Genomic DNA, 144,179 nt, shown 5'->3' with positions numbered 1-144,179 from the left:
TATGCTTTTGGTTTTGTTTTTTTCAAAGAATTTTTGCAGAGCTTGTCTTATTTGTTGTAAACACAATTCCCAAGGAAATGTCAGACCAAAGAGAGGACAATGTTTGGGGATGATGAAGCTAAGGCCGACCAAGAAAATACATTAGCAGATTGGATGATACAAATGTTTAAGAATAAATCTGTTGTTAAAAGCAATGATCTGCCAGTATGTTCTCCTCCTCTGCAGGAACCATCGGTCTTGACCCCCGGGGATTTAGTCCTGGTACGCGTTCTCAAGCGGAAATGTTGGACTTCTCCGAGATGGGCAGGTCCATTCCGTGTCTTACCTGCAACCCCGACCGCTGTAAAACTTGAAGGAAAATCTTCCTGGACTCATGCATCACATGTGAAGCGTGTGTTTCAGTTCCCAGCCCAAACGGAGGACGCTGACTAGTGTCTTACCTAACATGGCAGGAACGACTGTGTGGCACGCCTGAGAAAACTCTCCTCTGTGGCGGATTGAGGACTGGAAGTGCGATCTAACTGTGTTTTACAGGGCGTTGGACTCGGGGGGACCTGTCCCATGGAGAAGAGCCGTGAAGAACCATATCTGGACATTTCCTCTTGGTGGTTCGGAGTCGTTGGTATCTGTAGGACAGTTGAGCTGAGGATTTTCCCTTAGTAGATCCAAATTGAGGTGCTAATGTAATTTGGACGTCCTGTGTTCATTTATTCATGGCCTATTCACCCCATCTAATGGATAACTTTGTGTACTGCATAGCCACATGTGTGTCTTTACAAGATGGCCAAAGTAATGAGAAAAAAAACAAAAAAAAAACAAAAAAACACTTGGCCTACTACCATGTATACAAGTAAATGATGTCACTTTCGAAAATGCTTTGGCAAATGAAAGGCGACTGATGTTGACATAACTTGTGTATTTTTCTGTCAAGAGAGGGGAATGTTTGGAATTTCAGTTGTAATATTTTCAGTTCATATTATGATCATCTTTTATTAGTCTTACATTGATGTTCTTCATTAATCCTCATGTACAAGTTAAATGTTTTCCTCTGTGTGCTGTTTGGATAAGCAGGACATTCCAGTGACGTGCAAGGTCAGAGTGGTCTGACCAAATATGATAAACATTCGGTTCCTATCAGAATGGTATCTTTAAGAAGAGCACACATACGCATTGTCCTAACAGGACATACGCATTGGACTTTTGAACCAAGCAAACACCCACACACACACACACACACACTGAATTGTATCAACTTGTATGAATGTCACGTGGTACCTTTCAATAAATGGCTTGGAGGTTTTTTGAAGCCAGGCTTCTGAGATGAGCCTCCTTGCAAGTTGAACAAGATCGTCTCGTCTGGCTTCCTCTTTATTTAATGATAATTATATTAAGATGTTAAGGGTTTAAACGTAACAGGATGTCACCCAGCTTGAAACTTCTTGTGACTTTAGCCTCCCTTTCCTTGGTGGTATCATGGCCAGTGTGGTTTGTTGTGATGTTTGACATAGCAATACATTTTTTATAAACGCGAATATTAATAAACGGTAGAAAACGCGAAAAAATGTGACGCGAGCTCTCTATAAACATAGTCAAATTTCTGTAACATGTCCATGCCCACAAAAGTGCTCCTTTTTTCATTTGCTTTCAACAGAATGTTTCTGATATTTATGTGTTGTCAGGTGTGTTCTTACTTATGATTTTTATTCTATATTAGGTCCTGTAGTTCCATAGTACTTTAGCAGCTTGTGTATGTGTGTGTGTATATATACTGTGATTTTGGCAGCTTAGACTAATTTTCTTTTTACACTTTAATTCTGCACCTTTCTTTCCTCTTTTCTTTTTTTTTTTTTTCTCTCTTCCTACCTTCCCCTCTCCTGCCAGGTTCAGCATTACTATATCAGGACTGATGATTACAATAAAATAATAATAAAGATATTGAGCTTATCAAGGGCAGCTTTATATAAGACATGTCTCCCTTGGTGGATAAATCTGTCTGGCTAAATATGGCACACAGACTGCCATTCTGTATGCTACGATGCTGGACAGGACAGGGTAAAAAATTCTGTACAATGCAACAGAAAAATATTGGTTCAGTGTTCCCATAAATTTGCTACAAAAAACTTAATATGCTGGAATAACTGGACTTTTCATCTCGAGTTTTGGTCAAAGTCCACAAACACTAAATATAAATTTCCTAACTAGAAATTCAGACTTTTTTTTAATATTGTTGGAATCCCTGAGGATGAGTTACTTAGCCTTGAAAAAACAAGCCAAATTTAAACAAATTCAAACATTCAATGATGAAGTATTCACACAACTCAAACATTTTTAATAATAGCAAGTTTAGATACGGATTTACACTCTGTTATATCTGGTTTTTGTTTTTCTGTAGTTTTATACATATTCCCAGCGTGCAAGGCTAAAAGAAACAAGACAGTAGAAAATTATCTGTCCTCCAAGATGAGACAGAGGTTCACGTCACTGATAGCAAAACACTCTCATACCAGTTTCTGCAACCACCTGGGAGAGCTTCAAAGACTGACTTTTCATCTTTTATCTTACACTGGAGTTGGTCATACATGAAGTGGGGGGGGGGGGTTGGTGCTTCTATGGTATAATTAATTACATCAATTTAAGGTAACAAACCTGGATCAGTTTGACTGTCACTAAAGTGATCCTACAGATGCAGAAACATGCAGAGCCTTGGTGGTAAAAATAAAAAAAAATCTTGTGGGCCTACATTGAAAACAAATCATTATTCTGCTTGCTTTTATGTGGGACAGGACAAGTAAAAAAACAAAACAAAAAAAAAACACATCTAAAGTCTAAACAGGAAAAAAACTGACCCCATGGGTGGTAGATTGGATTTTCTATCATTAGCAAAGTACAAAAAATCCTAGGAAATGATATTGGATAAATATCTGGATTGAAAATGTTGGGAAAAACCAAGTTGGGCTGAATTCGCTGCCAGCATTTGACTTCTGGAGAAGTCAAGGAACAAGAATAAAAGTAAATGTTATTTCTGACTGCCTGTCTCCCCTTTCATTGCCTCCAACTGATCCATAACCTGGTATAGAAATGTGGATGTGATAAATTATTTTCATCATATCTGAACGACCTATTGTGCCTTTCTATAAATATAGTTTAATATAAATAGTCTGTCATTTTATTGAAGTGGGTGTGAAACACCTGCCGTAGAACACCTGAGTGTTTATTTATACCTTTCAAATCCAAAGTTTTTCATTAATTAAAAATAAATAGTTAAAAGACTGTTTAATTAGATAAACAATAGATAACATTGGCAGCACAGCCACATCAGTGACTGCTTTGAGGAAAAAGACAAAGTTTAAATAACCAGAAAATCTTTAACAAAAATGTGAGTAAGTGACACATCAAGAAGGTGAAGAAATAAATATTTTGTAGCCAACAAGTTCACCACACCCCCAAACTCCCTTTTTAAATCCTCATTACAATGTGATTATCTGGGTCAACTATGATTGCAAATGTATAGATGTCTCATTATCAGATCTGTGCTGCAAAGCTGATGCTTTTGCCAGTTTGATTATAAAAATGACGAATCCCTCTGCAGTCTTCATTACATGTTCAATAGAAAACACATAGATGTGACTGAAATAAGAAAGTTTAAAGCAAAATAATAGGATGGAGTTGACCACTATTTGTGTCAACAGACAGAACATGACCTGAGAAAATATGCCAACACATTGTGCAGATGTGTTTAGCTAGCTGCAGCTAAAAGGCTCTTTACTGAAACAATTCAGATTTATTTTCCTGTTTCATTTTAATTTATTATTTTCTTTATTATATAAGCATTTCTTCCAAGTATTTCTCTTTTAATTACTATTTTATATTGTTTTTGCAATAAAGATACTAATTTATATTGTACAATTTTAATATTCATTTTGCTTTTATTTTGCCAGATGTTTTTATCCAAAGCGACTTACATCGCTACACAGAAATTCCACTGTTTAAACCTCCCCCCAGCTAAGTCTCTCCAACCAGCGACCTACTTGCTGTAAGGCTGCATAACCACCACTGTGCATCACCTATCTGAATCCGCACTGATGAAAAAGTACCATAAACTAACCACATTGTATTGGCAGGAAAAATGTTGGTATTGCCCATCCTTATCTGAAACCTGTAACTTGAAGTGCCACCTGGTGAATTCATTTCATAATGGCCATGCTAACGTAAGGAACATATGGGAGAAAGTGTGCAGTGTTTCACGTTTGAGAACTGATATTCGTACCTAAAGGCAGCATAAATGAGCCTTAACAGTTTGACTTTTGGGGGTAAATGAACAGACTTTCTAATCACATTTTCATTTCTTTATTTGCCCCAAGCAGTAAATGGATTCCAGTTAACAAAGACTGTTTGTTAGCTAGTATCCTTTTGTTAGCTTTCTGTTAGCAGCCAGAAAACCAAGTTTTTGTGTTTTTCATCCTTTGCTAGCAGCTAACACAGGATGAAAACAGACCAGCTGTGTGCTCTGTGGATGTTAGTCAGAGTTTGAAGGCGCTTAGCTGTGATCTCGCAGCAGCTTCCCATCTCCTGTTGTCAGTAAGGTGACGGTGCCTTCCTCCTGTCTCCAAGTGCTCAGTCTGTTTCTGTGCATCATTCAGACGGAGGGGGCTCAGTTCTGTGTTTAGGTGCTTCTGCCATCACTGTATGCTGTTCAGAGACCAGCTCTCCTGAGCTCCTTCCCTGATCTTCTGCAGTGGTCCCGGAACTGCACTTCTGGTGGGATATCAGAGTCACTGGGGGAGTTTCTGACAACTGAGTCATACCTAGGGATGAACTGGGGACATTCGGTCGGGGTGTTGGGGAAACCAGACGTTTGTCTTGGGGAACTGACACTGGGCTCTTCTTCTGGGATGGGAGGATAATAGGTGGCTTTTCTGGGGTATGGGTTAGTTCTAGAGGTTTTTCTGAGGCAAATGCTGCCGCTGAACTGAAGACTCGAGCTGCGGTCACTTCTTGTTGAAGTGGTGATGTAGAGGAGGAACACCCTGACTGTGGGACTTCTTCCTTTCCTGGAAGTGGAGGCTTGCCTTCAGCTGATCCTCCACAGTCCACTTCTCCTTTTGCCTGTAACTCTTCCTTCTGGACAGTATCCTCCTTTTCTTCTACTCTCCGCTTTCCTGTGTCACCGTCTGTGTGGATAAAGAACAGACACTCATGAAGTTTAAACCCACAAGGGCTGCAGTCCTGCAGGTTTGAAAAAGTTTCTGCCCCAACACACCTGACTCAACTTAAATGGATCTGATGAAATTCTTATCAATTTTAGTCAGATGAGTTGGAGCAGGAAACTTCTAAAAGCTGCAGTACTGCAGTCCTCATGGATTAGCCGTGGCTGTTGCTGATTGTCGTCCTCAGACAATTTGATTGAACTAGCGTGGACCTCATCATCCATCCACTTTTCACAGTTCAATTTTTTAAAATAATCAAAACACTTAGTTTGTAGAAGTAAAATGTTGGGACAGCAGTTTGGGCTTAATAAGAAGTAAAGATTTTGAAGTTGTAAATAAATGTTTGCAAAGTACGTATTGTAAATCAAGCTTTGTTACTCTGTGCATGAATAATATCTGGGATCAAATTACATTCAATCAATCAATCAAAGATACTTTATTCATTCCCGAGGGGAAATATTAAATTCTTTTTAAAACATCTGTTTACTGATGCAAAGCAAAAAACTGTATTAAAATGAGGGTTGTTATCCCTGTCTTTACACCTCTATCTGATTGGACGACATATCAAACTGTTTAAAAGGCAGACAGCTTTCTGTCCCCTTGCACTGCTGCAGGCTACTGAGGGGAGTGATAAATTTTAAAGTTATTGGACACAGCGCTTCACCCTTCAGTTTCAATACCACTGGTGTATGATATTGTGTTGGTCAGAGAGGCCGTTTGCTGCTACACTTCCTTCAGGGTGCCCCAAGACAGCTGTGGCTACACAAGTAATTCACCACCACCAAGAGTGAACAATGGATTCATTGTAGGTGCTGAGCAAAAAAAACTGCCATTAATCTAATCCATTTTAATGATAAAAACATTTATCTCATAAAATCAACATGTTTGAAATGTAATACATATTAAAGACAGAAGTGCAAAATACTGTCAATAAATTTTGGTCAATTTAAACATAGTAAAGGCTATTTAGCTTGCCAATAATCCAACCATCCATTTTCTTAATCACTTAGGGAATGCATTTCTTAGAAAAAGAAATGTTACAGTGTTTGTCCAGTTTGCTCATCAAGATAAAGAATAATGAATCATGGCATGACTACCATGCACCATTCTCTCTCTTTAATTATGAACCAATCCTTGAATTATTTGCTGTACAAAGTCTTTATTTCTCATTAGTTTGTAAACTTATATTATAATTGATTCATCATTTGAAACTGCAGCTAACTGGACTGGTACTATAATGGGACTTCAATAAACCAACTGAGTGTTTTTGGGGTATTTTGAGCTTGGATTTTCTTCAATCTGTGAATTGAATTCTGTCCAGAAATTTCTGAGGTGGAAGCTGTTTAATAACTGGATTAAGTATAAGGAGTTACAGTGTGTGCTATAATTCTCCATTGTCACACACAATGAGGGAAGAGGAGCACCTGCTTTATCCGGAGTTTGTTGTGCTTCATCTTCTTTGCAAGAGGGCAGGTCCCATCTGTTGCCCCGGAAACGAATGGGTGACCTCTGTAAAACTGCCTTTAGCTCTGAGAAGGGAAAAAAAGAGAAGATAAAAATTTACAGAAGAGACTCTGTGACAAGGTGAACTTCATTCATCTGATGAATCATACATGTCTGAAAATGGCCATGTGTTCCAAACAAAGCATGCTCTCCTGATCTGAGAGTCACACAGCAGCAGGTTGCAGGGAAAGGTGATGTCATCACGTGACCACAACTTTCGCAGTTGCCATTGTGACATTAATCTTTTTACAGATTTGTCTTGAAGACGGAGCAGCCATGAGTGGCGATGAAAACCTGGGATCCTCCAGCTCCAGTCTAGCTCTGATGATATCTCTGATTTAAAGACTGAAACTTTTCACTGGCTTCCGGACTAATGACAACACTTCAGCATGCTTGTCATCCGACATCCACACCTGAATCTCACCTTGTGTCATCGCTAGAGTGTCCTCATGAACCGACACAGCTCTGCGCTGTGGAAAGGCCTTCACGTGTTGCCGTGGCTTAGGAAGACTCTCTGAAAGTATGCACATAGACAATGCTTTAGTGTTTTTTCATCACTAAAGAGACCTTGAGGAGTCTCACTCTCGCATGACTGACGTATAAGTGTGTGTGCGTGGCTATTAACAAGAGAGCAACATGAGTTTTCAGCTGCCTCACGCACTGTCCTTTGTCAGACTACCTTCCTTTGTCTTCATTTTATCTGAGCCGAAGCAAACGTACCCTCAGTCAGCTTCAAAGTGAAATAGTGTTCATGGACGTCAGTTTGCTTAACTTTAACTGCAAGCCATTTTACTACTGGTGGTCAATCTGTTTATTTATTGTAAAACTGCATGTAGAAGCTCAGGCCTTTAAATTCCAGTCAACATCCAGAAAGAATTTTTTCAGGACAGCCTCAGTTGTCAGATTATGAAGATAAATTATGTGAAATTATGCATCAATGCCATAAAGGCCAACCAAAACAACAGAATTTATTAACAGAACCTTGAAGAAATAACACACAGACTAACAGTGTTATTACACTGCTAGATTATTATACAGGCACGCGGAGGCCACACACACGACTGAGCCTCATTTTGAATTGTGTAAAGGACATTACATCAAAGTTGTATCAGCCTGTAGTGTGTTTTTCCACTTTAATTTGGAGTATAACTCAAAATCCAGACCTCCATGGGTTGATTCATTTGATTTTCATTGATAATTTTTGTGTGATTTTGTTGTCAGCACATTTAACTATGGAAAGAACAAAGTATTTAATAAAAACATTTCATTCATTCAGATCCACAACGTGTTATTTAGTGTTCCCTTATTTTTTTGAGCTATTTATATATATATATATATATATATATATATATATATATATATATATATATATATATATATATATATATAATAAACAAAGCTGTCACTTGAACAAAATCGTTTTTTGATTTTAAAAATGTGATACTTTTTCATAGGCTACAGAGGGGCATTGTTTGTTTGGTTTTTTTTATACTTTTTTTTTTTTTTTTTTTAAATATATACAGAGAGAACTGCAAATCTGTATCTAATTGTTCATCTCTGGATCTCACCTATGAAAATAAGTAAACAGAAACTTACCCTCAGTTACTGATTGTGCTTTTTCAGTGCGATCTGGAGCACCAGCACCCCGCCATGGAGCCGGAAGAAGCTGTTCTTTCCTTGGTGACTGAGTGAAGGCAGGACTCTCCTGGTTTCCATCCTGATGAGTAGAATAAGTTCAACAACATGATACCAAAATGAAGACTTATCTTATTTGCTGAAGCTGTGGATGTTAACAGAGGGTTTTATAATAAAGTATTTACTCCCCTTATCATATCCTCTAGTTTAACTTCTTTCTGGATCTTTATGATGTTTTAAAAGTGAATTTCAGGGCTAGGCCTCAATTCTCCTGATCCTGACCATTGATAGAGGTGTCCATCATCAACATCGACATGTATTCCTGAGATATCAACCTATGTATCTATGTAACATCTCAATTAAAACATCTGGCAAACTACTCAGGTTTACTTTTGTCTATTCTACAGGAGCACAGTTCCTCATCAGATAGCATTTTTAGATAAACTGGGCAGCTATCCTCTGGTTTTCACTAAAAGTGATGTGATTTTCTTTTTAGAGGAGAAAACAATTTTCAATGTGTTTCTGGTAAATTTACTCTGACACAGTAACTAATATCTTGATTCTGACAGTACAATAGTTAGCTCATGTCTCAGCTTTCCATTGAGACCAAGAACATACATACAGCTCTCGTTAGTATGAAGATATACAGGATGTTCATAGTGTCTCTTTCCTATTTAACAAAATGATCTGAAAAGATAATAAATCGGTAATTCTCAGGAAATTACAAAAGGAAGAGAAGATATTAAGTCAATTTTTTTTATATATCTCCATACATTTTCCTGTTATGTTCCTAGTGGTCCACTCCTTTTATTCAACACTGTCCCCGGCTCCATAATTTTCTTGTGCCGTACACAAATTGATGGATGTGAAGGTGAATATTTATAAATTTTCCTGTAGTCTTGTTGACTGTGTGCATCCAGTTTTTTCAGTGAACCACAGTGCACATTGTGCATTTTCTTGAAGAGCAGCCGTTTTTTTAAAGGTTCTGTTAAACAGAAGCTTTTTTTTTTTTTTTTTTTTTTTTAAAAAGATTTTATGCACTATAGTTCTTCACAAAGCTTTATGAGGGAGCCCACACACTGGTTTGTTGTGACTGTGGACTTGTTTCCCAACTGCTGAGTGTGTTTGATATTCATGTTGTGTGACTACAACCGAACTGTGCAGCTGCATGTGTACAGGAGTTCAACAAGCTCTGACCGGGCTCTCAGGGAAAGCATTCCTGTAAGATTCTGGTGCTCTGCCACATCTGTGGAAGTAATGGTTTCTTCATTTCTCTGTCATTAATTAATGTTAAAGATATCTGAATATAGTCACTTTCCAAAAGGAATCATGTCTGAAACGTTTCATCAGACCACAATGAAGACAAAGTTAAATAACATCCATGTGCAAATGCTTTGTTTTTGTTCCATGTTAGAGGGAAAGGACGTCAGGGGAAGAGTCATTTCCTCTAAACTAACTCATTAAATCATACTTTGATTTCTTTGGTTCTGAAAGCATGATATTAAAAATAAATACATCCAATATGTGTCACCATACAATTAAGTAAAAGTAAGTATTCAAACCTGGTTAAATAATTATGTAACGCAATGTTTTTCAACCACTGTGCCGTGGCACACTGGTATGCTGTGAGAGATCATCAGGTGTCTTTTTTTAGTTTGTGTTGTAAAGAGTGAATTAAAATCCAGATATCTGGTATTGTTTCCTTTATTTCAACTGTTTCAGTATTATTTATGTGTCCAACAGCAGCTATCCTAGATTCTAGTTAACAAAGACAGTTTGTTAGCTAGTATCCTTTTGTTAGCTTTCTGTTAGCAGCCAGAAAACCAAGTTTTTGTGTTTTTCATCCTTTGCTAGCAGCTTACACAGGATGTAAATTCTTTACTCAGGCTGGAAAAAATAAGTTTGTTTTCATCATGCAGTTTCCAGAAAGAAGCCTCCCAGGTCCAAGAGAAGTTCTGCAACTTTTAGCATAATTTTTTTCTAAGAGAAATCCAGAGTTAATGTTTGTTGCTTACAGTGCAGAGGGGATTTATTTGCAATGAAACTTGTCGGTTATTGTACTTTGTTGTAATATTATTGTTATGTTTGCATCAAATCATAGTCATAAATAGAATCCAAAGTCCTAAAAGGAGTGTTCATGAGGTTTTACACATTTATAGTGTTGGAAAACGCAGAATAGTTAATATAATTTCTCTGACAGTAATTATATTTTAAAAAATTGTGACATCCCTGCTAACATCTCTCATTTAGCTGAGTGTGTAGAAATTTCCAGATTCTACACACAGGCATAATAAATCAATAATATTGAGTACAGTGTGTGTATGTACACAGAAATCAGATGAATAGAAGTAATGTGTCCTTTCCTTTAATCACTCTTTCATTCATGTGAGAGGATTTAAAGTTGTCGGTAACAGCAGTGTGTGTTTCAGGGAGTAGCTGCACGTTGTTGAAAGGAAATTGCAATACCGTGTTACCTGCTGTGCTGCAGCCTCTGCTGGATGGCCATCATGTGTGTGTGCTGAGATCTGGACATGCTCTGCTGAGCTGCTGGAAGTAGGAGCCGAGGCGGGACGAGCCGCCCCTCCGGCAGGTGCAGCTGGGGTTGGGAGTGGAGGTTTGGCTGTGATGCTGGGTTTGGGTGGCAGGGGGCCTGCAGGACGCTCAGGGAGGGCGGGCTTTGGGTAAAGTAGAGGATCTGGTCGGATGGACTCTGGTGGTTTCGTAGGAAGTCTGGGGTCAGCTTGAGACAGAAGGTCAGAGCAAGGGAACATCACAAACAGAGCAAAGGACGCAGGTACACAAACCCCCTTGCTAGTTTACTGTGAAATCTGCTGGTTTGATCAATGCTGACGGAATTTAACTTTTATTTTCACATCCTTTGGTTCTTGACTGTTTTCAGCATGGACGCTACGATTCAAAAATGAATCTGCTGTTCAAAGGTTTTGCTGTGACAAGGAACTGTTAAAAGCCCTGGTATTCTGGTGGCCTGGCTTTGCTGGGTTTAAGCTGGAAGCCAAAATACATTTTAGGTTGTAAGATTACATTTCTGTCTTGCTGATATTACAGGAATATTACAACTCATTTGGTTACCATCTTATCTTGTATTACCTCTGGAGGTTATGTATTTGTCGGAGTGTGTTTGTTTGTCTGTTAGCAACATTACTCAAAAGGTTATGGATGGATTTTGATTAAATCTTCGGGATATGTTGGGGGTGTCATGAGGAACAAATGATGAAATTTCGGTGGAGATCCAGAAGAGATCCAAGATTCTGGTTTTTAAATAAAAAGTACAAAGGAGATGCCGTGCCACTGACTACCACATCATCGTATGCAGTGGGCATGTGCGTAATGCTCGTAACTTTTGCCATGATTAGCCGATCGGTATGACCAATACCTCTTTCTAATTGTGTGATATGGTAAAATCACGCTAATGTCATCATGTTTACATAAATGTGACCAATCTGCACCAACAAAGCAGGAAATGTTTGCCGCTGAATGACTGACACCTGTAGTACTCCAATCAAACTGATGTTACCGGGCACAAAATTGTGATTTTATTTGCCTAACTACTCCTGAAGCACCGTTGGAAACATAGTTGCTTTACTGCATGCAGTTTTATGTCGATGAATTAAAGTTTTGGAGGTAAAACAGCAAAGGTAAGACAGAATATGTAATGATGTTTTTCAAACGTGATGCATAAATTCAGCCTTCTTTTGACTCTGGTTGAGTGAATCTTGGTCATATCGACATTAAACTGGCATGTTTGGAATCTGTGGGAAGTGTGCTTTCAGTAGAGTGTTTGTTTCCATGCTGCTCAGTGCACACGAGGTTCCAATATTTTTGTTTACATATTTCTGCGGACTTTGTTTACTTGGTCTTTTAATGACCTCCGCCAAGGAAGTCATGTTTTTGCTAGAGTTTATTTGTTTGTTTGGTTGTCTGTTAGCAACTTTACACAAAAAGTTATGGATAGATTTTTATTAAATTTTTACAATATGTTGGGGTCTCACAAGGAACAAATGATTACATTTTGGTGGAGATCCGAAAGAGATCCAGGATTCTGGACACTTTGAAGATATGTTGGGTGCTAATCACCATATGCTTGGCTATGTCTGTGCTCTCCGAGTGCTTTTCTAGTTTTTATTTTTTTTATGTAACCTCTGGTATGTTTCCAAGAATCCCAAGAGTTACATGTACCCCATTTTAGAAACAGTGGTCTATAATGCAGTGTTGGTGTTCTAGGTTTGAAAAGTCTCCATCATTTCTATGAAAACATAAACAATAATTTGGTTCTGCTCGTGGGAATAATGTTTTATTATCTAGAACTCGTTGTTTGTACCTGATGAAGATGACATGGTTCTAGGTTTGGTGTATGTCGGAGGTGGTTCTGGTTTGTCCAGGATGGTGCCTGAAGGACAGAGACAAAAGCGGCACAATGCTGAAAGTTCATCTGCAGATGATTTAAGCCACAACTCTGCACAGAGGATTCTGAACACACAGTGATGATGATTCAAACTGGACTGTAGGGAAGAAGAAAAAATGCACCCACTGTCTACTTTATCAGGTCCACCTGCTCAGCTGCATCTCTACAAATAACTAAGCAGGCAATCACATGAAAACAAGTGAATGTATTCAGTCATGTAGACACGGTCATACGTGGTCTTACATCTTTAAATGGAATGGATTCACCCTGTCTTGGATCACACTAAGGCTGGTGTAATGGTGTGGGTCATTTTTATTTTTACCAATGTGATTTAACCACCACTGCCAACCTGAGTATTGTTGCTGACCGTGTCTATCCCTTTATGACCGCAGTATAGCATTTCTAATGGAAACTTCCAGCAGGATGATGCACCAAATCACAAAGCTGAAATGCTCTCCAACTGCTTTTTTCAACCTGACCATGAGTTCACTGTACTGGTCTCCACAGTCACCAGATCTCAATCCAACATAGCAGCTTTGAGATGTGGTGGAGATTCTCATCATGGAAGTGCAGTTGACAAATCTGAAGCAACTGTGTGATGCTATCATGTAAGTATAGAACAAAATCTCTGAGGAACATTTACAACACCTTGTTGAATTTGACACCAAAAATTAAGGTTCTGAAGGGAAAACAGGGATCCAATTTGGTACAAGTAAGGTGGGCCTGATAAAGTGTACAGTGGGTTTACCTGCAGGACCAAAATGTCTTTATAAACATTAAGATTTGGCGAATTTTGATGAATATTGACTGACCTTCAAGAACAAAAACAGATTCTCAGACCAATGATTTATGCTGTCAGTCACAAACTGAGGCCAGTAATGAGATGTGCACATCTTTCATCTGATTTCACTGTAATATAGAGGTAGCTGAATCATACGTACCTTCAGAGTTGGCCTTTCTCAACTCTTCATCTTTTTTCTACAACAGAGACATTAAACAATATCAAACCGCAACAAGTAAGCAGAAGTTCAGAAGAGATGTGGAGTTAAGACCCTGGAGAACTTCCACTGAATCAGAACATGAAGTTTATGTTTGGAGATGGTCGTCCATGGACCTGTTCCAGAAAGCAGGTCCCTGGACGACTGCTTTCTCCGAGTCTACGCTGAAACACTGAGTTTTCAGTTTCAGATCAACTTATTGATTTAGATGTGTGATCCACAGAATCCACTAGTCCACTGACTTAAAACAAAAATAATCTAATAAAATCTGAGTTTCTTTTTTTAGCTTCAATCCCACTCAAAAAAACAATCCCCAATGAGCTTCTCATTTCATCGTTAAAAACAGATTTTAGTTAGTCATTAAAAAAACGAAATTCATGTAATTGTCTTTTGATATCTAGCTATGTGTTTACACACACACACACACACACACACACACACACACACACACACACACACACACAGATCCTACCTGGCACATCTTGGTGTCGGCAGGTGGCGTTTTGGCCACGCCCACTCTCTGCAGCATCACTTGAAGCCTCTGCTCAAAACTAGCTGTGCTTTCAGACGTATGTTTCTGGAAGACAGTGAGGATGAAGAAGGTGAGGATGAAGATGGTAAGTGTAAGAGCTCACACACAATTTGTACCGAAGTGTGTGTGTGTGTGGGGGGGGTAAAATGTAGAACTTGCAGATTAAAAGACGCATTTATAGAAGCAGGACATTTAGCATTGTGTTTTTTTTTACAGTCGAACTTCGAAGCACACCTCAGTGCCTGCACACCATCACATCCTGCATTTAGAGCTGCTGTGGTGCCAGTTTATCTGTCACTAAAACATTATTAGATTACTAATTAAGTTCTTCATAAAGATGTTCTGCAATGCAGCAGAGAAATATAACTGAGTACGTTCACTAAGGAACCAGGAGGCCCTACTGCTTTTAAAGGGCTTTATCAATAAACTTGACTGGGAGTGTTACAATCCATCAAACTACACTGATCCAGTGATCAGTAAATCAATAGCATTGATCCAAACTGTAAATCTATATCAATCATCTGTCAGATGTTCAGCAGAAATGTAGAATTGTTCATTTGTTTGGAGTAATAAAATACAAATACTTTGAGAAAAATGTGGATATCCAAAAATATGTGAAAAGAAATTCTGACTGTATTATTTTCACCTACCTATGTAATAAATAAATTACCCCAAATGTCATGTCAGTTTTTTTCCTACAGGATAACCGACAGGTCAGGCTGGTCAAATGGAGTGAACCAGGGAATCCAGCCACAGCAGAGACGTTCTGGTGTGAAATGCTCCTCATGTGACAGGGCGCCAGCCGGAAAGCGCAACCCTGCCGCTCCATGGAACTTCCACTTTGAGTGGTCAGTGTGGGACTCCATAGAGAACAACGGTGAGTAAGCTTTTGTTTTCTTTACCTTCTGCGTGAGCAAAACCACCTATAAAACCACCCAAGTTGTTTGTGTAATTATATAAATTCTATCTGGATTTTCATCTGGCCATGTAAGTGGCAACATATTCTTATCACACATTGCAATGCACAAAGTGATCCATCATTTGTACCCATCGTTGCTCCTTTTCAGCCTTTTCTTTTTGCCTTTGTAGGTTATGGTCCAACCGGATCTTTCTAGTCTAGGACATAAAAAACTGTTTAAACACTACAATGCAGCCTCCATCCTTTGCCAAAACAGAGAAAAATGCATCCAGACAGATGGCCTACAACCAAACCACGTATCAGATCCTGCTCATTTCTGACCAAATCACATTGGATTTGTATCACAACAGAACCTCAGAGTTCAGTAAAACTTTAAAAAGTCATTTGCAGGGAATTATTACCAACATGGCCGACTCACATAATTCGCATCTAATTAACACCAGAGACAATCTCAGCAATTATTTCAAATTACATGCAGTTCCCTAGGTAAAACTAATCCTGTCAGAAAAGGGTTTAAAACTACTTATCTGGTTATTATAACTTTTCAATAAAATGATTTGATTTGAGACTCAAAATAAGAGGAAAATTTTCACTGTATTCAGATTTTAATGCAGACAAATGGAAATGTATTCTTTGTTTCATTTTCATGATGTGAACATCTTGAAGCTCAACATGCATAATGTTGCATTTTACATTTTTTACATTAGCATTTTACATTTGTATTTGAGCCCGAAACAGATTGTTTTTCATTTTCATTTCTAGGTCTGATCAGGAAGAGAATTAGAATTTGATGTTGTTTTGTGACTTGATATGAAGTGATATGATTGTTTTAAATCAGCTGTTATATCGTTTCGTAACCATAGATGGATCTTGAATCCAATCATAGAAAATGAAATATCTCCACGTGTCAAATTATTCATTGCTGAATCGATATATTGTATCATGATCAAATTTTCGATTTACAACCCAATGCTTGCATGTAAAACAAAATTTTCTTTAAATGAATGTGACAGGGATCTGTGTTATGCAAGAACTATGGCATAGTCGTGGCTCCATTTGAGGTGATTTATTTTGCTCTTTGATCCCGATCACAACAGTGCAGCGATATATACAGTGAAATATTTACAAAAATGTACAATATTTGCACTGGGTTCTCTCACCAAATGATTAAACAATGCCAGTAAATGCTCTCGAGTCCCAACTCTTCCCCCTCTGGGCTATAATTGAGCACCTAAACAGTCAGTCCTCTAAAACAGTAAATGGTCCATTTAAACAAATTAACATAGTTTTCCTACTTATTCCCAGATCTCGACACAAAAGATACAACAACAGAAAAATCAAATAAATAATAAACATTCCCAAACCCAAACCATCACGATAATCCCATGAATATAAAGAAAAATAATAAAGCTAACTAGCTCAGTGTGGTGTGTCAGTGAGTGACGTCACCGCTGCTTTTCCTAACCCTAACCCTGGCACTGACTTCTTAAGCACCGCTCGAGCGTTGCCTCTATTTGCATCAAACCATGATTGGAAGTGGACGACACACGGTAAGTAACAGCACAATACATTTCACGTTAGTGTTAGCATACACATTAGGTGTGCACCCCGAATCCTACGCTATATGCAGGTGGAAAGTGGATGTTGTCTGCTACCAGGTGTTTAAGTGTCGCATCGGTCAGGTAAGTGGGTGTGTTGTGTGGCAATGGGTTGTGACGTCTGTTGGCGGAATGCATGACAAGGCCAAGCTGTCACAATGAACCATTAAACTTTTACTCTACTACATGTCTTACTGTTGCCTTGGTTACTCTGAGATTATTCTATGGAACTGACAGCCCCCAGTACAACGACAGCTCTCATCAATCTTATATGTGATTGATCTGGCGTGAACAAACAGACCAAGAAGAACTGGTCTCAACCTGCACGCTTGCATGTCTGTGTCAAGAGAAATGTCTGTATGAAAGAATTAGAAGTCTCAGTGTGGATGTGACAATGTCAATGGTCAAAACTGGATTTTGACAGTTGACATTGAAAGCAGACATAATTATCTGCTGGAAATAAATGCACAGGCCTATTAACATTTACAAAAATGGCTGTTTATCAACATAGTTCACCCAGAAATCTACAAATACATGTTTAAGCTAGATCATGCAATAAAGAAGCCATATGTAAACATATGCTGTCTTCTCTGGACCAAAGTGGAAAACTGTGCTGTGGACAAATGGATCAAAACGTGAAAGTCATTCAGGAAACCATGGACGTCGTGTCCTGCAGACTAAAGAAGAGAGGGAGCATCCAACTTGTTATCAGTGTACCACTTAAAAGTTTGCATCTGATGGTAAGGAGTTGCATAATGCCTATGGCTTCAGTTTCCACATCTGCAAAGGGTCCATAGAATAATGAAAAGTACATGGAGGTTTTAGATCAACATCTACCCCCTCCCAGAGAGTGTCTCTGTCAGGGAAGGCTTTGCAGATTTAACCACCACAACAAGGTTTCACAGTAGCAGAGTCCAGGTGCTGAACAGGCCTGCCTGCACTCCCGACCTTTCACCAATACAAAACATTTGAAACACTGAAACGAAAACCCAGCAATGAAGGTTGGAGAGTGTTGATCAGTTAGAATCCAGCAGCAGACCAGTATGGGAAAATATTCCTCTACCAGAACTCCAGCAATGGGTCTCCTCACTTCCCAGATGTTTACAGAAAGTTGTTATAAGAAAAAAGCATGCTACACGACACTAAACAAAGAAGCCTGTAGCACTACATGTCAAGACAGGCGTCCAATTGAAGCATCTGCTAAATTACTATAGAATAGAATAGACTCTTTCAAGAAATGGTAAAATGTCTTAATTAATTAAAAAAAAAACTGTTCTGGCTTGTAAATAGTTGCATTTTTTTTTTTTTACACTTTCCACACTGTCCCAACTTTTCTGGAATTGAGGTTTGTTACGGCCCCAGGCCTCAGCTTCTTATGTAATTCAAGAAGACTCTTACAAGCAGATATCACACCTCTGCGATTGGCTGGCTCCAAAGGACCCAAATATAGAATATTAATATATAATATAGAATAATATATAATATTATATTAATATAGAATATTAAATCTTTTGTTTACCCCAATTACTCTTATGTATTTAATGTTGCTGCCCCTCCTCCCCTAGCAGAGCCGGGGGTTTGTAACAGGTTCTATCTGTGTTGGCGTGTTTCCAGTAATATGAATTTTTCATGCAGATATGTACTTTAAATCTTCATCTTCATGAAATTGGAATTTAAAAGTAATGATCAGTTTATTGATCCTATGAAAGAGGAATAAAAAAAAAAGAGTTCTAGTGGTGAGATTATTTAAGTAGAATTACAGGTTACTGATGAGTTTCCACCACAGGATAACAGGAGGGAGTTTAGTCAGAAATTCTGTTTAAATATGGTGGAAATAAAATCATGGAAGATCAAATCAGATAAAATACTGTCTCTCATGTAACGGTAGAACTGATCTACAAACAATAGTTGTGTCTGACTGACCTTATTGGGTGTGTTGTCCTTGTCCTCTGGTTCTGATCCTGTCAGGAGGATCAGACTCTGGCTCTTGCCCTCTCTCAGTCTCTTGGCCACCCTCAGCCTCCGTGGACCACACGGAGTCGCTTCCTGTCCAGTCAGAGGAGCGCTGACCTCAGGACCGGGCCCACGACCCAGCAGGACGGGAACCGCATCTTCCTTCTGGTGGTGCACAGCAGCGGTGAGGTCGGGGCTCGGGGTGATGGTGGGATAAGAGGGGGTGGTCTCACTGGGAGGTGTCATCGTGGTTAATGTCTCGGCAGGTGGCGTCAAGTCCCTCACATGGCCTGCAAGATGGCAGCTGGTGGCGGTTCCTTCTGTGGTGGCGGCATCATTACAAACGTTAGCATCCTCCACTGACCTTGTCCCCCTCTCCTTCTCTCTCTCCTTGTCCCTCTCCCTCTCTCTCTCCCTTTCTTTGGCCTCCCGGAGGGGTCGAATGAGATCTGCAATGGAGGTCCTTTTGACCTTCACCCCCTCCGCTCCTCCTCCTCCCTCTCCCCCGCCGGCCTTGGCAGCTCGGCCGACTCGAGCCCTCTTGAAGGCGAAGAAATCACCAAACTTTTTCTTGATATTTTTGGTGGGAATTGTGGTGGTAGTGGTGGTGGTGGTGGCAGTGACGGAGGTGTGGGGGATGGAGGATGTAGGGGGGGGTGGGACGTCAAGGGATGTACAGCATGTGTCTACAGATGTGACAGGAGAGGTGACGGGGGTGGTGGCAGGGGGGGTGGTAATGTCAGACAGAGAGAAAAAGGGTGTAGAGGCTGAAGGGGTGGGGCTTGACTCTGGGGGAGTGGCTTGGGCAGGGTTTGACTCCTCCCACTGGCCTTTTCTGCAGCAGGGAGACAGCAGAAAGAGCAACAGACAGAAAGACACTCAGTAAGTTGAAGACCTGAGTCACATGCTAAGCTCAGGAAAACAGAAGGAACCGTCATGCAAACAAAACACAGAGCAAAACATCTGTCAGTCTGCACGACCTCTTCTTCCACCACCAACCAGACTGGTAATCTGCCCACCACACAGAAAAACAACCAGGTCACCAGCCAGACTTCCAGGTTGATTCTAGTCATCTGTTTTTAATATACTAAATATGTTTTTAAAAAAAAAAATTCTAATCATTTTCTGCAGTTTCAGTTTATTCCTGTTATTTTGCGATATGAAGAAATACCAGCAACATTACCAGTGCATAATCCGACTGCAACTTTAAATGTTTAATTTTTAATAATAACTGAAAATGCATAAGATTTCCTATTTTTAAAAATAAAATATTAAATTTCACATTACCATAATATAATATGTCATTAGTAATATATCATTTATATAATAATATGATATATGATGACTAATTACAAATACCTTCAATAAAATTGTGGAATAAAACCAATTAAAATTGATTTCCTGTTTTTTTTTATGCTTATAAGTTGCATTCATTGCAGTTTTTTACTTTCAGTTCAATTCAAGTAATTCTAATGTCTTCAAAATATATGAATCTCTAAACTGTTTCCTTATTATGAAAATTTACTGGAATTTTACTAGTTTTCCCTTCTTTCCCCCGGTGTTTTTCCGACACTTCAGGAGTTTTACAATTATATTGTTTTTCTTTTGCACTAAGAAAAAAGAAAATTTCTCAGCTTGCACAACATCAGACCGGTTGATAATATCTACAGAGACAATCTGCTTACCAGGAGCCATCAGACCCGATACCTCTGATACGTTTTTACATTTCAAGTTTGACTTGACATTTTGATTCATAATTGTAAAACTCACATATTGATGTTAAACAGAAAATTCAATCATAAAAAAAAAAATCATAAGCTTCATCCCCAGTAGTTTGGTTTTAGGTTCTGTTCAAACACTGCTGAGCTTTCAATTTAAGGACTGACTAAGTGACTGCCTGAATGAAAATGCTACACAAGGAAAACATTCAAGCATATTTCTCCTAAACTGGGTCAGGTGCCAGATTAGGTCAACCTGCATTATTAATAACGAGAGATGGAACGTCTGTACGTGGCAGACAGGAGGTGAGTTTAAAAAACCCAAAGGGAAGCAGGGTGTGTGTCAGTGTGTTCATCATCATCGAGTCAGTGAGCTGCAAACATCACTGGTGCGTAAACATGACTGTTATATGAACACGTTGAGCTGTGAAGGAACCTTATACAGATCATCCTGTCAATAATAAAATGTTGAGTGAAACAGCTTAAAAACCAAAACAAATTAAACATTAGTTCATGTGTTTTAGTGTGAAACAAAGTCCAACAAAAATAAAGAGATATGAGACTTCCTTAGTTCTGGAGAGAAAAGGAAACAATAAACGCTCGGAAATCACAAAGATTATTTGAGAATAGATTCATTCTTTCATGACTGAAAATTCATGATTAAATAATGAATTTATGAAACTGTCTGTTGTTCCTCAAAAGGTGTTTATCACAGAAGTTTGTTAAACTGAAGCTGAGACGGTCACTACGCTGCATATCCAAAGCTTTTCTGATAAACTTGTACATTATTATCTTGTTTTTGGATTCCACTAGGACTATAAGCCAATGTTAGGCTTAGCCCAATAATCATTTTCACCAAAGCGCTTGTTAGAGAAGCTTCAGTGTCCTGAGTTTACTGAACTGACATGACGCCATCTGGTGGAGAGAAAACACACTGCAGCATCACTTTGCCCCTCAGGCTTAGATGCAGCTTTATCTGGAAACACTGACCTGACAGCAGCTCAGCTTTATTCTGATCTCCTGATATGATCAGCTGTCAGAGGATAAAACATACAAGAGCAAATTTCTTTACAACACTGTAACACCAAGTTATTATTTTTTTTTTATTTTATTTTACATCAACATTGTTTCATTACCAGAAAAACTTTGTTCATCTGAACCAAATGACTACAGACCAGTTTCCCTAACATCTCACATAATAAAAGTCCCCCTGATATTGTTACTGGCTCATCTCAACAAGCAGATCAACACCTTTTAGGAACCATTACAGTTTGCTTATCGTGATGGGCTTGGAGTTGAAGACGCCATCATCTACCTGCATCAGAGAGCCCAGTTTCATCTGGACCAATCAGGCAGCACTTAAAGGATCATGTTCTTTGATTTCTAAAGTGCTTTTAATACAATTCAGCTGCTCTGTTATGTGAGAAGCTCCATAAATTCCAGGTGGATATCTCCACAACCACCTGGATTTATGACTACCTAACTAACAGTATGTGAGACTGAAAGACTGTGGTGGAAGAGGTGGAAGTTGTGGAGAAATACAAGCACTTTGGATTTCAGCTGGACAAAAGACTACGTTGAAATACAACAAAAAGGCTATTTACAGGACGAGTAAGAGGTAGGATTGCCAAGATTGGACAATTAGTCATGATTACATCGACTAATAAAATAGTAGACCACTAATTTAATAACTGATGTACTCCTTCATATTTTAACCTATTTTTCCTCTTAAAACTGCTGTTGTACCTTCTGCAGACTCTGTCTGCCTTTCTGTCCTTGAGGCACATGCGCACTAGAGGCATCCAGGTCAGGGGGATGTCACGGGAAAAGTGACCAAACAACAGTACCATGGGAAGCTGGCAACAAGGTTAGAGAGCATTTTATGAAAAATTCAAGAGACACATGTGTAAAGCCAAATCTGTAAGGCAGAATTTTCCCTCTACAGCAGTACAAAAGCTGGGAAAAAAAAAAAAAAAACAGTTCCAAAACTGGAACAAATCCAGTTTTGCAGAAACGTAATGAAGGTGAACGAAGGCCAATTGAAAAGAGAGACCTCGGTCTCACTGTGAAACAGGGTTGCTGCATTTGGACTGTATCACCAGTCTGAACATGCAACCTGCTATCAGGACTCAGTTGGAGGTGACACCGGACTCTCTTCACCACAGGGAACATTTGTGTTTGACAGAAGTTAAAGTATCCTGAGTTACAGTCCGTTTACTGTGGATGTTAAAATCCGAGATGAAAGTACACTGTACTGTCTCCATGGTTACAATCACAGAGGAAGAGGAATCCAACAACACACCATCCTACATGTCCCATGATGCAACACAGATATCTACTGACTTCATGAAAATGAACTCAGTCCCTCAGCTTTTCTGTAGCTGTCTGCAAATGTAGCTAAAAAAGAGAGAAATAAATATATTGATCAGAAAAGAAACAAAGACGTCTGTGTACAACCACCCAGAGAGAAGATGGACACCACTGAAGGGATTTTTTTTATTTACATTGATATATTCTAGAGTTTGTCTGTGTGTGTTGGTTGGACTCACAGTGCATAATCAGGGATGATTCTTTTGGTGAAGAATTCCTCTACTCCTTCATCCACTCTGCCCATCGCTTCGCTTTCCTCATGCTCTTCCTTGGACTCTGACTCCTGGAAGAAACAGAACTGTCACGTTCCAAACACGTCTCACTGTCATGTTACAACTGGTTGATAAGCTGTTTATCAAACATCTGACAAAACTGAAAATCCTGAACTTCGAGTACCAGCTATTAAAGATGCTGAATTAATCATTTGAACATTGATCTAAGCCTGTGATGAATTCTGTTAGAATATGGTCTAATATCATTTGCAGCCAAGCTTGTGCAGAAAACATCATAGGGTTTATATATTTATTGGGTGCCTAAAATCTAACCATTGGCTACAGAGACATCTCTCATGACATCTCTGTATGGCTGCAGAGTGTAAACTTCAGTCCTTTACAGATTTAATGACGTTAGAAAAGTCAGAACATATTGATTTGTAAGCTCCATCCACGTCAGTGATGACCAAATATAACCAACTGATGAATCATCATATTAGATAAATGGGACTTGAGACTAAAGATGCATCATTAAAACCTGCTGATGAACCCGAGTGTGTTAATGTTTCCTGCCAATCACACACTGACCACTGGTATCACTTTAATTGAACAACATCAATAAACTGAATAACATCACTCAGTCAGGATGGAGACTTACAAATGACAGGAACTGAAAATATGATATAATTAATTAATGAACAGTCTCATGTATATCCTTTAATTGGCATTGATACACTGGAAAGAAACACATCAACATTATATACATTCACTAATTTGAGGGCAGCGTTAAGACAAACATGGACATCAGGAAGTGCTGAAGTTAAAACACCCGACTCCAGATTTAAGAGACATTAAATAAAACATTGATGTTGATCTCAGATCAGCCTTAGAAATGATTGATTCTCTGCTGTTAGAATGGACCAAGAGTACAGAGAATAATATGACTTCAGATGGAATGAACTGTTTTCTTTTTTGTAGTTTTTTAAGGAATTTAGGGAAGAGGTGATTTGAGCTGACAGGAAGACGGTGACTCATGTTATGATGCAGGTATGCAGAAGATCATCTCTAACCCCTTAACAGACCAAGCCTTGAAGCAGACATGCCACAGCTGGGTGATACTGTCAGCTAAAACATAACAACTGGAAGACTGAAACCATGTTTCCAGAGCTGATGCGTTTATTTCTGTCATGAAAACATGAATCTTTTCCTGCCTGGTTCAGCATCCTGCAGCTCAATGTCCGTGAGTGTGCTGCCAATTTGATCTCTGTGTGACCACCATTATCTTCTAAATGATAAAGATTACCATGTCATCTCAGACTGAAACATGAGCATGTTCATTTACCAGATCAGCGTTGAGATGTGAAGGAAACATGAAGCATCTGACTGTCGGAGCAGTGAGACATGAAATGGACTTTTCTAATATGGACTGAACAGAAAGCACTGCTAGCGCAGGACTCTTGAGGTGGTAAACAGAATTCTAACTGGGTCAAACCCAGTCAGTTCAATTAAGGATATTGGAGAAACTGGAGCCAATCCCAGCAACCATTGAGCGAGAGGCAGGGTACAAACCCAGTGTGCCAAAATTCCCTTACAAAAACAACTGCAGCTGCAGCTTTGTTAAAAAAAAAAAAATTTTTTTTAAAAAGGCTTGAATTGGTGCCATTTCTTTGTGCACTGTCTTGAAAATAAAAAGTAAACTGGTATGGAAAAATGTTAGCACCCCCCCAACCCCTTGTTGTTTTTCATTATGTGATTGGCCTGGGTAATTCCTAACCTCCACCCTGCTGCAGGAGGAAAAGTGGGCATTTTATGGGCGCATTTCAAGTAGCCATTATTACACCATGCAATTAGGAGCAGCTCTCTGAAAGTTTGGAAAAGAGGAAAAACAAAAGAAGTTTTAAGGTAGTCACGTGGTTTTGTCGAGCATTAAAATGTAGTTTTCATCTGTACCAGCTGACAACTAGCTAAGCCTAAATAAAGCAATTTTCCCATAATTCCAGCTAACAATTACAAGCACGTTTAGCCATGGGTACATTCAACTCTGCATACACAGCAAGTATATGCAATGTTTAATTATGTCTGTGTAAATACTTGTTGCTAACAACACAAGTGTTCTGTGACCAAAACATTCAATACTGGAGATCACCACTAGGGGAGCGGTAAACAGCGCTAGAGAACTCCGAACTAGTGACAAGGTCAGTCTGTCGATAAAGATGTGCTTCCAGGGTATTTCAGTAAGCAACGGTTTACCAATGCTAATTAGGCACGAGTGTTTGTCACTGCGCAGCAGGGAGAAACCATTATAAAAATACTGGTAGTTGCAAACAAGGTCCGAAAGGTGCTCTTCAAAACTATCCACCATTGTGTTTACCCACAATCTCTTGTTTATGTTCTATGTTGCATAAGTGCCTCTAGCATTCAAGTCAACATTGCATCTCAAACATGCAACACATTACCTTACATCAACGTGTGCAGCCTATGTGCCAAATGTAAGAAGTTTAGTCAGTACGTGATGAGAGAGTGTACAGACCACACACCGAGAACGCTCCTCATAACCTGTTTTCCTCTGTTTTACAGTTCTTGCAAAAATAAATATGTTGCACGGGAGATGCTCCATAATTTTCAGCAGTGTTACACTTAGTAAATTCTATGCAGAGATTAGGTTTACAAAATGCCTGCGTGTACAAAACGTCTCCCTCTCGGCTAACATTAGGGACAGTTGCTAATGTTGTTTTTCCAGGTTTTACGATTTTGTCAATGTAAACACTCTCAACTTAGTTATGATGTTATTCTCACTTCCGACTTCTGACCTCTGAGTCAAATCAATCGCAGCATTAAACTAAAATACCCCCCCCCCAAAAAAAAGAAAGAAAAAAAAAAGAAAGGCCAAACAATATTGCTGAGGCTAATGGCTCCACTAAGATGAAAACGTCTTTATGAATTTTGGTCACTGACAGCCACTGTACTTTGTCTCCAGGTACAGCTATTTTAATCTTTACCACTAGATGTCAGTAATTTTTACACACTGTACCTTTTAAGATGACTTTTTTTTTTTAAATTCAGAAAATACAAATAAAGATGAACTAAATTAATTAACTCAAAAGAATTAAACTGGTCTGGTGTAAAATATGGCAAGTATGGTGGTCACCGAGTTAGACTCCATTTTAGTGGGAAAAAAAAATTAATGAGTTACTGACTAACCTGCTCGTAACATCTTACTGACATATTAGGCCACTGATTTAGACATCAGGAAAATCAGTTATTATAAGTAAATAATGATTAATGGAATGAAAGTACCTGCAGGATGTGTAGAAGAAGGAGTTTTTGCATTGTCAGATAAACTTTAAACAGTAAAGACGCAACAGACTACCCTTGTTGGAAGCTACAGTGAATGTATGATGAGCCTGCTTCATATCTGTGAGCTGCAGTAACAGTGGAGCATTTCCTGTTGACCACTGCAGCATTCATCTGCATCTTCCAGCTCTTTATGGTCCAATGAAAATAATGTTCGTTCTGGGCCTCCTCCCTAACAGCCACCTGTCTCCATGTGCCTCATGCCAACATGTTTCTCCATCACATAACCATACTCCTCGCTTTTCTCGCTCTCCTCACAGTAACACACGTACATAGACAGTACTGTTTCCACTTCTACAGTGATGTTGTGGGTGTTCATATTACACAAACTGTCCTCTGAAGAGCTGCAGATCATCAGGGATAAGAAACTCTAGAATAAAACAAGCACAACCTTTCATTTTTCCTGCTGCTCTTTATCACTTCCATTTTTCCCACACTGTCAGATTCTGAATTGTTTCAACCCAACTCGGCTCCAATCATCTCGCTTATCAGTCTGATCTTCATTCCTTAAAACTGTTTTGGGTTCTGTCATTACCCCTCATCCCCATCTTCATCTCTTCCTGATCCCACCACCTATCTGCTCATTCACCACCAGGGTGTAGACTCTGATGAGGTCCTATCCTTCTTTTTCGTTTTACTCACATCCTCAGTCCACCAGGATCACACATAAGAATCAAATTAATAAACAAAACTGTTTCAACTCTTGGACATCAATGAATTTGATCAGCAGTCTCTCCTTTATTTCCAGAACAGTTCTATGTCATAGAGTTGATCAGGTTGATGCGACTCCCAAGCATGAAACGTAGATAAAACAGAATTAAATGCTTTACAAATGTCATCAACTTATTCTTTCTTCCTGTTGTTCTCCTGAATCTGACTGCGGCTACACATCTGTACAAAGGTAAAAATGCGACAACAAAAGGCTGGAAAAGTAACTGGCACAAATCAGAAACAACTGGAGAATCATTTGACAAATAATCAGGGTTATCTGCAACAGGTCAGTAATATTACTGGGTGTAAAAGGACCATTTTGGAGAGGCTGAGTGTCTCAGGTGTAAAATGGGCAGAAGGTCAACAATCTGAGACAAATGGGTCGAAAAACTGTGACCGGTTTCAGAAAAATATTCCTCATTGAAAACTGTGAAAACTTTGAAAACTCCATCCTCCATGGTGTATAATATGATGAAAACATTCAGATCATCAGGAGGAATCTTTTTGTGCAAGACATTGCAGATTTCAGCAAGACAATATTAAACTACATACTGCATCCAAAATGTTTCACAGGAGAAGAGTCCCAGTGCTGATCTGGCTTGCCTGCAGTCCAGATCTTTCACTAATGGAATATATTTGGCACAACATGAAACCAAAAATTCAGCAATGAAGAACCAGGTATGTATAGCAGCTAAAATCACTTACCAGAATGGGACAACATTCCTCTCCTAAAACACCAGTAACTGGATTCCTCACTTCCCAGATGTTTACAGACAGTTGTTAAAGGAAGAGGGGATGCTACACGGTGCTAAATGTCACCCTAGAACTACTTTTACAGATGTGCTGCTGCCATCAGATTCATAAAGAACTAATATTTTTCATGAAACAGTAAAATGTCTCAATTTAATCATCTGATATGTTGCTTATGTTCTGTTGGGAATACAGTATGGGTTGATGAGATTATTAAATCATTGGATCATTATTTATTTATAATCCACCCAGCACCAGATTTTTAGGAAGTGGATTTAGGGTTGTACATATGAATGTGTTTAAACGTCTTCATGACTAATGCTAATGTGTTTGCTGCATTTTCATCAGTTTTGCACTTAAATACTACACAATTTAAATCAGTCTCATTAATTTATATATATATTTTTTTGATTATATTAATAGTTCAAAGAACTACTATTTCTGAGTCCTAAATGTTCTTATAATGTTATATTTAACTGACTGCTGCTTCAGCAACACTCTGATAAAGGTGGAGGATGGATGGTTGTTTCAGGAAGGATGCAAGCATTAAGGCAGTCTTTCCACATCCTTTTCTATTATCTCAGCTATAAGAACGATCCCTCCATAAAAAAAACTTATCTGCACCTCACAAAATCAACCTTCTGTATGTGGACTTAATCTCCACCAGACGTCTACATGTCACCTCAGAGCTCTGTGGGTGCATGTCATCTCTTTTCTTCAAACTTCCCTCCCGAACAACTCAAAGAAAGTGGTGATGAGGCCAAATATCCAGTTATTTCTTGTTATTTCTTCAGAGATTTATTATGCTCATGAACATTTTTCATAGTTTTGTTTTTTTCTAACCACTTCCTTCATTTATTTCCTTTCTTTTCCAGCTGATGAAGGACATTGATTTCAATAGATGTTCTTGTACACGCTAGAGTAAAATATTTGTGTTTTGTTTGTTTCCTGTCCTCTTCATCCCCAACAAGTCCTGACACATTCCTGGCTCTAATGGAGGGTTTCGTCTTCACTATCACCTCATACAACTCAGGATTGGGAATTGCATCAAAGAGAATTCTGGCTGCCATAGTAACACTGTCTAATATTAATATAACAACAATGAACTGGATTAATTTAGACAGTGGATTTTACCTAAATGTACTGAACTTATAAACACTATCTTTGGTTGCAAAATGATTCAATAAAGCTGAAACAGAACTGATTTGTTCCATGTTGAAGAACCCCGTAGAACCTCAGCAGGAAGAAACTTCAGAGTTCTGATCTCTGAACTGGGATCTGACGCAAAGACCATGTTGTCAGTTGTATATGTGGGTCATATCCTTCACATCCTTTAGGTCTTACGTTTAGTCTGAGTAAGAGCTCAGTATGCTTCCTGTAAAGGTTTGAAGCAGCATCTCAGTGGAATGGCTTTTTGTGGCAACATAAATGTTTTATGTTGAACCATCGGAGCGTGAAGCTGCAGAGAAGCTTTGTGAAAAGCTTTCTTTTAGCTGATGAGGGCTCAAAAACTTCTGCCACCAAAACAATACTTTTCTGCCAACAGCGACACTTTATTTTGACACTTTTAAAGAAAAACTAAACACTGTTATTTATCTTATTTGAATGGCATAACATTTCTGACTGTACATGGTCCAGCGTTCACTATTCTCCTTCATGCCGGTGTGCAAATACATAAACACATGCGCAAACACACACTCCCACCAGTGGGCAGAGAGTGTGTCAGAAAATATGTGCCAAAAATAACCAATAAAAACCACCAACAGGACTGATACTGCAGTCCTCGTTTAAAGCTAATCGCCAACATCTCTGCTGTCTCCTCTGCGGGCACACATGTGCGTTCTAGCATCAGTCTGTGGTGCAGCTGGATCGCTCAGCTAAACATTTTCCAACCCCCACTCAATTTATGATTGGTTAGAAATGTGTCTGATTGAGTGCAAAGCTACAATCCTCTCACATCACTGGCAGATTATGGGCACATTTACATCAGCCTTTTTTAATTCAAATCAGAGTCTGTTTGCTCGAAAGTCCGCTTCGTTCGGGGAGCTGTGAATGCACCAAATGAATTTTGATTCAGACCAAAGAAGCAGTCCCCCTACAAATGCAGGTCTCTGCCCGTTTCAAGCCGACCAAATACAGGAAGCAGACTACAAAAAAAGGCACTTCCTGCATTTGAAGTAGTATTGCATTGTGGATAAATACATAGCAATCGCGTTAAGGGTCCTCTGCCTCGTCCGTTGTTAATACTGCGTCCATTATTGCTGTGTATTTCTGCAGTATACTTCCATGATACAAGATAAAAAAAAAACACAGCGCTAGTTTTGTCTCCATGTTTAACTTTCAAGTGGAGGAAAAAAAGTTTTCTTCTTCACGCAGGTCTTGTCCTCTCTTTTGCTACATACTAGTGCAGCGCCACCTTTGGTGGGAGTGAGAATATATTATTGTAAAGGTTTGTTTGCCCAAAGTGCAGCGTGAATGCGATCTCGGTCTGCATGGATACATCCCTCCACAACTGAGTCGAGTCCCCAATCAGACCGAGTCTAGCGGACTATCCTGATGTGAATGGACTAGTCCATGGAATGCACCCTAACTCAGTGTGACGGTAGCCCATTAGAGCACACATCACATTCTCTATTGTAAATGAGACTGCATAATTAATTCACAGGAAAAACTCTGAGAACTGGATTTCCGGCATCGTTCCAGAATACTTTAAGCCCTGATCACTGTTAGTCCAACTTTCGGATGCATGTAAAGAGGACAATCCAGTTTTGTGGGAACTGAATAATTCCTGCATGTCTCCATTCACTGGAGTTGCGTTTCTGCATTTTTTTGCAAAATAAAAGCAATATTTTTAAGTTTCAACAAACAAGAATTGCGATTTGGAGGCATTTTCATTTAACTGTGTTTAGAGCATAAGCCTCAGTTCTTGTACAATCTCATTTGGCTGATGAAATTGGGGTTTTCTACTTGTTGGTGAGAATTTGCTATGGCTTTTCTAAGCTTTTCTCCCTCATTTTCGTTTCTAATACTGAGAAATTTGCTGTTGTTTGTTCCATACTGCGCCATCTTTACTGGAAATGAACTGGCCCGACCCCCCGTGTCACATTTGGGGGACGCAAAGAAAAAGTGTTTCCATTACACTTTTCTGACATATTTCTATGTGGAAACATCTGAAAAATCACCTCATGAGAGCGTAAAAACTTTCTTTTTTTTTTCATAATGTAGGGTTTTCAAAACATGAGCGTTTTTTTCTTTTTTCTTTTTTGGTGATATTTAGTTTTTGCCCAATTTTAGGTGTAATGGAGACACAGCTTGGGACACAAAGGGCCGCATTCATCAACTATGTTCACAAAAATATTTGTATATTGGCCTATGTTGGATATCCAGCTCCATCTGCCAAATGTGGTTTTTAACAATAAATATTTAGGCACTCTGACTTCGGGAGGTTTTCAAAGAGATGCACCCCCCATCAACGGCTATTTCTACATCCGTCTTGTACTCTGAACTCTCCCCAGACTGAACAAGTCAATTCTATGTTGAGTCTTATACTATCTCTTGCTTTGTCCTTGTCTTTCCTCTTTTTCTCCCTTTCCTCCGATAATGTCCTCTTTAATTACTTTGTTGAATCAGACACTGTGTGCATTTAAAACGGTCAGTATGTTATCTGCCTTTCAGCATATTACATAGTAGTTTTAATCAAAAAAATTTATTACGTTGCCTTTTTACTGAAACTGAGAACAGCCTTAACATTGTAATCTTGTGATGACAAGATCATTTGTCTTGCGATAAGAAAATTTACTTTCTAGAGATTAGGGATTATTCTCTTGCAGGTTTGCGGAGGGCTGGGATCAATCCCAGCAGCTACTAGTCCATCAATTTCTGCAGGTTCACCCTCACTTCTGTGGAGCATCTAGAGATTCAAATCAGCCCAACATGCATGTCTTTGGACTGTGGGAGGAAGCCGTGGTACCTGGAGAGAGCCCACATATAAATGGATTGAATATGCCAACACACTCTGATAAAATAACAAATTACACTGTTTTTTTGTGAGTGTGTCTGTGGTGTACTGGGAGCAGTGCTGCTTTCCAGTCTACCTGCTGCTGGAGTCAAGGACCTGTGATAGCTGTTGTTGACATTTTGGGTGAAGCAGTCTGTCTCTGAAGGAGTTCTGCTGACCTGTCAATGTTTGGAAAGGTGGGCTGTTCTTTAACATGGGTTAGTGCTTTCAGACATCACCCTTCTCTCTCCCACCACCTAAACTGGGTCCTAGGAGCATCCCAGTATAGAACTATACTGTAGTACCGCAGTACAGTCAAACCAGCGTTGGACAAAAGTTGAATATGTCAGACGGAGGAATGTCCATCATTAATTAATACAGCCAACTTTACCTGTACGAGACTGACACAGGCTGGAATTGCAATGTCATGTTATGCAATGTTTTCCCAACAACTCTTTTACAGAATTCCACATACACATGCCACAGTTTGTTGGTCTCCCAGCTGTCAGTTTGATCACTGAAATGAGGTGGAGCACAGTAACTGTTATGACTGTCTCTAAAACACCTCAGGTACACAAGCTGTGCAGAAACTGCCCAACATCTGCTGGTTCTTTATCATACAGTTATTCTATCTGCTGCTGCTGTTCAGTACCTGTCTATCGCAGTTTATAAAGATTTATAAGAAGATATTGAGGACCAAGGTCTGAAATCTTTTATGGGTCTAGTGACCTTTACTAAGCAGTACCTGGACAGGACAGGGGGTGAGCCGTAGCCTCTGTTGTATGCAGCACATCTGCTGTAGCAGGTGAGTTGTACTGCTTTTGCTTTGCATTAAGCTACAAGTTTGCAAGTGAGGTTTAGGAAACCCAAAGTGGTCAGAAAGTCATCGCCAAAAAAAGGGAAAATGTTTGTCTGACAAAAGAAATAAAATCAATCCTGAAATTGTTCACACACAGTTTAACAGAATGAAGACAGAGAAGCCATCAACGAACGAAAACATGAATAATTGAGTTAGAGAAATCATTCCCAGGAGAGGAAGAGAGTGAGGGGTGGGAGGAGAGGTGGGGGGGTGGGAAAAACCCAGGGAACACCAGTCCAAAAACACATACACACCAACACACTAAAACACTCTGAGTGTGACTACATAGAGCAGGAGAATGCACAGATAAAGATGGCTTCCATTATTACTACAACAGCTGACACAGGAATAGATAGATAGATAGATAGATAGATAGATAGATAGATAGACAGATAGACAGACAGACAGACAGATAGACAGATAGGTTGATTCATTTATCAGTTCACCTCTCCTTTCCATCATCTCTCATCTTTCCTTCAATTTTGCTTTTTACCTTTACTGGGCAGGGTGTGTGTGGTTTATAGTTGGTGTGTGTGTGGGGTTTGTTGTTGGTGTGTGTGTTCTTACCTGAGGCCTGGAGGAGGGGGGCTGTGTGTGTGTGCGTCGTGGCCGTGGTCGGGAGGCGGTGTAGTGCCGTAGAGTCTGTCCCTGGGTGGGTAGAGGCTCCATGGAAGAAACGGGGAATCCAGAGCCGGGGAGGGGGCCTGGGCGGGGGCCACAGCCGGGGAAGGGAGCCTCTCGTCCGTTCAAACCTCCGCGGCCAGCTTCCTCCTCCGTTGGAGCTCGTATGGTTCTGGAGTAATGAGGGGGGAGGCTGGGAGGAGGGATGAGCGATGCTCTTCTAGCTCCTGATACTGCTTCTGCAGCATCCACTGATACCACCTCTCCTTCCTTCCTCCTCCTCCCCCTCCGTGCAGGGGGGGAGGGGGACAAGGAAGTGGAAGGGGAAAGGGAGGGGCTTGAGGTTGTGAGTGGCAGTGGGGTTGCTGCTGGCAACCGTGGGAGGACACACCTTCCACCCCCATCTTCCTCTCCAGCTCCTCCCCCCTCTCTGTCCCTGATCTGCAGCTCCCAGTCTGCATCCAGGAGACCTGAAAACGAGGCAACATAACTGAGGAAAGGAGGCGATACAGAGGGGGGAGGTGATGGAGGGAGGGGGCTTACACAATGAGCATGTCTTTACTGTCATGGACAGATTCATATTTACAGCAGATCGAGGTGTGTGGGAAGACAAGGAGCGAGAACAAATGAGCAGAGAGATGTGCATGGAGGGAACTGGGAGCGGAGCAGCAGATGGATGCTCTTCCAGCCCCTCTGCAACTGAACTGGAGGCCCTTCTGAGTAGAATATGTTTCAGGGTGCATTCACATACAAAAATATTGCTTCGAAGAATTTGAATTAAAAAATATGTAAAAAACGAACCACATGCTGGTTATGACTTCAGTCTGTCAGACTTGGTTAAATTTCTGTTAACACACCAAACAATATGCTTAGATGTGGAATATTCTGAGCCTAAAGGGTCAGAATTTACCCTCACGTCTCTTCCCTTCTCCATCGTCCCCTCCTCCATCCTCCTCTCCCATGGTGAAAGTCACTGGTGTGAAAGTAAACAGGCTATGCTCCAATTAGCCAAACTGAGCTGAGAGATCAGTTCAGTGTGGCATGACACACACACACACACACACACACACACACACACACACACACACACACACACACACACACACACACACACACACACACACACACAAACAAAAAGAGATCATTCAGATATTTACCTGAGCTCAGGTATGAGTCAGAGCTGCCTTACATGCACTGTTGACATAATGTCAATTAAGGAAATTATGATTATGGTGGACTGCAGTCTCTAAAAAATGTTCCTATCTAAAAGATATGATAAAAGGTTTCTATAAAAAATGTTGCCTATGTGATCAGTACCTGACTATTTTATTATCAATAAAAAATGTGTGCATGACATAAATCTGTGTTATCCTGAGGGAAAACAACCTGTCCAGGTATTATTAGTCATGCCTCTTCCATGCTGACGCCAATTTAGCCAAAGATATTGAAACTAAGACATTTTACCATGTCATGGAAGATACTGGCTAATTTTTAAGTTGTTTTTTTTTCTTTTTATTTTTGTTTTTTTGGTGGGGTTGGGGGAGGGAGGGGGGGGGTTAAGGGGAGGCTACACAATATTGAACCACATGTAACTAGCTTTTAAAGACGTGTTGCTGCCAGATTCAAATAGGCTAAAAGTTGCCATTGTTTAGTAAAATGTCTCAGATTCAACATCTGATATGTTATTTATCTTCCGTTGGGAATAAAATATGGCTAGATGAGAAGCAAGCAAATCTGTTAGTACCATGAAATCCATATTTACCAGATGGTAGATGTTTGATGGTAGTCAGCTAATGATAACATCCACACATTCTTCATCACTTGCTTGCATCGTACATTATCATTTACATTCAGACCGTTCTCAGTTACCAGGCATGGTGACAACGCCTCCCTTCAGAAGACACATAGAACTTGTTTGTTTCTCTTCAGAGTGATGAAGAGGAAGAAAGAATATATTTCTGCTGAATTTGAAGCTAAAATATCTCTGTTTAGTCCACACGCTCAAGTTCAGTACACATGTGTTTTAAAAGTAAATTTGAAGCTCACATGCAAAAGTTTAAGATCAGGAGATACATGCTATTTAACAATCCTCTGAAAAGAAAATAAGTAAAAACAAAAAGTGGCCAAATAATGAATGCTGCAGGGAGAAAAGAGCGCAGAGACCAACAGAACTTCCATCTGGGGATGTTGTCATTTCATCCCGTGAAGCTCTTCGGCTATCCTCAGCTGGTTTTATATGTTCTGTAGTATTAGAGGAGACTTGATTGGATGTGAGTTTCACACATTTCCAGCATCCCTGTAGCTTGTTCCTGTGTTACACTAAAATCTGTGACTTATCAGAATTTGTGACAGCAAGGGGTGAAGTGAGTTTTTTTTTTTTTGCTGTATGACTGCCTTAATATACGAGAGAAGAAGAGCATTTACGTAAACTACAGAAGGAGAAACGCCAGGGATCAGTATCGGTATTGGCTCAGTACCAAGCCTGTGTACTTGTACTTGGTATTAATTAAAGTGTACCGATACCACACTTTTCAAGCCAGCGCAGATGTGCTTGATGACATGCTTTGGACTTGTTTTAAAAGAAATAAATGCCTTGAATGTTAAATTGTGACCTTTTTTGTTACACTAAAAGCTAGATCTTTATTTTAAAACTACACATTTATAGTTGTATTTAAGTAAAATTTGCCAAATCAAAATAAAACTTGTTTAAATTGTTAGATCTGTAATGTTATTATATTTGTATTGGCGAGGTAACTTCAAAAAGGATGAGTAACTTATTACAACCTAATGAAATCTTACACAGTTATAACAGCAATAATAACCATAGTCACAATAATGTTCACATAAACAGATTTTATATCGGCAAATGTCGGTATCGGCAGATATTCAAATTTCAGATATTGGATCGGAACTCCCAAAAAGTGGATCGGTGCATCCCTAATAAACGCAATGAATTTCATTCTCATTAGTGTTTAACGCAGCCGATCATATCTGACTGCGTTAATATTTGAATATCATCTAATTGATTGTGTTTCTGGAGTAATAGCTTCTCACCAGAAAGACACTTGCCATGTGGAAAACAGTAACTGTACGGTATCTATAAAATGTAGAATGTGCATTTATGTAAATATATTTTAAGATGAGCAGCATTGGCACATTGAATGACGATGTGCTGGCATGTGTCATCAAAATATGTATAACTTGCCATAAGAAAAAAAAAAAAGATAAATGTTTTATCAGTTGTTCTAGATGCATGGGATCGTAACTCCGACAGTCTAACAGAGGTTTGTTATTTTACTATGCATACCTTTTATTATAAACCCACTCTTTAATAAAAGGGCTTTTCAGTAACTCCTCCATCTCCCCACTGTATTCTGGACCCAGCCAACATTTTATGTGACCCTCACAGAACCAGTATAACCCAGGTCACCATTTCTGATGGTTGTATGAATCTGTGACCTTGCGCAAATTACGGTGGCTGGGAAGTGCCAAGCAAAGTAAAATGTCAAAAAATGCATTTCAAATTTAATAAGAAGGATTTTCAGATAACTTTGCACCTCCCCACTGTATTCTGGACCCAGAAAACACTATGTGACTCTGACAGAACCAGTATAACCCAGGTCACCAATTCTGATGGCCATCAGAATCTGTGGCATCATTTTAAAATGAAATTAAGTAAATTAAAATAAAGTGGACTTTATTCTCAAATATAAATCAAGCCAAACTGTCTGCAAGAAACGTAATGAAGACATTTCCAAGGCCCCTTCAGGTAACCGTTATTCTCATGACTGACATGCAGTCACAAATTCTGATAGGTCACAGATTTTGGTGTAACACTTGTAATGCTTGATTTCAGTCTGATATTGAATTATTCAATAGAAATAAATGTATCTTGGTCCAGAATTAGTATAGCCTTTCAATGCAGACCCCAGATCAAGACAGGAATCTGACAGAACCTGTTTCAGGAAGTGGAATCTGATCAGAAGTCACTGTGATCTCACCAATCACATCGGCTGTCTGACGACAACACAGCGAAACTCAGAGTCTGAAATATTATTGGTTGGAAGGGCTGCACGGTGGCAGAGTGGTGAGTACTGTGACCTCACAGCAAGAAAATTGCTGGTTTGATCCTCGGCAAGGTTAGGGCCTTTCTGTGTGGAGTTTGCATGTTCTCCCCTTGTATGCATGGGTTCTCTCCAGGTACTCTGGCTTCCTCCCACCATCCAAAGACATGCATGTTAGGTTTATTAGTTACTCTAAATAGCCCTTAGGAATGAGTGTGAGTGGTTGTGTGGCTCTGCAATGGACTGACGAGCTGTACAGGATGTACCTTGCCTTTTACCCAAAGACTGATGGGATAGGCTCCAGCTTTCCCGTGACCCTTCATCGTATTAAGCGGTTAGGATAATGAATAAATGCATGGAGCTACAGGTCTGTTTATTTTTCTCTAAAGGTTTGCTAACATTAATTAGTGAAAGGACTCTGGAGGTTTTCTTCCTGTTAAAGGGGAGTTTTTTCCTTCCCACTGTTGCCGCGTGCATGTTCAGGATGGGGGATTGGATCGAAGTCATGACTCGATGCAATCTGTTGGTTTCTATTATAGGATATGTATGAATTGGCTCGAAATGATGTGTATGTTGATTCGTGTCTGTAAAGTGCCCTGTGACAACATTGTTGTGAAGTGGCGCTATACAAATAAAGTTGAATTGAATTGAACTGAACTCAGAGCTGTCACAGCAGCACAGTGCTTAGTATCAGTTGAAGAACTCTGAACTGATCCGGACCAGTGGGAAAGGGGTTGTTTCTTACTCTTAAGTGAAGCAGCAGGTCTCAAACTCTTGCAGTGCACACTGTTCCTCCAGAAAGCAGGACAGTACTGGTGAGGAGAGAGGAGAGATAAACTAATAAAATGAAGTGAAAGACAGAACAAAGGGACGGATCAAAGTTTGGATGTCTTACATCATCAGTTGGAAATTCACCGTCGGCCAGTCGGAGTTCAGGAATATTGATTCTCAGAGTATTACATGAGTGTTCTTTAATCAGGAAATCCTAAAAGTACACAAAGAAATGAGATTATATGAATACATAGTGACAATGTGTGATAGGTAACTATTGTGCTATTTGGTGATCTCAGATCATATCTTTATCAGGTCCTGGTGTTATTCTGATACTAAGCTCTATGGCTGAATGCTTCATGTGCTGATGGATAATTACTCTGCAATGAAAACACTAGAACAGACATGCAAACATCTCTTGTGGTATTTATGTAAGTATATAAATAACAACCCGATGTCCAAAAAAGTTATGTAAAATGTGCACTAAAAACAGACAGCAAACGTTTCCAACTCTTATCCATTCATATTTAGAAATCATAGAAATTGATATATTTTACTATTTCATGGAAAATATTTTGAATTTGACAGCAATACAGCTGTAAGAACAGTCCAGGACTGTTCAGCAGCTAAAATCCTGCTCCAGACAAGGATGAGCGACATTCTTCTCCTAAAACTCCAGCAACTGGTCTCCTCACTTCCTAGGTGTTTTGCAGACAGTTGTTTAAATAATGGAGAATTCGGCACAATAATCCTGGAATTACCTTAAAAATATCAAATCCATTGAGGAAATTAGTGGCGATGCTCATCTCTAACAATTAGTTTTCCAGCCCTTTGGTGCACCTGTTCCACATTTTTACAGCGGTTTTGTTGCCATCAGATTTAAATGTTAATAATATTTTCCATGAAGTGTTAAAATGTTGTTCATGTTCTACTAGGAGTAAAACTTTAATTGCTTTTTTTTTTTTTTTTTTTTTTTTTTAACCACTTAGTCAGATTATGGGGCTATTCCAACAATGATTGGGTGAGAGGCAGGGTGGAAATAAAACATGAGTTGCTTAATTCATTATGTTCTGCGACAGTCACAGTTGAAATAATCACGTCATGGGCTGGGACAGCGCAAAATTTCTCGGATCAGACAGCAACGAGTCCAAGCGTGGGATTAAGCATGCTATAGAAATCAGGAGGACACCATCAACCACAACAAAGGGGCAATTGTCCTGACTCTGTCCGACAAAAACCCCCGAACAGCAGGGGGCATGGCAAACCAGGCAAATCAATCAGATGTCCAGGTATGCCACGTCTCCAAGAACCCAGCAGGGTTCCACTACCAGCTGAAAAGGACACGTCGAAACGCAACGGGCGTCAGATGACATTTCTGAGGAAGACGGATGTGACAGCCGAACCATGTGGAACCATCTACTTTTTGAAAATACTGCATATCTAAAAGTCAGAGTAAACATAACAAATTTAATCAAGCAAAAGCATATTCAGTCTAGTATATTCAAACTACAGCTGCAGACATATTTACCACTTTTTCTTGAGCTGCTGACAGATCCTGCAGCACCTGTTCCATGATGCTTTCAGCCAGAGTTACGCTCAACGTTTGTCTCAGTTCGCTGGAAGGAGGAAAGAACAGAATATATTACAGAAGACATGTATTCTGGGGAGCACTATGAGTGTGTGTGTGGGCATATACAGGTGTTAGTGTGTGCGTGTGTGGGCACGGTTAGGTGTAAATGCATGTGGGTGGCGCAAAGTTTTAAAAGTTACACTTTCACTTGGGGAAATGTTTGGGAGAGGCAGCTGGGTAGCCGTAATTTTTGTTGACCGCTTTTCGCTTTATTCCTTTCTATTTGGCTTTAGCCTTTTGTGTGTTTTCTTCAATATTATTCCGGTTTATTTTCTGTCAAGTCATCACAGCACGTTCTCTGTAAATATAAAGCAATGAAAAACAAGCCATCTTAAACGCAACTGGATCCAGCATCTCTTTGGAAGGACGAAGCGCATCACCAATATTACAGGACCCAACACCTCTCAGCGGCTTTAGGAAAAGGAAGCCGCAACAGATATTATCAGAAACAATTCATCAAAACCACATAATCATCAGTGGTCTGCATCCTGACAATATTTATTGGGGTAACTTGTTCTTGTTCAGACACAATTTTGATCTAACCTATTGACTCATTAAAAAAGGTTTCTCCATACTATAATGTTAACTGGACTGTTTTTGTCTTGGTAAAAACTGCGTGCTCCCAGACCATCAGTTTTGTACAGAACATCACACTGATGAAATCCATATGCGACTAAGTGAATAAAACCTTGAGTGGATCACAGCTGTAAGTCACACACTGGGGTCTTCAGTGATTATTCTATAAATGAGGTTAATTAAAAAGAAATGACCCCGTGTAATGCAGTTTCCTACCGCAGCCTGGTGCTGATGATGTTCCCTGTAGTTTCCACCAGGGTGCTTCTCACAAAGATGTGTGCCTGTCTCACTTTTTTGGACACACTTTCTGACATAGTCCTGCACACGGTGGACCTCCGGACCACCCGTGGACATGCTGCTTCTGCATCCTTCATCAGATTTTCTGCCAGGTCCTAAAAAAGAGACCAGGATTTTTTACTGACATGAGATCGAGTTGTTTGGCAAGATTTCTGGGTTCTTAGCTTAGTTATGTTTTGATGTTTATCTTTAGTTTTTGGTTTTGGTTGTATTTCAGTTCACTTGTTGACTTGTTTCTTGTTTTTTGGTATTTTCTGTTTTTGTTCTAATTCTTTGTAGAATTTCTCCCTGTTTGAATACTATTTACTTCCCTTCCTGTTCCCAGCATCTAGTCCTTCTTGTAAATTTGTTCCTCATTATTTAAGTGCACAGTTTTCATTGTGCCATTTCCTGGTGTTGTCAGGCGTGTTGTCTTCAGATATGATCACCATCAGTACATTTAAAACGAGCTCCATCTGCTGGTTTTCTGTGTGTGATGCATTTGAGACAAAGCATGAAGATTTCATTACCACATTACTCTCATACTGCTCCAGGATTCATCTTTGACTCTGTGTTTGATAAAGACAGTGTTCCAAATCTCTTACTCATTGCTCTCATTTGTCAGTGTTTAATTCAGCATTTTTAAATGGAAAAGTTTGACAAAAGTGTGTTTATGCAACTTAGACAGTGTTACTGTTTTTATGAAGCATCTGGTTTATGAGGCCTATTAAAATTTATTTTGAGATGAAGGCTTGTGCAACTTTGCAAAGTTTTGTAGATTTCAACCACGGTTGCTTCTTTTCTTGATGATGTTTGACTTCAGTCTGCTGACCCATTTGGCACAACTCTTCAGCTTTGGAGAAGACAGTTACCCTGGTAACAGCGTCTTGCACAGGGGGTTACTTCCTAAAAGCATCTGGTCCAAATTGAAGATCAATAATTGTTGCTGTGACCAGGACACAAACATTTTATCTTGACATCTTGTGTTGCGTCATTCAACGGCTGTAGCATTTTTCGGTCTTGGTGATTTTCCTTGCAAGTTTGTGTTAAATCTGGGCGAATAATTGGAATTGCTTCAGATATCCAGACAGTTATGTTGATGCTAAATGGAAATGTTCCATAGCCTCTAGGCATGCAGTAATTGCATTGTATATACTTCTTGAGAGGGGAAGGACATCAACGGCAAAACTTAAAATCACTGCTTCAATAGGTCTTTGCTGCTTGTGTAGGTTCTGCAGGATGAGTTATAGAGTGTAGCACTGCTACAGTCTTCCAGTACTCTTCAGTTGTGTTTTTTTCACCTTAGGTTCCTGATCCTGAATGGGTCTTTAAGAGAGACTTGTATCTGTCAGGTTCCTTTGGGTCTCTGAGAGGGACGTGCGTCTGTCTGACTCCTTTTCCCAAGTGGGACTTGGATAGTGATACTCTTCCGCTTCTGAGTCTGTCCTGGGGTGGGACACTGATAAGGTTGATAGGAACAATTCTTACCAATGGCTAGAGAGGGCCAGGCTGAATGACAGCACAAAGGCATAAATCATGGCATCACGAGAGCAAGCCTTTAGTACTAGGGCCATCAAGGCCCAGATCTACTGCACATGGCAGGATCAGGTGCAAACTCTGCAAAAAAGCCCCTGAAACAATCCATCATCTCACAGCAGGGTGCAAGACACTGACAAGCACATAATACACAGAATGTCATAACCAAGTAGTGGCAGAGTGCACACATCTGTGTAGAATATGGACTGAAGACTCCTAACTCTCAATGGTAAACACCTCCCGATGTAGTAGAGAATGAAAGGGCTAAGATCCTGTGGAATTTTCCAGACATAGTAATCATGGATAAGCAGCAGAGGAAGGACGTTGTGATTGAAGTGGTTATCCTGAATGATGGCAATATCAGGAAAAAGGAACATACAAAACTGAAGAAATAACAGGGTCTCAAGGAAAAGCTGGAGAGAGGTGAAGGCAACAGTAGTACCCATGGTCACTGGTGCATTGAGAACTGTGTCCCCCACAATGGGGAAGTGGCTCCAACAGATACCTGGAGAAACATCAGACCTCTTGGTCCAGAAAAAAACAGTTCTAGACACAGCAAAGACAGTGAACAGCGTCCTCAAGCTGTATCTGTACCTGTATGTTTCTGGTTAGCTCATCGGTCAGTGCAGCAGCAGTGTCAGTGAGGATGTTATTGACCCTGTCTTCATCAGGACCAGACTTCCTGTCTTCCTCACACAGAGAGGGAAGCAGCTGCATAGCAGGAAAACAGTTTGCCATTAGACCTGTACTCCAACATACTTTATACACCAACAGAATCGATCAGACTCAAACCAAACTTTACTGTCCTCATGGAGGAAGAATTTCTAACTGAGCTGACACTGTAAGCACGCACAGGTTGTTTAAGATCACTTAGGTCAAAACTATTTCTAAGTTTTCCGAGTCAAACCTTTAAAGACTCCCTGGTGTTCTGCAGAACCTCTTGTGCTGTCAGGATACCAGCCTGTACTTCCTGAATGTTGAGTTGGCTTAAACGTTGAAGGCTGTCTTCGAGCTGCCGACACATTCCCTGGACCAGCTGGTAACAAAATGTAGGAAATAGTTCATTTCCAGAGATGAGCTTAAACAGATGAATAAAATCTCATGAAAACTTCCTGCTGTAATTTTCCTCCTCTTCCCCATACTTTCTCAGAGTGTTGGTTTCTGAAGGCTTGCTGAAGGTCTGAAGTCCCACACTGCCTCTGGTTGTTTCTCTGTAAGCACTGCTGAATCTGAACACATTTAACATATAACATTATCAGAGAGGTTCAGTTCAATTAAACCAACCATCAGATTCACATTCATTGGAGTCTAATCCGAACCAGTCCAGCAACTTCTCAATTTTTGACTTTTCTGTCAGTACTGAATGGTTTGCCATATGGATACCTGGTCAACAGTGGATTTTAATAAAAATATGTTTCCATCAGTTGAACTGGTTCTCTCTGCAGAGCTGAGCAGAACTCTGAGTGACAACATCAGCTCCTGCATACTCTTCTGATTAACATTTTAACATTTTTTGTTTAATCTCAACTGTTCTACAAACCTTGTTCAGTGCCTCTTTGGTCTGGTCAGGGTTGCCACGGTAACTCTGTGTAATGTCAGTTAGAGGCAGAAACACCTTCTGCAGTGTGAAGTTCCTGCAAACAAAGAAAACAGCTATCAAACCTGATGAGAAATATTCACTTCTGTCAGTTATTCTTAGTTCTGGTTCAGAACATGTCCTTGTCCTCTCTAAATCATGGAGACCCCTGGATTTTTCTACTAGTGGCTGATTTTTTTCCACCTAAACTGTAATATATATTTAATCTACATTTTCTTTTCTTTAAAATAAACACAAAACAATGGATATCTACTCTGTCAGAGAACATAAACTTCTGATGATATAATGAAAGTGATCAGATGCTGACAGATCTCCATTGGAGTCAAATCATTTTGATTCGTAAATACTGAACAAATACGGGAAGTAATGAATTTCGTTAATAATGCTTAACATGGCACGTTCTTCATTAACCTGAAATTTAGTGATGCAACTGGGAATTACATAAATTATTAAACCAGTTCTATTACAGCAAATGGATCTGCTGCTGATGGACAATCTAGCCAGAAGCTGGTGATAACAGAGCTGTAAGCCACTGATGTCAGAGCAGTTAACTGCTAATGTCAGAGCTGTTAGCTACTGATGTCAAAGCTTTTAGCTGCTCGTGTCCAAGGTGTTAGCTACTGATGTCAGTTCTGTTATGTGCTGATTTAAATTTTTAATGCTAGAGCTGTTAGCTTCAGAGGTTGGAGATATTAGCTGCTGATGCTAGGGCCATTAGTAGCTTATGTTTTAGCTGTTAGTAGCTAATTTTTTAGATGTTAGCTGCTGATGTTAGCGTTGTTAGCCAATAATGTCAGAGCTGTTGGTTAATGGTGTTGACACATAATTTAGGTGCACCATATTTTTTTATTCATGCTTTTATCTCTGTCCAGCACTTTGGTTAACTGTGGTTGTTATGAAGCGCTTTATAAATAAAACTTGATTAATTAGTTAAATGATTGATTCATCAACTGAACTGTTTGCTGCCAACGATACAGCTATTATTGGCTGTTAACTGCTGATGTTTGAGATGCAAGTCCTTGATATTGCAGAGACTGTATTTTGTTTTTGGCATTAGCATTGCTTTTGTTATATCCTTTTTGGGGTGTTTTGTTTGCTTGTTTGTTTTGGTTTTTCCTTTAAATATATCATGATTATGATTATTACGATTATACCAAAAATATTGGGTTCACAAAACAAAATACCTTTAATGACAGGTGAGTGTGTGTGAGCGCACATGTGTGTGTGTGCGCACGTGTGTGTGTGTGTGTAGGTGTGTGGGTCTGTGTTCGTTCTGACCTCTCCAAGGCATCGGCCACATCCTGGAAACCTCTGGCTGTGACATTGTTTCTGTCCCAAGATAAAGTCCTTGAAATCAGAAGAGAAGGAAGACAGATAAAATAAACATGTTGCCAGAAGATCTGCAACAGTCCAGGACCTGGTCTGAGTCCTGGTCTTTCAATATCTGGCTAATTTTAAATATGTTGAAGATTTCAGTTGTCAGTGTTACAAAAAAGATGTACAGCCAGCAACAGTAATCAGTAAACATCTATAATACAACCACATTTATAATCTTTTGTTGCCAGTTGGAGGTTTGTGAAGATTCGACATTAAATCAGAACTTTATGATAACAATAACAACAAACTGAATCCAACCAGCAGCTATCCAGTAAAACGTGCGTATACATGCCTTACTGAAGTCAAACAAACCAGACTGGTCAGAGCTGAACTAACCCACCAGATAAACCAGATGGGGGTCTAACTATTCCTCATTGTTTAAACCATTTCAACCAGTACTACTTCTTTAAACACTAATACAATCATTTAAGCTCAAACCAGTCCGGGTGTTCAGAGATCTTCCACAGGTCCCATTTAGCAACCCATAAGCCAATATATCAACTCCTGTTATTTAAATCAGAATATCCTGATGTTTATAACTACGGTATCATCTGGCAAAATCATTGTTTAGGTAACTCTTAAGAGTTTCTAATCATCACCAGAGGAGTCTGAAATGTCTGCTGGGTTTTATAAAGACTGATCTGGGTGTGTTTGTACCTCAGCGAGGTGTTGGACATCAGAGCTTTAGCCAACATTTTGGCTCCGGTGTCTCCAATATTGTTTCCACTGATGTCCAGTTGAGTCAGAGCAGCATGTCCGCCCAGAGCGCTCAGCAGGATGTGTATCCCTGTCTTCAGCTTCGAGTCACACACTGATAGAGACTGGAGAGGCTGAACACAAACACGCACACACAGGATGACTCCACAGGATGACTCCACACAGCTGTTTGATCAGCTGAGATGAAGGGGGGAAAACCACTTACACACTCCTCATCCTGAATGAGCTGAGCGATACGATGAAGAAGGTCGGTGAGAGCTCTGCTCGAGGTCCAAATGAGGGAGGAGATAAGAAAAGATGTCAGAAAACAGACATGAAATATTAAACATAAATTAACATATTCAACATACTGTGACTTAGCATAGTTTTTGAGTTTGTTTGGTGTAAAGGAAAACTTGATTAGATTTGCCTCTGTCTGTTTGTTTTCACCCATTAACCACAGAATCAAACTTGCGGCTGAATGAGGAGGAACATTTAGCATCATTAACAGAATCATTTAAGGCAGTGTAACATTAGGAGACCCAAGGGTGGAGAAGGAAATGGATTGGTGTATAATTTTTTCAGCACACCTGGATTTCATGCTGAAATTTCTCCCCAGAGAGAGGTGACGGAGGGACTGAGACCGACCAGCAGCCAGAACCAGAGTCACCATGTCGTTCTCCAGACCTACAACCAAACAGAAGAAGAGCAGGAAGTGAAGGAGTTAGCATGAAGACAGAGGTGACGAAAGAGTCCACATAAAGAGAGGAGGAAGGAAGAGTCCAGAGGAAGACTGCAGGGAGAGAGGAAGGAGTTAAAGCACTGCAGAACAATTAGTCTCCATGGAAAGCACTTGATCAGTCACATCCACTCACAAGTCGCAGTGGGGTTCCTCAAGAATCCATTCAATGACCTTTGCTTTTCAATTTTTTTTTTCAAATAACACCATCTAACTATCATCACCACTATCAATAATAATAACAATAAACTGTAGAAAGTCATTTGTAATTAAGCATATATACATATACTATCCCCTTTATCAGGTAAGCCTTGGTAGTACCAGCTTGGACCCCTTTTCCCTTCAGGACTTCCTTAATTCTAGGTGTCATAAATTCAACAAGTTGTGGCAAACGTACCTCAGAGATTTTAAACCAAATCAACATGGTCTTGCCACACAGTTGCACACACAGCCATGACGAGAACCTCCTGTTCCACCACATCCCAGAAGTGCTCTGTTGCAGGGCTACTCAATGGTCCCATAAGGGCTGAATTCCTACAGGTTTTCAATGTGTACCTATTCCAGCACACCTGACTCAAATTTAGTGGATCCAACAGCATATGAGGTTCTCCGCAATTGCTCATTTATACGAGTCAAATGTGTTGGAATAGGGACACATTTAAACCTCCAGGGCTACAGGGCTGCAACCCTTGTAAGACTGAATTGAGTAGCCCTGCTCTATTGGATTAAGATCTGGTGACTTGTTGTGTTCAAGTAACCACTTTAAGATGATATGAGCTTTGTGTCGTGGTGGTGCAAGTAGCCATCAGAAGATGGTATGATGTTGTCATAAAGGGATGGACTTGATCAGTATCAATATTCAGGTTGGTTGTGTTTAAACCAGGCCAAGTTGGCACTAATGGGACCAAACGGGAGCCATGAAAATATTCCCCACACCATTACGCCAGCAGAAGCTTGAAGCGTTGATCCAAAGCAGGATCGATCCATGCTTTCAACTTCTTTGCTTAATTCTGAGACTAATATCTAAATGTGTAGCTGAAAACTGAGACGCATCAGACGAGGGAACATCTTTCCATCTTCCATCGTCTAGGTTTGGTCAGTCTATGTGAATTGTAGCCATTCTATCATCCAAAGAAATCCATTCTTTTCTGACCTCTGAAATCAAACCAGAACTTTGGTCCTAACCGCTGCTGCTCTATATTTTCTATTCTCTGTACACCTTAGAGATGGTTTTGTGTGAAAAATTCCAGCAGATCAGTAGTTTCTGAAAAACTCATATCAAAGTCCATGAAATCCCCTTTCTTCTTCATACTGTTGCCCAGTTTAAACTTCAGCAAGTCGTTTTGACCAGTTTACATTAATAAATGCTTTGAGTTGGAGGCAAGCGATTGGCCAGTTCTAAAACACCTGACTCAAATTAAGCCTACAAGGTTGGATCCCCATGCGTTAACAGGACGTTGAACAGATGTATGAAGTGAATGGTGGGCGTATTTGCATGAGTAAGGTAATTGAATAAAATTGTGACACAAAGTGTATGTTACATACCGTTGTCTGAGATATCCAGACTTCTGATGGCTGTGGCCTCAGAGATGTGCTCCTGTAACACCTGAGCTCCTGCTGAGCGCAGCTACATACACACACACACACACACACACACACACACACACACACACACACACACACACACACACACACACACACACACACACACACACACACACACACACACACACACATCCACATAAAGTCCAGTTAGATGCCATTACACATGAAAACACAGATTTTTCTGCTCAGTGTCATGAGTATATGTACCTCACAGCTGCTGAGGTCTAACTCGAGACCAAAGAGATGAGTGTTGGTTGCCAGACCTTGTAGTAACAATCTGATGACACACAGAAAAACACAGTGATGAAGGAGAAGTTTCCAGATGTTTCTAAACAGACTGATGGTTGGTGTTTACGATGTCCATGGGGAATATGGAGAGAGAGTCACATTTTCTGGTTGGTTTCAAGGTTCTTCTGTGTGGAGTTTGCATGTTGTGTGGAAATTCTGACCTTTTCCTACTGTCAGAGACATGTTGGGTTCACTGCTGACTCTAAGAGTCAAAATCTATTCTGTTTTGTTTCTATATGTTGTTAAGTACGTTGTAAATAAACTTTTAGATGAATAACATGACAGGTCATTACTGAACAGAGACAATCCTTCTGTTTGAACAGAGATTAAGATGGTTTGCAGTGTGAAGCTGCAGATCCTCATCAGTGTGAGCTCCTCTTTAATATAGCCTTTAGGTGTCCTGACACAATGCCAAGGAGGAAAGAACATCAGCAATGATTGTTGAGAAGCAGCTGCCCATCAATCAGGAAGCGCTGTAAGATCATTTCCAAACTATCTGGAGCCCATCATTCTACAGAGATAGAGATTATTCACAAGACAGCTGATGATATTCCAGGACTGGATGTCCCAGAAAGTTCAGTCCAAAGTCAGACCGTGCAAACACAGAAAATCACAGGGGGGTTGTAGTGTGACCCAGTCAAAGTCAAGACCTCAACCAGTCTGTGATGCTGTGGTTGAACCCTCAGGGAGCAGAAATCAGTGCTGTAAACATCATAGGTCTGTAGCAAAGTTAGAAAGAGAAGTGGAGAAAAATTTCTCCACAACTGGACTGAAAATGTCATCCAGAAAACTTACTCCAACATAAGTAAGCTGATAAAGGAGATTCTACAAGTTGCTAGATCACGAGGAGGGTGCAGTTTCCTTCACTGATTCCAACTATAAGTTTCTGCTCAGCAAATAACAAAAACTGGGATCTGTGATGATGCACATTACATATTATAAATATCAGAGGACATATACATGTAATATACATCAGAGGATGGAGAAAGTGCCCTTTAACATCAACTAGTGAGGAACAGCATAAAAGAGAGTAAACAGCAAAAGGAGAAAGAGAAAACAAAAATCTCTCCCTTGATATATATCAGTGTAAACCTGGATATCATTTTCTGTCATGAGATTTGGTACATTTGGAGGACAGAACAGGACCTACAAAACTTCTCAGCCCAGGGGCCCAACAGTAGCTAAAGCTGACCCTGGTGCCATGCATGTACTGTATTACCAACAGTAACCTTGGAAATGGTGGTCCCAGCTCTTTTCAGGTCAGCAACCAGCTCGTCTTAGGATCATTGAGACCCCATGAGGTGAGATCTTGCATGGAGCCCACAGTCAGAGGGAGATTGACAGTCATATTTAGCTTCTTCCATTTTCTAATAATTGCTCCAACAGTGGATCTTCTCAAAAACTTATTTGCAGCATTAACACACAAGTAAATAATTGAAAAAAAAATCATTTCCAGTTTTTTGTAGATTATGTCTCTCACAGTGGACATTCACTTAAGATGAAAATTTCAGACCCCTTCATGATTTCTAAGTGGGAGAACTTGCAAAATCACAGGGTGTTTAAATACATTTTTGCCTCACGGTATGTTTTTATATATATATATATATATATATATATATATATATATATATATATATATATATATATATATATATATATATATATATATATATATATATATACATAACAATGTATGTGTGTATACATGTCAACATGTGTGTAATAATACAAGATCTTTAGGGAAGAAAGATATAGAACAAGTTTTTCACCTTGGCAATGTTTTAGGTTCAATATAAATAATTAAAACATTACATGGACTATGCAGTTTAGGTGACCTTTGGTGATATATCCCCCCCCCCCCCCCCCCCCTCAACCGAGGATTATTCACTCACCTGATGGCTTGTGGAGGGAATCTGGTTGCAGACAGTCCCACATATTTCAGCTCACAGCTCCGAGTAAAGAACTCCTGAATACTCTTGGTCACGTCCCGCACCTTTCTACACCAATACAGACACATTTCCTGTCATCTCAGATGTGCGTATTCTGCGATGGTTTCTGAGTTTCTGAACGATGTGTGTCAGACAGCTGTTACCGCCAGCATCTCATATATTTAAGCACCAAACTTGTCCATGTTTCGGACTGTGATTTACCAACATTTCTTCTCAATTATTCATGCAAGTGTCAGAAAACATCTGGAATTATGAACATTCCTCTGATCACTCCTCTGCTGCTGTGTGAGAGAGAAATTCTCCTGAATGAAACCAAATTTTATTTATAGTTTCTCAGTGTTTACATCAGGATTTATGAGACTCAGATGTTTAGTGAGATGTATTTAAAGGACTACGGTAATTATCCCAAAATATTTCAATTTAATCCTCACTGGGAGAATTACTTAGAACATCTGTTATCATATTTGATTTAAAACAGTGAGAAAATAAACTGTTTACTGTTAGTGTTACCAGAGTTTATGATATCCAACCTGCCTTTGTGTACAGCTCAAAAATGTATAACTCATTTGTTCAGCAGTTTTTCCGGCTGTGCTGCAGACTCACAGCGCCCTCTGGTGGTTTGATTGATCATTACATATTCACTTGGTAGAGGGTGTTTTTTCATTAAGGTTGAGTATATAAGTTTGTTTGACTGAATTAATGTAGAGAACATCTGTATCTAAGCTTATTCATCCTGATGATGTTTTACTTTTTGTTCAACCACAAAGAGGTGTGTGTTTGCTGCTGCAACAGTAGTTGGATGGATTTATTGTTAAGATCCACCAGTAAGAGCTGACCTGTGGCTGAAAGGATTCCTGGCCAAGTTCAGGTGGATAAGTTTGTAGCAACATCCGGTTGACAGGGACACAAACAACTGCAGGGAAAAGTCAGAATGCAGCAGGAAATTTTCAGTTCAAACAGAAGCAATGGAAAAAAATAGCAGTAACAGAAATTATACATAATGATAATAAGTTTTAGAATATGACCCCATTTCCACTTTGTAATGGTTTGTAAAACAAAAATGAAAAACAGAAAGCAAGGATTTACAAATCTTATCATTTCATATTCGATTCCCGACAAAATATAACATAGAAAATGTAAAAACTGAGACAATTTACTATTTCATGGAAAATATTAGCTCATTTTGAATTTGATGTCAGCAACACATTTAACAGCATTTGACGCTTAATAGAAGTTGCATTAGTACCTCTTTTGTGGGCAGCTTCCACATCTGTGAAGCTCCTTCAATGTTGAAAAGTACATGGAGGTTTTAGAGCAGAGATCCCCAATCCTGGTTTTTGAGCACCGCTAGTCTGCATGTTTTCCATGTAACTCTGTTCCATCACACCTGGCTTCCATTAAATAGATCCATCAGCCAATGAGGTTCAGCACAATGAGTAATTAGTTTGAGTCAGGTGTGTTGGAACAGGGATACATGGAAAACCTGCAGGATTGTGGCCCTTGAGGACTGGAGCTGTGCATGACTGTGTTAGAGCTTTGCTTTCATCCAGACAACATCTCCAACAGGGAAAGCCTTGAAGAATTCAGCAAGACAATGCTAATCTGCACACAGTTTCCATCACAACAGCATGGTTTCACAGTCCCAGTGCTGATCTGGTCAAATGGGACAACATTTCTCTCCTAAAACTCCAGCAACTGGTCTCCTTACTTCCCAGACAGTTGTAAAAAAAAAAAAAGAAAATGCTTCACAGTGGCTAACATCATCCTGTAGGTATTTTAAAGATGTGTTGCTGTCATCAGATTCACAAAGAGCTAATATATTCCATGAAATAATAAAATGTCTGAATTTCATCACCTGATTTGTTGTTAAAGTTTTTTGACAATAAAATATGGGTTGATAAGATTTGAAAACACTCTGAGTTCTCAGTTCTTCATAAATGGGCCATTAAAACTGAGTTGAGATTAAGTTTGCAGAATAAAAATGTACATAAAGCTCACAGAGAACAGAACTATTCTGAATCTGAAACTGTTCCACTCACCGTGTCCAGGGGGCAGCTGGTGTCACTGAGGTCCAAATAAGACAGGGAGTTTGAACTGGACAGGAACTTAAAGAGAAACTGCAACACACACACACACACACACACACACACATATCATGTTGTATACACATATTAATGTTCCAGGCAAAAGCTAATTATCCAAGAGCCTCCTCACACCATCAGACTGTTTTCTTTCCCTGCTTTTTAGATAAGAAAGATCCACAGCCTGATTTTAACAACTGTGATGTTGTGGAACAGCTTTCATCCTACAGTCAGACTGCTTAATCACTGGTGCACAAACAAGCGTTCACAACAGGAACAGAAAAATTAAACAAACACTAAAAAAAATAGCATAGCAATAGCTGGGGTAATGTAGTAACCCCAAGGGCAGTTTCTAAATAATTATTAATAATCACAATGGCAGCTAATTGATAACAACTGGCAACTAATTTATATTTATAAAGACAGCTAAATTCTGTTTATGAAAAGAAATAATTCATGCTAGGAATAGGATCAATTATATTACTAAAGAGCTTGTTGATATATTAGGGCAACTCACTAATATTAATAAAACAGTTTTTTAATGTCTTATTGATATTAATTAATAAAAGCATTTGTTAACATTATATACGATGGCTCAGTAACCACAACGAGATCTCATGAAAATTAAAAAGTACCTAAGTTATCAAAATAAGTTGTTTAATATTTATGAAGGTTACTTATTAATATTAATCCATCATTAATTATGACAGTTCAATAGTAATGATGATGACAGATTATTAGCCCTTTTGTACATGAATTATTAAGAAACATTTTCACATTTTTAACATATAATATTTTCCCTCTACATTACAGGCATATTTAGAGAAGCCTGTTTTTTTATATCATATTTTATTTTCTAAATTTAATTTATTGTGATACTTTACTGAAGGTGATATCAGCTCTGCCTCCATCTTATTCTGTCCAGCTGTTTGTTTTTTTCTAACGTAACACACAAACACACACACACACACACACACAAAGCTGTGTTTACCGTGGCATCCTCAGTGACCAGACTTCCAGGGTTTGCTGACAGGTCCAGGTGGGTCAGGGATGCTGAAAACAGCTGAGTGGAAGATAAAACCTGGCTGAGAAACCCCAGACCTGTGAACACATCAGATCATTCATTCATTCATTCATTCATTCATTTTCTGACACCGCTTAGTTCAATCGCACATCGCAGACACATCAGCCCATGTTCAGATGATGACAATAATTCCATCATCATCAGGTCACTGAGTCTTCATTTTGAGAGAGAGGAACAAGCAACGCAGCGCTCCACTGAGGGGGCGGGGCTAACTGAAGGTATATGACATCACTCATACACTGAAAAGTTTCACACACACACCAAACCATTTGGATTCATTTGGATGTTTGTCTGTTCTTGTTTTTGACAGTGTTATTGTGTGTTTACCTCTAGGCGTCATCGACACACCACTCAGCGAAAGGTGTTTGAGTCCCTCATCCAGATCCTGGAACTGCTGACTGAGAGCAATCACACCTGTGAATGAAAACACACACACAAGCTGTTTGCAGTCCAGTGTGTTTTCTGAGTCACATTTCTGTTTATTTATGAAAACAGAATATCTCAAAACACACCTCGGTCTTCTATGGGGTTTCCTGACAGGTTCATGGAGTGCAGGGGGGAAGAGGCGTGCTCTCTAAGGGCGGCGGCCATTTTAACTGCAAAGTTGCTGCAACAGAAAAAACAACAATAATTCCTGTTTTTAGCAGTGTGTGTGTGTGTGTGTGTGTGTGTCTAAAACAGAGCTCAGGTCACACTCACATTTATAATACGGCTCAAATGTGTTCAGAATTTTAAAATCAAACCACACAGAAACTCACGCTTTGAGTCCACAGGCCTCCAGTGACAGATCCTGCAGACTGGGAGATCTGGACAGCAGGAAGGTCAACTGCTGCTGGATGTCAAAAGACTGAAGGGACAGAAACCGAGACACCAATGTGTAGAATCTCATAAGTGGGACGATTTTTGATTCAAGGCAGTTTGTGGTCCATTTTAAATCCGAGCAGCATTAACCAATCAAGTTTGAGTAAAGTTTACAGCTTGAATGATTCATGTTGAGTCTAGAAACCATAGAAACAAGGATGTTTGCAGCTCACTGGACCAAAGGAGCTGACGTATCAGGCCAAGATCAGGGTCTTCAGAACTAAACTTTAAAACAAGAGGAGATGAATGTTTGTTCTTCTCATGACAGCGTTAAAGAAGGTCCCATGAGGTCTGACTGGTCTGCACAATGTCAGGTCTGAGGCGAGATTAGAACCCAGGGTGAGAAGAACTCAAGTCTAGAACCCAGGTCTGAGATGAGATGAGAACCAGATCTGAGGCTGAATAAGAGCCAGGATAGGGGTGAGATAAGAAACCATGTCCAAGCTGTGAGAAGAACCAGATCCAACTGGGAGGATGTGAACTATTAGGGGCGAAATAAGGACTCAGGTTTGATCCAGGATTAGTATGCAGGCCCGACCGTCAGCTCCGGTTATGCCCCATCACAGCGATTAGTATTATCACATCTTATCACATCATACTATATCGTTTGGCTGTGTCCATCGTTTCCTCACATTCTGCCAAGCCAGATGTTATCTCTTTTATATTATTCTTTATATTATTCTTTTACTATTATTATTATTGTCGGTTAAAGAGACAGAAGACTATTTTAGAAGCTTTATCATGAGATTGGGGGTGTGTCAGTATGTGTGTGTGAAGGATGATGTGTCTTATTTGTTTTAATATATGTAAAGCACTTTGAGCTGCTTCTTGTATGAAAGGTACTACACAAATAAACTTTGATTTTGGTTCCTAGAGTCTCAAAGAGCTGAGCAGGAGGCAGAGCCTTTGGTTATCAGGCCCCTCTCTTATGGAATAAGCTCCCAGTTAGTGTTAGGGAAGCAGACACCCTCCCCACCTTTAAGACTAGGCTGAAGACTTATCTTTTTGATAAGTCCTATAGCTAGGGATGGTTAGCATCCCTTAGTTATGCTGCTATAGGTTTAGACTGCTGAGGGACATTTCCTGATACACTGAGCTTCTTTCTTTTTGTCTTTATCTCTTTCTTTTACCCCCCCCCCCCCCCCCCCCCCCAATTCAAAAGTTGAATTGAATTGATTTGATTTGTGCTACATCACATTGTACCACATCACACAGTACAGTTACACACTGCGCTGTCCTGTACAGCTGTGTAAAGGATCTAATTGAGCATTTTAACAGCTCAGGAATCTCCATCTTAAGTTGTATTGTTGTCAGCTCTTATGTCATCACTCTTCAGAAGAGTCCTGGGTCACCTGTCTTTTTGGAAAAAACCTGAGTACGACTAAAAACGTGTCTGAACGACTGAGGGATCCAGATTAAGGAACACACAGGACAAGTGAGATCTGGGATTTTTTGTTTGTTTGATTTCCTTTTCTTTTTTGTTTGCATTACTCGTGTATAATTAACATAAAAAGTTGTTTGCTGTCATATTAGTTTAAAAAAAAACTCTTCTGTTTAATTCTAACAAAAGAAAGAGAAAAAGAAAGACTGTACCAGTTTGAGTTCTTTACAGTAGAACTCAGTAAACCACTGGTTGAAGGACAAAGCTGCGACTGCCAATGCCAAGTCCCTGAGGAGAGGAGAAAGGAGATATGAGAGGGATATTAGATTTAAGACTGGATAAAGGAGAAATGTAGGGTATCTCACCTGCCGTCCAAGTGGCTGAAGTCCTGCAGGTTAAACTTTCTCCATTTGTACGTGTCATAGATGTTGTCAACATCCTACAGAAACAATCACGCTGTATTATGATGCACAAATGCTAAAAATGGGTCTTGTGGTTTTCAACTAGCCAGGGTCACTGAAGCATTTTATAGCTAAATGAATTAATAAAAACCACTTTGTAGATGTGTGCCATTACAATGATGACGCACCCACTGAATCTCCTCTTTAAATGGCATTTCATTAAAATCACACAGAGCAGCGTAGGTATCAGAGAATCCTCCTGTGGAAACAAAACATGCTGTTGAAGTAGGTTCATGTACATTAAGTAACCTTTTCGAGTTTTAAGGCTTAAAAGTAGAGGGACATAATACTGACAACGCCAGTTTTGCTTATATACCACATTCATGCAGGCAAAGCTTCCAAAACACTTCATACAAACCAATAAAATATAAAAACACAGAAACAACGCACACAGAAAACTCCAACAGGGTGCTCATACTCAGCCAAAAGTCAAGGCAGACTGTTTTTAGACTGTATAGTTAAAGGCAAAGTGTTACACCGAGTAGCGGCCACAACTGCAAAGGCGCAATCTTCTTTAGTTTTTAAGCCAGATCAACAAACCAACAAGACCATCTGACTGGCTGAACAAAGCGTTCTGGAGAGGCGATACATTATAATAAGATCAGACAGGTATTCTGGACTTAATCCATTCAGACTCTTCAAAACAAAAACCAATCTTAAGATCATAAATAATGAAAATCCTCATCAGCATTAAAGTTTAGAAACGCCGCCATGTTAGTTTGCAACATCAGGCATGTGTTAACACAATGCCAAGGAGGAAACACATCAGCAATGATTGTGAAGCGACAGCTGCTGTCGTCCATCAGTTTGGGAAGTGGTTTTCAGTGTATACCTGCATCAACACATCAGAATCCAGTTAAATGTATCCAAAAGTCTATCAAGTTCTGCACAATTTCTCAGTCGAGTCAGGTGTGTTGGAGAAGGGAAAAACCTCTGGATTGTGGCTCTCGTAAGACAAGAGTAAGTAACCAAGGGTAATGAGATATTTTTTCAAACTATGTGGAGTCCATCCCTACACACACACACAAAGATTATTCACCAGTAGAAAACAGCTGCCAATCCTCAGGTGTGGACGTCCCAGCAAGTTGTCCAAGATGAGACGGTGACAAAAGAACTACATCTGAGACTTTCTAGATATCAGTTATGTTGAATGTTAAAGGTTATGACAGTCTGAATAGAAAAAGACTGAACAAGTATGGTGGGTTTGGAACGGAGTTAAGAGTCGGATGTGAGTCCATCTCTCTGACAGCTAAAGCTTAACTGGAACTGTTTCATGCAACGGGACAATGATCCCAAACACAGCAGCAGATCTGCATCTCTGAGAGAGAAAGGAATCAATGTGCTGACATGGTCCAGTCAAAGTCTGGCCAGCAGACTTGTTCTGGTTCAGTTTCTGAAGGTACCTCTTCACCTGGGGGAGAGGCCGGGGGAGGAGGCAGAGGAGGTATCGGTGTGTGTTTGGTGGTTTGGTTGTTTGAGATCCCCATTAGCGTTTGTGTAGCAGCAGCTATTTTTCCATGGGTTACATTGTGATAATACATTCACACTACACATCATAATACACATAACCCATCATAACTTACCCAACATCACACACACACACACACACACACACACACATGCACAGTATATACATATATACATGCACACATATACATATATACATACATGTACCTACACACATATACCTGTACATACCCAGGATACATACATACAGCTAAACTGTTCCTGTTCATTTTATCATTGATCAAAGGTCCCTTTAAGTGTAAAATGAAAGAAGCCTACCACATGGACCAGGCTGACTGCTGATCTGCTCTTCTACCACATTGGTCAGTGTGAGCAGTCTCTCCTGGAGGTCTGGAGGAACCGTCTTCAGAAGCTTTCTGAAGATTGAATATTTTTCCTCAGTTAGATTGCAAATATAGAAACACACCACTGTGGCTTATTCTATGCATTCATGCTACAGACAGCAGAGTAACACAAGTACATCATACTCCTATGGCAACCAGGAACTGACCAATCTTAGAATTGAGCAGTTCTTTTTGGCTTACAACCCTACATCTCACCCAGTGATTGCTGGGATAGGCTCCAGTTTCCCGCAACCCTGAATTGGACTAAATGATTACGCAAATGGATGGATGATTGGAGGTTGGCATGCAACGTGTATCTCAAACTTAAATTCCCTTTCTTCCTCATTCTGATGCTCAGTTTTAATGTCAATAATCAGATGGCAAGACATTGTTCAGATGATTTGTGATTAGACTATTATTAGATCATTATCAAATTATTATTAGTAAGTTCAGTTAACGATGAACGATTGAAAAAAATTTGGTCAAAAGGAAATATGTCCAAACTTCACTTGTGGAGGGAAACGAACCCTGGGGAGGAGTCAGGAAATATCCTCTTCAGTGATGCAGTTATGTGACTTATCATGGCCTCCAGGTCTTCCACACGCAGGACACTGAGAGGCAAACTCAGCCCTTCGATCTCCAACACAACCTGAAACACATCAACACGTATGATCTGACATGAATCGGATCACATGGAATATTTAATCCCTCGTGTTTTCTGTTGCTGTCCTCAAATTTCTGCTTGATCACAATAAAAACGTGTGAACAGCATCTGAGTATTTAAATAAGTAGAAAATGACTCATGTAGAGCCACAGGAGGAGTGCACTGAGTTGTGACAGTGACAGTGTACCTCTGTGAGACTGTGGACGTCGATGGAGGAGATCTCCAGGAAGCTGAACGTGCTCTCCACCTGCACACGCATGAAAATACATCACAGCTTTTAAGATGGTCTCTACAGAAAACATGTGAAACGTGAACATGTGAGCTGCGAGTTACCCTGGGTGGCTGCTTTTTGGTGACCAGGTAACCTCTCCACATACTCAGGGCCTAAAACACAAAGATGGCGCATTTGGAATGGAAATGACAGAAAGAAACCGTGCAGCTCCTTTAAACTCTGGTTGGTTTACGGTGTGGACAGGTCACCTGATTAGATGTGACCAGAAGAATAAATCAGGGAGTGAATTAAAACATCCATGTACCCACAGTTAGCAGTGATGAAAGTATTTATATCCTTACAGCTGGATCAAAACATCAAGTTTACAACAGTGGGTCACTTTAATTTCCTATCCTTAGAAGTGTCTGTGACTACATGTTGTGTAACGTTTTACATTCTTCTGTTGAGAGCTTTTAACTTTTCCTTCTGTCTGCTGGTTCGCTGGGTTTTCTCACAAGGAGCTGTTGTTAAAGTCTGCTGAAAGGTTAGTTACTGTCTTTCAGACATTTTGACCTGTTTTCAAAAGTTAATATGTCATAAGTTTGGTTCTGTTTGATGATTCCATACTATGCTCTTTGCTAAAAATTAATTATGGCTATTTATATATTTATATTTTTATTAAATTATGTCTGTTTTATTAAAAATTCATAGCACCTGTGATCTTGTGGGGTTAATTCGACTCAACCTGACAATATCTTTGGTATGTGCCAGTCTGTCATAGTGCATCTAAATATCTTTTTACTTTATTTTTACTCCTTTATTATTTAATACATAACAAAAAGCATGTGAAATAATCCATATTGTGTTGGGAGCAAGATGATTAAATGATGTTAAACAAAGTTTGAAATAATTTTATATTTTACTCTTTATAAAACAATCAAATAAACCCATGTCAGTTTGATCCCAGAGGACAACAGGTCTGACTATTTGTTACCATTAGAAATTTTTAATTGGTTTCAAAATGATATTCTGACTAGACTTTGACATATACCTGTGTGTGATGTTGTATCTATCATGACAAGTGAAGAGAAAAAAAGATATGTGCTTTCTTTTTCTTGAAATTTAAAATATATCAGGAAATAGGTAAATAAGGTTTATTATATCATAAATTAAAAAGTAAGAGTGAAATATATTTTAATGACTTGGAAACTATTTCACTAACATGGTAAAATAAAAATGTTTGGCAGTCATCCTGTACCTCATGTCAAGTCATCAAACAATCTGGGTCAGTTTGATCCGGGAGAATAAATGTGAGGGTTAAACTGATTCATTTTGAAGAATTTATTTACTTTTTGGTCTCAAACAAAATCCCAAAAAAGAATTTTTATGATTATTAGATTTTTCTTTTGGTTTAATTGATTATTAAATTCTAAAAGTGAAAATAATCAGTCTGGATTGCACCGTGATTAATTTGACAACAAACAACAGGATATTTAAAGTTATTAATCAGCTTTCAATGACCACAGATACGTTTTGTTAACCTAACTGTGCATAATAATAAAAATATCATAAAATAAAAACAAGAATTAAAGATGCTAATTATCATAAAAATTAAAAACTAAACTATCTTGAAAAAATATTTTTAAATTAGATAAATAAAAAAGAAAACAAACAAAAACACTAAATGAAAAAACAATTATGAAAAGGAAACTACAATTTTAAATAAAACAAAAAAGATCAAATAAAGTAACAAAATTAAAATAAAACCCTTTTTAAAAAAATACAACAGATACAGAGTGAATGTTTATTGTGACTCTAAATGGTTTGTTCTTTTTCACATCAATGCAGCAACGAGCCGCGGATTCACCTTCAGTTCTGGTAAAAGTAACATTAAAAGAAATGTGTCATCGGCTGCTGCAGGCCCTGAAACCTTCGTCTGTTCAGACTAAACAGCTCATGCTTCATTCATCATGACCCACGTACGAGGATAACATCCTGAGCCAGTTCCACCAGCTCCTCCCTGTGCGACATGTTTTTGACCCAAACCAGTTTGGAGTTGTTGGAAAGTTTTCCAGGCTTTTGTTGACAGAAATGTTTCATGTTTCAGCCTGTGATCTGCCATAAATGAGTGTTTTACTCACCATAAACCTGTTGGCTGATCTCCCACATGTCTGCTTTAGGTGAACAGGAGTCAGAAGACAAACTCTGTGAGGCTTCAACAGCTCTGAGATCTGATCTAAACACAAACAAACAAACAAACAGCTGATTTCATTTGCTGAAAGACCATCAGCTCAGTCTGCAACAAAAACACAATACAATGATTTCCAAGAATCGACAACGCATATTTGACTCCTACTGAACAGAACCAACATATCAGGTGCTGAATCTGAGACTTTTTACCATTTCTGGTTGTTTATGTTCTATTGGGCATAAAAACATGATGAGATTTGGAAATCATTGCATCTTTTTGAGTCCCGACTTCTTTTGGAACTGAGGTCGTGTCATTAAACACAGTGAGGATTTCTCTCTCTGAATTATTTTCATGTACATTTTTTTCATTCATTCATTTTCTGAACCGCTTAATCCAATTCAGGGTTGCAGGGAAGCTGGAGCCTATCCCAGCTGGCTTTTTCAATTGTGTTTATTTGCAGAACTTCCTGTTTGGAAACTCTGCGCTGTCGTATTTTATTTTACTGCTGAGGGGCAGATAAACATGCTGACAGAGAAACATTGAACGAGCAGCTGATGAGACAGACGGTGACCTCAGTTCAGGATCATCTCATCAGCCTCATCAGTAAGAAGAGAGATCATTTTTATTTTCATGTACATCTAACCCAGGAAGTATGACTCTGTCAGACTGAGAGCGTTATATTGGTTTAAATTCACTTCTCACACCTGTACAGAAGCTCCACAACTCCTCCCTGATGCACCCACATGTGGCAGCTCGCTGCTCTCTAGAACATCTACAGATGGGTCAAATGCAGAATCCCAGACGGTATTGATAAAGTAAAAATCATTATTAATCATGATTATAATATTTTCAAAGCTAAAAATAAGATAGATTTAAAAAAAAAAAATCAAAGCTAGTTAGAAGGCCATAGATTGAATTCTGTGTTTGATTAGACTTTACATTCATACAGATAATGTTTTGTGGGACAGGATGTGGCAACAGAATTACAACCACAGACAGGTAAAGTTAGTAACTGGTTCCAGTCAGAGCTTCCCAATCTAATAGACATCTGTAGGAGCAACATCTGCCCCCACAGGACCTGCTACCATCTTGGTACCTCAATCTGCAGCAGACATCTTCGTCCACACACTGATTTGTCAGATTTGTCAGTGTAGGTGGTTTTAATGTTCTGGCCAGCCTGTGTAAGGGTCTGCAGCAGTGGCAGGATGATGAAGGTTTCTGTGGTTCTGTGGTCTGACTCATGTTTCCTTATCAGACTGGAAACAAACGTTTATAAACTGGAGCCTGACTCAACTCTGAAGAGCAGGTCGAAGCTTGAAGTTCCCACCATCCTGATGAAGAGCAGTTTAACTGAGTTTGGTGTTGAGATGATCTCACTCGTGCTCAGATAAGTGTGTACCACCGTCTCCAACTATCCGATAAATCCTATCTGATGTCAGACTGTCCACACACACACACACCCTGTGAGTAACAGGGAAACACAGAGGACGACGTTGGTTTTGTTTCTTACCTTGCAGAGTCTGAGAGACGACGTCCATGATGCTTTCTTCAGACAGATGTTAGAAGCTGTGATCCTCTGCTGCTCAACATCCTTGTCGTCATGGTGAGGGGCAGAAACACAATCACCTGCTTGTACCTCTGTCCTCTGCTGCAGGGGATCACACACACATCTTCGTGCTCACCGTGCACACACACACACTCTCTCTGCACATGAACTGAGATGCACACATCCTGTTCCAGTTTGAGTCACTGTGAACAAAGAACTTGGGACCTCCCCCGCCGAGTGCAAACCGTCAGGAAATGTGCACTTCCACCCTGCCACGCATCAAAATGACTGAACTGGATCAACTGATCGGCGCAGGTCGACTCTGCCACACCCTGGAAACACGAGTCGTGGCTTTGATTCCAACATTGGTAGGGAGATAAAAGTGTCCAACGAAGATCTCTGGATGGCAAATGCTTTGTTGTACTTATGACAGATGTTTATTTGCAGAGTTGATAAGAAACCTGAACAAGCTCAGGTTTTTTATCCAAACTATTCCACTGAGTAATGACAATAAGGCTTTTGTTTTATTTTTCTCTAAACTGGATCCAGGATTATTTAACTTTGTGATTTCTGTGTTTTTTAGAAGTTGGAAACATCTATTGACATATTTGCTTCTTATCAATATTTTCCAGACAAGAAAACAGTTTTTGCACTGCAGTGCAAATATCTACTTCACAAAAATGCACAACAAATTCACAATATAGCACTGTCACAAAGTACATCTTCATCATTATCTCCGCCAAGGAGGTTATGTTTTTGCCGGCGTTTATCTTTTTGTTTGTCTGTGTGTTCAAGATAAGTCAAAAAGTTATGGATGGATTTTCGTGAAATTTTCAGGACTTGTTGGAAATGTGAAAAGGAAGAAGCGATTTAATCTTGGTGGTGATCCGGATCACTGTTTGGATCCAGGAACTTTTTAAAGGCCTTGGTGGAGGTTTGCGCTCTCCGAGCTTTTCTAGTTATAGATGGAATCCTTTTGTAACAGAAAATATGTGTTATCATTCTGACTCATTGCAATTATATAGAATTTGTGATATTTGTGGAAATTTTTTACATGATCTTTACTCACATTTTTATTTAAAAAAAAATATAAAACATGTTAGCCATCGTGGTATATTTTTGCAGGGATCTACCAAACAGAAATACTTTAGTTTTAGTCTGTGTAACATTACGTGGAGGTCAGGTAATGACACATTATTGAATAGATTGAAATGAATTATGAAGGCCAGGTCACAAGCCTGAGAACTAAAGCTCATCTTCATCATCATCTCCTGCTCAATCGGAACTACCTGCAGCTTTCATTTGGTCACCTGAGAAAAATAATCCATTGATGCACGATAAGGTAACGTGTTTTATTACTTGATGACTTTTTCAAGGCAGTTTGAGTTTTCAACTGAAGAAACAAACTAAGAAATGTGTCTTTAGTTTTAGTGGCTGTATTTTAGGTAACTCTCATTAAAACCAGTATTATTATCCATTCTTCTGCTTTAGTGTGAAACATTTTAAACCAGGAATCTCTGCAAACTACTTCAGGTGAGTGGAGTTTTCTATGAGACGATGCTGCTTTAGTAAAACAACTTTACTATATATGATAGTTGGATAGTTTATTTCTGAAGTAACCTGCAGGCTTTTCTTTTGTGTTGAGGATGAAAATTCTCCAAGTGGTGTTGTAACCTGTTTGGCTTCATACTTCATTATAATGGATGATAATATTTTAGTACATGCAAAAGACTGTATTCTCATTATTACCCACCATTGTTTTTTACTATTACTGGTCAAGCAGGGACAGATCTGCTCCATCATAGTTTGTTCTCTTTTTTTTTATTGTTTGAAGTCTCTCTTGTTGATTTATCATCGTTTCCTATGAGTACTTTTACAAATTTATCCAGTGTAAAAACTCTTGAGTTTTATTTAGCCTTGCTGCCCCCCCAAGGTTCTCTTGATAAATATAAAGTTTAGACAGAAAAATAGTATCAATGTGATCAATCAGATGAAACTGGTAAGGACGGTGCTTCTGAACAGCACAGCCAAACGTGTACATTGTCAACTGTGTGTCATGTAAAATACAACAGCAGCTGGCTTCATTTGATGGGAAAAATAATTAACTGAACAGTTACTCTCCGACCATGTAAAGGTCAGGTCACACTGAACATTGGTCATAACTGTCTATGGTATACAGGTCTATACTTGTGATGACACCTGTGGTGGCCAGACAGATGTAGGTCTATTGATTCAAATACTCTGTGTGCCAATGCTAACGGCACTAAGGTCTTACATATTCATTTGTCAGCATCCCACTCCCCCTGCAGGTTCCACTCTACTTTAAAAGATAAAATCTTGATTCACTGCTAAGACATATTTATACGTTTAACAACACAGCCGCTTTAACATTTTAGGAATATTAGGAAATTACCAAAAATCCCACAGCACTCTTATCTGGCCTCAAATTTTCACACAACCGTGTCTCCCATCCAGAGTTTTCCCTTTACATACACACAATATCTATCAAAAACGGAGGAATTTAAGGCGGCTTCATATGAATCTTGGATTCAAAGAGCTTAATTTGAGTAATGTTGCTTCAAGCATAATAAAATCTCATTTTTCTCTCATTAAAAACAAAACTAAATATGGATTCTCAGTCCTAAAAAAAGCTTGTTTTTTTTTTATGTACCACCACTTAAAGTCTTTTCACATGTGTATGTGTGTATATATTATATATATATAAAATATATATACATACACACACACACATATGTGCATTTGTATGTATGTTTTTTTTTTCCCCCTCTTTCTCTTTCTCTGAGGTGTTTTCTCTTCTTTCTCTTTCTGTCCTCTCCAATCTGGTCCAGCAGTGCAAACTCTCCAAAATAAACAATAATGCAAAATAAATAGAGAAATTAAATAAAAATTCAGAAAGTCAAGGGGATCATTATATCTGTAAAGCTTCCCCTGGCAAAATAAATTTAAACAGCAGAACACAGCATCCAGACCATCATTCTGCTTGCTTAAATGCTGGACAAGACACACACACACACACACAAAGTCTTTTCACATAAATGAAATTGCATCCATGTGTTCCCCCAACCCTTCTGGCGCTCAGGGTTCTACAATGTTTTTGTGTCCTCTATGTGTCCGTGCTGCACCACACCTGATTCAAATGAATGTGTATTTAGCAGACATGCAGAGCTTGTCTGAGTCTGAGTCGGCTGTTTTCCAGCACGGAAACTTGGAAAACATGCAGGACACTACCGGCCCTCGAGGACTGGGATTGAGGATCTATGTTAAACACCGTACTGTTGGTGTGTATGCAGCCCTTCGCACACAGCAACCTTCATAACGCATGTCTGTAAACCTGAAGATGCGTGCAGTAGTTTTATTTTACCCCTTAAAACCGCTTCTGAATTTTCTAATTAGTGATCAGGTTAGACTTGAGGTGTTTTTTTTTTTTTTACTTTTTCCACAGGAGAAGGTTTGTTCTGAACGAGGAAACGTGAAAATATTTCCAAGACATTCCTCATGTTTCACCTCAAACAGTGTTCTTCCGACGTCAGGCTTCTGTGAAAGAACTTTTATGGTGATTTTTTTTCCAGCTTGCTTGTCAATCTGCTGTCATGTCAGGAAAAGACAAACTCTGCCTTCACTAGATGAAACAAACGAAACAACTCGTTTTTGGAGCTGTACAGATTTTTATTTTCAGAAAGTTTCCTCTGCTTCAGACTGACAAGCATCTCCATGACAACATGATGAAAGGACGCTGCAGATACCTGGTATGTTTTACAGGAACTGGTGATAAAAACACAAACACACCCCGCCGCTGAGGAAAACCACCTTCAGCAGACTTCATGATGAAGCTGAGGAGTGCTAGCATGACGTTCAGCTCAGATTGCAGCTCTGGCAGTTGACAGATCATCATAAGGCTAACAGCAGCTTGTGAAACTTAAACCTGCTCGAAAGTGGTGAGAAATCAAAGTTTCTTCGTGTTTTCAGGAGGCTGAACATCAGCAGGAAGCGTAAAAGCTGTCTGACATCAACCAACGGTGGAAACATGAGCAGAAATCATGAGTCAAACAGGAAACGGGTCAGCTCGCTCAAAATTCAGGAGTTCCTTCAACACAAACACTGAAGGAAAGAAGACTCATATGTCTCTTAAATGTCTCATAATGAGTCGTTTCTATACATTAAAATCATCACTGATAGACAAACGTGGTTACATGTAAGCGTCTGATGAAACAGAAGGGCCGATCAGCTGTCTTCAGGTGAGATGAATCACATACAGTCATGATTTCATATAAACGTAAAACACTTGGAATGATCCAAACCTAAAACTACAGAACTAAATCGCATCAAACAGATTTCATTCCTCCATCGATGTGTTAGCGTGTGCAGACAGGAAGTAAAAATTACAGTCAGATTAATAAAAAAGCAGATTAACTAGGAGCAGCAGTCTGAGCTGATGTGTGTGTGTGTGTGTGTGTGTGTGTGTGTGTGTGTGGACATCAGTAAACAGGTGAGGAAAATGTCTGAAGTGTTTCCATGCAGCATTGTTCACCGGTCCATCATGCTCAGGATCATCTCTGGTGTCAAGTCACCGTTGGCTGCCACTGCCGCCGCCGCCGCCTCCTCGTTCACCGCCAGCTCAACAGTCTCCGCCTCCAGCCCCACTCCCTCCACTGTCAGCGCCGCTCCGGAGGTGTCGCCCTCCTCCTTCTTCACGATGATGTTCTCCACTGCTCCAGTGCTCTCGTCCTCCACCTGAATGATCGCCGCAGCTGAAAAAAGAAAAACCAAAACAATAAAAACATTTGAAACCTTGATTCTTACTGTTTCTATTGAGCTTCACTGGAGATCTTACAATGTTCTCATATCTCAGATCTATATTAATATGCCGCATTAATTCACTGGATCTTTCTCATGTAGTAGTCGCCATCTTGGATAACTATCTCCTGTTTTGTCTCTACGCTCTAATGTTTTTCCGACAGATTACTAGTTATGCTAACGTCAACCTGCTCTTAGGAAACAGGAATCAGACTGGTGAGGTTTGGTTTATTCTGCCATTTTCTTGATTGTGTTTTAATGCTTGTGTGCTGAATCTGCATTCACGTGATTTTTTGCTGCATTTATGGTATCATGACCATGTTGATACACACAAATGTGTTCACATTCTACATTTAAGGCTACTACAGTATAATTAAGAGCCAGGTTAAAAAATATATAAAAAGTATTAATAAAGTGTCGGCCTAAAGGTGTGGAAAAAAATACTGTGGGATCTAGTTCACTTTCAGTGTGAAGGAAGATCAATTTAGACCAAGTGGAAGACCAAGTGTTTTACTGTTCAGTGTCACTTTATAAAGCAAAAACAAAATAAATATGAACAGGAACAAAAAAAACCCAACAACGGTCAATTTGCTGAACTGATGGGAGCGTCCAGTCTCCAGCTTTGCAGGTGAAACTCACATGGGCCATCACCAAGAAGAAAATGAGTTAATTTGTTTTTTTTTTACGTTGTTTGTCCATGACTTTCATTTCTGCATTTCCAAGCTTTACTAGATGGGCGAGTGGACTGTCGTATTCAAAACTCCTAAACAGTTGAAATCCAGCTGACACTGGTACTTCTTGAACATTGATTCTGTGGATCTGGCGGCCTTTATGGACTGGGAGAGACGAGCAGCTAGAAGCCAGGATAGGAACGAGGGATGGCTGAGCAGAGGAATGGGAGCCCTCTTTGTATGAGGCATGCTCTATCTGGGGAGCTGAATGTGACTCCGCGGTGGCATGACTTGGATTGCATCCAGAGGACTGTCTGGACCCCAATGCGTGCGTACAGAATATCCCTGCACATGCTAAGAAGCAGCAGTAATAACATGTAGCATACTTGAATATCTGGAAGAAACTTGGCTAAAAATGTCTGCTGAATAGTTTCCTAAATGAATCAAAACTAATATGATGAAAATTTTAAAAAATAAAGTATCGCTTACTTTTTCTGCTTTGTGAATAAAACTCGTAAAACATTGCTAAGGTGTATTCGTTTGACTCTGTTAGTTGGAAATGACTTACAAGGCTCCAAGTTATTTATATAAAGAAGAAAAGCTATTTTAGGCTTGAACCATTCATCTTTCTACACTATACTATGCTCACATAATAAATTAGTTTTAATTGAATTATAAGTTGACTGCAATGTAAAAGTACCCTGAGATGACTTAGCTGAAGTTGACTAAATTGAAGTTTTTATTTTGTTCTTCATCAGCTGGAAACTTTCTGCTGCTCTTTGGCTGTGATTTTTGACTAAAGGATCCCGGACCGATGTTCTGGTTTCCTGTTCTTTGTAACATGATCAGTACTCTCACCAGAAGTTGACGTCCTAGCAGGGGCCACAGCAGACTTGCTGGGAGTTGGAGGCTTGGGGGGGTTCTTTGGGGGTCGTCCTCGTTTCCTCTTAACGGGTGGCTCATCAGGGGCCGGTACTGGGATGGCAGCAGGAGCTTGGTCCAGTTCCATGCTTTCTGGTTCCTCCTCTTCCTGCAGCAGGGATGCTTCTTCCTCCCCATCGCCCTCATCCTCATCCTCGTCTAGTTCAGGTTGATCTTCCTCTGAACAGCGACAACGATCGAAGTTAGAGAAAGTTTTTAACACTGAATCCCACCTACAGATGACAAAGTCTCACCGCTGTCATCTTCATCTCTCCTGCTCCTCATCTTCCTCTTTCTTCCTCTCCTCCCTTTCTTTGGGGTTGGAGCTCCATTTTCAGCATCATCGACCTCTCCATTACAGTTCTCAGCATGGCGAGCCATAGTGTTCTGAAACACACACAGTTTTTTTCAGAATTAATTAGTAATCATCGCACTTCCTGCTCAGATGTATAAACAGGTGTGTAAAAAGGTGTGTGTACCCTGCGAGTGAAGGTCTTGCTGCATTTGGGACAAACAAAAGCAGTGGGAACAAAGTTCGGGTCGTGGTAACGTTTGAAGTGCATGTCCAGCAGCTGCTTCTGTCTGAAGGTCTTTTCACACTGGCTGCAGGCGTACGGCTTTTCTCCGGTGTGGGTCCGACGGTGCATCACCATGTGGCGCTCCTGGACACGGAAACGTGGAACATCATTATAAAACAGAACTCAGATTACCACGCAGAAGAATAACCTCCTGAATCCTCAAACTTCACAGATTGAACTTCAATCTCAGCAAACAGGCTAAACTATGATGATGAGTGAAGATGGGTCAGTACAGCTGCGCCCATTCCTGATTTAACTTTCTTACAAGTGTTCTATAATTTAAGGAACCAGCAGTTTCATCTTGTTGCTCTAAAACATTTTATGGGTGGTATCAATCTCAGATTAGACCAAATGACTTGAAACTTGCACGGCAAACTCTGTTGTTATAAATGAGAGCTGTCCATTTCTAACAACACTTCTAATGACAGAACTTTGTGTGTGTGTGTGTGTGTGTGTGTGTGTGTGTGTGTGTCTATCTGAAGGACTCTTTGTAAAGTCACAAACAGTCCACAATTTCAGGGCAGGTTGATTTTAACCAAAGTGGACTTCAGACAAAATACACTTAAAAAAGTAATAAATCAATTTGTATTTAATTGACTGATATAATTTGATCCTCAAGAAAAAAAAGACTCAGTTCTTGGTGGAGAAACCCTTGTTGGGGAACACAGGGGTCAAATGACTTGTTCTTGATCAACAGGATGTGGACATCTCTAGTCTCATTGCTCCTTTACAGATACTCTCTAAATCCTTTGTTTAGATACATCCTTAAGGTTTAGAAACTGTCACTTGGCACCAAAGTTTTGATTCCAGCCAAAGATTTTCTCTGGAATTAAAATCCTGAGACTGACCAGGCGATTCCAGGAAGGTCAAATAACCAGTCTGTGGGCATCAGAATTTTTGCTGGGTGGTTAAACACAAAATATTTATTTAATTCAATAATTAACCTTTATTTAATGCTTTTATCTGAATTTTGTGTTGACATTATGTTAAACTTTTGACTGTGTCTTTGTCATAATGTAAACTTGTAAAACAGATCAAACAATTATTTCCTCCACAGTAAATACAGACATACATGTTTGTTTTTCTCTCTGTAATCTCTTACTGAGGTCTACATGTTAGCTGTAAAGTCACAGTAGGTGGACTCCAGCAGTCAGGATCCAAAGTTTGAACTGTGAGAACCTGGATGTTCATATCAGCAACAATTGGACTGTAAAAACTGCCTTCACATCCTGGGTTAGGAGGAAATCATAAACTAGAAACAGTGGTCCTGAAAATACCTGGGCCATGAGCTAGTAGAAAAGAAAAAAGGAAATAGAGGGAAGAAACATGTTCTTTTCTGCAGCAGAGCAAACTGTAAAAATATAAAATATTGATATGAAGGAAAGCGGGATACTGGTTTTAACAGCAGATCATCCACCGAGCAGTCACCAGTTCCACTGAGCAGTCACTAGTTTGGACAACATGACAGCGGTGTGATAGTTGCATTAAGTACTGTCTCTCTGTTGTGTGCAGACAAACCTGGCGGCAGCAGTAGTCACACATGTCACATTTGAACCTCTTCTCGTTCTTGTGGGACTTCTGATGCTGGATAAGAGCATAGCGCTCGTGGAAAACGGCGTCACAGTAACGACACTTCTTTCCAGTCTCGATAAATGAGTGCTGCTTACGAAGATGGACACCTTCACGTGTAAACAAGCAAAAGAAAACAGCAGGAGGATGAATCCACATAAAAATTCTTAGTCAAGACTGGTTAGTGGTTGTGTGTGTGTACGTTGGAGTGTGTGGCAAAGACAGGGGGATGGGTTATTCATTGTAGTGCTTTTGTAATGTTAAGCATTTTGTGTCACAATTTATTGGATGAAAAGTGCTTTACAAATAAAGTTTGATTTGATTTGCTGTGTTGGTGTATGTGTTACCCAGGTCGCTTTTGCGTGCGATGACCGTATCACAGTGAGGACAGTGGAATTTGGCCACGTTCTCTGTGTGTTTCTGCAAAATGTGCATCTTCATGGTTCCACTCTGGGTGAAGCGGGCATGGCAGATGTAGCACTCATACGGCTTCTCGCCTGAGAACAGATTACAAAACACAGTCCGTTAACTCTGACAGAACTATAGCAGAACTACACCAAGACTCAGATTACTAGGAAAGGACGGGATCCATAGACGCAACCTGATTCCACTTGCTTCAAGTAAAACAATTTCCTTGTACACCACTAGTGTACATTCCTGACTTTGAGACTTTGCGCTGTATTTAGCGGTTTGTCAGACAACTCCAATGAGTCTATTTAAAGGAGTGCTATTGTGGTATTTCAAGTTTTCTGAGCTTTCTACAGTGTTACAGTGTTGAATCCTCATCAGACATGTGAACAGCACTGTTTTTTATCACCTAAACGCATGTTTGAGTTTGAGTTTGAGTTCCAGCACTCTCTCCGTTCGGTTTCCATGGCGACGAAAAACGCATCGTTTTAGAGTGTTTTTTCTACTTCGAAATCCTTGTGACGTCCCGGGGGATAAGGTTCGGTGATTGGTTACCTTCTACTGGTTAACAAGGGCATGTACAAATACATCAGGCGGGTGGAAAACGTGGGATAAAGTTATTTCCAACGATGGCTGGTGAGTTTACCAAAGAGAGACATCCTGCTGCATTCGTTGCTGTGGGTTGCTGTTTTCCACTTCGTTTTCAGGGTCTGATTCAGGTTCCAACATGTAGGGCTGTATGCTATGTGTTGACATTGTTTTTTTTTTTTTTTAGTTCATATTAACCTAACCTAAGGTTAATTAGGTTAGGTTAATTGGTTACTCTAAATTGCCCCTAGGAATGAGTGTGAGTGTGAGTGGTTGTTCGTCTCTCTGTGTGGCCCTGCGATGGACTGGTGAGCTGTCCAGGGTGTACCCTGCCTGTCGCCCAAAGCCAGCTGGGATAGGCTCCAGCTTCCCCGCGACCCTGAATTGGAATAAGCGGTTCAGAAAATGAATGAATGAATGAGTTCATATTAGCCTAATCCTTCTGTTTATGAGATGTTACAATGACGGCGAAAACGATGTAGTGCAGTGGCGGGAGGCGGGGCTTAATGCGGAAGAGTCTCAATCCACTCGTTTTGCCCACAGGCTGATCTGACAGCCTACGGAGAGGGTCGGTCTGAAGTAAATAAAGTGATTTGTGACGATAACTCGATCAATCCCAGCCCTTCTGGGCTCAGAAAAAAAAATAAATTAGCCTGAAATGCACATAATAGTTCCACTTTAAAAGTATAAAGCGACTATCAACAAGTCTAGTGGCTTTTTCTGGTGATACTGGAGACTTCTGGTGAGTAACACAACTGTCCATGCTGCATAAACCCCTCTCTGTCCTGAAGAACACACTCGAAGCTTGGTCGTCACGCAGCATGCAGCTGCAGGACTGTAATTAGTCAGATTAATTTTTTAAAATCAAATTCCACCCCTAATATTTTAAACTCACAACCTGATTTATAGAACATGCCATTCTAAAAGCAAATTAGGGTTCTTCCAGGAAATGAATATAAATCAGCATTTTTCATACCTAACTGGCATAATTAGACATACATTTTCAGAAAACTTGCCAACAAAAAAAAAAAAGATTGTCTATTAGTGAGGAATAAACTTGAAATATTTCATGGTGATACCTGCTATTCATAAAGTTTACCCTATTCACCTGTAGTGAACTAGGAATATGAAACGATCTGAAAATCAATCCCTGAAAATAAGTCCTGTGTGTGGGTTCAGTCCATGCTGCACACATACACACAGCTTGTGTACCTGAGTGTGTCCTCATGTGTCTCTTCAGCTTGTAGGTGTCTCTGCTGGCATAGCTGCAGAGGCTGCACTGGAAAGGACGCTCCCCGGTGTGGGAACGAATGTGTCGCTTCAGTTTGCTCACCTGCATGAAACCAGAGCAGAAATCAGGTCTTGTCCTTGTAAGTTTTACACGTCCAGCAGACAAGAAATCGTCTCACCTCCACGCTGGCATAGTCACACATGGAACACTTGAAGGGCTTCTCATGTGTGTGTTTGTAGCGACGATGACGAACAAGCTCCCCACTGGTCACAAAAGCCATGTCACAATCTGTGCACTTGTGTGGTCGAGTTCCTGCAAAAAGAAGAAATGATCCTTGAATCTGTTCCTGACAAACACCAGTTTTCTAGATCAGACTGCGGTCTGGTGTACACACCTGTGTGTGTGTTCAGGTGGTTTCTGAGCAGGGTGACCGTCCTGAAGGCTCTCCCACACAGGTGACATTTGTGTGGCCTCTCGTCAGTGTGGCTTTTCATGTGTCTGTCCAGGTTGGAGCGTCGAGGACAGGTATAACTGCACAACTCACACTGAAACGTTTTCTTCACTCCTGAAACACACAAATGCACAAACAAGCACAGTTTCAATGGATGAAACTCCTTAGTTTGGCTAAAACACTAACTTTGAGAAAAGTTCCAGGAAGAATCTGTTAAACACTGAGATCCAACAAGATTTCTGAAATATTTCATTCATGTTTCTAAGAAACTGTGGAAGAAACAAGACTCAGATTTCCAGTGAACAAATGTAACATGAAAACAGTTCTATGAGCTTCCTAAGCTAACTTTACTCTGCTCAGATCACTGTTCAGCAAGTACAGGCTGGCTTTGGTCAATGGTGGCTTTCCCACTACATACTGTCGAGTACTGAGCATATATTTTATATATATATAAATAAACACATAACTGCATATAATAATGTATACATTTGTTTCTGCTCCTTCATCTTCCAAATCAAAGGAGTGATCAACCTTTAACTGAGCCTGGCCAACTCTTTTAAAGCAATGACTCACCTTTCTTTTTGATCTTAGTTGGTTTGGGTGGTTTCATGTTGCCGACGACCTTCTCGGCATTGACTTCAGACAGAAGACCTTCCTGCTGTTCTTCTTCAAAGTCATAAACACTGACGTCCATGTCTTTGTCTCCCTCTGCGTAACGCAGACGACTCTTTTTACCCTGAAATGGGGAACATCAGCATCTGAGATTCAGCAAAATACAAACATTCACACATATTCACAAAAATAACACAACAAAATACATATTTTACCTTTTTGGTCTTCTTCACACCTCCAGATGGAGGCTGATAGTCTGGGTCTTTGGCCCAGCTTGGATCATCATTTGAAGGCTGAACAGGCTCATCATCTCCTTCCAGTAGCTGGTTCCCCACCTCCTCCTCTTCCTCTTCCTCCTCTTCAGGATGAGCTTCAGCTCCTTCTTCCTGCTCCACTGTCTCCACCTCCCCATTAGCACCAACCTTCACCACCTGAAAATCAACATTTAATTTCATGTGTGATTATGATGTTTGTTTTCTTAATCAAAACAGAGTCAATAAAGCAAACCAGATAATCCAGGGAGTTAATTATAGAGATCAGCTCAGCATCTGTTTAAGTTCGCCCTACTGAAACTTTCGTTTTAATTTTAGTTATGTTTAAGTAGATTTAACTTGATTTTTTTTAGTTTATTGTTACTGACACAGAGCATTGTTCATAAAAATATGTCCCCCCCTGTGTTTTGGTTTGAACACAAAACAGGAGAAGGGTTTACACCACATCCTTACTTACTCATTAATTCATTTTCTATACCGCTTAATCCAATTCTGGTTCACAGTTTTTTTTTTGTCCCACGATGATAAATTCTGATGTAACCAACTATAAAATCTGAAGGCTACGTTACGATACACTGTGTATCGTAACGTGCCCCTGGAGGACAACTAATATATTTTTTGAAAAAAAGATCAAATGAGATATTCTAGTTGTTCGACTGATCAACCTGCTTTGATTGTTGCCAACAAAATGGCCGAGGTCTGGGTAAACCATGTGACTGAGTCTGCATCAAATATGTTTACCTGAAAACCCTCAGGTAGAGGTAGTGTGTGGCAGATCACAGGGTCTCCATCCTTTGGCATCGCCGTGGTGTCCACAAAGTTGCCCTGCTGCAGGGCCTCCACTGTGGTGGCAGAAACAGGAACCTGGACCAGCTGGAGCTCCCCCAGGCCCAGAGCTGCTTGTTCCTCCATGTTCACCACCTTAGGATAGGAAGGTCAATGGTTTATACTAAAACCAGACAACAGATTTCAGCTTCTTCTTCTTCTTCATCCAATCCACTTTATCTATAATGCACGTTTTAAACACAGAATGTCTCCAGAGTGCTGCACAGACAAATGAAAAGAGGAACCTGTAAGGTGATGATCTGAGTCTGGTCCACTGTTGTTACAGTAGCCTGGTGAGCAGCACCTCCAACCACACCTGCTGCAGCTGCTGAACCCCCAACCGCAGCATCTATCACCTGCAAACAAATTTCAGATTATTGGGGCATCATGGCAAAGCTGTCCTATAATCTCCATGTTTCTCTAGGTCTGAATGTAGACCCTGCTGTGGTCCCAACTATACACACTGATCTTTCAGTGGTCATACCTCAGTTTTCATCTGTAACAGGGTGGGATCCAGAGAGTCCATCACCATCATTTCCACTCCAGCACCACCTTCCATCAGCTGCTGCTGAGACTGACCAGCTGACACAATTCCTTCTCCATGACCTGGACCAACATTCCCAGGAAAAACATCAGAATAGAAACCTTCTTCTTATTAAATTTGTTTTAAAATGTTGGGAATCAGAACCTTGATTCAGAATGACTCCAGCCTGTCCCTGAACTACCCCTCCGGCCTCTGCTGCCTGCTGGAGGAGATCAGCCACGATGGCGTCCTGGCTGTGGACGGTCTGGATGGACGGGAAGTCTTTGGCAGGGACGTCCACCACACCTTCTGCTGACCCTCCGTCCATGCTGGGTGAGAACTAAACAAATTGTAAACACAAACATTAATCAATCAGTTGAAACATACCTCAGACCTGGTTCAGGTTAATCCACCACACTGAAGGTGTGTGCGGCGTATAAACCTGAGCAGTTCTTGTCCTGAGCGAGTCCAACAAGTTCAAAACACACATAGTGGCTATGGTGACATGAAGTTTTTCATTTTCAAATTAATAATTCACAATTAAATAACTCAGAATTACAATATTCTCCTTTGGGTTTACATGGAAATAGTGATTCATTTACATGAAAAGCATGTTTGTTTAATTCCGCTTTAGGATGGTGGGTTGGGAAAAGTTCTGGATGGACAGAGGGCAGACGTGACATATATGTCAATGAGAAATAAACAAACTCCACTTCCTTGCTCTCATCTTTCCGGCCATAACATAAGACCGCATTATTAGAACTATTTTTACTTTTGAAGCACCAGCTCGTAACTGAGGAGAAGAAGGAAGATATAGTACCAAACACAGGAGGCAGAAGACGGCGCAGAATATGTGCATCACTGGAACGGGACCAGGTAACGAGCATGTGCAGAACGACCAGAATTAACTTAAAATGGATTTAATACTTGCATAATAAAAGTTTGGATTTAAAATTGAATTCAGAATGGTTGTTTTTTTAAATGGTAATTTTAAATAAATTTAAAGTGGATTTAACTTTTATTCTGAATTAAAGCAGAGTTAAACTCTCATGTAAACTCGGACAGTGTTTAAAAATGTAGAAAAAGAGCTTTATTTTAATAGGTTAGATGACCACACTAGTTGGGTTTCAACAAGTGTATACTTATGGAGAACTGTTTTATTCATAATCAAATAAATAGATGTAACATTTTGAAATAAATTTTGCCTCAATGGCTGAAGCTGCACACCCCTGCTAAAGGGGTGGGCAATGCAACCAAAATGGTGGCAGAAAACTTAAGGAAAATTTTTACCCAAAAGGACAAAAAAGTAGATGATTACCTATAAGGGTTAGGGTTAGTCAAACTGTGAATTCCTTTAAGGGGCAAAACAGTATTAGTACATGTATCAATGAAAAAGTACTATAAATGAACAAAAATATTCTGGCTTTCCCATTCGGTCCAAAAACAACCATATTAGGGTAGCGGTCACCTCCAAATTCACCCCAACAGTGTGAATGGTTGTTTGTATTACATGCATGTGATGGACTGGTGATCTACCCAGGGCTCACCCTGCTCGGAATAGGCTCCAGCACCTTTTGACTCTTTGTTGTAGTTAGTCGGTCCATGTTGGATCAACTGCACCACTTCAACCAGAATCCTGGACTTGTATCCACCAGTTACAACATGACTCATGTTTACTGCAAATACTTTAATTAAAAAGCGCCACAAAGCATTCGTATGTGAGAGGTTATAAGCTGACTGTAATGTGAAATGAATAAAAACCAACCCTGTAAACTAAAAGCTGTGTGGTAAACTCCAACAGCTGTTCAGAGACTGAATGTAAAACCAGCTTCCACGTCCACGAATCACTGCAACATGGCTCGGTTCTGGTAAAGGCCTTCAGAGGTCCAAATGTCCCACACATATGGGGCAGCTGCTGCCTCCTTTCCAGCATTTATCCTGCAGTATTTTTGTAGCTCTCCAAGCCGAATCGTAGAGGGAGCTCTCTGCTGTAATATATATCAGTGGCTATGAGGCTCTAGGTGGGCTTAGAATAAGAGACAAGCGGGCGATGGGTGCAACAACAAGCCACCGAACCGACTTCGCTCCATGCCAACATCCAAGCCAGCTCCAAAAGATCCACACAGGGACGTGGCTCATTTCAGGACAACCCTGTTAAGATTTGGTCACCGCGTTTCTCAGCCTGGACCATTTTACTGAAAAACGCCTCGTCATTCAAAATCCGCGGTGGCCCAGCTGACCGCGTCCGCGCGCGAAAGCCAACACGATGACTAACCAAAACTAGGTTTAGGTTAAATATGTATAGGTTTGGTTAAATTTATCAGGATTTTACTGGGGGACTATGAGGGACCAGGATGTTTGTAGTTTCAGTTTTAACAGGACATAGGCGTGGGAGGCCTTAAACCTCGGCTAGGTCACCGATGCTAACATCATTAGCCATCTCCTGTTCATAGTTATGGAGTGAAAACTACTGGAGCTATGAGTAACAGCTGGGTCAAACCTGGCTAATACCTCGTTACTACCCCACAGCAATATTATCTAAACCCAAACTCCGTGTCTTTTACACTCTGTAAGTTAAGGACAGCAAACTGTTGGCTACGGCGACAACTTGTGCCCGCCAGCAGCATGTCGTCAGCGCTGTAAAGACGGGAAACAAAGAAGACAGAAAATGGACGCCTTGGCCTAAACTCTCCAACCAAGTCCACGAAGTATTTGCAAAACCTCCTCCGTGATATTTTCACTTATATAAATGAAATACAACTGACTGTTTGTGTATTTATTTTATCTTTAGAAATTTAAACATATTTCGACAGGTTTTTGAAAAACGATAGAGGGAGACAAACACTCTTCGACGAGCTGCCAGGACCCGGAGCCCCATCGTGACACCTAGAGGCCGGTTAAAGATCCTGCAAACTCCCCTCTTCTCAGAAAAGTAGTGATACTTTACCCCTTTTAGTGCGTTTCTCCTCCTGGTAATCCCGGGTGAAAGCACAAAGTGTGAGCTATAAAGTTTAATCGGCGGATAAAAATTGCAGGCTTCTTCTCAGTTTGTTTTAATCCCTCTCCCGCTTTAGTAGAATAGCTTCTGCCACAAAATGGCAGTTGAGAGCTCAGTGCGCCTGTGCGGCCGCTGGGGGGTGGTGTCGAAGCTGCTGCAGAGACCCTGATTGGCCAGGAGGGGCGCCCCTTTAGAATACATTGAGGCTCATTTATCACAATGGTAGAGATATGGATGCTTTCACAGAACTCGGAGAAAAAGAGTTTCTTTTAGTCGGGAAATTATCTCGCGACGGCGAACAGAATATGAGGGGGAAAAGTTAGGAAGATTATAGGGGCCCAAAAGGATTTACAAACTATATAAGAAAATCATTAAACCTTCATTAAAAATAATACTTTTTTCAAAGGTCGTAATGAAATATAGCAGTAATATAAACTGATAAACCATTTATATTAAAATAACCTAGTTAGATGTATGCACTGTGATTTAACCCTTTATAGGGCACTCAGAAATAATTTCAAATTAGAAATTTTAACCTGAAATTGTCATTCTGGTATGAACCAAGACCTCTATTCTGTTGTTACATTAACAAAAAATAAACAAATAAATAAAAATGGTTTTCTTTCATATTCAGCATGAAACTAAGTGATCAAAAATGGTCACTTGCCCCATAAAGGGTTAAATACAGCCCTAGGTCTTTATAATACCCATGGAAAGCTATTTTTTGTTTTATCAGCTTGAAGCAATTGAAGCCCCCCAAAAAAGTGGTGGGGTGTATGGCATTGTCTTTCATAGGGCCCAAAGTTCCTGGTTGCACCCCTGACTGCGAAGTTTGTATTAAAAGTTAGGGGAAATGTGTTAATGCCTTAGGAGACAAAATTAGGAGAAACTTGGTTTCCATGGAAAGCCTGTGTCCATTTAAAACATTACATCGGTGTAAATAGTTTTTTCATGTATTATGCTGAACATACCACAAGGTTGTCCTCATAATCTACAGTATGAGTCAAGTTTTGAAACAGCTTCTTATTAAATCAACACTTATGACAGTTATTGTACCACAACCGCTAAGGCCTCTGTTGTAATGTGTGATTTCATACATGCCCTGAATGCAGCATGCATAATAAACAATTTACTGTGCATACATATCAATCCTACAGCATGAATATCAGTGTGCTTCAGACTGTACATATTTTTCCTGTTGTATGTGCATGTAGGTTAGCAGCTCAAGATTAAATAAAACCAATGGCAATAATAATCTTTTGACAAATGTTTAATAATTTTTACATTTGAAACAAGACAGACAGAAAATTTCTCAGAAAAAAGTTTCCATTCCTTCACAATCTATAAAGCTTGTGGGAAAATTATATATGCTTTGCTGTAATGTTTTCCCCCACTACTTCACAGTCTCTCCATTTTTAAATAAAATATTTCATTTTATGTCAGCTCTGTAATTTATAATAATCCTTGAGGCACTTAAAACCTGTGAGGTGCTATATGGATGCAGAAGTACAACTGCAGATTTCTGTCATCCATGCCAAAATAACAGTGGAAATACATTGAATAAAGTGGTAACCTTCATAAATACACAATCCAGTGATTATGCATTTTGTTCTAATAGTCATACCAAACACACCTTGCAGCTGAGGAGTTGTCTCATCACCCTTCATCACTAGCAGCTGAAACAACACCTAAAATGTCAGCTGTTTGAATTGTCATTGTCTTCAGTAATTCTGTATCTGAGTTATGAAAAGAAAAGTAGGAAATGTTGGCACATTATCTATTAGGAACTGAGCTCCATCTTCAATACAGTCTTGGAGTCCATATTGTTTTCTACCAGCATATGTCTCTTTTTGTTTCTGCTGGAGCACTGCAACATTAAAACCAGCTGTTTTCATAGTTCATTCTTGTAAACCTGAAACAGTCTGGCATGGTCAGGGACAGTGTGATATGATGCTCCAGCTCTTTTTATGATCCTGTTCTCTGATACATGTAGAGTTTTAATGTCAGATTACCAAGAGCAGAATGACGTGTGTGTGTGTGTGTGTGTGTGTGTGTGTGTGTGTGTTTGGTCATTCACACTGAACACCAGCTTCTGTTGAACCCAAAAGAAAAAAAGATGGTCTAATCTATTATTTATTATAGGAAAAAGAAATTAAACTTGTTTAAGGGTCAAGAAGCCTTCATCATCAATATCTTTACGAGTTATAACAACTTTAATTCCAAACAATATGCAGTCATAATTATCATAAATCTGGCTTCAGCAAGTGCAAAGTAAAATCAGCGTTAGACGAAAATAATTAGCTTAATTTAAGAAAAATGGTCAGTGGCTTTACTTAGACCATAATTTACATAGATTTATATCAATATGATTCTGAATTGTTGAAAATGGCCTTTACATGTGAAGCCATCATCATCCTGACAGTTTATGATCTCTTGACTCTGATATCCGAACTTATTCAGGATGATTAATGATGATGATGAAACTGATGAAAAGACTGAACCTCGCAGTATGTGACAGTAAATATTCAGGTAACCATCAGTGGTGCAGAAAACCACAAACAAATGAACATTTCTGCTCTGATAAAATAACAGAATAATGAATTGCACAGGCAAGCAGTTCCATTATATTTCCATAAAATAACAGAATATTAAAGAGTGATGGCACTGAGCTGCTGAAACCGTTCTCTGCAGAATTCTGCAGCTTTAGTCTCACGTAGAGCTTCCTTATTCTTCTGTTGCTAATATAGCGACAACATTAAACATAAAGCAGGCAGAAGTAAAAATTGTCCTTTTGACTTTTTGGATAAGTAGATATTCCACATTGACACATCCAACCCATTCCTATAATGTTCTGTTCAGCAGAAGGATGAAATAATTCACCCTCCATAATACCCAGGTAATCAATCATTGGATTTTTTCTCTGTGATTTTATAGAGTGCCACCTAAAGTCTGGATGCTACAGCCTCATATGGAGTAAAAAATAGTCTTGAAAACTCTTCTAATCCTTTGGCTCAGACAGAAGTTTGCAGCAATAGCAATATTTATTCAACACGTTAAATATCTGCATTTTCAGAACAAATAACATTTTTTTCCAAGTTTGCAGCCCTCCGATGTGAGCATGTTGACTTTCACTGCCTCAGGATTTTAATCTCAGGACTCCAGCTCTTAATTCATAAAATCTTGTAGTAGGCAGATTCCTGGTGTCACTCCTCCTCGGAGACATCACCTCAAAGACTTGAGGTTATTATAACATGTAATTTGACTCAGTGAATATACAAACAAGATTTTTCTTTATGTGTAAAAACCAGGAATGATAACTAGTGTTTGCAAATACTGCTAAATTAAGGCAGATTCCACAAAAAAAAGCAGGAAATTAAGAATTTCATCAGAACAGGACAATTTCTTTGGGGTTAGTCTGGATTTGGGTTTGAGCCCATAGAGGACTAAATCATGGCTGCATATACTTAAACCAGGCAACCACAGTGATGAAGCAAAACTCCAGGTCAGAATCAGGCAGATGCAGCCAGTAGCTGTAGAGGCAGAACTGCTCTATGAACTGTGATGAGCTGTCACACAGCTTTGCAGCAAACTGCACAGCTCAACGACACATAAAATGGCAACCAATCACACAGCTGTGCAGCGTGTCACATAGTTCTGCATCATGCAATATAGCTCGGCATCATGCAATATAGCTCTGCATCATGCAACATAGCTTTGCAGCATGTAACATAGCTTTGCAGCATGCAACATAGCTTTGCAGCATGTAACATAGCTTTGCAGCATGCAACATAGTTCTGCAGCATGCAACATAGTTCTGCAGCATGCAACATAGCTTTGCAGCATGCAACATAGCTTTGCAGCATGCAACATAGCTTTGCAGCATGTAACATAGCTTTGCAGCATGCAACATAGTTCTGCAGCATGCAACATAGTTCTGCAGCATGCAACATAGCTTTGCAGCATGCAACATAGCTTTGCAGCATGCAACATAGCTTTGCAGCATGTAACATAGCTTTGCAGCATGCAACATAGCTTTGCAGCATGTAACATAGCTTTGCAGCATGCAACATAGCTTTGCAGCATGCAACATAGCTTTGCAGCATGCAACATAGCTTTGCAGCATGTAACATAGCTTTGCAGCATGCAACATAGCTTTGCAGCATGCAACATAGCTTTGCAGCATGCAACATAGTTCTGCATCATGCAACATAGCTCTGCAGCATGTCACACAGCTCTGCAACACCTACACCTTCAAGTGTTCTTCATTCATCCATACCAGCAGATATTCTGAACTGATAAGTTTTATAAATCAGTCGCTGCGTGTTCATTGGGCAACCAGTACAAACCAGCCTTCCAGACGTTCACATGAAAGACACTTTGATATAAAATAACAACACAAAACAAAAATATTTTAAGCATTTTTTCTGCCTTTTCTGTTCTGAAAACATTAGTTCATGGTGTCTTAGTGTATCCCAACATGAGACTCCTTTTTCAGAGTCATCGCTATCCTGCTGACTCGGATCATTTTAGCACCTGTTTGATGAGTTTCTGTGTTTGTTAGAGTTGTTTGATCACGTTGAAGTGTTTCCACCAGGGGATGCAGCAGGCGACACACATTCATGGGTAAAAACACGACCTACATTCACAAAGTGCTGCTTTGGTGTGTGTTAGTTAGAAAGCGGTGCTGGCCATGCTTCCTGGAGCAAAGAGCCTCGGTAAGCTGTCCTGAGACATCTCTACATGTCTGTGAGCCATCTTCCCCTCCTCACCTGCCCCACACGGTAAAGGGAAGAACAAGGAAAGCAAATGCAATGGATTAGTTTATGGACGCAGTCATCCCTACAACACATCTTTGTTGAACAAAGTCACATGACACAAAACAAGGCAGAAATAAATGTTGCATCATTTTAATTCATTCTAAAGCTGGAGATGAACACCCAGCTTTCTCTGAGGAACTTACCCAGCACTAGGAGTGTTTGTTTGGCAGCATCTCGGACTTCCTCCTTATCCGTTTGGCAGAGATACACCAACTGGTCAATGCTTTCTTTGGCCTGGAACCACAGCAGACAAAATATATAAATACAATGAAGAAGTTTAAATCTGACCACCATCTTTATATGATCCGATGGTCTGTAGAAGTAAGGAACATTCTGGATGTTTGTACCTTCAGACATGCTAAAGCTTTGCATCCACACACTCTGGTGTCCACATTTTCATCTTCAAGCAGCTCCAAACAGCTGACCAGAGCCTGAGGACGACAGAGGTTCTGTTTTGTTGGATTTTTTAGCAATCTGATTATTAATCCCATTACAGAGAAGTAGCAGTTTCAAACCAGTTTCCCTTTAAGATTCATTCACTGTTATAAAAAAAACTTCAGAGATGTAGCACAGAACAAAACTACATTACAATCTGGACACAAAAAGCTAAATTTAAAAAAAAAAAAAAAAGAAAAACATCTCCAGAAATAAAATAAAACAAAATAAAATAAAACAAAACAAAATAAAACAAAAAAAAATCTCCAGAAATAAAATAAAATAAAATTCATATACTGCATGACTAGAACCCATCCTGTTGACTTAGATCTTTGTTCTGTATTTGCTGTCCCTCCACACCAAATACAGGGCAAGCAGTGGCCCTCAAACTACAAAACACTCTGCTGCCATCATTAAAATCTTTAAACTGTGTTGTCTTGTGAAAGGGCTTGTATTTAGATAGTTAATTATATGTAGGTTTTATGACACTTCTTCTATGTTTGTATATGCACAAATATGTATTTAATCCTATTTTATCACTTTACCTTATATGTTTTATGATATTCTACACCACATCCTCAGAAGGTGGCATTGTGACTCCAACAGACTGATCCCAGAGAAAGCAGCACCTTCTGTAGAAGGTGGTGGAGATGGATTCCTATCTTACTTCTTTAGCCTTCTCAGGAAGTGTAGTTGTGCTTTTTTTAAATAAAGAAGGAGATGTACAGTGACTAGGTCAGGGTTTCTGTCACAAAAGTCCACAGAAACATCCTGTCCTGCACGTCCTCCACTGATGTGTTGTTGACGTATATTGGAATGTGAGAGGGCCTTTTTCTCCTGAAGTCCAACTCCAGTTCTTTGGGGTTGCTTTTACATCCAGGATTGACTTCTTCCACACACACACGCACGCACGCAGGCACGCACGCACGCACGCAGGCACGCACGCACGCACACACACACACACACACACACACACACACAGATTCACCTCCTCCCAGAGTTCTTCTCATCACTGGTTCAGCCTGTTGTCATCTGTATGCTTTCTGATGTGACTGGTTATCCCCTGCTTAAACTTCAAGCACAGCCTAACTTCGTCTTACAATCTTAAATTCAGCCAAAGAGTCTCCCCGGTCTTGTTTTGTGAGTATTACAGTAAGCAAAAGTAAAATGTATAAGATCCGTGTCATGATCATATCTTTTATCTCATACTCGGTTACTAAATCCTAAACTTTGTTATTTAATACACTTTTTGAGATCACATTGCATCTTTTGCACCAAATTTTAGCTCTAAAAATAGTTTCCAGACATCCCAGTACCAATTCAGATGCTGGGATATCATGGTGTTCAATGGATAGGTGAAACGGACTCAGCGTTCATGCTGTAAATGTTGCAGCATCAGTTGAGCATTTTTCTTGTGTCTGTTTTCATGTCTATGTCTGTAACTTTTTCCTGCATCCTGACCAGGACTTTCTTGAAAAAGAGGTTTTAATCTCAACGGGACTTCCCTGGTTAAATTACGGTCAAACAGAGGAATGCAAACTGCGGTCTGGGAGGTGAAATATGAGGTCCCCATGTCCCTATGTCAGAGTTTAGAGTGTGACTAAAAATAAACAAATCAGAAAAAAATATACATACAAAAATTAAATACCCTGCTGTGAGAAAAAAATGAGGAACCACATATGTCTACACACACACACACACACACACACACACACACATGCACATGCACAATACACCTTGCTCCCCCACCTGCTCTCGATGTCGTGGTTGAGCAGCCAGGTTTCTCAGCACCGAGCTGGCTGAGGCCAACACTTTTCCTCGGGGATCTTTCAGCAGTTTGGCGACAGCATGGAGTCCTTCTCTCCTCAGGCTGCACTCCGCAGGATGACGCAGGGCGTTCACAATCACATCCTGGTCACATGACGCCAGGCTCTGCACCAACCACACTGTTTAAAGAAGGTTATCAATCATCAGTCACACTTTCTGCAAAATGAACATGTAATTTAGTTTTTTCTTTGTGGTGTAAAACATTGTCCACTTTATCAGGTTCACCGGGCTCAACTTCTTAGTTACCAAAAAATATCAGACCAGCCTATCAAATGGCATTTAGTCATGTAGACATGGTCTAAATGACTTGCTGAAGTTCAAACTGAGCATCATAATCAAAAAGAAAGGGATTTAGGTGGCTTGCTTGTTAGTCTGAGTAGTTCAGAAACTGCTGACCTGCTGGTATTTTACACACACAACCATTTTTGGGGTTTACAGAGGATGGTTAAAAAAAGATAAAGTATTCAGAGAGCAGCAGGTGTCCGACCGAAATGTCTCGTAGATGTCAGAGGAGAATGGGCAGACTGGTTGGAGATAATGGAAAGGTAAAACAAAATCAATTAAGCACCAGTTCCAACTGAGGTGTGCAGAATTGCATCCCTCAACACACAACACGGATCATTTTGAAGAAGATGGGCCACAGCAGCAGAAGACCACGCCGGGTGGCACTCTTGTCAGCTAGTAACTGGAAACGGCTAAAAACTACACAGACTCACCAAAACTGGACAATAAAATACAGAAAAACATTGCTGGTCTGATCAGTCTCCATTCAGCTCCCATATTCAGTAGGGCAGTGACGATATGCTTTTGTCCTGATTCGATTCGATTCTGATTTTATGGATGCCGACTCGATTTAAACTGCGTTTCTCACAATTCTTTGATATGGCTAATTTTTGTAGATTAAAAGCAAAAAAAAAATGTATAAAATTTTTTTTTTTGCTCGTCATTTTTCTTGATTTCAGTTGGGAAAAACAACACAGTAGCCAGACCATCATTCTGCTGCTATAATGCCCAAGATGACAAGTTAAAAGATCAATAAAAACAATAAAAATGACAAAAATTTTGTAATGGATTATATTTATTTATTTGATAAAAATAGATTTTTTTAACAAAAGATAATCAATTTTTAAATTGTGAAAAATCCTGACTTTTATTTTTTGATTCAATTTTCCGACCCCTAATATTCAGATGGTAGGATCAGAATCTGGTGGAAACAACATGAAAGAATGGATCCATCCTGCCTTGGATCAACGCTTCAGGCTGCTACTGGTGTGATAATGTAGGGGATATATTTCTGACACACTTCTAGTACCTTAGTACCAACATGGCCTGGTTTAACCACCACGGCCTACCTGAGTCTTGTTGCTGACCATGTCCATCGCTTAATGACCACAGTGTAGTGTCTTCTGATGGCAGTCGGTATAATGCATCATGTCACAAAGCTCAAATCATCTCCAACTGCTTTCTTAAACATGACAATCAGTTCGTGGTACTTCAACGGCCTCCACACCAGATCTCCCTCCGATAGAGCAGCTTTGGGAGATTCTCTTCATGAATGAAGTCTGCAGCAACTGTGTGATGCCATCATGTCAATATGGAATCAAATTTCTGAGGAATATTTCCAACACTTTGTTCAATCTATCACACCAGGAATTAAGGCAGTTCCTGAGTGAAAAGGAGTCCAAAATGGTTGTGGGCCTGATAAAGTGAACAGTGAAGTATTGTGTGTGTGTGTGTGTGTGTGTGTTTGTTTACCTTCTTCTGCCAGCTCTGTGATGTGTGTATCCATGTCACTGATGCCGTTAGACTCCAGGTAACTCCACAGCTGGAACACAGTCACCATCACGTCGCCTCTGCTTCCTCTCCTTGGCAACCTCTGATGCAGAAGTCGCTCGGCTAGACGCAGGAACACTGGAAAACCGTGCGTATAAGTGTTAAATACGTCTCACACACGCCACCGTGGACTGTGAACACACACACGTTGTTGTACCTGTGTCCGCCCTGTCCCGCAGCATGCTGGTATACAACACAGACAGTGCATCCAGGAATTTCTCAGCAGTAACACAGTAGACGCTGCCCTGCCCCATACACTGTTGCCATAGCGACACAGCACCCAGACAGAGGCCCAGCTGTGGGATCACTGTAACACAGAAGTCAGGAGATAAAACAACATCTACTACAGCTGACTTTTCCTGTGACACACGACGCATCAGAAACATCACATCCATATTCTGAATCGGTCTCGCAGATTGTTGAAGCTTTTTACATCTTAGAGGCTCCACTTCTAGTAAAAGTTGCTTTTTAAACATAAAAAATTCAGACCAACTTTATGACATACAGAGCTGTGAGACTGATATTGGAGGAACCAGCGTTTTGTTTACAGTAGTTCGGCAACAGCCCTCATCTTCTTTGTGTTATTCAGAATTTCTGGCGAGTATTTCATATCTTCCTTTTTCTCCACATAGTTAAAGAAAAGGAAATGAAGCAGCAGATTTCATCCTCTGTTTCCGTCTTGTAGTGATAAACATCCCAGTGAACAGAGGACTTCTGCAGAAAATTTCCCAGGTGATGCTGGGGCTGAATGAGAGAACAGGTGAAGTGATAACACCTGAGAAATCATGTAGAGAAGGTCATTGGCTGCAGGATTTTAAATGAAGCAGCACAGATCTGGATTAAACTACCAGGTACATATAAGAACATCCCTTTCTCCCACTAGATTGTAATGCTTGTTGTTGTTTTAGTTGTTGCTGGTTCCAGACTTGAACTCATACCACATCTATTTTTCCTTCATTTTATTGTTCTCGTAATAAATGAATTTACTTCCACGTACTATAGTGGAAGTAGATTTTAACATAGTTTAGTAGAGAGAAAGCTAAAAGTGTTAATGGAAACAGTATCCAGGTTCCCCCAACATGACAGTCAAAGCCCCAGGGATTCAAGCCGCTCATGTTACGGACCTGCTGTCAGTAAACATAATTCGCTGTCAAACACTGTTCTGATTTGGTTTCTATCTATCACTTTTCCAGCTTTTTATCGCCCCTTTTCCAACTTTTAAAGGTGTAAAAATATGAGCTAATTTTCCACAAAATGGTCAAATGTCTCATTTTCAAGATCTGATATGTTGTTCTATGTTGATGAGATTTAGAAATCATTGCTTTCTGTTTTTAGTTTTACATTTTACTCAGCGTTCAAAATTTATTAGATTTGGGGTAAAATCTTTTTCTTTTTTTTTTGTTAGTATAAAATGTTCATACCTTCAGCAGGTTGTGTGAGGCAGCGAGGGTTGTCCTTGATGATGCGACGCACGATTTCAAAGATGCGAGCCTCTCTCAGCAGCATGTCCAAGGCGTACATCTCCCCACAGCGCAGAGGTCCAAACATGCCCAGACGCTGCACACATCACACACCAGTTCACTTTACTACACCGAGCTAAGCATCAGGACATCTGTGGTCCGCTGAGGTCATTCCATCCCAACACGTTTATCAGCAGTCAGATTAAACCAGATATCACAGAAACACACATGTTAACTGAGGAACGCGATCTGGTTTCATTTAATAATGCTAATAGCAACATTTTATCCACTAAAATCTAACACAGACTGAGTCATGGCTATGGTTCTGGGTGAACTGGTGTGATGCAGAATCTGAGTATGTGGTGCAGGTCTCTTACCAGTAGCTGTGCACTGCAGGTCTTCAGGTGGACTACCAGGGAGCGGTCTAGAGCGGTGCAGCTGGTGGTTAGGGGCAGGGGGGGCGAGGCCGGGTCATCCCAGTTTCTGTCTGCTCGAGATCTAAGACCAACGCCATATATGTCAACCAACCATCATACGTTATGAGATTCTTTGTTTGATTTGGGTAAAAAAAAAAAAATCCAGCTGAATCTGCGATGACAGCTCAGTTTTACCTGGTTAAACACTCAGTTAACCTAGAGAGATCAATAAGGTGAAATTCACAGTTAACAAGGTAAACTTCTCAGCTAACTAGGCTAAACATGAACTGAACCCGGTATCTTACTATTAACATCACAGGTAACACTGCACAGCTCTCCTCAGACAGAGGCTTCTTCAGCTTCACTGTAACCAGGATCAGAACTAAGGCTGATTCTCGTCCACAGTGGCCCTGGAAGGACTGGAAAGTTGTAAGATTCTCTCCTGTCAATAACACACAAAATAATCTAATTTCCTTTTTGGTTTTTAGTTAAGTAGAAATAATATTTTTGTAGTTTTATCCTCTCTTTGTTGGCTTCCTGTTAAAACCAGAACCGAATGTAAAATTCCTCTAATGAAACGCGCAACTCAGTGACGAAGCTTCACTGGATCTTAGAGATGCCGTTGAACCAGATTTTCCCAACAGAGGTCTTTACTGCAGGTTTACTGGTGGTTCTCAGAGGTTCTGAAAGTGGACTGGGAGACAGAAGCTTCAGACCCCTCTCTGTGGAAGCCGCTCCTAGTTCGACCTCAGGAAGCAGAAAACTCTCCAACTTTAACATCAATCTTCAAAGTCCTCTTTGTTAAATATTACAGTTAGGTCTGGTTTGGTCTCTGTAGTTTTACTGCTATAGGCTGAGAGTGCTGAAAGGACGTCCCATGATGCATTGTGATCCTCTCTGCTCTCTTTACATGTATAAATATCTGAGATTGTTGTCATTAATTTGTCTTTTTCTTCTTTTACAGCAGTAATCCCTGCCTTAGAGTTCTGTTGATCCCTTTCCTGTCCTTTCTACCTCCAAATGGTTCAGGCAGACAGGTGTCATTCATGGCTCTGGCTCTGCTGGAGGTCTTCCTACCTTGTTCTGGTTTTAATGGAGGTTTTCTTTACTGGTTCTAAATTTTTTCTCTTTGTTGTCTCCTTGTGCAGTTCAACTGCACAAATCTGGAGCTAGAGAATTATTTTTATGAACTGGTTTACATGAATACAGTTTTTATGAATTGGACTAATCCATCTAATCCACCCACACCTGACTTGCATGCAACAACTGACCTGTTAACTAACACACCCACAACATATCAGAGACCTCCCCATGTCAGACATGAATAATGAAGATATCATGTGATCTCCATCCTGTTTACATCAATTCCATCTGGATAGAGATATCCATCATTCCATCCTCAGACAGCTCAGAATAAACTCCCACAAAATGTGAACACTTTTTTTAATATCCAAAAGTTTGTAATTTATGTGTTATCATTTACTATATAAACACTAAATTATAATATGATTTGTTGTTTCACAATATAAACATATTTCTGCTGCACAAAGTTGTTTCCACTGAGCGTTTACGTGAATGATTCACCACATGTCCACTAGATGGCAGCAAAATGCTACAACAACTGTAAATATCAGGCTTAAAAATGAAGCAGATCCATAGTTTCTTTATAGAAGTAATAAAGACTCGTGTCCTGGATAAAATCACAGCAATAATGAACATGACAGTGTGACTGGTCCTCCGTCCTTCTACTGTCATTTTCTTGTGAAGAACCTGGAGGACACCGTCATAAGACCAGCGTCTTTTAGCTGACGACTTGACAAAATTAAATTCAGTCTTCCACAAAGTAAAAACCACACATTTGTTACCTTGTGCCTGGATTATTGTAATGTTTTGTCTTTTGGGCTCCATGCAGCAAAAAACAGAGCAACAAAATGCTGCAACCTGCCTGCTGACTAAAACATGTCAGCACTGTTAGGTGGACTTCACACAGGCACCTTGTCTGCTTTCCTTTAAAATTTAAGCTTTTCTTGGTCGTTTTTAATCGTTTGCACTCTACGGGTGCATCTTATGTAACTTGTTGCAGCCATGCATTCCACCCAGAAACCTACATGTAATCAGCTGCTGATAAATCCCACGAGTTTTAAATCACCGTGTTGTTTTGTTAATGGTCAATTCATTCAGAAACACTCATTTAACCAGATATAGACACAACACATCCTTTTAGAAGTCACATGGAAATCGTCTGTGCCTCTCATCTGTGATGGAGAGAAAGGATTTCATTTCTGCTAAGTAAGCCAACCAAACTTTTCTGTCTCATTCAAACTCAGTTAACTTTATAAAACACACATTTGTAGCCCACTTTCAATAGTTTAACTGCTGGTGGCAACTATAAATCAAGAATCTTCTGAGCCAATATAAACAGAGAAGTAAAAGCGCTGCAGCACACAAACAAGACGCATCTGCAGCTGGAGGAGAACAGGAACAAACAGAACCTCAATTTTTATAGCAGGGGTCTCCAACTCCGGTCCTCGAGAGCAACCATCCTGCAGGTTTTAGTGTTTCCCTGCTGCAACACACCTGACCCAAAACAATGACTCATTAACAGGCAGGTGCAGAAAATGACAAGAAGTTGTTGGAGAACCTTTTCATTGGAATCACGTGTGCTGTACACCACTCTGACCATATGTCTTTGGGCACCTGTTCAGAAATGATCTCATCGATCAGATCAGCTGATCACTCGATGCTCACACAGCAGAGCGCAGAGCATGAAATATTGTTTGATAACATCAGATTAATGATGCTCAATTCCCACCTGTCTGCCTGTTTTGAAACCAAATAAGCTACTGAAAAGATTCCTGATTAAGAATTAGTATTTCCACCTAGTAAAGAATGTGGATGCAGAGATCGCTGTGACACCTGCAAAATGCAGTTTCACTACCTTTCCTATGGACGCATGGCCACAGCTGTTCTTACATTTATAAACATTTCCAAGTAGAAGTACAAGATTGTAAATTAAACACTTTGCATGAAATGTTCTTACACACTAAGTAAACATAAATCTGTGGAAGAACAGTTGTTAAATGAAGGTCCTGGGCTGCTGAGCTAGAATCCTGCATCAGACCAGAATAGGACAATATTCCTCCGAAAAGCTTTAAGCTGATTTCACCTGCCTTTCCTTAATCCATCTTTGAATCCACTCCCTTTAACTTTAGTTATCATAATGATAAATACATATTGAACATAAATATGTTGTTCAATTATCCTTTTAATAAATAATTGTTTGAGCACGATGTATGTTTGACACTCCTCATTTCTGTTTCTAATCCATACCGATTCCATAACACACCTCGCTTTCTTGTTTCTGGTGTATTGTCAATATGTAGCTCTCCTTCAGTTCATACTCACATTCTCTAGTCTGAAACAACCACTGGATACAGTCTGGCAATAACTTGTTCTCTGATTTTTCCATTACAGAAGTGACTCACCAGTCTACAAGTGTCATGGCAAAGAAGATGTCTCTTCATTAAAACACCCTTTTCTTTATCTTTTAACTGTCTACACCATTTCTCACCTGTCTACACCATCTCACCTTAAAACATATAGTGTAGTGAGCCCTTATGGCAACCAGATGGAGCTCCAACAGAAGGTTAGCTGGCTCTGAATGCTCCCAATCACTAATAAGTAAGAGAAACCAGGTGTGTCTGTAAACACCAATGAATACTTGGGTGAGCACAGAGACATGGCTGGTGAGTTTGGAGTTTTCATTTAAAGTCTATTTTTGAAATAATACATTGAGTGAACTTGATTCTAAAAGTCTTTTTAAGTTAAAAAGTTAAAAGTTAAGTTATTTATAAGAAACTAAAGGCCTGTGATGCCATGGGTAAATTGTTTGTGGGTCACAGCCAGCAACATTATTTGCCTGATAGAGTGGGAGAGGCTATGTTTAGTTTGGCTAGTTATAAATATGTATCTTTAGTAACTTAAGTACAGTAGTTAAAACAGTACGAGCTAAATACATTGTAAATATGATTTGTAAACATTGTAAACATTGTAAATATTTAAAAAAAAAAAGATGGTAAAAGACCTGAGGTTAAAAACAAATGTGAATTGAAATATATAAATACTCTGTTTAAGCTAAGAGCATGAATGCATGAATGAATGGCTAAAAAATTGCTTGAATTTAAGTTTAAAACATTAAACTTTAAGTTTAAAACGTTAAACAATTAAAAATTTAAATTAGATAAAAACATTGATTTTAATTCTGTCTTAATATATAATAATCTGATTTCATGACTAAAATTTTTATGCTTTCTATTATTTAAAAAGTTTATAAAAACACATACAGAAATAAATACACAGTTAAAAATATAAATAGAAATATATAAATATGAGGTAAAAACAATGAGGTAAAAACTATTTTCTAATTTTTCCTATTTAATTTCTTTAAGGTTTTCAACCTGCTGAAACTTCAAAATAAAGTTTTCAAAGAAGCTGAGTTGGCCTCGCGTCCTCTGTTGCTCTACCAGTCCTATCAAGCGGGACAATCATTTTTTTTAAACAAGCTTGACAGTTGAAAACCATTCGCGCACCAGGAGGATTAAAAGATCAAAGGCTTTTAAAATCCAAGTGTTGTGGTCACGAGGACAATTGTAATGGCTGAAGAAAAGTCCATAAAGCAGCTCAAAAAAGAGCGGACAATATCTAAAAGCCTCTTCACTCGCCAAGCCAATAAAATTATTAAAGAGGCAGAGTCTATGGCTCAGCAGGAGTTGCTGGAAGAATTTAACAAATTTTCTAACCGATTCAGAGAACTCCTTGAGGCAAATGACAACTGTTTAGCAGCCGTACTGGCAGACGAGACGGCAAAAGAAGAAGACCCACAAGTCATCGAGCATCAAGAGGAGATGGATAGAACAGCTAGTGAAGCTGAAGGAAAATTCACACTTGTGAGAAATATTGTTAAAGAGACTTTGTGGTCTAAATATGGAGAACAAGAGGTTATGGAAACAATTGAGGGAGCTGAGGAGGTTGGACAAAAAGCGCAAGACCTACCTGTTCTAAGCAAAAATGTTGAGAGCTTTGACGTTCACCTAAACTTATTGGAAAAAGGCCTAAAGGAAGCCACTGACATATTGCATGCATGGGAGAGATGGATTTCTGGAGAGGAGAGAAGGACTCTAAATGACAGAATCAAAAACATAAGGACTCTGAAAAGTAAGCTGGAGCTACGTAAAGCCGACTTCGTTACTGCAAGACGGGTTGCGGAGGTTGAGGCAAGAGCTGCCAATGGTAATGAAGTACCAGTGAGCCCTAACCCAGCGCCAATAACCAATCCAATCGTCAGGATCAAACCAACTGCACTTCCTGTCTTCAGTGGAAACAGTAGAGACTACTACAGATGGAAAAAGGATTGGGAAAACTTGCAAAAGCAAGGCGAACCAACAGGGTCTGTTGAAGTTAAGAAGATCCAACTGTTGGACAGTATTGTGGAGAAAATAGTTAAAGACCTAAGACTGTCCACCTACTCGTCAGCGGAAGACATATTCCGAGTCCTTGAGAACAGATATGGGAACAAGTCTGCTATAGCACTTGAAATTCTGGAAGACTTGGAAAGACTCCCTCCCGTTAGAGGAAACCAACCATGCAAGGTTATCGAACTTGTCCAAGCAGTTGAAAAGGCTGTAACTGACCTCACGGAACTGAACAACACCAGCGCGATAAAGAACCCACTGGCTATACGGACAATAGAAAGTAAACTCCCCGACTTTGTGAAACGGGATTGGCTTGTCTATATGATGGAACCAAGCAATGCAGTGACCCCCGACAAGCACCTTGACGAGCTTGTCGCATTCCTGAAGAAGCAGGAGAGCGTGCTCGAAAAGTTGGAGCAGTTAAAAATAACTGACAGATCTGACAACTTCCCCACAAGAAGGCCAGAAAAGAAATTTGCCTCAACCAAGGCCACAAAGAAAGAGCTTGAGAGCACATGCGGTGTATGTGGTGATGAAAGGCACTACAACAAACTCTTCTTTTGCAGAAAATTCAAAACCTTAAGTGTTCCAGAGAAAAGAGCCACACTGAAACGGCTTGGGGCTTGTAAGATGTGTCTTGGCTGGCATACAAGAAAAGAAGATTGTACAGATACGTACCTATGCAGAAAGCAAGAGTGCAGAAAAGGAGGTCCTCCAGATCACCATTACTTTCTCTGCCTGAAAGACAGCACGGCACGACTTCAGAAAAGTGCTGAGTCCAGCCAAAGGAGCAGTGCAGTAAAAAGCAATTTGACTGCTGAGCAAGAACACTTCCTTGCAGAGTTGTCACCAGAAATGGCTAAAAAGTGCAAGAAAGCGTTCACCAATGGGAACACACGAGTAGGCACTCCACCATCATCTCAGCTACTGGAAAAGAATGGGCTATCTGAGCCGCCAGTCATATTGATGTTGATGGAAGTCACAGCAAATGCAGGACAAAAAGTTGGAACGCTCATCGACCTCGCCTCGGACATAAACTATATCACGCACAAAGCTGCTGACCGTCTCAGACTGCGCAGCGAGAAGGTGACATTAATCCTGTACGGTGTTGGTGGGATGACCTTGACGGTGAGTACAAAGCGGTATCTCCTCAGAGTGCGCACTCGATTGGCATCAGGTGAAGAAAGGGCACATGAACTTGTGTGCTACGGCTTGGATGAAATCGCAAAGGTCCATAAAGAGATCGAACCCAGAAAACTCCAGCGTTTCTTTCCCGAGGTTGATCTGAAAGATTTGAAACGTCCAAGTGAAGTTGAGCTTTTAATCAGTCACCGCGAGGGAAGACTAGCCCCCCAAAGAGTAAAAGTCGTAGGGGATCTTGTCTTGTGGGACAGCCCTCTGGGCAAAACGGTTGGAGGAGCTCATCCTGATCTCTTTGAGCACATTGAAATTGCTGCACATCAGTCCAAGACGCACTTTGCTCGATCTATGAGAACAGCTGCAGTCAGATATGAGGAACTAACCAAAGACAGTCCCAAGCCATGCATTAATTTGGAACAAAAGGTGGCAAAAACGTTGGTCACAGCAAGCGCTACTAAAGATTTCCTCGAGTGGTGGAGATGGGAGAGCATCGGTGCTTCCTGTGAGCCCAAATGCGGAGGATGTCGGTGTGGAAATTGCCAACCAGGAGGCAAAGAAATGACACTGGCAGAGGAGAAGGATTTAGAAATTATAAAAGAAGGCCTCACCTACGTCACAGCTGACGCTCACGTCGGCTCTCCACACTGGGATACAAAGTATCCATGGACACAAGATACCGCCTCACTTCCTAACAACAAAAGTGCTGTCCAAGCCACATTTCTGAGGACGGAACGCCAGCTGGAAAAAGAGCCAGATTGGAAAGCAGCATACACAAGCCAAGTACATGAAATGCTAGAGCGGTGTGCTGCTATAAAGCTCACAGAAGAGATGAAGAGTGATTGGAAAGGTCCTGTCTGGTATGTGAGTCATCTGGTTGCCCCAAATCCCCACTCAGTCACTACTCCAGTCCGTTTAGTGTGGAATAGCAGCCAGAAATTCAAAGGACTCAGCATGAATGACATATTGCTAAAAGGACCAGATGTACTCAATCCCATCAGAGCTGTCCTTCTGCGTTTCAGGCAAGGGGTACATGCTGCCTTAGGTGACATAAAGAAGATGTACAACTCAGTCTGGCTAGAAGACAGGGAGATGCACCTGCACCGATTCCTCTGGCGAGACCATCCTGCTGATGACATCGAGGAATACGCCATCACCAGAGTAAATATTGGTGACCGTCCAGCAGGGTGCATCGCACAACTGGCAATGAGGGAAACCACTAAGTTACCTGCCTTTTCTCACCTGGTGGGGGAGCGTCGAGTCTTGGACGAAGACAGTTATGTAGACGACATACTCACTTCCCACAACTGTCTGGAGACCCTGGTCAAAATCACACAAAGAGTGGAGAAGATCTTAAAAGCTGGAGGCTTCTATCTCAAACCCTGGGTGTGGTCCGGGCAAAGTGGGAGGCAACAAAAGACCGAACAAGTCAAATCTGAAGAAACAGACCTCCAAAATCAAACCCCAAGCAGGACTATTATCCTTCCAAATCAAATGAGAGATGAGGATAATAAAGCACTTGGAGTTGGTTATGAGACAGGAGGGGACAGTCTGTACATGCTTACCTCGATTAACTTCTCCAAGAAGAGGAAGAAAATGAGAACCGGCAAGCATCTCGCTAAAGATGAGATAAGGCTGGCGACGCCAAATCCATTAACCAGGAGGGGAATTGTTGAGCCAGGTAGCTGGACTCTATGATCCGATCGGCCTGGTCGCACCTCTAAAACAGAAGGGTGCTATTCTTGTAAGACGGGCTTTCCAAGAAGCTGGTGGTGGAAGAATGACTCAAGAAACTTGGGACAGACCACTCTCAGAAGGCCTTAGAGAGGAGGCCATTAAGCTCTTCGAAGAATATGCAGAGTTGGGTCAGATAAAGTTCCCTAGAAGTCTTACGCCAGCAGATTGGAAAGGCAACCCTTTGGCCATCACCTTCTCTGATGGAAGCGACAAAACCTATGGCGCTGTAATGTATCTCAGGTGGCAAACAGCACGTGGCATCAAAGTCCGCTTTGTGGAGGCAAAAGCCAAACTAACACCACTGGATCAGAAAGGCGAAGCTGTTAAAGCCGAAATCTGTGGAGCAGTTTTCGCAGCCCGACTTCGCAAGTATTTTGAGAAGCATGCAAGAATGCAAGTGGAGCAGTGGTTTCACCTCGTGGACAGTCAGACGGTGCTGGGAGCCATCCAAAGAGACAGCTATGGATATCAAACCTTCTTTGCCAACCGGGTTGGTGAAATCCAAAAATCTGCACCTGCAACGGATTGGTGGTGGATACCTGGAGAACTGAACATTGCTGACATCATAACAAGAGGAAGTTCAGCTGAGGACCTAAAGGAGGGCTCTGCATGGCAGAGGGGTCCAGACTTCCTGGAACTGCCAGTGGATGGTTGGCCAATAAAATCGCCCAGAGATGTTGCTGCTCATGTCAGAGAAAATGTTGATAAGCTCCAAAGAAAGTCCTGCACAGCTGCTACAACCAGAAGCCAGGCTAAGAAGGATGCACAGCAAACACCTCAGCGACAGGAAGTAAAACCAGGGGTCAAACCAGCTGGTTGGGTCGGAAAACTCGTCACCATTGAAAGGTTCAGCTCTTTGCAAAAGCTTGTTGATGTCGTTGCTTGGACCTGGCGGGCTGCCCAAATATGGAGGGGAAAAGGTGAAATTAACAGTGTGGCTAAAGGAAAAGTACCTACACTAACTGTCACTGAGCGTCAAGATGCCCTCAGAGATCTCCTTCTGGCAGCCCAAGTTGGGCAAACATTTCCTGACACAGCCCTGAAGAGGTTGGCTGTATACAGAGACAATGATGGACTCCTTGTGTGTGGGGGGCGGTTCCAATCATTTGCTGGAGAGCAAACTGTTGCTCCAATCCTGCCATTTAAGCACTGGATTTCCACCCTACTTGCCAGAGAAGCCCACAGTGTGAACCATGAGGGTATTGCTGGAACTCTTCTGAGAATGAGAAGAAAAGCATGGGTAATCAAAGGTCGAAGACATGCTAAGCGGGTGGTCGACAGCTGTGTCACCTGCAGAAAAAACAAGGCAAAGACATGTCAACAACAAATGGCAGACCTACCTCCCGAGAGAGTTAACCCTGCCAGACCTTTTGAATACACCACTTCAGACCTCTTTGGACCATACATGGTTAAAGATGAAGTGAGAAAGAGAGTCAAGATCAAAGTATGGGGCATTGTTTTCTGCTGCATGGCTTCAAGAGCCATACACACGGATGTTGTCAGTGACCAATCCTCTGAAGGTTTCCTACAAGCCTACCAAAGATTCACAGCACTCAGAGGTCACCCCAAAAAGCTGTGGTCTGATCCAGGTTCAAACTTTGTGGGAGCCAAGCCTGCACTGGAGGAGCTATACAGGTACCTTGACAGACTGGACAAGTCAGAGTTTGAAAACAAAGCAGCAGAGGATGGAACGGAGTGGTCATGGAAGATCCACCCTGCAGACTCACCCCATCGCAATGGTGCAGCTGAAGCAGCAGTTCGTTTGGTGAAAAGAGCCCTGAACAACCCAGCTGGTGAGAACATATTCACCTGGAGTGAATTCCAAACATTTCTGTTTACTGCAGCCAACCTTGTGAATAAAAGGCCAATAGATGCACGTGTGCAAAGCAGAGAAGACTGTATCCACTATATCAGCCCTAATAGTCTTTTGCTTGGACGAGCCAGCCCCAAAGGTGACATCGCTAAATTCGATTTTGAAGGCTACTCCTACAAAAGACTTCAAAACATTCAATCAGAAGTTACCAAGTTTTGGAAGAAGTGGTCTGAGCTGGCAGGACCAAATCTATTCATACGGAGCAAGTGGCACACAAAAGAGCGGAATATTGCAATCGGTGACATAGTTTGGGTGGCTGACCAAAACACACTAAGAAACCAGTACAAAGTTGGGAGGGTAGTAAAAGTGAACCAAGACAAAAAAGGAATCGTCAGAGACGCTAATGTAAGAGTCTACCCAAGTTACCCAGTCTCGATAACCCCTGCAAAACAAGTCAAAGATAAAATTCCAGCTACTGTCCTACATAGAGATGTGAGACGTCTTATTGTCCTATTACCAATCGAAGAACAAGCACCACCAAACCCATGAAAATCCATGAAGACTGTGTGACCTCCCTTGGTGTCCCACCAGGAGCTCAAGTGGGAGGTGTCATGGCAAAGAAGATGTCTCTTCATTAAAACACCCTTTTCTTTATCTTTTAACACCAATGAATACTTGGGTGAGCACAGAGACATGGCTGGTGAGTTTGGAGTTTTCATTTAAAGTCTATTTTTGAAATAATACATTGAGTGAACTTGATTCTAAAAGTCTTTTTAAGTTAAAAAGTTAAAAGTTAAGTTATTTATAAGAAACTAAAGGCCTGTGATGCCATGGGTAAATTGTTTGTGGGTCACAGCCAGCAACATTATTTGCCTGATAGAGTGGGAGAGGCTATGTTTAGTTTGGCTAGTTATAAATATGTATCTTTAGTAACTTAAGTACAGTAGTTAAAACAGTACGAGCTAAAAACATTGTAAATATGATTTGTAAACATTGTAAACATTGTAAATATTTAAAAAAAAGATGGTAAAAGACCTGAGGTTAAAAACAAATGTAAATTGAAATATATAAATACTCTGTTTAAGCTAAGAGCATGAATGCATGAATGAATGGCTAAATAATTGCTTGAATTTAAGTTTAAAACATTAAACTTTAAGTTTAAAACGTTAAACAATTAAAAATTTAAATTAGATAAAAACATTAAGATTATATATTAAGACAGAATTAAAATCAATCTGATTTCATGACTAAAATTTTTATGCTTTCTATTATTTAAAAAGTTTATAAAAACACGTACAGAAATAAATACACAGTTAAAAATATAAATAGAAATATATAAATATGAGGTAAAAACAATGAGGTAAAAACTATTTTCTAATTTTTCCTATTTAATTTCTTTAAGGTTTTCAACCTGCTGAAACTTCAAAATAAAGTTTTCAAAGAAGCTGAGTTGGCCTCGCGTCCTCTGTTGCTCTACCAGTCCTATCAAGCAGGACAATCATTTTTTTTAACACAAGCTTGACAACAAGCTCATCAAGTTTGAGAGCCTTCAGCTCTAAGTCACGTGTTGGCGTTTGATATTCAACTCTGTTTACAAACCTAATCTATTTTTTGGAGCAAATAGAGCAAATTTGTGATTGTTTTATATGTTTTTCCTAAAACTTTCTCTTCTTTGTTGCCTTCAGATTCAGAATAAGCTAATAGCTCCATGAAATGTCTCATTGTCAACGTGTGATGTTCTGCTTATGTTCCACTGGGAATGAAATGAAGCCTGATATAACACCATGTCTCATTCTGATGAAGAATGTCAGTGTGTCGTCTGCGTCTCTGATCACATGATCTTTTCACTGACCTGCCGTTTCTCATCCTCCCATCACTCATCTCCTCCTCTTCCTCCCAATCTGATGTGTCCAGGAAGTCGAAGCTGCCCAGAGCCGTTTCCACGGTGAGGCTGACCACACTGGATGAGCGACTACGCCCACCACCCTTCACCAACAAAAAAAAAAAAAAAAATCACAGAAACATTGTCAGGAGGGACATCTGACATATACATGTTCATGCCCAAACCTGATAATAAGAAGACATCCTCACCTTCAGCATCACCTGCAGCAGCCTCAGCTCTTGTTCCAGCAACTGTAATTCAGGAAACTGTCCTCTGTAGTCATCCAAAGAGGACAAAACCGATCCCAAAGCGTCCTCCAGGCCACTGTCTACCCGAGCATCCCTCTCTCCTCCCACTCCTGACATGTCCTCTTCCACCGCCACCCTCTGGGCCACATATGTCACGTCTGTGCTCAGCGGTCCATTTTCTAACTGAAGGTTGATCTGACCAGTTGGGTATCTCTCAGCACTGGAGGAGGTGGATGTGTGGACAGACAGTGATGCATCCTGTAGACACCTGGTTGGGTCAGTGAATGAGTTCTCCTGAGGACCAAGTCTCTGTGGGGATGAGTCAGGATGGGAGGCAGCAGGACTGGGGGGCTCTGGAGTCCTGCTGGGCAACTCCATCTCTATGTCGGTGATGGAGAGCCCAGAGGTCAGAGACATGACGTCGCCTGCTTCGCCGGCCGAGCGCTCTGTCAGCACCACTCCATCAGAGCTGCTCTCACTGATATGGCTCAGAGAACGAGAGTACTGACCCGACCCGTGGCTGTGGTTCAGCCCTGCATTCTCCTCGTCATCCTCACTGGTGGGAATCCCTCCCTTCACCTCCTCCCTGTTAATCAGTTCATGCGGTTACTGACAAAGAACCACAGTACCAAACACGGTATAGAACAAACAGAACCAGAACAGCTCAGACACCAGAACCAGACCTGACCTGTTCTGGGCTGCATGTTTGAAGGTGCTGGAGATCTCAGAGGTGCCACAGAGTCTGTGATTGGACTTTGGAGATGAGGAGGAAGAGGAGCCTCTGTCAGGCTTTGGGGAGGAACTTCTTGTTACCGTGGGCTCCTTCTCTGGCGTCGCCATCGCAGCCTGAAGATAGAGGGACAACGGCGTAACCCTACTCACCACAACACAGCTAGCATCTTTAGCTAGCATCAGTAACAGAAACTAAACTGTTTTCATCCTTATTGACAAATGATGGATCTGCTGCCGTCTGTAGTCCAGATCATATGACTAAAACCTCTTCTCTGAAGTAGAACGGACCTGCATTCGCCTAATAAGAATCATGATGTCGTGATTTTCCCAATAAACATCTGGACGAATGTCTCATACATCAAATGCCAATTAAACCCAACAGTCACAGATAAGTTTTATTTTGCTAAAATACATGTAGGAGCTTAGTTCTTATAATCCCAGTCAACATCCAGACTTTTTCTTTCTCAAAGATCAGATTATGAGGCTAAAATGATGTAAAATGAATGCATAAATCGATATAGCACCATAAATACAACCAAAAAAAACCCACTGAATTTATTTAGCTAACAGTACTAACAGAGATAATACACAGATCAAAACTGACCAAGCCATTCATTATCTGCATATCACTTTCTCAAGTCTTGGCTTTCAGGAGAAAAAATATTGGCATTAAAACATATGTTGCTGATATATTTACAATTCTTACTTCTGCTGTTTTTATTTTCTATTACCAGTTATTTATGGTACTATTAAATAGTACGAATAATCTTGTAATGCTGGGGTGTTGATTCATATTCTATTTACCTACTATCCTCACAAAACCAACTCACCTCGTTTTTGCTACAAGTTTGCATCAAAAACATCTTCCTGGCTTTATTCCTGCCATCAAGGACCAATAATTTTGTTCTTTTTAGATAGACATAAAACTCTCAGCTCATTTGTTCATCTTTGGTTGTTCCTGACATGTTTAAAGTTAAAGTTAAAATGAATTTTAATATAAAAGTCCAGAAGGGCAAGAAATAATCAAGCATTTTTCACAAACCCCGTCATTCATTTTGCATTGATCCTCTCAGATCCGTAGCCTGGAGTGCTCTATATATTCAATACAGAGTGATTCAGTCTGGAGTCCCTCATCTTCACAGAGATTTGCATCGATCTTAAGACTGGCCACTCTGATTGGTTGATCTGGGGAAACACTTGCCTTACATCATCACGTATTCAACACACCATTCAAGATGGCGGACCGGCGTAGCGGGAGTTTGTTTCTTTTTGCCGTAAATGCTGTTTTAAATGACCAGGAACATATCAAATCCTTTTAGATCAACCCTCAGGTTTTTACAGCAAAAACGACACACGTCATTTATGTCTTCGTTACTCCACACCGTGTTTATTTTGTTCTGTTGCGTTCGCTCTACTGAACACTTCCGGACATTGTAGGCTACCACTTTACTGATGTCACCTCCCCCATTCTTCTGATTGGTTTACTCCATGCTTGGTTTTCCCACCCTAAAAATCCTTTGATGCGAGTGAGTCCCAGACTCTATGCTGGTACAGCGAGAGAGTCTGGCTTGCCAGGCTATCAGATCAGCCTCTTCCGGAAACAAGCAAACAGAGAAAGCTCCGCCCACAGGCTGCGTCTGATTGGTCAACTGCTAGGAGTAGTTATACTGAGCAGTGAATGTGGGCGTGGCTTTCTTCTGGTGAATGTGCACTATTTAAAGAAGATGACCAATGACTGAGTCCCTCCCCCGGGATGTCACTAAAATTTTGAAGTAGAAAAAGTCTCTGACATCGCCATGGAAACTGAACTTAGAGAGTGCTAGATATCTCAACTATGCGTTTAGGTGATAAAAAACTGCGGGACGCATTATGTTTGATGAGTATTTAACACTATAACACTGTAGAAAGCTCAGAAATCTGGAAACAGCGCAACAGAGCCCCTTTAAGCTATCTGATTGGTGGAAAGTTAGATTAAAAAGTGGTTTCAACATAAGATCCAGGTCAATATATAGGTCCTGCAGCGTATACACTTTGGAACATCACTTTCAAGCAGAGTTTAATTTTATGGCACTGCGTCCCACACCAACAACTGGATATCAACACAGTGGCTGTTTTGAATGTACACCATCGCTCATTAAGCAGAAAAACACAAGATGACACTAACATCGGACTTTTACCATCTGAAGAAAGGTCAGAGAAGAGAGAGGAGGAAGAAGGATTCGGAGTTATCTTTTGTCAGGGGACCATGGTGTGCATTTGAAGTGGGCAGTGTGTTGATATCCAGTTGCTGGAATGTGATAAGTGCTGTGACCTCAGCTGAAATCCGATGCTCCCAGCTGGAACATAGCTGGGAGATAGCTGAAGATGATGATTAAAGGTGTTTAATGTGTTTTACCATCTGAATTGGAGAGCTGCGCAGACCCTGAACAGGCAGCTGAGGGCTAGAGGAGTCATCAGAGGACTCGGATGAGTTGGACCACGCTGTTCCGTTTTCCAGCTGCTGACGGCGGTGGAGCATGTTCTGCAGGAGAACAGGATGGGTTAAAAAGGCTGGGGGAGGATGTCAGATAGAGAAATAGCAGGAAGTCACTGCTCCAACAGTGTAATGAGAAACAAACACTGATTTATCCACAAAAAAGACCTTGAAAAGAAAAGTTCAGACTGGTTCCACTCACCCCCAGTCTACATCATTAACTCTGCAGAGCAGCAATGTCCAACTATTTCTTTTAAGAGGTTTGTTTTTGGAGGGGATAAATGTTCCTCCTCATGGCAGATGTCTCAACCTCCTCATTTGATGCTCACAGACTGGAAATCTGAGATCTTGATGTGAGGGGATCAGAGTGGTGAACTAAGCTCTGCTCCATGAGCTCCAACAACATAACACCACTGACCAGCCCTCCCAATTCAAACCAGGCAAACCCCAGCATCACAGGACCAGCTGAGTGTTTCAATGTAAAGCCAAGAAAATCTAAATATATTCAAATTTGGCCCAACGCTCAAAACACCATTTATTGTCTATCAAAAGCTGATCTAAAACAGCTGTTTGTAGAAAACACCCACTGTGTCAGATAAGGTTTATTTTCCTCTGATCAGTAGATGATGTGATCATTTCTGGAGCTGGATAACAGCCACAACCTTCCAGCTGTCAAGCTGCATAAGATAGATTTGCCTTGAATGGAAGTAAATAGTAGCAAAGGAAAAGGAAAAACTTACTTTTGCTGTTTTCTGGTCATAAGACTTATTTGAGCTCTGAAAAACCTCGTGTTCTCCTCTGATTCTGCCTTTGTTTGAAATAATCATGAAGGTCCTGCTAGTTTGCATGAAGATTTATAGTAAAGTGTCCACTCTTCCTACGCAGTATTGCAAAAAGTATTCACTCACCCATCCAAATAATTTATTTTAGGCGTTTTTATCCCTTCCAAGACCACAGATGTATACAATCAAGGAGCCAGGCATGAAAACTGCATCTAGAAATATTGGGTCACTCTCAGGAGCTCAGTGAATTCCACTGTGATACTGTGACTGGGCTTGTTGCACAAGTAGCATCCTATCATACCAAATTTCCTTGCTACTAAATGACAACCGTCAGCTGTATTGTAACAAAACTGAAGCACTTGAGAACAACAACAGCTCAACCATGAAGTGGTAGCTAGGTAAAATAGTGAGGTGTAGAGGTGTGAGAGTTCGCAGAGGTCACCAGCTTTCAGCGGTACCTGTTTGACTGCATTTTGGGAAGTTTGATGGAAGGGGATTATGACTATGGTGTGGGGTTGTTCTTAAAGAGCTGGGCTTAGCCCTTATAGTTCCATTGAAGGAACTTAAAATGCTCCAGTATACTAAGAGATTTTGTACAATTCCACGTTTGTAAATTTATGGGAACAGTTTGGAAATGAACCTGTCCAGGGTGTACCCTGCCTCTTGCCCAATGGTTGCTGGGATATACTCCAGCTCCCCTTAACTGGAGAAAGTGGATAAGAAAATAGATGGAGGGGCAGTTTGTGGATGGTTGCTTCGTGTTCCAACGTGACTGCACACCAGAACACATAGCAAGGGCCATAAAGACATGGATGAACCAGGTTGGTGTGGACGAACCTGACCGGCCTGCACAGGGTCCTGACATAAATAAATAAAAACACCTTTGGGGTGAATTAGTGTTGAGTCTGCGAGCCAAGTCTTCTTTTTCAACAACAGTGTTGGACCTCACAAATGCGCTTCTACTTTTATGCAAACAGGAATATTTATGGAAGAGGGTTGTGTGAACATTTATTTGTAAAATAAAGAAGAAAAATCTGTTTTTCCAAAATATCCATGTAGCCTCAGACACTCTGCTTGAGCTGAGAAAAATCCGTCAGTAAATAGGCAGAAATACTCAGAATGAAATTTTCAGAAGATATTTTTCTCTGACGTTTAAAGCATATAAAAAGCTAACACTAAATCTCTTTTTTCTAATAAACCTGCAAACAAGCTTCACGTCTCCATAAAACCACAAGCAATCACTTCTACAGTTCTAGGGTTCTTCTACTCCAACCCATGGTGTCGGGGTCTCTGAGCTTCTACTCTACAGGTTCTGAATCATCAGGACTTACTACAGAGCGCCGTCCTGCAGGGGAGATGTCGCTACAGGGGCAACTCTGGCTCAGTGTGCCTCTGAAGATGTCCAGCAGAGGCCGTCTGTTCAGACTCCGAGGCAAAGACTGAACATCACGGAGGCAGCAGGTGGAACAGAGTGCATGCAGCAGTTAGAGAGCAAAAGATCTGACCTTCGACCTGTCTGTCTCATCTGTCTCAACACAAACTACCAGTGTTGAGACTGAAAAATGTCTGCCAGATGTAGTTACACACAAACTCTGACAGAACCGAACCAGATCCACTGCTGTGGGTTCCTCATCTGGCTGCAGAATACTCATTTGGGTCTTTTATGTAATTTAACAATGAAATGGAGCAGGACTGAAATCTTTCAACTGATGGAAAAAGCTTTAGTTTGAGGGTGAAAATCTAAAATGAAGAGAAACTCACATAGAAGGCTTGCTCCCGTAAAGATGGCGTGTCAGGTGGGCTCTGGTTGATAATGGCTGAGAACCTCTTGCTGACAGTTGGAGCTTTATTGACGGAGCTCCCACCTGCTTCTTCTTCATCAAACGGACTGAGGAGGAAAAGTTAAGTGAGGACGTCATAAAAACGAATTAATATTTAAAATTACACATTTTTTAATGTTATGTTTTGTATTATTTATATTGTAGAAAGCTCAACCCTTTTAATCCCAATCAACATCTAGACATTCAAGAAAAACCTTGGTTGTTAGATTATGAGGCTAAAATGATGGATAGAGTTGAGAACATAAAAGACCATCAAAGTAAAAAACTCAAACCTTTATAAGTATAGCTACAACACATACATGTGACCAAGCCTTCTCTTGGTCTGCATATCATTCGCTTAAGTCTTAGTTTTCAGGGAAAAAAGAACAACTGAGACTTACTTCCACGTGACTTCAAGACTCAGTTTAATGGTTCCAAGATCATTAATGTCCACAGCGACCGTCTGAGGCAGAGCAGCAAACAGGTCCTTAGTTTCACAGGAAACGTTTCCAACAACCACGTGGTTGGCTAAACTCTTCAGCTCTGTCACCTAGGCAACCCACAGACATATGTTGTTGGATTACATCATCTTTAAATATTAGATGAAGATCTAAATGGGAACATTCTGCCAACCAACCTTCACAGAAAGGAACTCATTGATAAGCGGGAGGAACACCATCTCTTCGCTGTCCCACATTTGTTTGGCATTGATCTCCATCCGACCGCGGAGCTTCCACCGCTGCCGACCGTATTTCATGAAGATCTGAAACATAAGTAAACACACTCACATCCTGATTCTGAAAACATGTTTGATCAGACAGGTGGAAGCAATCCCATAGTATCAGATCCAAATAAAGAATTAAAAATGAAAATATATCTAAACTGCTTAGTAACTATTCAAGGATAATCAAGGATAGAATTCAACCCCCCCCCCCCCCCCCTTATCTATTGGATGTCTTACATATTGTCACCTCCAGCTCTCTCAGGTCATCCTCCTCCATCCACCTCACTGTTCCTTTCAGTACCAGCAACCTTTATCACATAGTCTTTAAACTTTCAGATTTTATTTACCCATTTAAGTGGATTACACGCTGTTTCATGTTGTCATTGTCTCAAGAGGTTTCAGTTTTTTTAATTCTTTTCTGCTGTTAAACACTTAGTAAAATAATTCAGAAAGATAAATAATCTTTTAATCGTTCTCATTATCTGACAAAAACAGCAAAACCCTACTGTTTCTCAGTATTTAATACACTCTTACAGAAGTAAGTTAGTGTATTACAGAGGGAGACAGATACCAACCTCATACTGATCACCAGCACACAACCTGGCAAATCCAGCCAGACCTGAAAGACAAGAGGAGAAAAATAGACAGGCATCAGTTTTAAGGAATATTCCATATCCAACAAACGTAGAGTAGGGAAATGAAGAAAGTCATCATCAAAAAGAGAATGTTTAATCCAGCAGCTGGAACTTCTGTTTGTTTCTGCAGAAGTAGGTTTAATTTCTGCAGTTTCAGCATCATCTAGACCGTTGCAGCTGAACTTTAACACGCTTCTCTGCAGTAATCGGGTATAGAGGAATTACCCCTCATCCTGATATGGAACTTTCCCAGCTGGGTTTCCAGATCACTCTCCAACACACACATTTTCTGCAGATGGGAAAAAATTTCAGTTACTTATTTCTGCCATTTACACACAGCCTATGTCTCCACCAACTCCGTCCCTTCGGCTCACCTCGGTGTACTCCTTGTAGCCTTTGTTGGCCTCGGCCAAACTTTCCCTGGCCTCCTTGCTTCCAGGAGAAGCTGTGAACGCCTTCACCATCTTGTCGGCTCCATCTCTCAGTCTCCTCTGCAGACAGTAGGCTTCATACAGCTCTTCAATCTGACAGAAGATCAAAACTTACATCAGAAAACTCCAATAAGAAGGGTGATCAGAACTGAACCAGTTCTTCAATAAGCAGATCAGACCGGTTCTGAGGAAACTTTTTGGGTCAGATAGGTTATTACTGCTGAAACTTAATAACCACTCCTGATAAAACAGGAAGCGCTGGATTAACAACAATGAAAAACAAATAAACATTTAGACTGTTACAGTGTTATATAACCCGGTTTACAAACTCAAACTCTGAAATTGTATTTATATAAATTATAATTATTCTCTTAAATACAAGGATTCATGTCAGCTACTCCAGACCAGAGTCCAGACTAAACATGGACAGTAGGCTTCATACAATTCGTCCATCCATTTTCTTAACCACTTGTTTCCCTTAAGGTTTGTAGGGAAGCTCCCTGCAATCGCTGGGCGTTAGGCAGCGTACACCCTGGACAGGTTGCCAGTCCATCACAGGACCAACACAGCAACACAACAATCATTTAAGCACAATACCAGGGACTGTTTAGAGTACCCAATGCTGCAAACAAATTAAACAAACTGTGGAGACTAAACTTAGACTAAACTTTTACCAAACCAAGGCTAAAAACTTTTCTCGTGCACCTACTGCTAAAATCTGCAGCGTATCTGTTAACTTACAGAAAGACCATAACTTGCTGAAAATCCATTTAATTTTGTATTTTTGCATGATTTTTTTTAGGATTCTTGCAAACATTTTAATCACACCCCAACGTAACTTTGATTCTGCATGTATTCATTTTCTCTTTATCTCTTCTTTTTATCATGTGAAGCAAGCTGAACTGCTGTTATGTATGTAATGTACCATATGTACCATCATTTGCCGTGGTACACCTGTTAGATCTACAGCTACCTGTCTTACCTTGCTGAGGTGAAACTCCAGCTTTCTGATGTACCTCTCGATCACCTTTACTTGCTGTCAAAGAAAAGCAGAAGATCACTACAAGCAGTTTTCACAAGAAAGCCCTTCCATCAGTAACAAGAGAAAAAGCTCACCTTGTCTAGCTCATACAGGAAACCCTGAAGAAGAAAAAAAAACATGTGAAGTAATCAACATGTGAATCTGGAAATATGTGAGATTAGACTAAACCAGGAACATTAACTGCATACCAGTCTGGAGTTTCTCTTTGATTCTTTTATCTGTCTACTTAGGTTGTCCAAGTCCATCTGATAAACATGCAGGTACGACCTGAAAACACAGTTTGTTTATTTCCTTGTAAACAACAATGTAAAAAAAATCCCCTCCAGCTCAGTGGTGTGTCTGTTTGCTCACTGGAGTCCTTTCTTCAGAGCCTTGTAGACTTCATCTAGCCTCTCAGGCTGAGGAACTTTGGGTGGCGTGTTGGATTTGCTTGACATGGTGAAGATCCGACTGGCTCTACTCGGCTTCCTGCTGAGACCAGGAGTGCTGAATACTGAGAGGTTCCTGCAACATCGTATCATCATCATCATCATCATCATCATCATCATCACATGATTCAGGAACTTCCTGAAACGTCTTGATGCTCCACTTCTTTTCACATTTTACAACCCAGATTTTTGAAAAAAAGAAAGAAAAAAAAAAGAAAAGAAAGTTAAGATGCTGTGTGAAATAAATCAAATAAAACCATACAATCATATTTTATTCCCAGTAGAACATAGACAACATATCAGATGTTGAAACTGATGGATAAAAATGTAAAATTCTTTTAGGAAACCGTGGACACCATGTCCTGCAGACTAAAGAAGGGAGGTAGCATCCAGCTTGAAATCAGTGGACAGTAGAAAAGCCTGCATCTCTGATGGTATGAGGTTGGATTAGTGTCTATTGTGTGGACAGATATTATATCTGTGATGCCTCTATGAATACTGAAAAGTACATGGAGATTTTAGAGCAACATCTCCTCCCATCCAGACAACGTCTCGCAGATGTCAGTGAGACAAAGCTAAACCACGTCCTGTATCCATCACACCAGCATGGCTTGACAGGAGAAGAGTCAAGGAGCTGAACTGGACATCCTGCACCTTTCACCAACACAAAACATTTGGAGCATTATGAAACCAAAAATCCAGCAATGAAGAACCAGGACTGTTAAGCTGCTCGAATCCTGAAGCTTTGCTTCTGGCTTCTAAAACAATAACTCAAACGGCTCCTGTCTACCTTCACTCCATAATCCAGACCTACACTCCCCTCTCGACAGCTATGTTCCGCCAGTGAAAGACGCCTTGTGTTATCACCCCTAAGTGGGACTAAATCGCTAGCCAGACTCTCTTCTTCTTTTGTGCCACGATGGTGGAATGACCTCCCAAACTCTGTCCGCTCTGCAGAATCCTTGACTACTTTTAAGACCAAGCTGAAGACTATGCTCTTAGTTTAGCTATATTTGTCAGAAGAGTTGGAGAACTTAGCCCAGTTTTTTGCAACAAATATTATGGTATTCATTCTTTATATTTTAACATAGGTAATATTGTGGGGTGTGAAAAAAAAAAGCCTGTAGCACTACATGTCAAGACAGGCGTCCAACTGGACTCCAGCAGTCCAGTAGCACCTTCTGATGATGTCCTCTGCTGTTTGATTTCATGCTTGTGTTGTTCTCACTCTCATATGTAAGTTGCTTTGGATAAAGGCGTCTGCTAGAATAGAATAGAATAGAATAGAATAGAATAGAATGGGACAACACAACACTCCTAAAGCTCCAGCAACTAGTCTTCCCACTTCCCAGATGTTTACAGACAGATGTTAAAAGAAGAGGAGATACTACAAAATGCTAAACATCACCCTGGAACTACCTTTGACAGATGTGTTGCTGCCATCAGATTCATGATGAGCTCATATTTTCCAGGAAACGGTATCAACATCTGATTTGTTGTTTATTCTACTGGGAATAAAATATGGCTTGATCAGATTTCTAAATGACTGAATCCTGCTGTTATTTATGTTTAGAGTTGTCCTAATCCCGATCCTCGGGGACCATCACCCGGAGTGTTTTAAAGGTAACCCTACTTTAACACTCCTGACTGAAATGTATAACTAACTAGCAGAAATGCAAAGAACTTGAGCAGTTTCATTTATCTGAATTAAGTGTGCTGGGGTGGGAAGGAACTAAAATATGCAGAGCAGGGGTCTCTGAGGACCAGGACTGAGAAACGCTGCTCGTCATTATAAATGGAATACCTGTGTACGCAGAGGCTTCCATGAAATGTAAGCGAGAGAAGTAAACCTTCCACCAAATATTAAGCAACAAAGAAGTAAAACATTTTTGGCCAAATAAGAGATCCTGTCTGTGGATTTGGAGTAGAGTATCACCTGTAAGGTCTGTCGTGGGTGTTGACTCCGGTGAAGCTCTGACTCCTAGTGATGGACTTGGATGTGAGGCGTCGGGCCGGGCGGGCGGACAGAGACATGGTGGACAGGGTTCGTGACGGACTCCCTGAAAAACAGACAAACAACTGAGATGCGAATCCATCTGTATCTGATATAATCCAACCCCAGCTGGAGTTTGCTACACATGAAGGTCTTTTATTTCTGATCAGATATGATTCAGCATTTAAGGGTTTAAACTCTTCAACTTCTCTATGTCAAGTATAGAATATATTTCCTGTTTCCATCTATGCACACTGAGATACGTGATCCTCGTCAATGTGGGACGTCTCGCTGCTGTGTTTGCTGCTTGTTATGTGAAGTGGAAAATAAAGAAATCATTTCCTGAATCATCATGTTTGTTTTCCATCACATTTTAGAGAAAGTATGTCCTGAAAGAAATAAAGTGACTCATTTACCAACAGTTCTTATGAATCTTATTCATTTTGTTCTGAAGGTGCACTGCAAACTGGTTATGACTGTCCACTAAGACAATCCTCTGTACACTGAAGAGATGTTGTCTGCTGGCCCTGATTTAAATATAAATTAGGGGTAGGAAAATCGAATCGAAAAATTGAAAATCAGGATTTCTTTGCTTCACAATTTTAAAATCGATTTTTTGTTAAAATAATCTTTTTTTTTTTTCTAAATTATTAAATATAATCCATTACAAAATTTTTGTCATTTTTATTGTTTTTATTGATCTTTTTACTTGTCATTCTTGGGCATTATAGCAGCAGAATGATGGTCTGGCTACTGTGTTGTTTTTCCCAATTGAAATCAAGAAAAATTATGATTTATAAAAAATAAAAAAAATAAAAAAAGTTTAATGCATTTTTTTTTTGCTTTTAATATACAAAAATTTGCGATATCAAAGAATTGTGAGAATCGTAATTTAAATTGAATCGGCACCAAAAAAATCGGAACTGAATCGAATTGGGACAAAAGCATATAGTCACAGCCCTAATGTAAATGCCTAAAAATGTTCATAAAATGTCATGAGGCCGATGGGATATATGCAGACACAATCAGAGGTGAGACGAAGAGGAGCCAAAATAATAAAGACTAGAAAAGCACAAACCTCTGCCAAGCAGGACGTTAAAGAATCCTTTCAAAAATTCCTGGATCCAAACAGTGATCCGGATCACCACTAAAATTTAGTGAGTTCTTTCTTTTCACATTTCCAACAACTCCTGAAAAGTTTTTGAAAATGAATACAAACAGACAAACAGATAAATGCAGTGTAACAAATAACCTCTTTGGTGGAGGTAATAATGCCAAAAGAATGAATGACACTAAATATTGATGATGTGCTGTAAAACATACTTCAGATAACTTGGTAATGAATAATCACACAAGATAATGTGAGATTTGGATGAAATAAAAGAAGTTTTATGTTAGTGTTACTTGATACTGGGAAAACTGACACCGCCATCTTTTGTCTAACCCTGGGATTTATGTAGCGATTTGAAATTGGGCAACAAATGACTTGAATAGCTCTGTATGTTATGCTGCACTCCTGCTCTTGTTGACATTGAACCTACACTGGTCGTACCCATCTTTGTAAATGTTACATGTATGGTTTTTGTCCTTATTAGAGTTATTCTAATGATTATCTTTAATTAATTGCCTTTACTGTGGTACTGACTGAATGTTTCCTTCTATCATGTTTTTGTTTACGACTACCCGTATTAGAGGGTTCTTACACACATATTGACGGGCTCCACATCCACATTTGCAGGTTGAGTTGGACAGATGGACAAATTAACATGTTGAGTTTATTTGCCTCCTACATCGCATGATCTACGTTGTGACTATTGCACAATGTACATTGCGATGATGAAGCTCAAACGATATGTTGTGCAGCACTATTTTAAGTACAATCACATCTACTGTGTCCAAAAAAAAATCCAGCATCCCCAACAATGAGGTGAAGATAGAGGGAGGGAATCTGATGGAATAAAACCAGTGTTATTTGCCAGAAACTCAGTCATGTTATCACCAATCAACCAGGGCCTAATAAAACTAATCACTAAAATAAAAATAAATAGATGTAGTAAATTTTAATCATGAAAGACGACATTCAGTAGATGGATCTGCGACTCTCAGGTGACTTGGACGTTTATGGGGAGATATTCCTGTTGTTAATGTTCACACGTTGAGTCAATGGCTTTAATTGGATCAGCAACAGCCTATAATCAAACCCCATCCTAACCGTGACTTGCACTTGAATGAATGAAATGATGAAAAAGAGTTCCCTGAGGGAAAAGATCATCAGGACCCGATCTGAATATCTTGCCATTTATTTCTAAATAACACATTATTGTAATTACCAAAAGGTATTTTAAATAGCTGATAAAAAAAAAACCAAAACTATAGTATGGCTGTTATTGTATTTTCATGAAAAGTACAGCAAAAACAACCATTAACACCACATATGTTTGAACATGGCAGCACTCAGATGTTTGTAAGATTTCTCCTGAGTGTCCGAACAAATAAGAAGAAAATCTTGAGTACGAAGATCTTCATGAAAGCCACAATCTTTGTCAAAAGTTTGTAAGTAGGACTGAAGAACAAATTGGTTTGTAAAAACTGCTTGTCAATGAGGCTCAGTGACTAAAAAAGTCAAGAAATCCATAAGTCTGAGCAGAATATGGATTCTAACGGAGACTTAAAGGAGCAGCTCTTCTGGATCATGCCCAGGAAACTGGATGACATACGTCACGATGAACGTTACAATGATCTGTGCTGAATCGGATCAGTTGTTACCTTATGTCCAGAACAGAAGTCCTCAAATCAACTCCTTCAGTTTCAGTCTTTACTTCTCATCTTTAATCACATACATTTTCTACATTCACTGCATCTGAAATCTGTGAGGAGGTGTTGTGATACTGAACCTTATGTCAGTGGATAAATATCGTCAGCATTTTCCTTGTGTTCAACGTCCTGTATCCTGTTTCTGAAAACAGCTGAAACGCCTTCACAAGGCAGCAACTAACCCGCCCCCCATCACAGCACAGGAAATGTCCTACAGGAAGTCAGATGTAACTGCCTCTCCTGACAGGAAATTCAACAAAAGAAGATAGTCCTGAGGGCAGATGGGAAAAGGTCAGTTCTGCTGGAGCTGAACTAAAAAAAACGAGAATGAAAAGGGCTCTTTAATAAGTCAGCGGATCAACCTTTATGTTATCTTTTTATGTAAACAATTTGACTTCATGCAGAACAAATGCAGAAAGAATGACTTTATCTTTAGCTAAGAGAAAAATCTTTGTCCTGTGTTGACTTTACCTGTTCCAGGTATGAAGGGAGATAAACAGCTGGGTCAGGTCCAACATTCGGACTCCTTCTTCCATTTTCTGAGAAATGATCATGTTGGTCTGAGCCTCTGAGTAAAGATCTGGTTGTTCCTCACAACCCATCAAAGAATAAACAAGAGCTTGACTGTCATATTTTCCAGTTTCCGAAAATTAGGTCATTTTGCTTTTGTGTTCTTTCTAAAGAGTCAGCAGAAGGAAGGAGGAGGAGGCCATGGCTGACCTGTCATCTGTCCTTTCGATAAGAAGAGCTGCCCACGAAAGACAAAGCTCCTCCAACAAGTCATTTCCCACTTCCTGAACCTAAAGCCATATGAGCCAAAAAAAAAAGGTGAATAAATGTTTTTTTTTTTCTCATATCACAAGAAATTTGAGTTGTAATTTATTTTCTCTCTTCACTATTAAGGATGTGACTGCTACTCGATTTCATAATTAATCACAGTATTAAACACCACAATTACTTAATCATTTTCTGAACCATATCAGCAGATCAGTGCAAAACAAAGTTACACAAGAACCATGTGCTACTGCTTGTGCTGCTTTGTTTTCATTGGAGTTGCAGAAAGTGTGTGTTGGAGAGGTAAAGTACAGTTGAGGAGGAGTTATTCCATCCAAAACAAACAGATTAAGGTTACAGCCACATGACAAAATCCCTTTAGTTTGCAAAGACGTTTACATGAAGAGAGTAACTTCAGGAAGTGTGTGTGCCCCAAGTGGCTAACCTGGCGGTTAAAAGTGAAACTTATGTGGAAGTGACAAAAACTGCAGTTCACCCCTCATCCACTAGGGCAGTGGTTCTCAACCTTTTTGTAACACAGTACCCCTTGTAAAAAAAAAAAAATTTTCCCAGCCACGTACCCCCTAACCACTGCAAAGTATTTTTGGTTAAAAAAAAAACAAACAAAAAACCATGAAATACTTTTTCGTTGATGTTTGGTTTATTAAACTTTTAACCATGCAAAACAATGGAAATTTCTATGACGCTTCAACGAGAACACCATTGTTTGCGTTGTCAAGGCAACAGTGACTGACAAATATGCTTTGGCTCATAACGGATGGGGTTCAATAAAAGTTGGAATGTGGGATTTTGGGAGGAATGAAATGGTGTAAATCTATATGTAAATTCAGTTAATGATTGTATACTTACATCGGATGAAATACATTCAATATTTATACAATATTCTATTTTTTGTTTAAGGATGTTTCAAAGAAAACATATGTTTTCAAACATTTCACGTACCCCCTAGAATGCCTTGAAGTACCCCCAGGGGTACACGTACCTCCATTTGCACTAGGGGCTCCAAAACAGAGCAAATCCCCATTGAGTCCCATGTTAAAAAGACCAACTTCACAGCAGAAATATACATGTTTACAGACTGGCACAAAAACCTATTTTATGTGTAATAGGTCAGGTTGGTCTTCATGACAACTAAAGGGGGAGTGAATTTGTTTTTGTAACTCGTCAGTTTATAACCAATTTTTTCCTCAAAATTTGGCTTAATTAGCGGTTTTTCCTTTTGATTGACACCAATACCTTGCTGCAAGAAGGCAGAGTGTAGTACGATTGCGAGTTTTAGCCGGCCCACCTACTTTTGTTAGCTTATTTTTTTTCTTATTTTCACTGTTGCAATATTATTTATGTGTTACAAACCACCCCCAACCAATCCAGCCAGATGGTCATCCTTTCTTGTCTTGCTGGAAGTTTTCCTTTTTATCGTCTCCTCATGTAGCTCAGGATGAAGGATTGAATTAAAAAGAAGATTTGATGCAATCTGCTGGTATCCTTCGCTATCACATCTTTTTATTTAAAAAAAAAAAAAAAAAAAAATTGGTTTAGATGAACAGTTTTTTTTAAACTGTACTAATGTGAATCATATAATGGGATTTCTATCCACCTCCTGTAGATCTTTACCCAAAAGGTTTAAAGCCATCTGACCCTGTGTTCTGCTTTTTTTTTTTTTTTTTTTAGTTTACCAAATATAGCCACAGCAGAAGACAGTGCGGGAAAAAACAGAAAAATTTAGTTCTTTTAAACACCAGACACTGATAATAAGTCACGTCAGCTGAAACAGGGTTGATGAAACCAGACATCTATGAATCCACCTGTCATCGTCAGCTGGTCTGGTTATCTAGCCTGACAACACCAACACAGCGAGGTCAGTTACAATCAGAGGTGGAGAAGTTTCTCCACCAGGGATGTGGATTACTCTGCATCGGTGCAGTAATGGAACAACAAACCATGACAGAGAGTTTGCAGCCCTAACATAATATTACAAGACTGATAGACTGTGATTTTTCAGCATCAACAACCAAGTCCATAGAGCTGTTTTACATACAGCTGAAAAACAGTAAAGAAGACGAAAAAGGACAGATTAAAGTGGCGAGGTATTAAAAATATTAGAAATTATGAAAAGTATTAACCCATAGTGTTTAAAATATGACTCTCAGACATCAAATACTTGCTGAGGAGCTCTATTTTCCCCCAACAAACAAACCAAAACCGGAGCTTGGTTTCAATCTTCAGCCTCACCAGATCCTGTGATCTTTGTAAGTTAGTAGACCCCTTCAAAGTAGATCAAACCTGCTGGCATGTGCCATTAAAAACAGAGCTGTAGAATACTAGACTGGACTGCAACAGATCATTAACAGTGTGACAACAGGCCTTAATTCAGACCTGCTCCGGTCACTAAGACCATCATCAGCACAGGTCTGTACATACACGCTATGTGACCCATCCAAAAAAAAACCCCAAAAACTTGAGATTCCACCTTATCAAAAGCTCTCCTCAGCATCTGCTAACATCCATCTCTCTGCTGGATGTTGTCAACAACAGAAACACTACTTTTCTTCAGCTCTGAACTTCTCCATCATTTACTGGTGCTGAGACATCCGGGGTCAACCCAGCTTTAGAACATGCACATCAGCAAAATGACACAGGTACAAGTTAGAAGGGGGCTGTGTCCATTAGAGCAAATAAGGGAACAACTTGGAGACATTTCAAAAGTAAAGTAAAAAAAATTAACAAAGGGGTGAATTTTACAATAAAATATTACATGATGAGCTTTACAGATGTTGCCAGTCCCTCCTGCAATACTGCAGATGTCCACTGGGATAAAGCAGCAAAGAGGCTAAATTAGTTCCACCTGAACAACAATTGTTTAATTTCCTTTTCCCTGGAGTTTTCTGAGCAATTTCCCGTGAGCTGCAGTAGATTTGTCCACAGCACCAATACGAAGCTGAACAGGAGCCAAGAGGATATGTAGACAGGAAAAGAGTTTCTCCTGTTCAGAGTTTTCACACTCGGACCAATGCAAATAATAAATAATGCAAATAAACGACATAAAATTGCAAATAATTCGGAGGTGAATTATAGACGTTTCTGTTTATGCAAAGCAAGTTCAATGTGAAATGGTGAATAAATTATTAATATTATTAAACAAACTGGCAAGGTGGATTCCACATCAAGCCACAACAACAGTCTGCTGATGCTGCAGAAGAAAAAACCAAAAGAGTGCAATAGGTAACCTACATCCTATTCTAGAAAAGAGAGGAGAACTTGGAGTTTTTAATGTTTAATCCAGGAGATGAAGCTGGACCACGGCCGCTTCATGATGGATATTTAGAACTTTCGTGGGACAGTTTTAGGATCTGCTTCAGCAGCTAGTTCCTTACTTTAAAAAAATGTAGACGCTCGGCCATGACAAAACAAACTTTAAATGAAATGGTAGCAAAAGTGACATCTGTATAGCATGTAACTGGTGATCTATCAGTCAACATGGCTTCTCTGATTATTTATCTGTTGGATGCAAATATAAAACTTTTTTTTTACCTCAATTTGTAAAGATAAAACTCACAAAAATCGCTGAATGGAATTTTGTTACTGATGTGAACGTTCCCATTGACTTCACACTGATCTGATAAAAAATACTGCTGTTCAAATTATTCTGTCAAAATATTCAGAGTAAGTGTGTAAAAGCGTTTAATGTTGTTAATTTTTTTTTAATTTAGTGACATCTGTATAAATAAACAAAATTGGACATACTGAGAGTTTAATTTTATTAATTTATAGTTGAGAATATTCAATCCTAACTGTGGCAATAACAGGAATATAATACTACACAGATGTAAATGATTAAATGATTTATTGTCAATTTTATGTCAACTAAATGTAAATTTACAACCTTACCAGGGATCTTATAACTATCAAAACAATTGTTTAACTAGCTGTTTATGTAATTAGGTATCAAACCATCTAATCAACCAACTAAACATCTTTCTAGTTGTTTATCCAAACATCTAATCTATCCAGCCATTAAACGAACTGTACATCCAAAGGTTTATCCACCTGTCTATTCAACCATCATACAGAGCACCCAACAAGCTCTCTAACCAATAAGAATTTAGAAATTAAAAGCTTTTTATGATTGACCAACATTTTAGAGATAAAAGATAAAAAAGGTTCTTCTGCCCTCTTAATTTAGAGTTCACTGCCGTAACTTCACTCAGTGAAAACAAATTAAACTGATGTACTTATGACATAATGACAATTTATCATTTGCATCAGTGGCTTTTTTCCCAGTAGTCACTCCCTGAAGTTGGTGAGGGAAAACATTTGAACCCAGTCAGGCATCACTGTGTGTTAGTTTCCACCCCAGTTACACCCAGAACCTACATAAAGTACAAACCTTGATCAGGCTTCAGCTCTTTGTTAGATATCCAGCTCAGACAGGTCAGTGGTAGTCGACACATCCTACTGTCCCGTCACACGTGTCATCTTCAGATTTCCAGCTTCTACCCTGAGTTCTGAACTTCAGTTAAATGGAAGTTCAGAACTTCTGATCCAGATTCTGGTGTGGTCCTGAAAACAGGCACCAGCCATCTCTCCTGCTGCTGATGGTCTACAAACACTGGAGCTGAGCCACCTGCTCAGCCCTCCATTCGCCTCTATGCTAATGGCATGCGCGACACTGCATCTTTTGTTTGATGCTGTCTGACCACCCCACCTTCTAAACCATTCTGGAAAAACATTCGCCCTCACCCCCTCCCCTCACATTCACACCACACTGTGCACATAAACCCCAGTCCATTTAAACCCTGACAGTGACCAGATCAGAGAGTGAAGATGTGAGTTAAACTGATTCAAACAGAAGTTCTTCAGCTCACATGATCACTGCATAAGTTCGTTGTCTCCATAAGATTATCAATGATGTTGTAAACCTGGAGCTGCATCACAGAAACAATAAACCGACAAGGCACTTACTGCGAAATAAGCTACGCATACCCAACCTTATTCATGAGGCACTAAAAAAAAACAAAAAACCAAACAGTTCTCCAAAGTTCTGGACAGAAGAGAACAAGTGGATTTAAGGCAATGTCTAAAAACAGATCATGAAAATTTCATGCTTTATGTTTAAAGGGAAGTTGTTCCACATTTTACCAGCAACAACAAAACAGGCACAATTCTGTCTGAACTTCCTGTTTGTTTTTTTGGCAAACTGAAGAGCACCTGATCTGCTGATTTCAGATAACAGGGGGATGTTTAAGGGTGAAGCAGCTCAGCGACATGGAGACAAGTGATGAAGAATCCATTTAGCTTCCCAATACTATTAAATCCAGCAATCCAGCTGAGTATTGGTATGACATGAAATTGCCACTTCAGAATGATCGACATAACTTTGGCTGCCTTAAGAAAAAATCTATTTTATTTCACAACAATCTGAATGATATCCATCCATCCATACATCCATCCTATACTACTCTATCCAAGGTCAGGTCATGAGGGCAGCAGTTTAAAGCACAGAAGTTCAGACTTTCCTTCAGCTCACCACTTTCTCAGCTCATCTGGAGGGATCCAGAGGTGTTTCCAGATCAGTTGAGTGGTACAGATCCTCCAGTATACCCTGGGTGCTGGAAATGCCTCACCAAAGAGGCATGCTAAACCAGACACCTGAGCCACCTCGTCTAGCTCCTCTGACTTTGGAGGAACAGCAGTCCTACTCTGATCTTACCTGGATGACCAAGCTCCTCACCCTATCTCTAAGGAAGAGCTTAGACACCTTGCAGAGGAAATTAATTTTGCCCACTTGTATCTGCAATCTCAGCCTTTAAATCACTATCCACAGCTGGTGGTCACAGGTGAAGGCAGGACATAGATTGACCAGTAAAGTGAGAGCTTCCTCTTTTTGTGTACCAATTAAATCTAAAACTGACTTTCCTAAGTATAGAAGCAAACAGGTACAAATAGAGATGGTGGAAAAGAACAGAGCCTAATACTGAACAACTGCGGAGCTATTCCCCTGATACCCATTCAGTACGTCAAAACATTCATTCATTCATTCATTCATTTTCCGAACCGCTTATTCCAATTCAGGGTCGCGGGGAAGCTGGAGCCTATCCCAGCTGGCTTTGGGCGACAGGCAGGGTACACCCTGGACAGCTTGCCAGTCCACACAGAGAGATGAACAACCACACTCACACTCACTCCTAGGGGCAATTTAGAGTGACCAATTAACCTATCATGCATGTCTTTGGATGGTGGGAGGAAGCCGGAGTACCCGGAGAGAACCCACGCATACATGGGGAGAACATGCAAACTCCACACAGAAAGGCCACTGACCAAACCAGCCAAGGATCAAACCAGCGACCTTCTTGCTGTGAGGCCACAGTGCTAACCACTGCGCCACCGTGCAGCCCCTATGTCAAAACATACTGTTAGGATTTCATTGTACATGGCCAAACAGTCCACAGAGAGAAAAATGCACTGAACTAAAAGAAACTGTTGACAATAAGCGTGTTACATACTCCACAAAAGCAAGAAATTTGTTCTTGTTCAAGAACAAGAAAAAATTTTGTTTTGCCCCAATTAATTCATACTCCACGAGAAGCTTTGTCCCCAACCATGTTCACAAAAATAAAATGATAGAATTTTGTTCTTGTGGACTCTCGAACAAGAACAAAGATCTTACTTCTAGGACAATATGTAACAGACTTTACTGTTTAGGTACATCATAGTTGGGGGCAATTTTCAGACGACCCTTTACAAAGGCTCTGTCATGCTGTTGAACTTGCAGCTGCCCATGTTTCCACCTGTACAGAGCTGAACCACAAGATTCCCAAACATACAGAAATGTTTTTGTGTTGAAATTAAGTATTTAAGTCCAGACATCAATCAATGTCTGACTGATTCCTCTAAAAAGGTTTCTGTCAGCATTTAAGATACTTCAATGTTAAGTTATAAATCTAATTCTACTTTAAGGACTCATCAATTACAAAAATACTGAATAATGAACTTTTACCAACTGGTATATATATTTCAGATTTCTACAGTAAAAATCTAAGGACACCTCATAAGAACTTCCCTGATGGGATTGATAAATAATCTCATCATTTGTCAACATGCTGTGAGGACATATTTGTGCTCTTCTGAATCTGATGACCATTGATCAGCATTCACCATGTTCTTTCACTCAGAACAGATGAAACTACATCCACTAAAATGTCTCCAGGTTCCTAAGTGGGTGTGCATGTGTAAATATTCACCCTTGGGAAAAATGGGCATGTGCCTCAGACATGTAAGGAATGTCAAATCCTGACAGACCAGCAGATTCAGAAAGTACACAGCAGGAAAAAGGAAAACACACCAGGAGGACAGATAATAATTAAACCACACAAAGTGGATGTGCTGCTACCCTCTGTATTGTCAAGCTGAGTTTACTTCTGACAGAATCTTCTTTAAGGAATGATTCCAGGTGGATACCTCCATAACCACCTAGATGTATGACTAATAAACATAAATTTGGACACCCCTACATTTATTCCAACTTAAAACACAAACTCACACACAGGCGCATCACTTCAGGAGAACGTGATCAGAACATGGTTAACTCAGCACGTTAAAGAAGGTTTATCATGTCTAAGCCTATTTAGTTTGTTGTCCTCCTGACAGCTGAAGTGAGACTGAGCATCACAGTCAGATCCTAACAGCTGTTGCACTTTAGTAAGGGGCTTAAAAGTGGAGAGCATTTACAACAACTTCTAACATGTCTGGATCTGGCCATTCAAGCAAGTTTGTTGTGAGAGCAGACCACAAGACACTAAAAGTCTCCAAAAACCCTAAAATATCCAATGATAGGCTCTGAAAGTGGATGCCTTGACAACCAGAAAAAGGCTGCAGAAGTTTAATTTCTCTGAGAGAAACATGGAGGTCAGAGTTTTTCCAGAAAGCATGTTGACAAGGACCACGACTGATGAAACAATGTTCTATGAACAGATGAGTCTCAAACTAAAGTGCTCAGACCCCAGAACACATGACATGTTTACGTAACCCAAACACACCGTTCCAGAATCAGAAACTCCTCCCAGCTGGGATGCATGGAGGTGGAAGTGTCATGATTTGGGGATGCGTTGTCGCAGTAAGAACCAGGTCAGCTAATTATCACAGAGCCCATCCTGAATTCTACCATCTATTATAGGGTGTTTAAGGAACATGTGTAAATCTGCTAAATAATTTAGGTTAATACCAGAACTGGACCCTGCAGCATGGTAACAACCTAAAACACACCAGTAAATCTGCCAAAGACTGGCTGGAAAGTAAGAAATGGAAAGTCCTGGAATGTTAGAGTCAAAGCTCAGATTTTAATCCAATCAAGATGATGAGAAGTGACTTGAAATGGGTTGAACATGTGAGAAACCATCTAACATCAAAGAGCTGAAATAACTGTGCTGAGGAGTGGGCAAACTTCCCTCAGAGCCATGTTAGAGACTGAAGTTACTTTAGCCAAAGAAGGGTGCACTAGCTGTTGGGGGATAAGGTGTCTTAACTTGTTAATCAGTAACAATACACACTTCTGTTGATAAATATAGTGTAGTGTGTGAAACATAGTTGATTCATGTTGAGTACCTGCAATCAACTCTCAGCCTATTTTTAGACCTGCTTAAAAATATCATCGCCGTAATGAAAAGAGTTTATCTCTGTAAAAACAAGGTCTGCTTGGAGACTTTTAGTCCTAATAAAGGATGATTTGTTAAGATGTAGAAATTTCAGTAAATGTGTTACTGGTAAATAATAAATAAAGATGTCAATTTCTCAGTAGGTGGAGGAATTTTAAAATTTTAAACCAAATTTATTTTCTGAAGATAAATAAAAAGATGACACATTGATAGGTGAACATATCCGGTTAAAGAACTGAATATTTAATGGGGGTGTCCATGACTAAAAACTTTTTTTTTTTTTTTTTTATCTCCAGCTATTGTGACTAGTTGATTTGTAAAGTTACCAGCCAATCACAGTTTTCACTATAGCCACATTTTACCTGGTAAAATAATCCTGATTATATGTGCAACTGAGCACATTTAATTATACACATTTCTTTAGACTGTTTTATTGACATTTTTCATGAAAATACTGAACGACATTTTCTAAAAGCTGTCTTTTACAGCAAAGAACAAATTATCTGACTCACCAGCTGAGTTGTTAACATTTTCCAACCCCCCCAGTTTGTTTTTCATGTAAATGTTTTAATTTAAATTCCTCATTAAACTACATGTTCAGGGAGTATCTGGTAAAAAAAAATAAATAAAAAAAATGCTTACTAAAGTAAACATGCAGCCAGTGGATGGATGACACATCATTAAAGGGTGATGGTACCTCATGGGAGTTATGACTCTTTTCATAGGTTTGGTCCCCTTAAAAAAGCCGGGTCCCAAATGACTTCATTTCAACTCTTGGAGGAAAAAATGTAAACTATTTATAGTTGCAGCTCACCAGATCTCACTACTGTTTGTTTGGCTTCTAATTCAGAAAAAAACATCTGGAGCCGTCAACAAGCACATAAAGAGTCAAGACGCTTTGCAATAGACTGTGGTGCGTAATGGAAAGACAGTAGTTTGTGCTGAAAAATTACACTAGAAAAGTTTTAAAGAAACAGCAGAATTGTTCAATTTTTACTGAATGCCGCTGCAGTGAACCTTTAAATCACTTGGATGTTCAACTATTTACCAGCCAAGAGAAGAAACATAACCAACACAAACTGACTGGAGTCATTACAGAATAATCCTCCAGGGCTCGCTCCATTATTCTCTCTTATGACTCTAGACCCCTCTAAAACTACTGCCTTTAGGAGAAGGAAGTCCAGGAGGGAGTAACATCCTGTGAGGAGGGCAGGGTCAGGAAAAGACTAGTTCAGTTTCTGGCTTTACTGAGTCACAGGAAAAACCCACCAGCTTTACTGTATACTTCCAGGAAAGAGACACTATTGACAGAAAAAAAAATGTTTGACCAAAAAAAAAAAAAAAACCCCAGAAATCAGTGGGTTTCACATTTAGTTCAAGAGGTTCATATGCACATAAATTTTATTTCTATCACATAAAATCTGCTGTCAAATCGAGTTGTACATGTTGGATCCAGATTAGGATGCAGAGCCTGAAGGTGAGCAGCGTTACAAAACATGACAGACTCCATAGTTATGATTATTTGCAGAAGCAACATATAAAGACTTAAATCTGATCACCAAACAAATTAATCATTAAGTCCAGTTAACTCTAACAGCAAACTGTCCACTGCCCACACCACCACAAAGCAGGAAGTTAGAAGCTGGTGGTACAGACTGCTGAGTGAGGCTGACCAGAACTGACAATGGCAGGTAATAACTCTTGTCCAGGTAGATTTCAGTTAGCATGTGCTATTCCTGGTGGTGGCTAACTGTTAGCACAGGGTCTTTCTGAGATTTTATGACCAAGATATATATATATATAGATATATATATATCTATATATATATAGATATATATATATCTATATATATATATATATATATATATATATATATACACACACATATATATATATACACACACACATATATGTGATGAGGCTAAACATCAATGTCTACTGAAATTCTCAACCAAGACTCGACTTTGAACTAATCAGTGACTACACTAAATGGCATCACATCACGACCAAAAACCTGGCTGTTTTCCACACACTTTCATGCTGGGCTGTTACTGGATAAACTGGATCATATGAAGCAGTTATTTCTGCTTTACAGGATAAATGTTGTAGGAACCAGAACAGAAATGGAAGCAAGGGTTACAACTTAACTCTGACAGCAGTCAAGTGACGGCGATGGAGGTGTGGTCTGTCACAGCTCAGTGATCTGAGGTTTTTATCTGTCAGTGCTGAGAGTTTGAAGACTAACAGACCACTGAGGACATTCACCCCTCCTCTTTAGTTGCCTGGTATTTGGGGAAAACTCTGTTCACTTGCTAAGTTACAGGGCTGTGAACCTGCAGGTGGGCTGACCCTGACAGGCAAAGGTAGTGGTTTAGAGAAGTATCATACCTCCATATCCACTGTACATGGTAGCTGTGATGGTTGATCTAATTCCAGGTGCAGAAACTTGCGCTCGCTCCTCACTTCTTGCTTCTGTTTGATTCCTGATTAATTCTTTAATTTTCTTGCCTTTCTTCCTGTTTCTTCTTCACATGTTTTGTCATCCGTTTCTTTGAAGTTTTTCCTTTACGTTCACTTCTCTTCTGTCTATCTCGGCCAGTTTCCCATGTTATCCCGTACCATCGCCACGGTGGTAGCCGTTAATCCGTCCACTCTCCCACTGATCTCCTTTCCCTCTCCCTACCACACTGATAAGACGGGGAGGGGGGAGGAGGAAAACGGAGACAGGAAAAAGCAAGGCGGTCCTGCCCCCTCTTCTTCCCTGCTGACATCACCCTTTTTTCCTGCCCCTCCCTCTCCCTGCTGGACATATTGTTTCTGACATTTTTTAGTTTTTGATGGAAGCAGAAGTTCAGTTGTTCTGGACTTGATGGGCTTGAACAGCATTTTTGCTGTTTGTAATAAAGTCTCGAAAATGAACAGGATCAGAGCTGATGTGTTCAGATAAAAATGGGTTGAATTGTACAACTCAAGGAGCCCAGTATTCCCAGCTTCCACTGCAGTGAAAAGCCTGACCAGTCACCGTTTATCTGTGCAGAGCAGATGCCGACTTTATTCCATGTTGACATCAGACACACAACAGAGGGTTTGTAGCGTTGGAGGCTTATCTCACCCTGTCACTCGGAGAACCAAATACCCACACAATGGCCTGCAGGACATTCACAGATCTGAGCTGCTTATTTTCGCTACATCACTTAAATAAAAACAAAAAAACAAAACACAAAAATTCTGGAGAAACTTCTTCCGATCAGAATGAAATTTTCTGAAAGGCAGTGCTAGATTTATGCCAACCGATGGGGTCACGCAATAAAAATGACAACCGAGTTGATGTGAATATTCCGATGCTGCCTCCTGATCTGTTTCTTTGTGTGTCCATCCTCTGTAGACAATCTGCAATAACCAGACTGGGTTTTCGTCCACCATGTTGGGAGAACTGGTTGCCACCTACACGTTAGAGTTTCAGAGAAGTTAACTTTGTATAAAAAATAAAAAATAAAAAAAAGTGCCAGAAGTTCCTTGCAACGATCAGCTCATAAAAAAAGTAAAGAGTCATCTCAACGCAGAACACAAATGATTAACTGCCGCTGAACAATGAGAAGGTGTGTAGTCACACATTTTAGTCTCAGGCATTGATGTTTAATGTGCTTTGGGTACATTTTTACATCTGTCAAGAGTTTAAAATATACTGAGCATTAAATGTTTCTGCAACCATTTTACAAAAACCTGCAACCATACCATCATACTGGTTTTTGTGTGTTAACACTTTACTGTTCTGATATTTTCATTCTGACATTTAGTATATTATCTGCCCATCTGTGTGGATTTGTTTTTGATTAATGAAAATATCCAGGGATTTATGACAAGGGAAAGACAGATAAGATATAAGGATTAAAAATGATAACTTCCTATTCCAGGAAAAGGAGCAAAAATATGAAAGCAATTATGTGGAAGTACTTATATTTATTGGTCCTGGTACCGCTTGGACCACTTTAAACAAACCTTGATCTGATTCCACAAATGGTAAGGTTCATTTGGAGAAGTTTGGTGGAAACCAAAGATGCAAACTCAAGTCTGCTTGAGAGGGCAATGGGAAAGCAAACTAAAACTGTCAGCGTTCCTATCCAATCTATCGCACCTAGTTCCTGGTGTGAATGCCAAATTAGGGGACTAAGATAATCCAGAGAAGACTATGTGTCAACGCTCCATCAGTTCAACAAAGGATAGAAGATCCTGAAGGGTTAGCAAGCAAATTACATTTTGAAAATACAAAATTCAAAAGTCCAAAACCCTTTCTTCAGATTTCCCCTCTCAGCCACGCCTCCAAAGCACAAAAACACGCAATGCTTGTTCCCAAAGGGGGTTGAGGGGGGAGGGACAAATGGAAGTTGAGTTTGACAGACATATTAATGTTCAATTGTTTATAATAGACTGGGTAAAATGATTGGACCGTAACTAGCAGGTAGCTAGCATCAACTCAGCTGCCTTGCAGTAATGAAGGCAACAAGATGGAGATGAAGTCAGATCAGGTGTAGGAAAAACTGCCTCCCCACTGCTGTAGAAGATAAAATGAACCAAAAGTAAGTGATTAAAATAAAGACTAACACAGTGATGCAGTTCAAAGAGATGTAGATAAAAAGGAAGCGACATCAAAGATGGGGATTAAAATAACAAAATACTGCGTTTCAACTAAGTAGTGGTGGCAGACAGGTATCTATGGCTTGGTAAAATTAATTTCAGAACCAGATCTTATGAATTAAAAGATGATTTGCAGGCAGCATCTGGTGGACATTACTGGTACTGAACTAAAATAAGTTTTATTCATCTCCAAAGACAAGCTATCATGTGTCTGATTCTCAAATGACTGTTTTAATCCTCCTAGCTTATTTGTAAACACATCTGTTTGATGTGACAAACTCAAAATGGAAAATATACTCAGCTTTACCAGGATTTCCAATATATATAAAGAAAAATACTGATACATACAATGTAATGCCATTCTGGGTAAAAAAAAAAAAAAAAAAGTAGGGCTATTTTTTCAGCCTTAACAGAAACCACAATACAAATTAAAATAATGCTGAGGGATGAACTGCAGTACATCCTGCACCAACCTGGTTCAAATATTTTAAAGGAGTAAAATATTTATCGAATGGCTCATCTCATCTGCAGTATTTAAATATTACGAGAATGGGATGTGGGAGGCAATAGTAAACTTAATTGAACCATAGAACAAGAAAAAAAAACAAAAAAAACAAACCATCAATAAGAGCAATTTAAAGCTCAATTACTGAATTTTTGTTAATATTCCGACTGTGTGCACAACAGTGACTACTTCAGCATCCATCTTCATCCTGTCTCTTTTCTCAAGTCTCTCCAGCTAGTAAAAATCCATTTGGTGTTCATTTTTATTTATTGCTCTGTTACTTTCTCTCTCCTCTCTTCTAATAATGTCCTCTCATTTTTTTTCTTTCTAATTCAACCACAGCATGTGTTCAAAGTGGCCAGAATGCTGATACCCAGTTGTTAGCATTTAAAGCAGTGCCGTTAAGTGAAATGCTGCTGTGAAGTGATGCTGTGGGATGAAAAATGTGAACATCAACCATAACCAACATAGCTTTTCCTGGCCAGGATATTCTGTGTTAACATTTGACCCTCATTTCACATTTGAGGCTGACATGAAACACCTCTGCAATACTGCCTTTCTCCACCTCAGAAACATTTCCAGACTGCATTCCACTCTTACCCTCCCTGACACTGAGGAGCTCATTCAAGCCTTTGTCTCTTTCAGACCCCTGCAATACATTTCTCATCAAGATCCCCAGCAAATCCATTTAAAAGTTGCAGAATATGCCAATCAGTGCTGCTAAAATCCTGATAAGTGGAAATATGAGTATGTCACCTCTATTCTCCATCACCACACTGCCTCCCCACCTCTCCTCAGACAGAAAACAAAGTCGCTCTCCTGACTTTTCAATGCATTTGTGGAGACAGAACTTTTCACCTTTTATAGCACAGCACAATCTCTCCATTAGCACCATCACCTCCCAACACGACTAAGATCCACAAACTGGCCATCTGCTCCCCTGTGGAACACCCTTCTACACAAATTGAGGGCTCCATAAACTCTGTAAAATTTTAAAAATATACTCAAAACTTTCTTTTTAAGTAGACGTTTTAATCATTAAATAGCTTTTTTAGGCTGTGTTGATGTAAGTTTTATCTCTTTCATTTCACCGTTTTTGTTGCTGTAGCATTGTGCTACCATGTAAAGCAATGTATAAATGAAATAATTAGGATTGTGCATTATGTTAAATATAAAGTTATGTATTAGGATTTCAGTGACCAATGACAGCTCAAGGATTGTAAATAATAATAATTATTATGCTATCAATCAAGTCAGACGTATAGAGTCTCAAAGTCACAAAGTTATGAAGACCTAAATAAAGAAACATGCATACATTCAGATACACTGATAATCTGGATTAGCCTGATGCTAAATGGTAATCCATCATGAAATGACTGATGACTAAGAGCCAGCGTGATTTGTTCATGTGCTTCTCTGTGCAAGCTGAAAACATCAAACTTCCTGCTTCTCTGGGTTGTCATGTCAGTCGTAAGGTATTTCAGATGCCACTACACTGAAACTCAGCACACATGCACACACTTGCTGAAATGAAGCCACATTCTTTCCATTCCCTTCATATTTCTAATTTCCTGATTGGCTGGCTTCTCTTCTTCTTTGTCCATGGCTGTATTTCTGCCCGTTTGTCTCCATGAATGGTTAATAGATTCAGTTCTGAAAACATCTGATAATGTGACCGTTCACACTATCACTGAGGTGTTTCTGAAGGAAGAAACTGTCCTATAGTGTGCGTTTCAACAAGCTTAGAAGCGTTATTTAATAGTTATTTAATAATCATCCAAAGACTGGTGAAAAACGTTCCAGATTCCCCGTGACCTTTAATAGGACTAAGCAGTACAGAAAAAAAAGGACTGAATCTGGTCCTCTATAGGCAGGATTTATGACTCTTACAATCTGCAGGTATAAACAAAGCGGAAGTGAGGCACATTATCAGTACTGATTTATGAATCTCACTTCTGAAGTCAGTAAATATTCTGAGTTAAAAGTGACTGAGAGTGATCAGAAAAAACTCTTCTGGATGTCTTATTTCTTCTAAAACAACATTATATGGATTGAACATGACATTAGCATTTCTCTTTTACTGGTGTCTTCAATGATGCTCAAAACATTTAGACCATATTTATCAAACATTAACATGTCTTCAATCTGAGTTTAGTCCATCGCACTACAACAGCAGGGCTGGAAGAGCATGACGAGACATCAGTTTGAAGTCATCAACATGGGGGTTTCACTTTCTAGCATCCTAATCCTAATTTAGGCCCTGAACCTGATAGTGCTGCATGACAAGCTCAGACTGTTCTCCTGATGTTGCAGAGGAGGAAGTCATTTCCTTCTGGATGCGAGAGCTGAGACAAGAGGAGCAAATAATGCTGATGGGGGAGGGTTTTATGAGCAGTGAAGATTGCTGGAGACTGGTACAGAGTGAGACTGAGATAAAACACCGACTGTATAGCAAAGGAAGATAAACAAATGTCCACACACACACACACAAAAAAAAAACGAAAGCGGCCACATTGTTTCAACATCAGATTCACTCAGAGAAATCATTTTCCTTTGATCCAGATTTGTCTTTTTTTTGTCATTTGTGCCCCCCTTCTCTTTATTGATTTTTAATAATGACACACATAGTATATGTATTTAATAATATCCACCTCTTCTCTGTATCTACTTATTCCAATGCAACCAATCATCTCCCATCCAGTTGATCTACAGTATGCTGTGACATCAAATTTGGATGTTGTGTATAATATATATAGAAAAGAATGTAATGATTTGTAATTCTTGTCAAGCCATATTTTATTCCCAGTAGAACATAAAACATATCAGATGTTTAAACTCAGACATTCTATCATTTCCTAAAAAAAATTTAGCTTATTGTGAATACAATGGCAGCAACACATCTGTGCAAAGTGGTTCCAGGGGGATATTTGGCGTTGTGTAGCATAATAACTGTCTGCAACATCCCGGAAGTGAGGAGTCCTGTTGTTGAAGTTTTAGAGGAATGTTGTCCCATTCTGGTCTGATGCAGGATTCTAGCTGCTGAACAGTCCTGCACCTTAATTTGTTGCTGGATTTTTGGTTTCACAAAGCTCTATACTGGTGAAAGGTCAGGACTGCAGGCAGACAGGCCAGTTCAGCACCTGAAGTGGTTTAGCATTGTCTTGCTGAAATCTGCAAGAACTTCCCTGAAAAAGACAGTCTGGATGGGAGCAGATGCTTCTCTAAAACCTCTTGTATTTTTCAGCATTGATGAAGCTTTACAGATGTGGAAGCTGCCCACAACATTGGCACTAATGTAACCCCATCAGTCAGAGATCAGAGTTTGCGACTGTCCACTGATAACAAGTTGATGCTCCCTCTCCTCTTGAGTCTGCAGGACACAGCACCCAAGGTTTAAAAGCCATCTGTCCCATCACGGAACCAGTTTCCACTTTACTTCAGACCATTTTAAAAGAGCTTTGGTCTAGAGCAGACAGCTTTAGTTTAGGGATCCTGTCTACATGTGTCTTCTTTTTGGATAAGAGACCTTTAACCTGCAGTGTGTGTTCCTGAGTCCATGCAGTGAGTTACAGCAGAGAATCATGTCTGGTTTTACTGCAGTGCTGCCTGAGGAACCCTAGATTACCAACATCCAGGTTTGTCCCATGTCCTGATTCTCTGAATAGTTTGAGACTATACACTGTAGATGATGGGAGCTTCAAAGTCTTCACAATTTTACATTTAGAAAGATTTTTCTTGAATTATTTAATAATTTCTAACACTACCTTGTCTCAGAAGATAAACCTCTGTCTATTTTTGTATTTGAGAGACTGCCTATCTGAAGTGTTACTGACTTGTTGCTATTCGGCTTATTAGTTGTCAAATGCTCCTCCAGTCGGTTTAGACTTGTGCCTATTACTTTTGTTGCCCCTGTCCCAACTTTTTACAGATGTATTGCAGCCGTCAGATGAAATATGAGCTAGCATTTTCCAGGAAATGGTAACATGTCCCAGTTGTTTTATTGGAAAGGCTTGATGAGACTTGAAAATCATTGTATTCCCTTCATATTTGCATTTCACACAGCGTCCCAAATCTTGTTGTTGTATGAATATTTCCTGTTTATGAATGATTTCTTCCTAAGATTGTATCAGGATTAGCTGAGTCCTAACCCCAAATCTCCCCAGTAAAGATCTGGATATAGTAGAAGCTTCACAACATTTGACTCGGCCTGTTAATCGGCTGTTTGACCAGTTGATTTAAGCCTGAATGAATCCTAATCAGAACCTTGTCTATCTTCTGTTAGTTTATTATGCTTGTTCAAATGACCTAAACTGACTGCAGGATTATTTCACAGCAAAAACTATGTGAAATGTAAGCATGAAACTTGATTTTTTTGTTTTTAAAGAGAACTTCCTTTCTCACACTTTGTGGTCACTGTGTCCAGATCAACCCTGAACTGGACCAATCCATTGAATCATTTTAATCATTCTGCTGAAGCACAATGAGCTCAGTAATGAGCTGACAGACTGTTCCTGCTGCTCTAAGCCCCACATGACCAGCTCTGTGTGTGTACGCGGACTTGTTTTTCTTACATGATGGGGACACAGTCCACAGCTCATGCACAACACCCAGATCAATTAACGCAAACTTCTTGTACATATAGGGATGGCCATTTTGTCTCTATTAGTACAAAGATTTTTTTTTTTTTTGAGACTTGGTTTGCTGAGGATAAGAATCTGGTTCTGTTTAGGATTTGGGGTTTGGATCAGATACTGGCCAGGATTTGGATCAGACACTCAATTGTGAAGGTTAAGTTTAGGGGGAAGGGCTGGAAATGCAGGATGTCAATGGAGAGTCCCCATAGTCAATACAACCAGACCTATGTGCATGTGTGTGTGTGTGTGTGTGTGTGTGGACCCCTGTGAAGTGGGGACTTTCCAGTTAATCTCCAGCTGGTCGGTAAGCAGCTTAACTGTCACTGGAGTGCAACAGGCTAATTATTAGCTTGTCCACAGTCTGATAGGGTTCAGAGCTGAACTTCACCTAAGAAAATAAACCATCATGTTCGACTGGACAGTAAGATGTTACTCAGGTTTTAAAACTGCAACGTGTTTTACCTTGTATCAGACTCGTACACACTCCCGTTTCAGAGAGAGTGTGTTGTATTGTGGGCTTAAAAGCCTGCTGTTGACCCATGCGGGTCCAACAGCAGGCTGTGCATGCAGAGTAACTTGCAGCGGGCCAGCCTTGAAGGTTAAGCTGCTTCATGTGCAGGTAGAGAAACTCGAAGCAGATGCTGAATTGATGGTTTAATCTGTGACAACAACCTGTTGATAACAGCTCAGACCAGGACCGTGATAACTACTCACAACAACACCACAGAGAGTCTGCAGCCACACTAGCAGCTTGGCTGGGCAGAGCAGAGTTTAATCACTGCCACAACTTTGCCCAGAAGCTGTATTTAACTCTTGGTTCAGGACCATTTACTCATTTCATTTGGAGATTAACATGTTCACAAAGGCCCTTTTTTTTCTGCCTATGAACTGAAACGACATACACAAATAAATGAAGTGTATCTTTGCGGCTACAAGGGCTTTATGTATAATCTTGGCTTCAAAGGGAAGCCCAGACATGTGAGATGACTACTTATACTATATCAGAATCAAGACATGTTTAACTGTGTCAGAATAAATTCACCTGGATCACAGCTGAACATGTAAATGGTGATGACCTCGTAAAAGAAAACCACATTACTTTCTGTGAAAGTTCTTCATTTATATATGAGTTAGTAGTGTCTTATAAAGAACTGTACTATAGTGGTAGGTTAAAAAATAAATTAATTCATTTCCAAAGTGCTGAAAATGGCAAAAATAATCACCTACTATTAACAAATTCTTATATAACATTCCAATGGTGTTTACATTGAACTGTTGCTCAAAGTTTAAACCCTCAAGCTCACAAAAATCGGACTGAAAGTGTATTTTGGTTTAGACAATGATGTTTACAAATCATTTAGTATCTGAATGTGATCAATGTCATTTGTGTTCATGGAGTCATTGTTAGCTTGGTCATAAGTCTGGCTATTCAACTCTCTCCCACAAAGTACTGCAGATTTTAAATGTGTCCCAGCTTCAACACACTTCACTCAAATGAATGAGTCACTGTGCAGAACTTGATAGGCTGTTAGATCCATTTAATTTAAGTCAGGTGTGTGATTTGCTGAAAACCTGCAGGACTGCAGTCCTTGTAAAACTTAAGTGTTTCCGTGAAGTAGCAGACAAATGACATTTCCATCCGAATATTCAGAAGTAGTACAGACCAGGAGTTCAACAGGTCACCAGCAAAACCACGTGATCTCACACCTGGAGTATCAACACCTGAGTAATGCTTATTCATCTCACTGTCTCACCTTTTTTTTTTTCTTCCCTCTTTTCTTTTTTTAACTGAAGAAGCTTTAGAAAACATCACTTTCATAAAATATTCCTACAATATTGAACACATCTGTGCAAGACAAAGATGTAGGTACATACACTGAAAATGTACCTGCACTGCTTTGCAATATGCACTGCTTTTTTTTAGATGAAGTAATCTGGAGATAATCTCACCTTTGAACAACCTGCAGACATACATATTTCTGCTAAATGTCAATGGGGAAACTGTTTACGAGAATCAGAGAACAGGCAGGGCTTATGAAATGAGATGAGCAGGAAAGATAAGGGGGGAGGATGAAGAGGGGTTTTCCAGCTGAGGTGATAAAAGAAAAGCAATGTTGCTGAACCAGAATGAGCTCAGAGAAGAAGAAGCACGGTTCTGAGATGTAAATTTCCACCAAATGCATATGAAACATTTCAAAGATGCCTTCCAGGCAGATAGAAGAGAAAAGGAAAGATCCTACATTGTACCACCAGAAACCAGAACTTCACAAGTACTGAGAAGTTTAGTTCAGTCAGTGTGGCGTCCTCAGGAAGAAACACACCCGAATGGACAGTTCAGTATCATTGTGGCATAAAAAAATGTCAATGTAAATGTTCATCACAGCACACATCTAAAAAAAAACAAAAACAAAAACAAGCCAAAAGTTATTTAACCCTTAAAACTCCAAGCTATTTCTCCACATCGTCAACATCCAGATATTATATTTCCATGACAGCTTCAGTTGACAGATTCATTCATTCATTCATTTTCTAAACCGCTTAATCCAATTCAGGTTCGCGGGGAAGCTGGAGCTAGTTTTGAGCGAAAGGCAGGGTACACCCTGGACAGCTCACCAGTCCATCGCAGGGCAGTTGACAGATTATGGGGTGAAAATGATGTGATAAATGAATAGATATAAATGAATGTCAAACAAGTCAACGAAACCTAATTTATCACCAACAGTACTTTGTACAAATAACACAAAGCTCAGCAGTGACCAAACGTTTACTCATCTGCATGTCATTCTTTCAAGTCTTTACCTTCAAGAGAAAATGAATCATTGCCACTGAAACAAACACAACAGGAACGATTTACGTATTTACATTTTTCCCAGTTTTTTCATGATATACATTTACCTCCTATCCTCACACAACCAACTTAACTTAGCTTGTTTTTGACACCACTGTGCATGAAACATTTTCTTGGCTTCATTCCAGTCATAGAGGAACTTACTTTATTTTTCTTTTCAGACACAGAACTTTCTGCTCACTTGTTGATCTTTTTGCTGCTCCTGATATTTCCATCAATTTAAGCTCTCTGATTGGTGGAAAGTTTTCTAGGATGTGGCTTCATCATGATGTACTATTCAAAATAAAGGTTTCTTGGCAACATAATCGTGCTAATGATATTTTTATTATGATTATCTAATAGATAATGGTGTTATCATCAATCATTTATTATGGATTTACCATTTAGTCTCTAACACTACATTTTGTGGTCTAACTGTAAACATACAGGATGCAATTTAAATGCCAGGAAAACATGTGTAGATCACCTAAAAGATAAGCTGTCAATAACAGTTTACTTGACGGAGTTACACACCACCATTTCTGAGAAACTGTTGATGATATAAACCATACTGCTCAAGGGCAACAGAGGCTTTTTTGGGTTAAAGCCCATGTGATACAGAGTAATAGAAGAACCCATTTAACCATGTAGAAATAATGACCAGTTATATCGAATAATGATCAGTTTCTTCTGCTGATTTCAGACCAGCTCGGAAGCTGAATAATGGGTCAACACTGATGAGTTTGTTCGAATTGAACCAAACTGCTTCAACATGAAACAATTTTAATTTAAACTCCTCAACCACGTATCAAACCTTTATACATTTCACTCACTGAGAGGGAGACTCTTTATCACATCATACTGAGAGTATTCAACAAGCAGCCAAGTTGTTCTGCAAGTTCAACAAGTCCTGCCAACCTGGGAAGTTGTGCATTATAAAAGAAACGGATAACCAATGCATAATTTGATGCTATAGTTAGCTAAATGCTAATTCTTCAAGTTTTTGTAATGTTGTATCATTTGGGAGAGAGCTCATTTTGAACACAAGCTCAGGCACATCAAGATGTCTGAACTGACAAAGACATCAGAACTGAGAAAAATAGCAGAAAAACGACAACTCTGTTTTATGGTTTACCTTCACGATTCAATTTCAGCTGTCACTTGTTCTAGAGCTACCGGTACTCTCTCAACAAGATATATTAATACATAAACATTTACTGTCAGAGGGTACACCTAAACTACAAAGGTGTAGAATGACTTGTATACAGAATGAGGTCGACCCAGCTGAATTACGCAATCATTCAATGAGCTACAGAATAGGGGGGAAAAAAAATCAATACACAATAACAATCAAAACCTAAGAATTAGCATGATATTCATCTGGTGTGCTAGTCATATAAACAGTTTCAGCCAAGCGGCAACCTCCGGCGGTTAAAAGTGAAGCCTATGGGAAGTGCATAAAACTGCAGTTCCCCTTTCATCCACTAGGGGCTGTTTGCAAAACAGAGTAAATCCCCGTAGACACCTATGTTAAAAAGACCAACTTCACATCAGAAATAAACTTGTTCACAGCCTGGTTCAAAAATCCATTTTCGGTTTATAGGTCAGGTTTACCTTCATGACAACTGTGAGGGAAATGAATTTTTTTCTAACTCGCCCGTTTAAAAGTAATTTAATGTCGAAGTTCAGCATTTTTAGGGACATGTCCTTTTGATTGACAGGTACCAATCTCCCGCTTCAAGTCAGAAGAATGTAGAACAACCGCAGCTTTTAGCAGGTTAAGAACGTGACTTAGCTTTAGCCCGCTTACCTCCATTAGCTGGTTATCTCCTGTTATCTCCGGGTTAGCTAGGTTAGCTCTTAGCTGCAGAAAGCTCGGAGTTTGCTCGATGTCAATCATTCACCATGACGCTCACCGCTCCCCTCTCAGCTCCACCTCTTTGCCCATATTTGTATTTTCTGGGCGAGACGACACGCATGACGCTGCCAAGATGGCGACGGTAGGAACCGCCCACCGAGCTTCAATTCAGCTCTTCAGAAACCTATGGATGATGTCACAGAGGCTCCGTCCATCTCTTTACATACAGTCTATGGTTCCAGCAGACAGACAGAATCACAGCCCCTCCATCACTGATAACCCAACTCAACACACTGAGATAAGGCCAACAACTAAATCTGCTCCGGTGTTTGTCCACCAGTCCGCTCAGAAAATTTTCTGAATTCGAGAGTTATATGTTCAGACATGACACCCTGAAAGGATCATCTATTCAGATTGAGAACTATAAAGAATTGTCCATTCAGACCTGAGACACGAAAAGAATCTTTCATTCGGAAAGAATTGCTTGCTTGAAAGGGGACCTTTTTCACTGCTGCACCAGCGGAGCAGCTGTGTTAATGCAGATGTTGAGCAGTAAACATGGTCAGAGGATGTTCAGAAAGTGAAACTGTGGTGGAAGTTGTATATGATAACATTTCTGTTGTCTGGAAGCACTTGAATGGTTAGATATGGACCAAAACACTATCTGGACACCATTTTTTATGAAAATTTGTCAAGACTAGCAATCTGCTGCACCACCTTCACTGCTAAGATGCTTTGGAGAACCAAAAATGTCTGATGATAGGAGGACACTTGCTGTCGTCACTTTCAGACGTGTTTAGTATAAGGTACTTATACATACATATAATTTAGGACAAAAGTGTAATTTCTAATTCTGCACTATTAGAAGGTCATTTTCCTGATCTCTATCCTTAACTGGCCCTGCGATGGACTGGCAAGCTGTCCAGGGTGTACCCTGCCTGTCGCCCAAAGTCAGCTGGGATAGGCTCCAGCTTCCCCGCGACCCGGAATTGGATTAAGCGGTTCAGAAAATGAATGAATGAATGAATATCCTTAACTGGAACAACATGAATCACCACCTCTCCACTCATCTGTAAAGTGAACATGATCGCTAGCTGCTGAATTTCTTCATGAAGACAGCGGTTATTAGTAAAACTCTTGACGAGTTAATAACCAGTCTCGACGCATTGGATGCAGCTGTTCATTTTGTCCCTTTAGTCTCATGGCTGACTGTTTCTAATATTACTCACAATACTGGCTGGCAAAGGCATCAAAAACAGCTTTCATTTCCAGCCCAGTCATTAAACTGGTCTTCCCTGATTGAGTCACACCATTAGAAACAAACTCTCTGCTTCTCTGCTTTAGTTTACATGTAACATACAAAGTATCATTATACTTATAAATAAGAAATCAGGTTAGAGGAGTTTAAAAAGACTGATGCTTTCTGCTTCAGATCAAACACACAGGAAGTGAGCTGACCCACACTGACCTCCCCTCCCCATACAGTTGGGATTTCTTTAACCACAAACATCGTAGCTGTACGTTGACATCTATGATCTGTTTCTGCAAATCATTTCAAAACTGGAGACTACAAATATCTACAAATTCAGAACTTCAGTAGTCTTAAAGCCAAAAGTCTTAAATATTTATTACTTCATATGGACATGTATGCATATATGCCCCATGTTTGTCCTTTAAGGAAGTCTGATCCACCAGAGGAAGTCATTAACTTCAAAGAGCTGTATCTGTGTGTGTGTGTGTGTGTGTGTGTGTGTTTGTGTTAGCTGGTTTACAGTCACATGTTTCTCATTGCCAGTTTATCTGTTTCAGTTTCAGTCAGGTCTGCTCCCTGTTACAAAGACCAGCCTCCTCCTGACACTCTCCTCAAGCCATTTCAACCTGAAAAGGTGAAGCGGGAAGAAGGAAGCAAACTTTTAGTCAGTCCGATGTCATAACAGCCAAAATGTGTGACCAACACCATGTTTTACACCAGCATTCCTGCTGTAAGATACTGTTGGAGCTGAACAGAGAGGGTTGATGTGGGAAGATGCAGGACCTAACAGGAGGCTTGCAGAGACTCAGCTCATCAAATGCTTGAGGTTATTACTTATTTTTCAAGCTTTTACTTTGTATAATGGCTGATACTTCATTGGTTTTATTCAATTTCAGTTAAATTCAATTCAGCTTTATTTGTATAGTACCGCTTCACAATAATGTATAATGTAATCTCTGGGCACTTTACATACACATCCGTTCAGGCCAATTAATAATAAATAGCCTAGATAAGAGAGAGTTTTAGGACATCTCAGTCTTAAAGGAAACATTTCCTCAGGATAAAACTGAGTGAATTATTTTCTATCTTTTGGATTCCCTGAAAGATGTAAGCATACCTGTATGGTTGAAGTGTTTAAACGTTGACACAGCGACTAAAACAAAGCAGTAAAATCCTGTCATCACCAGTATCAGCCTGAGCCCACTCTTTTGCCCACAGGTTTTTGTGGTTTGTGTCGGAGCCTCCATCTAAAACATCACAGTACATAATCTTTCTTTGAAAGAAAATGTGTGATGCAAGATGGTGCGCGTTCCCAGATGTTATGTTTCCATCAGTGCTGAGGCAGATCCAAACTGCTGCTGCTGAGACTTTTTTTGAATCAGTAAATGAACCCAGAGAGAAGCAAACCGATATTATACTATTATCAATATAATAATAATAATAATAATAATTTAAAAAAAGATTTTTGTTTCTAAATAGGAGCCAAATAGCCCCCATGCTTCCTTATAATGATAACACAACATGCAATGTCACCGCCACAAAGAGGAGCCAGATAAGGTGAACAGGGCATCTGGTAAGGATGCATCTCTGGCAAGATGTTTAAGGCACATCTCCCCTGGGAGGAGGCCCCTGGGCTTCTTAAAGGACTTCCCAGGTGATCTGATCCCAGATAAGAGGCAGTGGATGAATGGATGGATGGATGGATGGATGGATGGAAATGAAGTTCCGTTATGAATATAAACTGTATGAATCCAGTTGAAGTTGATTATATTTCCAGTAAAATTCTGAAAAGCCTATTAGTGTAATTACTGAACATCTTACCTACTGGTCCAATCTGTTTCAACGCTCGTAGTGGCTCCACAACCAGTGAAAATAGTGCAAGACACACCAGTCTTTAAATCAAGTTGTCTCAGAAAAGTTTGAGCAACTGTTGTCCAATCTGCATTCTGCCAACTCTCTCCTGAGTATTGTTTACAACAGACTTAATGGTTGTCTTGACAAACTAAGCATCATAGTCCCATAATCTAGCCTCAAAATGAGAAATAATAATTAAAAATACTTGTTGTACGACTGTATTTGCTCCAATTGGGGGAAAAAAGAAATCAATGATGCAATTAATAGAGACTTCCGTGGTATAAACATTTTCTTAGACTTATCTGAAGGATTTCATACCTTCAAGTTTGACATCCTAATTAATAAATTCAAACACTATGGTACACCTGACACTACTGTAATTTCTTGGGTATAAGCCGCTACTTTTTCACAAGATTTGAATTCTGTGGCTTAAACAATGATGCAGCTAGTTTATTCATTTTACTGGCTCATTTTGGGCTTCATGCAGACACCATCGTGGAAAACTCATGAAGAAAAGCATATGATGCAGCCTTTATGTTCAAGGCGATCAATGTGGCTGTTGAAGAAGGATATAGAGCCACTGCTCTATATCTTCCGCTGTGAAGGTGCAGTTTATATTCAGGTGGGTTCTTTGGCCTGTAAATTACTGGTTCAGTAAACATCTGTTTGGAAAACGTCAATATGTTTATGTAAACAACTATAAATCATAATACATGTCCATCAGTCATGGGGTCCCCCAGGGTTCCATCTTTGGGCCACTTCTGTTTACTGTCCATATTAATGACTTGTACATATTATATATTTCATTGATGATGGCAAAAACTTGTTTTTACTTTTTAGCCATAGACTGTATATAAAAAGATCAACGGAGCCTCCGTGACGTCAGCCATAGGTTTCTGAAGAGCTGAATTGAAACTCAGAGGATGGTTCATACCATTGCCATGTTGGCAGGGGCATGCGTG

At 40.0% G+C, this 144,179-nt stretch overlaps 3 protein-coding genes across 3 annotated transcripts; all 3 read right to left on the bottom strand.

Moving 5' to 3' along the window:
- Nucleotides 1-4,632: 4,632 nt before the first annotated feature.
- On the bottom strand, nucleotides 4,633-61,088 carry carmil2 (capping protein regulator and myosin 1 linker 2; the record flags this gene model as incomplete). Its single annotated transcript, XM_079256338.1, has 40 exons — nucleotides 4,633-5,171; nucleotides 6,632-6,736; nucleotides 7,135-7,224; nucleotides 8,307-8,427; nucleotides 10,820-11,085; nucleotides 12,685-12,753; nucleotides 13,710-13,746; nucleotides 14,239-14,343; nucleotides 18,739-19,603; nucleotides 23,036-23,139; nucleotides 33,307-33,830; nucleotides 38,170-38,236; nucleotides 38,320-38,409; nucleotides 39,724-39,811; nucleotides 40,618-40,793; nucleotides 42,808-42,924; nucleotides 43,121-43,249; nucleotides 43,356-43,442; nucleotides 43,754-43,847; nucleotides 45,089-45,157; nucleotides 45,845-46,017; nucleotides 46,110-46,164; nucleotides 46,474-46,570; nucleotides 48,168-48,249; nucleotides 48,435-48,504; nucleotides 50,408-50,512; nucleotides 51,301-51,377; nucleotides 52,504-52,581; nucleotides 53,537-53,646; nucleotides 53,957-54,043; nucleotides 54,142-54,236; nucleotides 54,388-54,476; nucleotides 56,084-56,159; nucleotides 56,237-56,310; nucleotides 56,461-56,531; nucleotides 58,118-58,215; nucleotides 58,710-58,831; nucleotides 59,034-59,093; nucleotides 59,180-59,230; nucleotides 61,041-61,088. 40 exons carry the CDS (start codon nucleotides 61,086-61,088, stop codon nucleotides 4,633-4,635), a joined length of 5,460 nt encoding a protein of 1,819 aa, XP_079112464.1.
- Nucleotides 61,089-66,474: 5,386 nt separating this feature from the next.
- ctcf (CCCTC-binding factor (zinc finger protein)) lies at nucleotides 66,475-79,354 on the bottom strand. Its single transcript, XM_079247866.1, has 16 exons — nucleotides 79,206-79,354; nucleotides 76,424-76,598; nucleotides 76,220-76,341; nucleotides 75,981-76,091; nucleotides 75,652-75,831; nucleotides 74,854-75,069; nucleotides 74,600-74,762; nucleotides 73,970-74,140; nucleotides 73,754-73,887; nucleotides 73,557-73,677; nucleotides 71,696-71,845; nucleotides 71,298-71,458; nucleotides 69,681-69,863; nucleotides 69,456-69,588; nucleotides 69,139-69,381; nucleotides 66,475-67,563 (listed from the first exon to the last, which is right to left on the bottom strand). The coding sequence occupies exons 2-16, from the start codon at nucleotides 76,584-76,586 to the stop codon at nucleotides 67,340-67,342; spliced, it is 2,475 nt and encodes an 824-aa protein (XP_079103992.1). The 5' UTR covers nucleotides 76,587-76,598; nucleotides 79,206-79,354; the 3' UTR covers nucleotides 66,475-67,339.
- A 4,153-nt stretch (nucleotides 79,355-83,507) lies between these two features.
- On the bottom strand, nucleotides 83,508-128,291 carry ripor1 (RHO family interacting cell polarization regulator 1). The gene is made up of 24 exons (XM_079247159.1): nucleotides 128,041-128,291; nucleotides 113,336-113,459; nucleotides 111,323-111,475; nucleotides 111,160-111,238; nucleotides 111,046-111,069; nucleotides 110,912-110,965; nucleotides 109,873-110,022; nucleotides 109,724-109,787; nucleotides 109,439-109,482; nucleotides 108,777-108,902; nucleotides 108,541-108,689; nucleotides 108,081-108,207; nucleotides 105,460-105,585; nucleotides 103,021-103,178; nucleotides 102,294-102,918; nucleotides 102,055-102,188; nucleotides 90,006-90,126; nucleotides 89,590-89,725; nucleotides 88,326-88,475; nucleotides 88,091-88,246; nucleotides 86,258-86,454; nucleotides 84,421-84,504; nucleotides 84,217-84,307; nucleotides 83,508-84,025 (listed from the first exon to the last, which is right to left on the bottom strand). The coding sequence occupies exons 1-24, from the start codon at nucleotides 128,057-128,059 to the stop codon at nucleotides 83,928-83,930; spliced, it is 3,189 nt and encodes a 1,062-aa protein (XP_079103285.1). The 5' UTR covers nucleotides 128,060-128,291; the 3' UTR covers nucleotides 83,508-83,927.
- Between the last annotated feature and the right edge of the window lie 15,888 nt (nucleotides 128,292-144,179).

This window comes from Telmatherina bonti (assembly GCF_933228915.1).
Source record: "Telmatherina bonti genome assembly, chromosome: 2".
In the NCBI taxonomy this organism is placed as follows: Eukaryota; Metazoa; Chordata; class Actinopteri; order Atheriniformes; family Telmatherinidae; genus Telmatherina; species Telmatherina bonti.
This window is presented reverse-complemented; position numbering and strand designations above follow the sequence as displayed.

Coding starts and splice junctions, on each gene's coding strand:
- ctcf (XM_079247866.1), bottom strand. CDS start 76,586: ATGGACGGAGGGTCAGCAGAAGGTGTGGTGGACGTCCCTGCCAAAGAC. Junction 76,092..76,219: donor TGTTACAGATGAAAACTGAG/GTATGACCACTG, acceptor ATTTGTTTGCAG/GTGATAGATGCTGCGGTTGG. Junction 73,888..73,969: donor CCACCTGAACACACACACAG/GTGTGTACACCA, acceptor TTCTTTTTGCAG/GAACTCGACCACACAAGTGC.
- ripor1 (XM_079247159.1), bottom strand. Junction 108,903..109,438: donor GTGCTGGTGATCAGTATGAG/GTTGGTATCTGT, acceptor CTTATGTTTCAG/ATCTTCATGAAATACGGTCG. Junction 108,690..108,776: donor ATGAGTTCCTTTCTGTGAAG/GTTGGTTGGCAG, acceptor TGGGTTGCCTAG/GTGACAGAGCTGAAGAGTTT.